Source organism: Lithobates pipiens, unplaced genomic scaffold, assembly GCF_037356315.1.
Source record: "Lithobates pipiens isolate NorthernLeopardFrog02 unplaced genomic scaffold, aLitPip1_a1.2 Scaffold_10, whole genome shotgun sequence".
NCBI classification, from domain to species: domain Eukaryota; kingdom Metazoa; phylum Chordata; class Amphibia; order Anura; family Ranidae; genus Lithobates; species Lithobates pipiens.
In genome coordinates this window covers 190,023,417-190,167,595 of record NW_027507686.1, presented here as the reverse complement: position 1 = coordinate 190,167,595, position 144,179 = coordinate 190,023,417, and the positions used below count along the sequence as shown (strand labels likewise).

The following is a 144,179-nucleotide window of genomic DNA, read 5'->3' as shown; positions in this document are numbered from 1 at the left end:
AGAAACGCAGAGTGTCAGCTCCCTCGGCGTGGATCGGACCAGATGTCGGGGCCTCGTTCTAAGGTAAGTATTTCATAATGAGCTAGTATGCGGTGCATACTAGCTCATTATGCCCTTTCCTTTGCAGGTAGGAAAAAAAAAACATCTGCGGGTTTACTCCCGCTTTAACTAGAAAAAGGTTCACTCCTTATAGAATAATAAACACATAAAAACATGGTAATCTCTCGTATTAATAATGCAGTCTATGTACGGGTAAATCTTTAAATATGTGCAAGTGACCAGAGCACTTTTTACAATTTGGCACTGCGTTGCTTTAATTGACAATTGCGCGGTCATGCAATGTACCCAAACAAAATTTGCGTCCTTTTTTTTCCCACAAACAGAGCTCTCTTTTGGTGGTATTTGATCACTTCTGCGTTTATTTTTTTGCGCTATAAACAAAAAAGAGCAACAAATTTGAAAAAAAGTTTTTACTTTTTGCTATAATAAATATCCCCAAAAAAATGTAAAAAAAAATAAATTCTTCCTCAGTTTTAAGCCAGTATGTATTCTTCTACATATTTCTGATAAAAACAAAATCGCAATAAGCATATATTGATTGGTTTGCACAAAAGTTATAGCGTCTACAAACTATGGGATAGATTTATGGTGTTTTTATTACTATTATTTTTTTTTAATAGTATTGGCGGTGATCTGCAATTTTTAGCAGGACTGTGACATTGCGACAGACAGATTGGCCACTTTGACACTTTTTTGGGACCATTGACATTTATATAGGGATCACTGCTATAAATAGCCACTGATTACTGTATAAATGTCACTGGAAGGAAAAGGGTTAACACTAGGGGGCTATCAATGGGTGGTTTCTCCGCTTGGGGTGGTCCCCAAGATGGAACACAATAAATTCCGCCTGATTCACCACCTGTCGCACCCCCGGGGCGGGCCGGTCTATGATGCTATTGACCCACAGTTGTGCACGGTGTCCTACGCCTCTTTTGATAATGCCATTAAATGGGTGCGTAAGTTTGGTAAGGGCTGCGTTTGGGAGGGACAGTATTTTGTGGAACGCTGTTTACCCATGGGTTGCACTATTTCCTGTTAATTTTTCTAAACTTTCAGTTCCTTTCTGGACTGGGTAGTGCGTGATGTGTCTGGTTGGCAATCCGTCGTCCATTATTTGGACGATTTTTTGGTAGTAGGCCCTCCTGGGATGAGGATTTGCCAGATTTTGTTGTCAACGTTACAGCATGTATTCCAGATTTTTGGGGTGCCGTTGGCACCTGAAAAGACGGAATGTCCATTTGAGGAACTTAAAGGGGTTCTGCACTCAGAATAAAACATTTGCCCATTCTCTTGCCTCTAGTTAATATATTTCATAATGCCACCTGTTTTTTTTTTTTGCATTCACCTACCTTTGGTAATCTTTAGTAGTTTATTTTAAACCCCTGCGGCGATGGGCGGTCTCTTGCGGGGATCAGCGTCATTTCCTGCTGAAGCCCGCACTGTCTCCTGGGATCTCGTTCGTGTAATCCCAGGAGACATTGCGGCTAATGCACCCGACATCTCGCGAGATCTCGGGTGCTACAGCCGACATCTCGCGTGATTTCGGTAACCCGACATCTCGCGAGATCTCGGGTGCTACAGCCGACATCTCGCGTGATTTCGGTAATTACCGAAATCACGCGAGATGTCGGCTGTAGCACCCGAGATCTCGCGAGATGTCGGGTGCATTAGCCGCAATGTCTCCTGGGATTACACGAACGAGATCCCAGGAGACAGTGCGGGCTTCAGCAGGAAATGACGCTGATCCCCGCAAGAGACCGCCCATCGCCGCAGGGGTTTAAAATAAACTACTAAAGATTACCAAAGGTAGGTGAATGCAAAAAAAAAAACAGGTGGCATTATGAAATATATTAACTAGAGGCAAGAGAATGGGCAAATGTTTTATTCTGAGTGCAGAACCCCTTTAAGTGGTTGTAAACCCTTACAAACCACTTTGACCTACAGGTAAGCCTAGATTAAGGCTTACCTGTAGGTCCAAGAAATATCTCCTAAACCTATATGGTTTAGGAGATATTTACCTGAAGACAGCTACCGCTGTCTACGGCACATGCGCTGTTGTGTGTCTTCTTTGGAGTTTGGTTTTGCAATGCTTGAGTTTAAATGCTTTTATATTTGCTGTTCATTTGCCTGGGGTGAATAACACAGTGGCGGATGCCCTTTCTGTCTGCAGTGGAAGAAATTCCACCAGTTGGCACCGGAAGCGGAGCAGTTCGGAATGCCATGCCCGGATTACTTATGGGAAGTCGTTTTGCCACAGTAGCTGGATTGATTTAGCGGTCAGTTTGTTCTGATACCTGGACAGCTTACGAACGGGTTTGGGATGAAAGGCACATGCTGGTAAGTTTGGTGGGGGAGTGCTTTCAGGGTGACGATGGGTTACACATCCTGCTGTATTATATTGGAAACAATTTTGAGGAGGGTGTTTTGATCTCCTCTCTGAATAAAAAGATGGTTGGTTTGGCATTTGTTTTCCAGCTCTCAGGGTTGGTGGACATCACAAAATCTTTTCTGGTTAGAAAAGCTTTGTGAGGTTACAGGAAGGGGCGGCGGGTGCCCGATTCCCGCCGTCCAGTTTCTTTCAGGATGCTGGTTTTACTGTTGAATCAGTTGCTGACAGTCTGTTCGACTCCTTTTGAAGCAGTTCTCTTCAAGATGGCCTTTGTTTTGGCTTTCTTTGGGGCTCTTCAGATTGGGGAATTAGTTAACCCTTTTACTAGAGTTGGGGTGGTTTAGGGGTTTCTGAGGTCACAGTTCAGGGAGACAAGTTGTATTTGTGCATTAAAAAAATCTAAAACGGACCAGTTGGGCCATGGGGCTACTGTGGTGCTCGGTAGAGTTCCTAATTCTCACAGCCATGATCACTTGGTTAAGAGTCCGGACTGTGGGACTGGGACCTTTGTTGATGCATGCTGATGGTTTGGCATTGTCCCATTTCCAGTTTGTTTCAGTTTTTAGGAAATGCTTGTGGGCGGCTGGTTTTGATCCGGGGGTTTATGCTTCCCATTCATTTCGCATTGGGGCCGCCACAGAGGCTGCCAGGTGGGGTTTGGACAACCAGATCTTACAGTGGATTGGTCGATGGGAATCCAGGCATTTTTGATTGTATGTTTTTCCGCATCTCCTTTGATTTGTTTGTTGTTATCGTACCCCTGTATATGTGATGGTAGTGGCCAGTTTTGTTCTGTTTGTCTTTGTGTGTCTTGGGGTGTTTTGTTACCCTGTTATTTATGTTCTTGTATTTTATGTTTTTTTAGACAGAATGTTTGGTGTGGATAATCAGCCACTCCTATGTTTTTTGGGGTGCAAAAAAGGGTAGCGGTCAGACCGGATGGCAGGCAATTGGGCTTCCCAAGGAACTTGGCCAGAGTGCGGTAAATCGGAGTCCCGGGCATGCTGTGGTCTAGGGTATTGCCTGAAGTACACCGGTATGCCAGATTGGATAGACTCCCGGACATTTTCGTTGTACATGCTGGGTGGTAGTGATCTAGGGCTTTGTTCTGCTAGGGAATTGATTTGAGATATTAAGTTTGATTTTTTGCATTTGCGATCTTTTTTCCCAGATATTATACTAGTCTGGTCTGACATTGTGGGCAGAGACTCCTGGCGTCTCGCTCGATCAGTGGAGATGCTTAATAAGGCAAGGATCAAATTGAATAAAGAAGTGGCATGGTTTTTTGTCAGGAATGGTGGCCTTGCTGTGCGCCATACGGAATTGGAGGTGACAACTGGCTCTATCTGCGAGGGGACGGCGTTCACTTGAAAGCTGTCGGCATAGATATGTGGTGCTTGGGCCTGTAGGATGGTATCCAGAAGGCGTTGAGTGTGTGGCGGTCCGCTCAAGTGTGAAGTTTACCACTTGGGCGTCAGTGGCAGGGGTCTCTGGGTTTTTGAAGGTGGGCATGGTCAAAATTTTATGTGGAGTATGGTGGGAGGGGCTCATCTTTGGTATGGGTACCTTCCTGAATTAAGTGACGTCATTAAGACGAGAATGGTATTGGGGCTGTATCAGTTTCGTAAGGTGTTACAAATTGTCCCGAGCCGGGGTATTCGTGGCTGGGGGCCGTGGTATGAAATGGTAGCTTGATACATGCTCGCCTCCAAATACCTGCTCTAAGAGTCAGTTAGTTAGGATGATATATTATGGATGATATTTTTCATTGTTTAATAAAAGGCTGCTATGGCCATTTAAAACCCATAAAAGTCTGGTGTCTTATTTGTGTTAAAGTTGGTGAGTTAGAGCCGGTTCACACAGGGACGACATGACTTCCAGGACGACTTTGTGAGGCAACTTGGAGACGACTTGAACACGACTTAGACATGACCTGGGGCGACTTACAACACGACTTTAAGTCGCCCCAGGCCACTTTTGCCGTGGCCAATCAGAGAATGAGCTCTGAAGGGGGAATTCCACGCCAAAAAATTTGGCGTGGGTTCCCCCTTCGAGAGCATACCAGGCCCTTAGGTCTGGTATGGATTCTAAGGGGAACCCCCTACGCCGAAAAAACGGCGTGGGGACCCCCCAGATCCATACCAGACCCTTATCCGAGCACGCTACCCGGCCGGCCAGGAAAGGGGGTGGGGACGAGCGAGCGCCCCCCCCTCCTGAGCCGTACCAGGCCACGTGCCCTCAACATGGGGGGGTGCCTTGGGGAAGGGGGGGCCGCGCGGCCCCCCCACCCCAAAGCACCTTGTCCCCATGTTGATAAGGACAAGGGCCTCTTCCCGACAACCCTGGCCATTGGTTGTCGGGGTCTGCGGACAGGGGGCTTATCGGAATCCGGGAGCCCCCTTTAATCACAAGATTGCAGACGAGGCACTTCATTTGGCCAAAAAAAGCGATCTGTGGCGCAGCCGATTGCGCCACAGCTTCCGGCGCGATCGACTGGCCGAGCGAGTGCATAGACTTGCACTTTGAGTGAGCGGTGCTTCCGACGTCACTCAAGGAAGTGACGTTGGCACGGCACTGCTCTGTTCCGTCCCGCCTGAGAGGACAAGGTAAGGCTGCCGCATGGCTGCTTACCACTTCTTTATTCAGCGCCGCCGCCGGTACCCCCTCCACATCCACAGGGTTACTATGGTGGTCGGCACTCGGCAGCATATCCCAACCCCATCACCACCCCCTTGCTAAACAAGATTTAAAAAAAAAGTGTTATAATCGGTGGTCGGCAGCATACACCTCCACCTCCCCCCCCCAAAAAGAAGCTTTTTATTTAAAAAAAGGAGTTATTAATAATAACCCTTTTTTTTTATTTTTTTATCTTGTCTAAGGGGGGTATGCTGCCGGCCACCGATAATAACCCTTTTTTTTTACATCTTGTTTAGCGGGGGGGGGGGGGGTGTTAAGGCTGCCGACCACCGATAATAACCCTTTTTTTTTTTTTTTTGTTGGGCGGGGGGGGGGGGGGGTGAATATGCTGCCGACCACCGATAATAACTTATTATCTGTGTTTGGCAGCATGCTCCCCCCATCAAGATAAAAAAAAAAAAGGGGTTATTATTGGTGGTCGGCAGCATACCCCCCCCAACAAGATTTACAAAATGCAGATATGTGCGATTTGTATGTTGTAGATATGTGCAATTTACAGGTTGTAGATATGTGCAAATACAGGCTGCTGAATGCAGATATGTAGGATTTACAGGTTGCAGAATGCAGATATGTGCGATTTACAGAATGCAGATATATGCAATTTGCAGACACCAAATCTGGAGGGGCGGGGTCTTGCGCTCCCCATCCTAAAACGTCACCAGCCGCCACTGAGCTTGGTCAATTACATTGTTGTCCCTAGAATACATTGGGGGTTATTTACGAAAGGCAAATCCACTTTGCACTGCAAGTGCACTTGGAAGTGCAGTCGCTCTCTATCTATTGGGTAGATCTGAAATGAGTGAAAGCTCTGCTGATTTTATCATCCAATCATGTGCAGGCTAAAATGCTGTTTTTTATTTTCCTTGCATGTCCTCCTCGGATCTACAGCGACTTTACTTCCAAGTGCACTTGCAGTGAACAGTGGATTTTCCTTTAGTAAATAACCCCGTTGCATTGCAAGGAATCATTGGGGGTTATTTACTAAAGGCAAATCCACTTTTTTTTTTGGAAGTGCAGTCGCTGGAGATCTGAGGGGGACGTGCAAGAAAAATAAAAAACAGCATTTTAGCTTGCACGTGATTGGATGATAAAATCAGCAGAGCTTCCCCTAATTTCAGATCTTCTCTTCAGATCTTCTCCTCTACACTCTCGCGACTGCATTTCCAAGTGCACTAGTAGTGCAAAGTGGATTTCCCTTTAGTATAGCAACCCCACTGTCTCTGTTCGCTCTGAGTAGTGCATGACTCTATGACAGCTGGGAGCCTGTAACCCATCCCAAGGTCTGTCTAGTAAATTAGCCATTTCCAAACAAATGTGGTGACACTGCTTGTGCATGCACTGTGTTTAGTCAAGCTGTTTAAAAGCTGTTAATATAAAAGACACACATGGAGGTATGTGTCAGCATATGAACAGTGTATTACCAGTGCCTGGGCGTATAAAATGAACGGCTCAAAGGTTACCTACAGATAAATGGAAAACATGTATCTTACAAGTATTGTATACTCGGTGAACAAACTTTAATGTGCATGGCATGTTTCAAAGGGCACAAATACATATCAGGGTCCCTGTAGTAAAATTCTAATGTGGGACCTAGCACTATCAACTGAAGATACTGCCCTTGATTTAAAGTGTCACTGAACCCAGGACCCTGCATTCACTATAGCTGGTCTCCCACAGTACACAGAACATGGAACGGCTAAATATTATTTCTCATCGGCAGTCTTGTAACTTATAACCAGTGATCGGCTGGACACTGATAGATCTTGTAGGAGGCTTTTTCATTCTACTCTGACTGTCCTATGAGGCTGCATGACCCCTGACCCTCTGTCTGGACAGTGCTGATTGGCCCTGTGCTCATCACATTCACCCCCCCCCCCCCCCCCCCAAAAAAAAAATTGGTCTTGGAGGTAATTGGATGGACAGTAAATACTAACATTGAATTGTTAATCAGATTCACCTGAAAACTGACAGAGGGATGTGATCAGACCACTGTTGTGAAAGGACCCCAAGGCTTTATATACATGGCTGAACAGGGGCCCTACAGCATGCAGAACCTGCACAGGGAGAAGACATGGGTGGGGGAAGCGGAGGGAGAAGACATGGGTGGGGGAAGCGGAGGGAGAAGACATGGGTGGGGGAAGCGGAGAGAGAAGACATGGGTGGGGGAAGCGGAGGGAGAAGTGGTGGGAGAAGACATGGGTGGGGGAAGCGGAGAGAGAAGACATGGGTGGGGGAAGCGGAGGGAGAAGCGGAGAGAGAGAAGACATCGGTGAGGAACATTGGAAGGAAGACATTGTGATTGACATTGGAGCTACGACGAGGGACATTCTTCATTTTTAACAAAGAACTTGTCAAAAAAAGTCTCATGTTTTTTGTACCACTATACTGCTTTTTGCAATGCATGTGGTTGCTGCGCAGGCTTTTTAAGGTTCATACAGGCGGCAAGGAGGAGGCCTTAATAATAATGCCGCTTTACCGCCTGTAAAAAAAAGCAATTCACCATGGATTGCTGTTCAGAGGGCTGATGCTGGTTTACAATCCACACCACAACTATATAAACTAACAAATTTAAAAACGGAAATTAAAAACAAAAATGTTCAGCACATAATATCTTAGACACAGTCCATAGAAGTTTTGCAAAGGCATATGCGTATAATTGTGTGGCCAACTTTTGTTATGAAATATAAAGGGTCTATTTATATAATTTTATAAAACATTTGTTGGATGGATGTCACCAGCATTTGTCTAGGCTACATGAATTTTCCCCATATTTTCTCTAATATTCGAATTTCCCATGACGACTGAACTGCACATGCGTCGAATTCCCGGCCGACGCATGCGCAGTAGAGCCGCCGAAAATCCCTGATCGAACTGCGCATGCGTGGGATTTCCGGCCGGCGCATGCGCAGTAGAGCCGCCGAAAAGACAGATCAAACTGTGCATGCGCGGGATTCCCGGCCGGCGCATGCGCAGTAGAGCCGCCAAAAAATCCCGATCAAACTGCGCATGCGTCGGATTCCCGACCGGCACATGCGCAGTAGAGGCTCCGAAAACCCTTCATGTTAGATCAGCACTGCCCATCAATGAAAAAATCTGCCCCCTTCATGTTAGATCAACACTGGCCTTCAATGAATACATCCGTCCCCTTCATGTGAGATCAGCACTGGCCATCCTTGAAAACATCCGCCCCCCTTCATGTTAGATCAGCACTAGCCTTCAATGAAAACATCCACCCTCTTAATTTTAGATCAGCACTGGCCATCAATGAAAACATCCACCCCCCTCATATTAGATCAGCACTGGCCATCAATGAAAACATCCGCCCCCTTCGTGTTAGATCAGCACTTGCCTTCAATGAAAACATCCGCCCCCTTCATGTTAGATCAGCACTGGCCTTCAATGAAAACATCCGCCCCCCTCATATTAGATCAGCACTGGCCATCAATTAAAACATCCGCCCCCCTCATATTAGATCAGCACTGGCCATCAATTAAAACATCCGCCCCCTTCATGTTAGATCTGCACTGGCCATCAATGAAAACATCCGCCCACAAAACATGCACAGTAGAGCCTCTGAAAAGCGTCGGATTTCCGGGCGGCGCATGTGCAGTAGAGCCTCCGAAAATCTCCGATCGAAGTGCGCATGCGTCGGATTCCCGACCGGCGCATGTGCAGTAGAGCCGCCAAAATCCCCGATCGAAGTGCGCATGCGTCAATTTTCCGGCCGGAGCATGCGCAGTAGAGCCTCAGAAAATCCCCGATCAAACCGCGCATGCGTCAATTTTCCCGCCGGCGCATGCACAGTAGAGTATCCGAAAATCCCCGATCAAACTGCGCACATGCGCAGTAGAGCCGCCGAAAATCCCGAACGAACTGCGCATGCGTCGGAATTCCGGACGGCGCATGCGCAGTAGAGCCTCAGAAAATCCCCGATCAAACCGCGCATGCGTCAATTTTCCCGCCGGCGCATGCACAGTAGAGTATCCGAAAATCCCCGATCAAACTGCGCACATGCGCAGTAGAGCCGCCGAAAATCCCGAACGAACTGCGCATGCGTCGGAATTCCGGACGGCGCATGCGCAATAGAGCCCCCGAAAATCCCGAATTGCGCATGCGTCGGATTCCCGACCGGCGCATGCGCAGTAGACCCGCCGAAAATCCCCGAAGTGCGCATGCGTCGGATTTCCGGCCGGCGCATGCGCAGTAGAACCTCCGAAAATCCACAATCAAACTTCGCATGCGTCGGATGTCCCGCCGGCGCATGCGCAGTAGAGCATCCGAAAATCCCCGGTCAGACTGTGCATGCGTCGGATTGCCGACCGGCGCATGCGCAGTAGAGCCGCCGAAAATCCCCGATCGAAGTGCGCATGCGTCGGATTTCCGGCCGGCGCGTGCGCAGTAGAGCAGCCGAAAATCCCAGATCGAACTGCGCATGCGTCGGATTTCCGATCGGCGCATGCGCAGTAGTGCCGCCTAAAATCCCCGATCGAAGTGCGCATGCGTCGGATTTCCGGCCGGCGCGTGCGCAGTAGAGCAGCCGAAAATCCCAGATCGAACTGCGCATGCGTCGGATTTCCGATCGGCGCATGCGCAGTAGTGCCGCCTAAAATCCCCGATCGAACTGCGCATGCGTCGGATTCCCGGCCGGCGCATGCGCTGTACAAGCCAAGAAAAATCTCGTTTTTTGCATTAGCACCTGCGTGCATCTTGCAAATGCTGCACATTTGTGGCCACATGTTTCTGTTGTGCAGGAAATGCACATGGAACGCACCTTTCCCGCACCGCATTTTGTTGCAAGCTGGCTTTTAATGTTCTAGATGGAAATCAAGTAATGTCAAAAATAAAATTGAAATGTCTTTGCTGACCTCCTCCTGAAACTGCCTGGCTGTTATACCGATCCTTCAGGTTCAATACACCATAAGGCACTGATCTGAAGCAAGAAAGTATGCAGAAAATGAAGTATGACGGGGGCGTGGCCCGGACATGACCAAGTGAAGTTGCATATTCTGAGAGTTCCCGGCCTCACTCTGCCCTTCCTGGCAAAATCAACCAGATCGGACCGGTATGCTGTCTGAAAAACGGCATAAACGCAGAGCGCCAACATGGGTGACCCGTTCCAGCATGTCCAAAGTCAATATACAGCAATACTTCTCACAAATCCAGAGACTCTCCCCGGGAGCTAGATTGGCAGCTCCATGCGGCATCCTCCAGGAGGCCCAGACTTCGGACACATGGTCCCAGTCCCTCTGCCTCTTTGGACTGTTTCTCAGAGACACCGGTGGCCTTTGACCTGAGATAGCTACCTCCCCACAACTACCAGGCGCAAGCCAATTTGACCAGACATTCGGTCACTATTACAAGCCCTCCCCACCAGGACGGACATTGAGGCCCTGATCCTCCGGCTGGAGGAAACTCACCTTCGGGACATCCAGGAGGTGAGAGATGATGTTAACATGCTTGCGGACAGAGTAACTGCAGGAGAAGCGTCTTTCTCCACTCTGGAACAATGGATAGCGGTCCTGGAGCAATCATGAGACGCACATCGTGACATGGACATTGCATTACAGCTCCACCTGGAGGACATCGAGGATTGAAGCCGCCGCAACAACCTGCAGCTTCGCGGTCTCTCCCTGGAACCCTTTCTGTGTCATGTGCGGCTAAATCCCAACGTCACAGGTATCAGCATATGCCGATATGATGTTTTCACTTACGAACCCAGTCATCTCTCTCCCGAACATACTACGCAAATTCGAAATATAAGGTGCCCTCTCCAATCTAAAAATTAATTTTACTAAATCAAGGTTCAAAAATGTTTGACCTAAATTCCCCACCCCTTCTGAAAAAGATTAAGCACCTTCATAACACATGGCACACCGGCCTTCACTCGTGGTTTGGCCACTGTAACCTATTTAAAATGAGTATCCTCCCTAAATTTTGTATCTCTTTCAGGCCTTACCTATTCATATTCCCGCAAATTACTTTAAATTAACACACTCACTGTTCACAGAATTCAACTGGGCTTGCAAACTACCACGACTTAGCAGAAAATCACTTTCTCTGCCCAAACAACACGGTGGCTTAGCAATACTGAACATTCGCACTTACAACACACAACATACAACATACAACACAACACAACATACAACACACCTAGGTAGGCTAATAGACTGGCGCCGACATTGGGACGCCAAGCTATGGCCTCAATTGGAACAGACTCAAAGTGAAATACCCCTCCATAGAGCACCATGGTGATACGCAACGCTACCCACCAACATTAAGCGCCATCCTCTCATTGGACCCACTATGCGCATATGCGTAATATGTTCATCCAAGCCTCTCTCTCATCCCAAAACTCAACCTTGTTCCCTATGTTGGGTAACGCTAAGTTCATGCCGGGACTTCATGAAGCTATTTCTAAGCCGCAGGACAATGGATGTCCATATCAGACCTCAAATCCAGAAGGTCCTTTCCGCTTGGATTTTTCCAGAGCACTTCAGCTCCGCCATTTCTTATAGTCCATACCCCCTCCCAGACACTCTAGCCAACCCCTCACCTTAGAGGAATACTGTTGAGACACTGGAGTATTACCAAACACACTCTCTCACCTACAACCTGTTGACTACCAACCTCCAGGCCTGATCGGGTGGGAACGGGATTTAAATCGGCAATTTATACAAAGTCAGCAACACCATATCCTTCGATTCATACATAATTCCTCTATCTGTACAAAAATTCAGGAAACTAACTTAAAAATTATGTCAAGGGTGGTACAGAACCCCTTCCCAACTACATAAATTCTTCCCCTCGACGTCCCAACCTATGTTGGCGGTGCCAAGGGATCGAGGAACTCTTCTACATATCTTCTGGGAGTGTCCCAAAATAGCAGAATTCACATCACACAGAAATCATCCTGGATGATCTCGCCTTCTTTCTCCTCCATGCCTCCACGATCCCAGAGAAAATGTATAAGAGGTCCGTAATCCGTCACCTCCTAGACGCTGCCAAATCATGTACTTCCTCACACCCACCGACCATCGGCATGTGCCTTAGAAAGGTCGCAGACATAAACAAAATGGAGGACCTTATCCTCCATTTTGACTTTGTCAGCACCAATTCTCTAAATACACCAATACTCTAAAACCTGGACTCTATGGATATTATTTGTGTACTCTGATGAGGGCCAGTCCCTTCTGGGGAACGACCCAGCTACCTGAATCTTACAAAACCTCCTTTTGCATCTCCACTTTGTGACAAATTCACAGAATTATGCTATAACTTAGCTACTCTGTAGATCCAGGTTCATGGTCCCGCCCTCCCTACTTTCCCCTCCTTCTCCCTACTTTTGACTATGCCTCTCCCCATCTCTCCTCGCTTTCTATTTATTTAGCTAGCTATTTATTTCTGTTTTATTGTTTTAAGAAACAAGGAAAACTGTAATGCCGCGTACACACGGTCGGATGTCCAACCGTGTGTACACAAGTCCATTGCACAAAAGTCCACACATGCTCAGAAGCAGAAGTGGCCGGTCTTGTAAACTAGCGTTCGTAATGGAGAATTAACATTCGTGACATGGCAAATTATGAAATCTCCAAACGCAGCACACATTCTCTTCTTCTTTAATGGGATAACAATGAACTGCTTTGCTGGTGATACTGTTGGATTTATTGCAAACTAATTTTCAAAAGCTTTTTTTTTTCCAAGTGATATCAGGAATAATAATAGCGCAAAATAAAAAACGAAAAAGGAAAAGAGCGAATCAACACTCACTAATCTTCTACTAACACAAAATTAGCAGAAGGAGCCTAAAGGGTGGAGCTAAATGTCATGTAGTACGTCACTACGTTCGTAATTGTTGGCCAACATTTGTATGACCGTGTGTATGCAAGACAAGTTTGAGCAAACACCCTTCGAACAAAATGCAACGGTTTTGTTGTCGGAAAGTCCGATCGTGTGTATGGGGCATAAGAGATGAGATTCACGGAATAGAACTTTACATCACATATACAGACGTGCTCCTATACGGCGGTGGAGTGCATACTGTGCCTAGTAGAATTATATACTCAAAATGTTTGTCGTGCTATAAACTGACACATAGTGCAAGGGCCTGCCTGACTGCATACAAATTTAAATGCTTAAAGTGGAGTTCTGCCAACATTTTTTTTTTTAAATGAGCAGCTACAAATACTGCAGCTGCTGAGTTTTAAAATAAAGACACTTACCTGTCCAGGGCACACGCAATGTCGGCACCCGAGGCCGAACCGTCCCTCGGTCCTCGGGTGCTGCCGCCATCTTCAGTAAGGAAATCAGGAAGTAGGGGACCAGGCTTCACTTCCTGGTCCCCTACTGCGCATGCACAAGTCACGCTATGCAATCCGAATGGTCCCTGCTGTCTCTGGGACCTGTGTGTCTCCCAGCATGGGGGGGGGGGGAGGAAGTGGTGTAGACCCCCCGCGGGAGTCTGTGCCCAGAAGTGGGCAGGCATCTGCACCCTATCCCCGCCCCCCAGAAAAGGTGCCAAATGTGACACACCGGAGGGGGTGAGGGTTCCGAAAAGCAGACGTTCCATTTTTGTGTGGAACTCCGCTTTAAGGTTTGACCGCATATTATATGGTTTTGGTAAATCTAAAGACAAAAATCTGCAGAAAATCTAATAGTGTTTATAGGACCTTAGACTAGGTTCACATTTTTGCAAGTGAAGTTGATGTGCTATAGAAACCCGTTTTCCTTTGCTTTTTGCATATTTTTATGTGTTTTAATGTTTTTTGCCTTTTTTGGGATGTGTTAATGTTGCTAGTAGGAGGTGTCTGTTGTCGTGCAGGAAAACACACCAAAAACGCATGTACATGCCTTTTTCATACAGTTCCAATGAAGTCTATGGAGCCTAACATGAACCGTGCTGCATGTAAAAAAAGTCCTTGCACCTTTCCAAAAACTCACCAGTTGAACTGCATAGATGTGAATGTGACCCATAGGAATTAATGTTAAAGCTTCATTTTTTTTTTTTTTAAGATTAAAAAAAACAAACATGTCTATACTTACCTGCTCTGTGTTATGGTTTTGCACAGAGCTGCCCCGATCTTCTTCTGGGGTCTCCCGTCGGTGCTCCAGGCTCCTCCTCTGCGGCAAGTGCACCCATGGAAATTCACTGGGAACAATCACAGAAAATACTTACCCAGTGGTATCTGACACCATATCAACTTTCAACAATCTCTAAATCCCACTGCACTCTCTGTTGGAGGGGCTCTGGACAAATAGACGAGCCCAACATATAATGTGGGCTTGTAAAATCATCACCAGTTATTGCAGAAAAGTTCTCTCTATCATCTCAGAGACCACACGGGTATTATCTAAATCTGAACCTTCCCTTGTTATCCTGCACCTGGGGTATAGAGAAATTTGTCAGTAACCTTATATAATTTTCGTATGCAACTTTCCTTTAGATTTACCAAAATATGAGGTCAAACCTAAACACTTTCAATTTGTATGCAATCAGGCAGACCCTTGCACTGCATAGTTAAAGGTAAATCTAAAGGAAATTGAATAAGAAAATTGTACAATGTATGACTAGCTTTAGAATGGTCCTACATTGTCCTTAGTGGCATCTAAAATGGTGATTGCCAGGCACTTGATGAAAACAATGGCACCTAAATCCTCTGAAACTATAGATCTAATTAACCGGCAATTTTCTTATGAAAAAATGTGCTTGCATAAAAAATCTTCACATGTTGTTGATGGACAGCAATTAGTGTCTCTTGATATGTTATATTGTACCCTTCTTATGCTCTATGCCATGGGTATTGGATTAAAATTCACAGAAGTTCCATTCAGTAAAATTTTCTTCCAGCAAAGGTCGCATGTTTGCCCATTGACTCAGGTCCTTCACATCAAAGCCCCCTCTTCTCCTACATCACAATTTTGTCCTTACATCAATGTCCTCTGTAGTGTTTTGTAACCCCTTCAAATCACCCCTCCACAGAAATTTTCTCTGCCCCTTTCACATCACCTCCCCCCTCCACAGCAATTTTCTCTTCTTAGTAGGGCTCTCTGCCCCTTTACATCACCCCCCCCCCCCAACAGTAGAAATATCTGCCCCTTTACTCCACCCCCATAGTCCTTTCTGCCTCAACCCCTCCCCCACATAAACACAGTAGCGTGCCATGCTCCTTTACATCACCCCCCCCCCCCCCCAGCAGTCCTTTCTGCCCCCTGGTTCCAGATGGAACAGGGACTTGGTCCGCGGTCCGCCATTTAGGGATGCCTGCTCTATGTTATATGATCTGGATAATCTATATCAGAGATATGCAATTAGCGGACCTCCAGCTGTGGCAAAACTGCAAGTCCCATCATGCCTCTGGGTGTCATGTTTGTGGCTGTCAGTCTTGCTATGCCTCATGGGACTTGTAGTTCTGCAACAGCTGGAGGTCCGCTAATTGCATATCCCTGATCTATATGATACACACTTTTTGTACTAACCTTCTTTACTTCTTTTTGGTATTTTGTTCTTGCATTTATTCAATTATGCGTTAAACATTGTAAAACTGAATAAAAATGTACAGATTTTTTTTAAATATTTTTTCCCATGATTAGTATGTTAAAAAATGTTTAACTTTGATATTATGCATTAGTGAAAATTAGCTGTCAGACAGAGGCCTAGGGAGCACAAGCACTGCATCCCACAAATGAGAAGAATCCACATAGAACAAAGCAAAGGGATTTTTAAGGTGCCAGACAAATATTGTTATTTTTACTATTTCTTTTTCTGGCTTAAAAAATCCCTTTGCTGTGTTCTACGTGGACTCCTTTGATATTATGCATTTTCTGCCTAGCTGGTTGTCTAAGTTAGAAAGTGTAATCTAAGCTAGACAATCAGCTGCTTTCTGCTCTTCACCAACAATGGTTTCTCTCTTCAGGTGAATTTTCCAGCTGTCTTGCACTTCCTGAAACCGTTGTTGGGGAATCCAGTCTAGTATTCATTAACTACGCCGCTGTCCTGCCCAGTCCCACCCAGCACCACCCCATCCCTCCTAGCCTTCAGCAGACTGTACAGGGGGTCCTCCTGTCTTCACATATTTCGATGTGTGTGTGATTGTAAACATAAAAAACTCACACTTCCAGCAGATAAGGCCAGTGCAACGCTCGCTGTAGAAGAGTCAGGATGGAACTTGTGGGGCCAAATGCGTCCTGTTACTATGGAAATGGTATAAATGGACAATGTGCCTGGTGATGATGCCTATGCAGTGAAATTAAGAACGTGTAGCTGCCCCTTTAAAAGTTTTTTTTATTCACTATGGAAATTATGCTGCCAAACAGCAGGTATGTGGCATAATATCCTCAAATTATTATTTACTCAGCGTCCTGAATTCTGGGCTTGACGTCCTGCCAGTTACCTGTTACCATGGAAATGACGCTGCCAAAGAGCAGGCATGCAGTGCCATTTCCTCAAATTATTATTTACTCAGCGTCCTGCATTCCAGAAGAGAGGTCCTGCCAGGTATCTTCATCACTTCCAGAAATGACGTACATACCAGCCAGGTGACACACCCAGGAGTGGCGAATAGCGGCGGGCGAACGGATATTGATGAATGGTCACGCGGCAGGCTATAAAATAAGCAATAAGGGGACAATTTTAAAACTTTTAAAAAATGCGGATCAGTTAATAATAGTGATTATGTTGGATTGATGGTTTTTGGTGGGGATGCCTTTCCTTCTACTTTAAGTTAGCATTTTTCCCAGCTATCTCTGTTGTCTACAAAACACCTCCCCTTTTTTAAAAGGAGAGAGGAAGGTATTATATGGTCCTAACACACTTCTTTCCTAGGATGACAACGCTGCTGCTCCAGGATACAGTACAGTTGTCATCCTAGGACAGGAATTGTGTTCCTGGCAGAATCACCAGGTGAGACTAAGTAAAAAAAATAAAAATTCACCACATCATGTCTCACACACACGGTTGGATTTTCTGACGGAAAATGTTTGATGGAAGCTTTTTGTCAGAAATTCCGACCATGTGTAGGACATTTTCGGACATTTTCCATGGGCATTTCCATCACACAAAATTTGAGATCTGGCTCTCAAATTTTCCGACAACAAAATGCGCACAAAGTTCCACGCATGCTCGGAATCAAGCAGAAGAGCGCACTGGCTATTGAACTTAATTTTTCTCAGCTCGTTGTAGATGTTGTATGTCACCGCATTCTTGACGTTCGCAATTTCTGACAAACTGTGTGTGACCGCGTGTATGCAAGACCAGTTTGAGCCAACATCCGTCAGAAAAAATCCATGGATTTTGTTGTCAGAATATCCGAACAATGTCTAATAGTGTGTACGGGGCAGAAGGCCGGCCTTGCATGATTCGAACCTCAGCCAGTTCAGCAGGAACCGGCAGAGAATCTAACTGTTAATAAGCAGGCTGAATGTAAGTTGATCAATTGATCGACTTGGGTATAAACAGCCTGCCATATTCTCTTACAATTATCGTTAGTGGCTGCTATAGCCGATAGTGATGATCACTGTCTTCTCCCGGCAAGAAGACACGATTATAAGTGCTTAGTCATTTCACTAGTCATCATTGTAATGACTAAGCACTTCTAAACACGTGAAACGTGTCTACCGGACACTCTGGTCTTGTGGTGTCACTCTGGGATATATCCCAATACAGGAATTTGCATCACAGTCATGGTGTGCAGCCTATTCTTTTTATACATAGATTGCAGAGGCGAGCCGAGGCGGGCACCCACTGGTTCTTGTCTAAAAGGTAAGCTGCAATGCATTCAATTTTGTCCTTGGGTTTAGATATGCTTTAAAGAATATCTCAAATAGAAATGTTCATTTTAAAATTGCATATAAATCCAAAAAGTTTTGCTTTTGTTTTGGAGTGTGGAGGGGTAAGGGCCTCTGTTGGGTTTTGTTTTGCTGACTGTGCCCCATTAGGGAATTTCACCCTCTCTATCTAGGGAATTGCTGGTAAGTAGTGTCACGGGGGCTTCCTCCACGTCAGGGGTGTCGCCGGTGGCTGCGTGGACGACGGCGGGGGACAAAGGGACGCCTGTCGCTGGCAGCATACAGGCAGCTGCGAGCGCTTCATTGACGTCGGCGGTGACGGCCCTGGGAGTGGTTCCTGGAGATGTTGCGGCAAAGACTGCGTTGGAACCCAAGCAGTCAGAAGGGACTGCGGATGGGGTGAGGTTGGCCGACTCAGCAAAAGGGGAGGTCTACGTCTGCTTCGAGGGCCCGTTAGGTGCACATCTTAAAGCTAAGATGAAGGAAAGAATATGGAAAGGGGAGTACATTGAGATATTTGCTTTGTTGCCACTGGAAAATTTTAACCTAGACAAGGTTAAACTGGACAAAAGCAAAAAGGAGGAAAAGGAGAAGCGATGCTGCCGGTTGATTCCTAGGACTTTTAAAAATTGGCTTCAGGCATTCACCATTTTGGTCAGCGTGATTGGGGAGAAGACGCTGAAGTGCTGTTCTGCTCTCTTCTGCTATTTGGACTCCATAAGGCTGGATTCACACTTATGCAGTTTTAGTGCTTTTTGCATATTTGCACTAGAGTCCATTTAACATTGTTTTCTATGGCACACGATCTGTAGTGCAAATCTGCAAAATGCACAAAAAATTGCATAGGTGTGAATCCAGCCTTAGCCAGGCCCAGAGAGTGTATGGGGGTGTGGCATGGTTACGCTACGATTTCGTCAGCGTAAGGCGGTTAGGCCCTACCTGAGATGGGACAAGGATATAGGCTTGTGGATGAAGTTAATGACCCAGGTGAGAACATTTCCACAATACTTTTGGGGCGGGGACAGGGGGTGCTAGTGCCACCAACACCATTGGTTGGGAACTGTAAGGGGTACTGCTGGCAGTTCAATGATAGCACATGTAGATTTGGAGGCTTGTGCTGGTTTCATCACGAATGCTCCAGATGCGGAGGTTCACACCCTCTGTCAAAGTGTTTCAAGCAGGGTAAAGCGAAGTCGACCGATGCTGGAAAAAGGGAGAACCCCAGTGAAGGTGGAAAAAATGGTCCGCTTCCTCAATAGGTATCCTGATAGGACCGCGGCAGAGTTTCTATTACAGGTGTTTGCAGAGGGTTTTAACATTCCTTGTACTTTGTTCCTTCAGTGGGAGATAATTTACGTTCCGCAAAATTGCAGCCGGAGGTGGTTTTGGCAAAATTATCCAAGGAAGTGTCCATGGGTAGGATGGCAAGACCATTTTCTTTCCCTCCTTTGGCAGATTTTGTGGGAGGAGGAAAGAGATCGCTGTTCCTAATCACTAGGAACAGAGGATCTGTCTCTTCTCCCCTGACAGAACAGGGATCTGTTTGCTTACATTAAAAGATCTCCATTCTGCCTGTTTCTGGAGCGATCGCAGGTAGCCCGCTGGTTGGCTCCCCCGTTTGTGAATGGGCACAGGCGCCCACAAATTGCCATGTACGTGCCCATACAATAATGGCGATTCACGCAGGGGAGACAACTTGCCGCAGTACAACTGAGGCAGGTGGTTGGTAACTAGTTAGAAAGGCGTTCGCGTGCCCCCCCCCCATTAAAAAGAAATTCAAAGTCGGCAGCTACAGGGGGAGGGGAAGTTCTGGATAGCCGCACTCAGGAATATAAGCTATGACTAAGCACTGTTAAGTGTGAAACGCATCAGCTCGTTTGTCCCATTTTTTGCTCTGGCTTGTATCTGTTGTACTTTTTACAAATAAAGGCTGTATTCCGGAGCTGTGAGGAATTTCCTTTCTGTCTCATGTTCCTATATCAGGGCTAGGGAACCTCGGCTCTCCAGCTGTTTTGAAACTAAAAATCCCATCATGCCTCTGCCTCTAGGAGTCATGCCTGTGATTGTTACGGTCTTGCAAGGTCTCATGGGACTTGTAGTTTCAAAACAGCTGGAGAGACGAGGTTCCCTACCCCTGGGCTATATGCTTAGCTGACACCTGGTGTTCCAGTTCTGAGGAGAGTTCTATATCCACATTTCCACCTGGAGCAGTGAACCCCTTCCCTACAGGGGGAGGGGGAACTGAGCTGGAATTGGGAGCGAGTACCTGTCAAAACCAGGTACCCGCTCCCCCTCAAAAGGTGCCAAATGTGGCAGCGGATGGGGGGGGGGGCAGATAAGCTGAGCTTCCCCTTTTGGGTGGAGATTCAGTTTAATGAGACATCAGGGGTTCTTCAATGAATCTAATGGAGCTCAGATCATGCTTCATTAGCCTCTTCCCCAGAAATACTAGCTGAAAACAGTGACACAGACACGGAAGTGATGTTTTACATGCCGCTTTTAGGTCGTTAGCAGGAAGGGGAGATTTGCAAACCTTTTTTCCTTTAACATATCATTTATTTATCTTAATTTTCCCATTATAATTTGCCCTCTCTTTCATTTCAAGCTTTCATCTCTTTGCTGATCAGGCAGATTTGTAATTATAATTAGAATTTGTGAACCAAAGCCTTATTTATAAAATCAACACAAAAAGTGAAAGTTAAAAGTGAACAAGGACCACAGTTCATGCTCAAGTCTGAAAGATGAAAACATTTTACAATGGCTAGCTTCTTTAAAACAAAGTATGTATGTACATTCATGACCACACAGTAAGCATTTATGTAAAGTTTCACTTTAAAGCAATAATAAAACTCAGGAAACACAAATCAAGTTTGATTTTTTTAATTAATTTTCAGTGCCATTCCAAAATGCAAACTTGTTTTTATTTTTTTAAAGTGTTACATAGTGAGTCAGGGAACGGTGGAAGCTACTTTCCCATCTCTTGGCAGGCTCACCAGGGAGGTTATAAAACAACGGTCCATATTACAGGAAATCACACGCAGGCATAGTATTAAAGTGTTGACATAATGGGATGGCCTTGTATAAATGTGCAGACAGAAGGCCTGCTAAAACTGCAGACAGATGATAGAGGCATGAGTGCATCACAAAACCTTCGGCGTCTTTAATAAGTGGGTTTATTGTGTTAATTGCAGCCATGGACCACTCTGCCGTTAATGAAAAAAAACTTTTAGAACAAATTAGTTTGTGCAAATTATTATTTAAAAGGATTTAGTAAACATCACTTTGTTAAGACACCATCTTGCACCCCTTGGTTCCTAGAATAAAAACGCATGAAACTGGTGAGTGCAGACTTGTGCGTAAATACAATCTATTTGTGATCCAAGATTGCACCTTTAAAGACAGCTACAGTGGACTGTTCCTTATTACATATTGAAGAAATACGCATTCCTAAGTACAAGGAAGTCTCTAAAGGTGCATTCCTACAAGGCTACATGCACATAGTTGCTTTTACATACACCTGTAATGAAGACTTGAAGATACTAAGGACTGCACCCAACCAATACATAGTGGAAAGCACTGATTTAACTACTTTGGCAATGACAAATGCCCCAAAATTTACTAGATGGCATGTTTCACACATCAATCAATACAATCCTATTTTACTGCTGCATCGAGCTTGCCAAGCGAAGTGCGCAGCAGTGCAACATGGTGTAATTTAATTTAAAAAAAGAGTCTGTGTTAATAAAATCGCTGTCGAAGGTTGAACAGCTACACTATCTACAAGACAGTTATGTCTAGTGGTATAAGTATAATTTAATACCTCTTTCTTACAGCTTTGGGTACATCAGATAAAAAAATAGGATGGCATTTAAAGACCTATAGCCCCAATGGCAAAATGTGCAATTTGAATCTAACTTGTGCCATTAGTGACCACGGTATTGTTCACTTAATACAATAGATTGGCATTTGACACACAAACAGATGTGCAGGAATTTGATCAATGACATGGAGGCAAGCAGTAGCAGTGTGCAGTAATTTACAAGGCAGCCAATCAAAGATTAATTTTAACTATGTTTTTCCTGCTCATAGGTGGCCTTTTAAATGATGTTAGATTGGCACTAACATCAAGCAATTACAGCTTCAATACATTACATTTTCTTAGAATTTAGAATGCTTGGTTTCAGATATGTAGAATAGTGAAAGCTGATCTAGGGTTGGCTGTTTACTGGTTACTTTACACTGTTGCTCTTTGCATGGTATTATTAAATAAATCCCTATGTGGGCTGAACCGGTATATGCATATAATAATTTATACTAAACTTCTCTCGAATTAATCATTTTCATATTGGTTCAGCTAGCACAGTGGGTTGCCTCAGGACAGATGAGATATGAAGATGATTTGGCACAACCCAACTAACCAAATGGCGCATATAGTTTGGGAACTCTGCCAAGGAAGCTCTGAACCTGCACTGTGAGATTTTGTGTAATGTAGTGAAATATATACAGCCTGAAAAGACGGGGATTGTACATCCACCAAGGGCATAGAACAGCCCGTCCCTTTGTACAGTCTGTATAGAATATACAAAAACATATGTATATATTTATATATTTATAAGATATGCTATATTTTTAGTAATTTTTCTTTACAATATTAAGCTTTGCTTTTTACATAAACTACAAGTGATCTGGGTGATGGCACAAGACAAAGAAGCAAGAGTAGGGGGGGTATAACATGCACAATAAGTTGTGTCCTACTAAAGCATCATTCCTTCTTTGCTAGGCCACAAGGCACCAGCCTAGAGAGGATGACCAAAAAGGAAAGGGTCTATAGATAAGAACTGGGCATAGAGGTTCCTGAAAATTAAGGCATTCTTATATGCACAGAAAGGTTGTTCATGCAACTGTTCGGAAGTCAACATAAGGCACTCAGGCAGAGGGTGGTGTAAAAGTCCCTCAATATTGTAAGAGTAGTCCTGAGTGCCCACTGCCCTGGCAGTGACATCGCTGTGCAAGGTACCAGTTCACAGTACAACTCTACAGAACCAGCTCTACTGTTTATAATACATACAAATTATCTTCTGAGATGGCAAAGCAAATGAAATCCATGTTGATTCAGCACACTTGGACCAAAACAGGCCTCTAGGTTTGTCAACTAAATGTTTGCCACTACCCTGGCAGTGACAATGCTGTGCAAGGTACCAGTTCACAGTACAAATCTACAGAACCAGCTCTATTGTTTAAAATACATACAAATTATCTTACGAGATGGCAAAGCAAATTAAATCCATGGTGATTCAGCACACTTGGACCTAAACAGGCCTCTAGGTTTGTCAGCTAAATGTTTGATTGCTAGATTTAGGTATCAAAACATGCTGAAGGCTGGGAGTCCCAAGGCAGGCAAAGTCTCTTCACAAGAGACTCTGCACTCATGGCACAAAAAAGTACCTCAACAAAGAGGATCACAGGGGTCAGTATTAGTGGTTATTCATTCATTGGCAAAAATCTGTGTTCTAAAAAAAACAATGATCGTCTCGGATCATGAACAACTTTATGAAACCAATACTGTGCAAAATACTTAAAATAACTCCAGTGTTAGATGTCTCTGCCAGCCTGGGTGGAGGCATGGAGAGGGTAACCCTAGGAGGACCACAGCAACAAATGACAGAAAACAGGAACATACAAGAACAAGGGAACGTGAGGGTAAAATAAATATACAGAAAAAGGCAAACCATTGAAACAACTATAAAAGCTGTTGAACAAAAGCCGGGATACAGGGACCTCAGTGCAAAATTGCAGGCCATGCAAGCCTTCCTAGGATGCCTAACTCCCGACTTCTTAGACATTTAGACACAGAGGCATTTTCAAATAATTCATATTAAGTGAAAATGTACCATGCTGTAAACATTCTCCATGAGTGGATAACACGGCTCTTCTTACTGTTTAAATACAGATAAATTGATGCAATCTCATTTCCGTACAAAAAAAATAAAAAATAATCAGAAAACTTTGGATTTCCAACCCACTGTTGATAAAAAAAAGTGACATTGCCAAGCACTATGGCTGTTGGAGTCAATTAGTCCAGATTCCTCTGTTTAAGAGCCAGCTACAGGCTCTCCACATTCTCTAGCAGAAAAGCTATGGGCTGCCATCAAAGACAGCATTATTCAACTTGGCACTTTCCCTCTTGTCTCCAATTCAACATCTCTAATTAACTTTTCAGTTAACACATGCATTATTCTGTTATTTACATCCTAACATACATCATAGAGAAGCTTCAAACTACCACTTGCACTGTGACAGTTGGACTTAAATCAGGTTTGGCAGCAAGCTTCAATTAAAGTAAAAATATGCTTCAGAACCAGTATAAACTGAGTCTATGTAGACATTTTCCTTGAGAAAAGCTTCCGAGAGATTGAAGCCGACACTGTTCAGGTTGGTCATACATGGGAGTAACAATCATCAATAACAATTCCCATTATTAGTGGAATCGCTCCATTAAGCTCACCACTATTTTTTTTCTTCTAACTATTCAGACAAACACACAATGTAAGGATTATTCCCTTTGCACCCTGGAGAAAATGGAATGATTGCAATCAGAGATTTTCTACCACATTATAAAATCTCAGCAAGTAATAACGAGGAGCATTTTTATGCTCGGCAGTGCTGGTTATTGCTCACAAGGATACATCTAGTCAAGAGACTACTACAAGGAATACTGAGATCTCTTGCACCGCTTTGGAACATCAGCCCATGCATGAGTACCTTAAAGCTGGGCAGAGTTGTGCATATCTGAAAATCAACTATAGGATCTTCCTATCTGGGAACAGATGTTCAAGTGCCAGATGTCACCATCTTTTGCTGTGCCACAGAGTAAATGTTATGTGTGTAGTAGAATGGTAATTTTCCTTTCACTCGAAAATGGCTACAGTAGAATGGTCAGCTGCAGTGAAAATCATCATGACGGATCACCTTTGGCATCAGAGGGTCCTGGTGTCCTAGGCCATGTAAATATTGCTTGAATTGCCTGAACTGGTTTCATTGCTATTCAGAATTGAGGATACAGGACCAACATGGACCATACAAACAGCTTTTATGTCCTCTGCAAAACAAGCTTATGGTGCTAGGTGGTTCTGTCCTACGCACACTAATTAGGTGGTCTTAAAATTACATGATAGTATAATGAGCTAATTACAATATCTAGGTTAATGGTGTTAAGAATAAGCACTATGCAAGAAAGTGCAAATTCCAGGTCTTTGTTAAAGTGGACCTTTACTATGCAAAATAAACTGTGGGCCATGACTCTGCCCAAGCCCCCCCCTGCAATAATAATAGTCAGTGTTTTTTTTTTCAGGTGACCACACCCTCCACTGCCATTCTGGATTAGACCAGAATGATGTGTGATGCTTCATTGGGCTGAACCCTGAATAGGTAGCCAGCTTAAAAGGAACAAGATGGTGGTGTGGGACATAAAGCCTTTTTACACAGGCGGACCGATGGGGTCCGCTTTTCAGGTGGACCTGACTGGACCCTCCAGTCTCCTCCACGGAGTGGCGGGTGTCAACAGGCATGTGTCCGTTGACACCCGCCGACATCTGATCCATTAAAAACAGACAGATGGGGACCCAATCCCCATCCTTCTGACGGTTCGGATGACAGTCGGGTTTAAATAAACAGGCGGTCCATTTACATCTCACTGCCCGTAGAGAAGAGCGAGCTGTGTCTGTGTACACTGAGCAGAAGGACTCCAACGGAGCCTGTCCCATGTGTAAGGGGCTTTAGGTTCACACTCAAATAGCAGATTAGTGTTTAATTAAGGCTCCTGCGCTGTGCATGGAATGAGAGGTGATAGTTTGTCTAATTAGCTGGATGCTGCAAACACTTCCATGAGACACACTCATGTGAATTAAATGAATAAAAAGAAAGAAAATAGTGCTGCGCTCCCAAAGTGAAATAATGCAATAAAAAAGTAAAAAAACTTTTATCTTATGAAATAGATATATGTGACCTTATGGTACGTGATCTACTCAAATACACTCGGGACTAACCCAAAAAAATAAAAAATGTTCATATATATATCTGCAAGTCAAGTCAAATATATATCAACATATGAGTGAAGTGTCCAAACAACACATATTAAACGTGACGTGATCCGGAGGGCTGCCCCCAGCTAAGGTGCTCACAGTGTATATATCTAAAAAAAAATCACATGAATCCAGTGTATATATACATAAAACAATTACTCCATGAGCAACAGTGTCATGCGTGATGAAGTATAAATAGTGATCAAAATATGTTAAAGTGCGGAGTGCATATAATAAACAAAAAAACACAGAACAAAATAAAACACACAATAGTCCAGCTAAGTGAAAAAATCCAGTGAGAGTATCGGATGCAGTCAAAGTGACTCAGTGCTTGCAAGGTGCAACAAACTCTTTCTCCACTTCAGTGATTCCAAGTGTTACTAGGCACACCAGGTAATTATCTCACCACTGTAAGGTATACAGCGTATATGTAGCCTTTTTAGAGATACACAGGGAATCAGGAGGGGAACTTCAGCTAGCCATACTGTAGTCACCATCCATATAACCGCTCCATAGGTGGATTCGAATATTGCTCAAAAGATAAGTATGAGGGCGACCAAAGTATAGTAAATTTTAAAAACACCCGGTTCGCTCGTAGCTTTGCTGTACTGTCTGACTCACCTCTGTTTGTGAGTAATTTTAATTGGTTAATAAATTTGTTATTTTAAAATTTACTATACTATGGTCGCCCTCATACTTATCTTTTGAGCAATATTCGAATCCACCTATGGAGCGGTTATATGGATGGTGACTACAGTATGGCTATCTGAAGTTCCCCTCCTGATTCCCTGTGTATCTCTGAAAAGGCTACAGATACGCTGTATACCTTACAGCGGTGAGGTAATTACCTGGTGTGCCTAGTAACATGTGGAATCACTGAAGTGAAGAAAGAGTTTGTTGCACCTTGCAAGCACTGAGTCAGTTGATGACTGCATCCGATACTCTCACTGGATTTTTTCACTTAGCTGGACTATTGTGTGTTTTATTTTGTTCTGTGTTTTTTTGTTCATTATATGCACTCAGCACTTTAACGTATTTTGATCACGATTTATACTTCATCACGCATGACACTTTGTTGCTCATGGAGTAATTGTTTTATGTATATATACACTGGATTCATGTGATTTTTTTAGATATATACACTGTGAGCACCTTAGCTGGGGGCAGCCCTCCGGATCACGTCACGTTGAATATGTGTTGTTTGGACACTTCACACTCATATGTTGATATATATTTGACTTGACTTGCATATATATATGAACATTTTTTATTTTTTTGGGTTAGTCCAGAGTGTATTTGAGTAGATCACGTACCATAAGGTCACATATATCTATTTCATAAGATAAAAGTTTTTTTACTTTTTTATTGCATTATTTCACTTTGGGAGTGCAGCACTATTTTCTTTCTTTTTATTCGAATAGCAGATTACTACTCGTTTTCACTAGGCAGATGTGTATGTTTGTCAAGAAAGCCCAGCTTAATGGGTAAGGGAGGACAGGAGGAGGGGGGAGTGAAGTTCCTCTTTCAATAAGCAAAGTCAATTTCTGCTACTTCTAAAAATGCCTAAAACGCTTGATACCATATCTCAAGCCTCAAGTTGTGCATGTTTTAGGCTATTAAACTCTGTAGTGATCATTGATATAAGCTACAGAAATAGCAGTATACTGACCACAAATGTCCAGATTGAGAAACCCTGTATCAAATAATTGATTACCCCAAATATGCAGTACAGTATGCCAAACCATTAGTGTATAACTTTTACATAAGATTGTGTTAAATGACCCGAAATATATGATTTCCAGCAAGCAGATCTTAGCTATTGCGATCTACAGATTATGTGCTAGAGATTTAACTAAGTTTTACCAACATGTGACATGATTTTATGGGTAAACGTTTAAAACATGCATATTCTTAGATACACTTCAGGCTCATAAAGCTACTTGGTGATGTCATCACTTCATTACCTATTTTTCAGTTGAGTGAATCAAACTGTAAACCATGTGATTCTCTCTGTTGAAATGTGAATCTCTTAAATGTGCGAGTGCTGAAATACAGCAATCATGCTCGATTTTCTCTCAGTGCACAGGTAGGCACCACAAGTTACCGCACAGCAGCGCAACACACCACACTGCTGTGTAGAGACATGAATGAAGTGTAATTTTGTGCACTTCAAATACTCCTTCCCGTCGCCACCTCCCGGCCCTTTAAAAGGTTCTAAATGCAGGCGGAGGCAGGCATTCCAATCATGTGACCATATGTGGTTGGCAGTTACAGCGGTCGTATTATCAGAAAGCTCCCGATTACAAGTATGCATCAGGAGCTTTTCGGTACCTGCCGGTAACTGTGCTGGGAGCACGCTCTCAGCACCAAAATATGTTTACATAGGGATGTATAATTTCAGCCACCTGGGATTAAAGTCTACCCGTCGAGAGGCCACACATATGCATACCTCCGGTGGGAAATATGTGATGCACTAAAACATGCATCTCACTGCAGCCCAAAACTAACAGCTGCCCGTATGCCAAAACAGAGCATTTAGCATGCATGCAGTGTGAACGGGCCCCAAAAGCAAAGTATAATGTGTTTTCAGTGAGAGAATATTTTGAGCTGGCCAGAATGGTCTGGCTTCTGCACAAAGCAGTAGGAACTAAAAAGGCCCCCAGCAGTTTTTGTTTTAGTATAGTGGCAGAGTTATTTTAGCTAATGTTGAGATAGGATATCAGCCCCACAGGGAGAGCATTGTTTTCAATGAACAACTTACAGACTTTCATTCTGAGAAGGAGCAGTCAAGCACAATAACAATGTACCATATCCAAGCAAGAAGCAAAGCTTGGAAAATGTAATTAGCAATTATGCTTTCTCCTGTGTAGATAGTTACAAATTATACATTCCCTTTATCACATAAACATATAGATTTCATTTAAAGATTACTCTACTTGCACAAGATGGAGACAAATATCCTCATGTTAGTGGCAATTTTACAAACTCTTCATGTAGTTACAGGCAGGGAAATGAATAGTGCTTGCCCAAAATTTGGAAGAAGTGGAACAAAAGTGACAAAGGTTGGTTGGTGGAAGACTTGCATGTGCAGCTGACCTGTTGCTAAGTTGTATAATTCCTGAAAATTATTGGGTTTATTTTATAAAATGTAATAAAAATAAGCCACCACCTCTGTACCACATCCAAAAATTGTAATGCTTGACATCGAAATAGGATTAGTGCAGACTTTACTGGCACAAGCTTTATACAAATTTGGCTAAGAACCAAATTTACTTAGAAAAAAAGGAACTAGCAGTTTAAAAGGAAATATACGGAACAATAAGGGGATGTACAATATTTTTTTATAAAAGCGTTATCTCATTTGTACCAATAAAGTCTGCACTAACCCTATTTGGATGTTAAGCATTTTAGAAAATGTAATTTGAAGAAAAATAAAGCAGATGTCAAAAGACAGTTAATTAGTTTATAGGCATTTTTTCACAAAAGCCGTTTCCAACTAAATGCTTAGAGCCAGGCAGACAGAAAAAAATAACCTTTTGTTTTTTTAAAGAAATAATTTAAAAGTCATGAAATAATTTTTCAGTTCATGAGAAGTAGAGAAGATGAAAATAAGCTTAATGTGGTATAGCCAGTCACAATTTGGCCAAGAGACGGGTGGAAAGATGGGCAGTGATACAAATACTATATAATTACAAGTCATTAAAAGTATTGTCAGCCTCTAAAGCTGCCCATATATTATTCATTTTGTTTTGTTCATCTTGCAGGTTGAATGAAAAAAAGGAATTGATGACCCCATCCACACATTCGGGGTGGATGGGGGAATTACTAGGGACGCCATAAACTTTCATTTACTATCAGCATTTAGATTGGCTGGTTTTCCCTTTTAAAAGAGATTTTATGACCAAATGCCTAGATTTTGATCATGAAACCAGAAGAAGAACTCTGGAAATGCCTTTCTTAAGAAAATGTAAGTATCCCGATACGTCTTTTGCCCTTTATGCAGTAGTTAATATACACTATATGTCCAAAAGTTTATGGACACATAACTATCATGCCTATACTATGTGGCTGAATGTGGACACCTCTCTGAATTGGTTCAGCTATTTCCAATAAAGGGTACTGTTGAAGGAGCAGTACAGCCAAAGCTCATTTGGCTGTACTTCTGGATCACAGGAGTGCAGTTCTTTCTGCACTCCAGTGACCAGTTTTCAGCTGACATCACAGAGCCATATTTAATGCTACAACATACAAAAACTCTTTAGATAACGTGTGCGCTTCCAACCTTGTGGCAGCAGTCTGGTGATAGCCATTATGCATTCCAGCATGATTGTGCCCCTATGCACAATAGACAGGCCCATAAGGACATGGTTTAGGGAGTTTGATGTGGAGAAACTCAAGTGGCCCCCACAGAACCTTGACCTAAGCTCTATTGAACGCCCTTAGAATAAACTGAAATGCCAACTGCTAGGTTTCGTCCAGCATCAGTACTTGACCTCAGAAAATACTCTATTGGCTAAATATGCACAGATTCCCACAGACATGGTCCAATAACTTGTGGAGAGCCTTCCTAGAAAAGTAGATTGTTATAATCGAGGAAGGTGGGGGGCAGCAGCTCCATATTATTACCCCTGGTTTTGGAATTGTATGCCCAAATTACAATATCCAACAGCGTTCATGGACTTTTGGCCATATACTGTAGCTATATGTTAATACTCCAATGTAGGTCTCCTGTAAATGATTAAAAAAAAATCCTACATGTCGAATCAAGCTGTGCACTACTTAATTAGAATTTAAGAGGAAGTGAAACCAGGTGAGGAACCAACTGAATTGTATAGGGAACATTTCAATAACAGAAAACTCAACGGTAGTTAAGTGTCATCCTAGCCTCCTCCTGAGGATTGTCTAGCCATCTTAGAAGTGATGCTTTCTAAAGGCTACAAAGCCCCCTTCTTATTCAAAGTTACAAAATGAGAATGTGACTGAAAAAACTGCCTAATTTTTGCAAGAAGCTTTTACTGTAGTGTTTTTTTTGTTTTGTTTTTTAAGTTCTGTCTTTGGTAATAATATTCCTGAAAGCAGGCGCATTTTATAAAAACTTAAAATCCATAACACAATACATATATTAAAACTTTAAAAAATGTAATGAACATAACCATCCTTTTACGCAGTTTTTCTGTATTTTTCTTAAATTTTGCATCTATTTTTCTCTAAGTATTTTATATAGTAACATCCAATATTCAGGAGTGGTTAGTGTACACCATGTTGCAAGTGGACCTGTTCAAATATAAGAGCTTACACAAATGAGCTTAATGGATGCTCCTACCCTAGCCTATGTGGCAAAACGTAATGGCACACATGCAAAGAGTGAACATATGGGGTTGATTTATTAAAGAAAAATAGACTGTGTACTTTACAAGTGCAGCTGCTCTCTACAAGGGCAGTGGCTCCAGAGCTTGCTAAATGAGGGGAAGAAGCTCTGCCGACTTCCGCCATCCAATCACGTGCAAGAACATTGTTTTTTTATTTCTTGCATGTGATTGGTTATTCTTTGTAATGTGAAGCTTTATCTCATTTACTAAACTCTGGAGCAACTGCACTCACAGAATGTGACTGCACAGTCTATTAGCCCTTAGTAAATCAACTCAATATCATAGAAATACCAGATCCCTATGGTTAGTACATATTTCAATACGCAACAATTTGCTGACCAAATGGACACTCTTTGAAGTGTTTAAGAAATGGTAAAACAAGCACACCTTCATGTGACACTGATGGGAACCCAGACTCTGACCACATAGGTTGGTTCTTCTGTTCAAGCAAACGTGTTAAATTAGTGCTAAATGATAGTCTTATAAATGCTCAAATACCATGGCACTACAAAAAGGTGTCGGTTCTCGTGTATAAACACATATACTGCATTTCAGATGGAACATGTATATCAAAGGAGCTGGATTCAACTTAACAGCATCTCATGGATTAAATAAATGCAACTGATTTCATATGGAGTGCTGTAGCTCTGATGAGACTGCTCTCTACAAAAACAGAGTGCCCTTTATCTAGGGGACCCAATGTTTAAAGGGTTAGTTCTCGTTTTCAGAAAAAATGAAAAGGCAAACTAACACCATACACACCTTCCCCATCCTCCTGGTCCCTGCAGTACTTACTTTTGTGATGAGCTATCAGTGCCTACACAGCCAGTGCAATGCTCATTTCCCTCTGTTCTGTGCAGTGCTTCTGAGATGGATGAGAGCGATGCTCTGAACCGAGGCTGACCAATCAGAATCGCTCTGATCCGCCACGGAGGTGCTACACAGAGAAGAGGCAGAACAGTATGAATTTCATATCCGTGGACAGCTCTACTGGCTACGTGGGCACGGACAGCTCATCACCAATAGGTGGAAAGTACACCGGGGACTGAGGTGGAGGTTTTAGGAAGTTATTTACCTTTTAGTTTCTTTTAAAGTGAACAAACACTTTTAGCTTTACATGTAAAAGGTCTAATGAAAGCACCAATTCATAGACATAAGAATCCAAAAGCTTTGTACATTAGTGTTTGCTCATACCAAGACAACATGAACAGCCAAACACTTTCCCTTCATCAGTCTTATAAATGCTGTAACTGGACCCAAAAGGATGCTTTTAGTAGATGCGTATAATAAAGCACAGTATTGCTAGTATCAGCAGGTCACATACCAGAGGGGTATTTTGGATGGTACAGATATTCCAGTGGTGCAATGACCACATCTATGAAAGCTGAACTGGTTCTACTGTCTGCTTTGTGCATGGCCACTGACTAAAATTGTATTGAGAGGCCAAATCTTTCGCTATAACAGCACATTAATGCAGCCATGATCACATGGCTTGTCTACACACTTTAATATTGGGGAGAGCAAGCCTTTAACCAGTTTCTTATTGCTTCATGCATGGTAGTCTCATGCACATAATTTTGACTGAAGTAAAAGACATCACCAACAGTAAAAATGCATATAGTCTTAAATGTTTCCCATAGTACATGTCACTTAGAATTTTGCCACAGTGCAGTGTACAGAGGTAATGCTTAAACATCCCTAATATTCCAGTTCATATTCTATTAGACAAATTTGCCACTCATACATTCTTTCATGTAATCTAGTCAGGAAACATAATGGCACATAAATGACATAAGCAATGAAGGCAAAGGGTAGAAGGGTGTCCCTGTTTGCCCCACAGTGGTTGACAGACTGTAGTGTAATGCGTAAGAGCAAAAGGTAGAAATATGGCCTTATCTAAATACTCTAGGACAGAAAGTGGTAGAGCAACCCAAAATGCCCATTCAGTTTTCTTATAAACTTCAACATTCCAACAGACCAACGACACCAGGTGGTATGAAGCCTTGGCTGGTAAAGTAGAAGCCATGCAAGACTGCCATGTGGTGGCATCTTCATAGTGCAACAATTCACTTTCCTTGGTTTATCATCTTCTCAAAGGTTCCAACATACCTTTTAGCTGCCGCATGGTTTACAAAATATTGGTACCATAGGTATAAACCTTAATGGCAGGATGGCAGCTATCTCTGCCATCTCAATCACCTTTGCTAACTAAGCTCTGGTATAGCTCTTCCTACAGTAGCCTGGCAGATTTCTATTTCCAAAGCTGCATTCCCTCCATATATATTCTACCTAATGTTCTCTGTGTGCTCTGCTAGAGAGCAGAAATGAGCAATTCTTCCTGTTTAGCAAGTATAGGGCCTGTGGGCGTAGCAGTCCGTGTTGGATCTGGTGTTAAGCACTCCTGGCTGCTCATCCCTGTGGGTGTCAAGTCCATGAGCTCACCCGAAGAGCTGAGAGGAAAAGAGGCAGACACAGATATGCCCGAGGATGGATCAGTTGAACCAGCAAAGAGACGGGGAGGCTTCGGCACCAGATTTGGCTCAAACTGTGCTCTTAGAAGTATCTCCTGATCGCTTACTGACTTGGCCATTTCGCGGTCTGTTCCTTCTGACACCATCATATTGTAAAGGTCTTGCAAAGACCCACTTTTACTGTCTAAATTGAACAGACTGTCTATAAATTCTGCAAATTCTAATACTTGTGGGCTGGGTACTTCTGTGAGGCGGCCATTTTGTAAAGACAGCTCCTCCTGTGCAGGCGTTTGCACCCTTGTGGTCTCTGCTCCTGCTACGATCTCTTCCTCCCAGGGTGGCAGGTCTCCCGGAGATGACCGACCACTGTTATGAACAATTTCAGTATGTTGGCTTTCCTGTGAGTGTTTAGAAAGGGCATCTGCCCCCAAAAGCTCTGTGCGAGAGCTTAGAGATGGGTTCTCCTCTGGAATGGTGGGATCAATGAAAAAACAGTGAGACTCATCACGTTCCAGTACAGCTCTTAAACTGGGGGAACCGCGAATGCTTCGGAACCCAGAGGAACGCCTTGAATCAAAACTGTATACAGACTCATTGTCTGATAGGCTCTCCATTGTAGCCAATGGAGCTCTACGGTCCTGCAGGGAAACTGCCAGGCAGTCCTTGGTGCTCATCAACAATAACTCAACAGGATCCTTCAATACCGGGGACAGAAGTCGAGAATCATAGAATCCTTCAAGGCTAATCTCAGATTGTTTACTCCTAGAGTAGTGGAAAAATAAAAACAAAACTTTTTAATGCAAATGCAAGATTAAGGAACGCAAAAAAAATTGCCACCAAAGTCAGTACATTGTCACATTGTACATAGCATTGTTTGCAATCTAGGCAAAGAGGCTACATGCTAACTTTTTAACAAACCTTCCAGGCCAGGGTCCCACTGAATTTTTAAAATTCTAAATGATTCTATCATTATAATACCTTGTAACTTAAAACAGGAATGAAAACATGCAACACACATATACATATATATATATATATATATATATATATATATATATAAGCAATACAGAGCCAAATGCACTTGCATTTCTGAATGTCAGATGCTTCAGATATTTACACCTATACAATAAAACTCAGGGGACAAAGTAATAAGTTAAAAGTATATCTAAAGCTCTTCTTTTAATTTCATTTTTTTTCTGGATAGAGTAGAAAAAAGTTAAAACACATGTCAGGTATAATTTTGCCATTTGTGTCCCATTTGGGAGATGTTCATTACTTCCTGTCCTGTGGACAAAACAGGGAAGAAATTATCCAAAACTATAAAAAAAAAAATCCACATTTGATGTATTCCCTCATTAGGCCTCAAGCACATTGGATGTTTTTTGGACATTTTTATAGCTACTCTTTTTGGCTTCAGGGTTTTTTTTCTACAGTCAGTAAACTCTCCAACATGTTATCCTATGTGTCCATGCACGCATAGGCTGCTATCAACTGTTTTTGGCTGGGGCGTTTTTTGGCCGTAAAAAAAACCCAAAACTAGTGGGTTCTGGAAGGAGTTTTCCAGCTGTAAATACACTCCAACGTCCAAAAACTCAGATAAACGCTCAAAAACACGGCTCAGCTGCGTTTAACATTTTTGATCCCATTGAAAAAAACGCTTACAAACGCTAACAAACATTATTGCAAAAACATTGAAAAATTCACTGCAGATCTACTGGCGTATTTATAACGTTATTATAACGTCTAGTGTGCATGAGGCCTAAATGTTTTGGTTTCCTCCCTTTGTCACCAGGATAAACCCTGTGAATCTTCCCAACACATTACAATAAAAACTTGGAAAGGTTTTTAATTGCTCCCACCACCCAGTACGAAACAAGCAAAAAAAAAAAAACTTTTGGCTTTAGATACACTTTATTCTTATTCTCAGCTGTAAAATTTAGCTCCCGTAGGATGCCTTCAGCTATGGGTATTGCATGCAATTTGTCTAAGAGAATAGGGTACAAAACCATTGCGCAACTCCTGTAGAATACTAGTTCTAAATAATCTAGGAATTCAGTGAAAATACGGTTACACCCTGCAACTAATAAGCAGTGAACAAGTGCATCAAGACCTAATAACACATCTTGTTTTGCAACACATTCTCTTTTTCCCACTGACCATTTTAGCTGAAAGGGTCGATATCCAAGCTAAGAAATGTCATTCATAAATGCAAGTGTCACTCCCTCCAATGAAAGAGCTTTTCCTCTGAAAGTGAACCAGCAAAAATGATCTCGGGATAACAAAAACTGCCCAGGTACTCTTAGGCCTGTTTAACACCTATGCAGGTTGCAGTTTGCATATTCCAGGTGCATTTTGCATTTTTCAATACACGTTTTTGATCCATTAAAGCCTATGGAACCAAAAAAATAGAAAAAAAGTCCCTGGCCCTTTCCATAAAATGCACAGATGTGAATGTGACCCATAGGAAACCATGTTAAATGTAAAATGTATAGGTGTGAACAAGGCTTTATAGCAGAACTAAACACAAACAGCAAAATTACGCATTTGAAATATGTATGTGAACAGTAAAGGATTTAAGATTCCGTTCAGTCAATTCTGAGATTCACATGCTTCTACCACTGTTCATCTAGGAGGGTGACTCTACTATCTGCTAGTTCAGCTTTGTGGTCCAGGCATCAATATGGTATACAGTTACATTGGTCCTGCTTGTACCAATGTAAATATGTACAGTATATGCGATAACTGGGCTATGCCCCTGGAAACTGGAAATCACTGAAGCAGACATTGCTACTTCAGTGATCTCCACTTGCTTCCGGGTCCCTCGCCCAGCGGCTGCTTTCATGCATTGTGAACACAGGAGGTTGGCCACTCAGCGTGGGCACTGTTCAGAGAATGCTTTGCATTCTCCGAATGAATGTAAAGTATTCTTTGATTAGACGAGGTGAAGAGGCAGTGTCTACTTCAGTGATTTCCAGCTTCCAGGTTACATTGGTCCAAGTTGGTCCTTTAAATCTGAACTCTGGGCAAATTTTTTTTTTCATGTAGTAGGGCTGTTCCCACCCTGCATGGGTTAACTACTAATTTTTTTTCTAGGGGATTGGAGAGCCAAGATATACTCACCTAATCTTCTGATCCTCCCAGTGTGGTGCCTGCAGCTCCTGGCCCCGCCCCTGTGGTCCAGTGGTCTTGTACGGTGGACTATTCCTGCCGTCATCACGCCCATAGACCGGCAACTGACATGAAGACATTAGGACGAGTCCACCGCTGGATGTGGGGGGAGCATTGTTTTCCAGAGGATCGAAGGATCAGGTGAGTATGAGCGCTGTGTTCACCCCTAGATAGCCCAACACAGTCATATGACCTTGTCATATAGGTATAGATTCATCTGGCCCTCCTAAAGAAAGCATAACAAATGGCCATTGCTGTTTGTTTTGCTTTCTCTCTGTATTGCCCACATGTGATGTTCTGCCAGCACTCAATGCAGCCAGTACAGCTGAAGAAGGCATGAGCAGCTTGTAGAGAGCTGGAGGGTCAAGCGTTGGGCACCAGGGACCCAAAAGAAAATTGTGACTATATAAATGCCATTAAACCAGTACCTAATATGTAGAAAAATCAGGTCAGATTCAGCCAGTTTTCTGTTTACAATCTCTGCTTGCCTTTTCCTGAGCCCCACTAATGTTTAAGAGAAGTATGGCTTTGTTTTTTTATCATATTCACCTATGTAGATGCAGTACTGATCCCAGCTGCAGCTGTCCCCCGCCATCTCTAAGGCCGCGTACACACGGGCGGACTGTTGGCTCAACTTTGTCCGCTGAACAGTGTTTCAGCGGACAGTCCGCTCGTGTGTGGGGCTTCAGCGGACAGTTTCAGCGGACAGTTTGACGAACAAAGTTTTTCGGAAATTCCGAAAAACTGTCCGCTGAAACTTGGTTTGAGCGAACAGTCCGCCCGTGTGTAGGCTACTTTCGAAATGAGCAAACTGTTCCCGCTCGGAGGGAAGTCTGCTCATTTCGAGCGCGTGTGCGGGTAGGCGGGGCCCGCGACGGAGACGTCGCGGGCTCCGCCGCCTGGAATGGACTTAAAGGGGAACCCCAACGCCGATAAAAATCGGCGTGGGGGTCCCCCCAAAGTCCACAACAGACCCTTGTCCGAGCACGCTACCCGGCCGGCCAGGAAAGGGGGGCGAGCGATGTCACATGGGTTGGTCACATGGTGACCCCGCCCCCTTACGATGTCATAGTCCCCATGTGACATCAACCCATGTGACCAACCCATGTGACATATACCATGTGACACCGCCCCATTGTCACTATATAAGTGGCCGCTCAGCGCGGCTCTGGCATTCCGGCCGGAGAGAGCGACGTGTCAACATCTCCTGGAGAAGAACAAGAAGAACAAGAAGAAGAACAAGAACGGAAGGCGGCGGCGACAGCGGCGACAGAAGACCGGGCCACCGCCTGCAAAAGAGCTCTAAGAAGGCGCGGTGGCCCGGCAGAAGAACCGAAGAAGGGGACAAGACCCCCGAAGTCGGGAGAAGAGGCCGGCGGCGGGGAGGAAGAAAGCCGGACTCCTCCGCTAGCAAAAGAGCTACAAGAAGATAGCGGAGGAGTCCGGCGAGAAGACCCCCGAAGACGGAAGACCCCCGGAGCTGTGCAATAAAATATTTTATCTCGTGTGTTGTGTTTTTTTTTGGGTACTTTTATTTTACAGGTGAATGGGTAGGGGTACATTGTACCCCATACTCATTCACATAGGGTGGGGGGCCGGTATCCGGGGCCCCCTTATTAAAGGGGGCTCCCGGATTCCGATAAGCCCCCCGCCCGCAGACCCCGACAACCAACGGCCAGGGTTGTCGGGAAGAGGCCCTTGTCCTCATCAACATGGGGATAAGGTGCTTTGGGGTGGGGGGGGGCGCGGCCCCCCCTTCCCCAAGGCACCCCCCATGTTGAGGGCACGCGGCCTGGTACGGCTCAGGAGGGGGGGCGCGCTCGCTCGCCCCCCTTTCCTGGCCGGCCGGGTAGCGTGCTCGGACAAGGGTCTGTTGTGGACTTTGGGGGGACCCCCACACCGATTTTTTTCGGCGTTGGGGTTCCCCTTTAAGTCCATTCCAGGTGGCGGAGCCCGCGACGTCTCCGTCGCGGGCCCTGCCTACCTTGACACGCGCTCGAAATGAGCGGACTGTTGCCTCGTGTGTGGGCGAGTCCGCTCATTTCAAAAGTTGCGCGGACTTAGTACGACGAACAAAGTTTGCCGTATTTGTCCGCTCAAAAAGTGCCGTGTGTGGGCGTGTTCGTTCATTCAAAAGTTTGAGCGGACTGTTTGACGAACTTAGTTTCGGCAGACAGTCCCCGCGTGTGTACGCCGCCTCAGACTGAGAACTGAGCGATCAAAGACCGCTGCTCACTCAGTTCTCAGTCTTTAGCCTGTAGAAAGCGGGTGACTGCCAGTTACTGGCTCTCTGCTCCTCCGGTGCTCACTGGAGCACCAGGCTGTGGCAGGGGTGAGAGCAGCTGGCTCAGTCTCCCACTGGCTCATTGGGAAGCTGAGCGAGCTTCCGGGTTCAGGCATCTGGGTTGATCCCGACTGTAAAGTTGGAATCTTTCTCCAGCCTGGACTGAAAGAGTGACATTAGTTGACAATGGCTTTAGCCCTCTGTCGGATGAAAACAGGTTACAGGAGTACAGAATGAACTGCACTTTTGTGATCCATAGAAGCATAGCCAAAACAGCTTTGGCTATACTTCTACTTTTATGAGGCTGCACATGACAATAATGGGCAAGGAAGGCAGAGCTATTAAACTCGGTTCCCTTGGTCGCCAAGATTCTGCTCTATCCTGGTTCTCCTCCTACCCATCACAGCACTCCTTCAGTGTTGCCTACAACTCTATCTCCTCCTCTCCATTTCCCTTTTTCTGTAACAGTCCCCCAATGCTCTGTTCTTGGACTCCTACTCTTCTCTATCTACACCTCCTCCCTTGGTCACTTGATAAACCTCCCACGGCCTTCGAATACCATCTCTACACTGATGACACCCAAATTTATCGGTCTACTCCTCACCTCACTCCTTCAGTCTCCTCTTTCATTACTAACATATCAGCATGGATGTTGTACCACCTCCTAAAAACGAAATCTCTCTAAACCAAGCTGATAATATTGCCCCTTGCCGTTGCTCTCCTCCATGACTTTTCCTATCAAGGTCAATAACGCAACCAGCAATCCCTCCCACGCCAGGGTACTAGGTGAAATCCTAGACTCTGACCTGTCCTTTCAGCCCAAAATACAATCGTCGCCAAAAGCTTGTAGACTTCACCTCCGTAACATCTCTAAAATTCACCCCTTTTTAAAGAATGAAACTACTACCGCTACTTATTTACACCCTCATTATCTCTTGCCTTGACTATTGCAACTCTCTCCCCATAGGCCTACCTCTCCATAGGTTATCCCCTCTTCAGTCTATTATGAATAGGGCTGCCAGATTCATCTACATTACCAACTGCTCAGTGTCTGCCACCCCTTTCGGCCAATCTCTACACTGGCCTCCAATCGCCCAGGAAATTAAATTCAAAATACTAACAAAATACAAAGCCATTCACAACTCTGCCCCGAGCTACATCACCATTCTTGTATCCAAATATCACCAAAACCGTCCTTTCCTCTCAAGACCTCCTGCTCTCAAGCTCCTTTGTCTCCTCCTCCAATGCTCATCTCCAGGACTTCTACAGAGCCTCTCCCATCTCCCTCTCTGGAACTCTCTACCTTAGTCTGTCCGGCTATCTCCTACTCTGGCTGCCTTTAGGAGATCCCTGAAAACTCATCTCTTCAGGGAAGTCTAACACGCCTCCAACTAATCTTTTATCACTTCCATCAGCTCATCCCCCACAGTTGAAACCTTTTGTACCATTTGCCACACCCTATTAGATTGTAAACTCTTATAACCAGGGCCCTCTTAAAGCTCTTGTATAACCTGCTGGAGCTATATAAATCCTGTATAATAAGAAAAAAATATATCACAAATGAGGGTTGTAGTTTATTATTAAATATCAGTGTCCCAGAATTCTAGGCTCATGGAGTTACCTGCAGAAAGTTTGATTAGACATCCCCTACCATTGGTATATTATCAGTCACACTCAGGTGATTCAAGCTGGCATGTTTATTACAATCATTTGAAATTTTAGGGAGTTGGACCATGTCTTTGCATCCAACCACCCACGAATGTCTATAACCATTCTTTCCCGAGAAATAATCTGTGCGTCTGGAATCCATACTACACTAGTTCATCTCTGGAGAAAAAGCAATTTCATAGATACAACTAGTGAATAAACAATAAAAGACACATTACAAACTGATATGGTATGTTTCGGGGGTGAAAAAAAGACTGAAAAAACTCACAGATGAGATTACAAATCACGACACAAACAGGCCATGGTAATGCAAGAAAAAGGGACAGAACAGTTGTCCATTACACAGGCGAGCAAAGAGAAATCAGATCACACCACACAGGTTCCTAAATAACAAGGACAAGAAACATGCGTAAGGAAATGTGAGACAGATGGACGAAGATTAAGGAGTGGAAAACATTGAAGTAATTTCTGGAAAATAGCCTGCAATAGGTTCCATACTTCTCAACATTCCCTACATTAAAACCCATTTTAAATCATGCCAGCCAACATAAATTTATGAAACTGAATTAAAGTACTTTGTCAGGTATCAGGGCAGCAATACTGGGCAAATATAAACAATGATGGAATACGGGTCCTGCTGGCCTTCAGGGGTAATATGGTAAGTGGCCATGACCAGAAAACTGAAAATCTTTATGGCCACCACTCAACATCCCACTGCTTACTTGGTGCTGCTGTTCCTCCTGTTGGCATTTGTCCCGGGCATGATGGCAGGTATCACTTCTAGGATGGGAGGAGACAGATGGGGCGGTTGGTGGAAGATCAGCTCAGGGTTTAGGTCAACTTCTGTCGGACTAACCATTACTTTTGCAGCAGAGAGCAGAGCTGTCTTGCCTTTGTTATAATTCTCCAGAACCTGGTAAGGAAAAGAATCATACTAGTAAATGCTAGAAGCACAATAAGAATCAAAAGACCTAACACTTGTTTATGTGGGTGTACAAAACAGGTAAAAAATGTACCACTGCCTATATAAATTACTGAACTATGCAGTCCCTCCTGGTCCACTATATGCCAGATAAGGTGAAATTAAAGTGGTTCTAAAGGCTAAAGGTTTTTTTTACCTTTATGCATTCTGTGCAGCGCCTCCGCTCAATCCCCCCCCCCCATCAATCCTTACCTAAGCCCCCTCCGATTCAGCGAAGTTCATGATCGCCTTGGCTGTATGAGGGCTATCCTCATTGGTAGAGACAGCAGTGGAAGCCCGTTGGCTCCCACTGTTGTCAATCACAGCCAGTGAGACAATGAGAAGAGAGAGGGGGGGCTCTGAGTGTCTTATGGGCGCATAAAGCGACAGCTTGGGAGTGAACAGAGCAAGTATAACATGTTTCTTATTTAAAAAAACAAAACAAAAACAAATCTTTAATATCTCTTTAAAGCAAAAAAGGCCAAGTTTGCTTATTGATCATGACTGCTATGAGGATGCACATAGCGGCACAGTGGAACAAGCACCAGCTAACATTTAGTGGTCCTCAGAAAGATCAACTGCATCTGAAAAGGGCACTTAAAGTGGATTCTCTTGGGCTCAGCCAATCAAAATGGTCAAAGACTGGACCTTGGAAAAAGAATGAACGAAGATGTCAGCAGCTGATGGGGGAGCTCCAGGACACCGCAGCGCTGAAGTGGAGATGTGTATAGTTCCACTTTAACTAGTGTTTCTTTTGATACCATGCATCACTTTCGATAATGGCAAAAACAAGATATTTTTGTGATGATCATAAAATCCACTTTTTACTTCCACTCATTTACCCTTCTTCAAGAGATTATGTGATGTGTTCTTAAGCCCTTAAAGCAGTTGTAAACCACTGGATGTTTTTTTCTTTTTGCTTACCTGCAAGGTAAAGTCATAATGTGCGAATATGCATCGCAAACTCACACATTATGTGAAACTTACCTGAAAAATAAGAATTTCACCTTCATCTATCTTGCTTCCGGGTTGACGGACTCTGGCTCTGTGACTGGCCTGAGCCACGATGACGTCACCCCCTGCGCTTGCGTGCAGGAGCCACCATTTATGGCACAGGGCTTTGAGGGAATGGCACTTCCTTCAGAGCGCGTGCACCAGTGATGTCACTGGCTGCATGTAAACTAAATATCTCCTAAAAGGTGCACGTTTAGGAGAGGTTTACACTATATTCTTATAGAGCCTTATTATAGACTTACCTATAGGTAAAATTGAATGTTGGAAGTTTACTTCCACTTTAATGCTCGAAGGTAAAACAAATCTTAAAGGAGAAGTATGACCAAAGCTTTTTTGGCTGTACCTCTCCTATGGATCACATCAGGCTAAAGTCCGCTGTTGGCTGACGTCACAGAGCCAATCCAGGCTTAGAAAATGTCCCAACTTTACAGTTGGGATCCACCCAGATGCCTGGAGTAGGTGCTGGTTCAGCCTCTCACTGAATCTCTGAGAGCCTGAGCCAGCCACTCCTGCCGCCTGCACAGCCCAGCGCAAGGGACAGAGCAGAGAGCTGAATGACAGTCACCAGCTCTCTGCAGCCTGAAGACTGAGTCTTTGATAGCTCAGTTCTCGGTCTGGAACTGGCAGGGACAGATGCCGCATCCACCTAAATTAGTATAGTTTTGTTTTTTTAAGGAATGCCAAACTTCTATTTTAATGCCTGAATGTGGCTTTGCAACTTTGGAATGCATTCGTAAAACTGTACATAGTCATCATAAGTAGATAGGGGTCTATTTTCTCGAATAATACGACTTCTTATGTGATCTGCAGCTCATATACTGGTCTAAAGCCTAGTACATGCAAACCGGGCAGCATCAACATTGGATCGGTATGTACTGGAGTTGGTATGTTCATCCGGCCACTGTCAAAGGGGCATGACTGAAAAAGGTCTGCTGATCGGTTGACTAGTTGCTGAGAGCGCTGGCCAGAACGTTCCAGCTGGGGGGGGGCATCCTCCTGTCAGAATACAATAAAACAGCAGGGGAGATCACTGTACTAACATCGGAATGTTAGCACAGCGGCTCTGTCGGTTTTTTTTTCATTCAGCCCTGCTGGGTTGAATGAAAATAAAATACTAATGTGTACTAGGCTTTAATGGGGTGTTTCTGAAATGCCTCAATCAGAAAAAATACTGCATTTTTACTGACGATCATAGGAATTTATAGTAGTAGAAAAAAATGTTTATGACATGTGACATTCGATCAACAACTATAAAAAAAAAGACTGATTAATATATCCAGGTGAATTACACTTGTTTTTTTTCAGGATACACAAGGCCTTTATTTGGTGGTAAATGTTAATGGAAAACTGGCCCAAATAGTAAAAAAAATTTTTTGAACTTTAGTACAATCATTGTTCATTCAGAGGAGACAATACAGGCGTAAATGTAAGTAATTGGTCACTGTGATAGCCAACATAATCGTGTGTGTGTGTGAGAGTGTGAGTGTGTGAGTGTGAGTGTGAGTGTGAGTGTGAGTGTGAGTTTGAGTGTGAGTGTGAGAGAGAGAGAGACCTCCTCCCATCCATATCCAGATCATTACAACAAATCCACGCACGATCAGTAACAGCTTGGTGTACGCGTTGGGAGAGCACTTCCAGCAAAAATGCCGGCATGCATATATGTGGTACCTTGGAAGAAAAAATAGGATTTTTGTACTCACCATAAAATCCTTTACTCTGAAGTTCATTGACAGACACAGCATCTTCTTGACCTTAGGGTTATATCGCCCGTTTAGGAGAGGACTAGGCAGAAAGTGTTAAAAACAGCAACACTTGCACAGCACCGCCCAGGGGGCGGTCCTACTTACACTGCATCCAGCCGCTCAGTTTGTCAAAATCAGTACAAACATAAACAGGAGGGGTGGGTGTTGTGTCCGTCAATGAACTTTAGAGAAAAGAATTTTACGGTGAGTACAAAAATCCTAATTTATCTTTCATTCATTGACGGACACAGCATCTTCATCATGACCTTAGGGAGGTCCCCAAGCAGTGTCAAAGAAACAAGGGGTGGAAACAGCAAGAAAATAACTCCACCCATAACAACCAGAGCTCCTCAACGGAGGAGTCGCAACCTTAAACAGCCGCCTGCAAAACCTTGCGGCCAAAGCAAGCATCTGAAGATGCGCTCACATCAACCTTGTAAAATTTTGTGAAAGTGTGAATGGACGACCAGGTCGCTGCTTTACACACCTGAGAAACAGACGCTTGATTTCGGAAAGCCCAAGAGGCACCGACTGCCCTGGTAAAATGTGCCGTGACAGGAAAGGGAGGCGCCCGCCCCCTTATAGCATAAGCCTGAACCACAATCTGTCTCATCCAACGAGAAATGGTGGCCGATGAGACCGACAGTCCCTTCTTCGGACCAGTCACCGATACAAACAGCGAGTCCGACCTCCGAAAAGGAGCCGTAGCAGACATACACTTGCAGAGCCCAGACCAAGTCCAAGGAATGCAAAGCCACCTTTGGGGTGTGACGGCCGAGGACATAAGGATGGAAGCACAATGTCCTCATTTAGATGAAAGGCCGAAACAACCTTTGGCAGAAATGAAGGCTGCGGACGCAGCACCGCTTTATCCTTGTGGAGGATCAAGTAGGGAGACTTGCAAGACAAGGCCGCCAACTCAGAAACCCTCTTGGCAAATGTAATAGCCAATAGAAAGACTACTTTCTGAGAGTGTGTCAATAAGGGGATCTCCCTAATGCTTTCAAACTGCGGATTCTGAAGCACGAGAGCACCAGATTCAAATCACGGGGGTAGCTTTGGTCGAACCAGAGGGGCCACACGTCAAATCCCCTGAACAAGCGTACTCACCAATGAATGAGTTGCCAAGGGTCGCTGAAGTGAGACAGCCAAAAGCTGATATCTGCCCCTTGATGGTGCTTAAGGCAAGTTTCTGATCCACTCCTTGCTGCAAAAACAGCAGGATCCTGGAGTATGTGTGCGGACACCACCCCATCTCCTCACACATTCCTTCCACGTACAATGATAAATCTTCCAAGAAGAGGACTTACATGCCCTCAGCATAGTGGATATTACTGAATCCGACAGATCTCAGTCCCTTACCACCTGATTTCAACAGCCATGCCGTTAAAGCAGGATGAAGTATTAGACAATTCTCTCGCATCAGCAGTCACCAAGGAACATCCGCCACCATTCGTACTATGTCAGTGTATCACGGACGCCGAGGCCAATCTGGGGCAATCAGAATTACCGGAATGCCCTTGGCCCCCACTCTGCGAAGCAGACGTTGTAGAAGTTTGAGTGGGGAAAAAGCATAAATCAGCCGATAATGCCCCCATGGAGCCACCAACGCGTCTGGCGCGTCCGCCCAAGGATCCTTTGATGTGGCCGCAAACCTCTGTACCTTCCGATTGAGTCAAGAAGCAAGGAGATCCACATCTGGCATGCTCCACCTTAGGCAAAGGAGCTGAAATACATCCGGATGTAGTGACTATTCCCCTTGGGCCAGCATTTGACGACTTAGTCCGCTTGCCAGTCGAGCTCCTTGTTCCTCCTTGACAGTTGACATAGCCACTGCCTTGGCTTTGTCTGACTGGATCCTGACTGGATGCCCCTGCAGCCTCTGTGACCATGTGGAGAGGCACCGCCTGATCGCCCGAAGTTCCAGCACGTTGATCAGCAGGCAGGATTCTTCCTGGGTCCAGCGACTCTGGGCTGACTGTATGCCCCAAACCCCCCCCCCCCTCCAACTGATCATGCTGGCGTCCGTTGTGATCACCGTCCAATGAAGAGGAAGGAATGACTTCCCAGACTGAAGGGCCGCCGACCTCAGCCACCAGTGCAGGGAATCACTGACTAGCTGACTCACTTGAATTTTACAATCCAGGGACAACGGAGATTTGTTCCATTTGGACAGGATCTCCTTTTGCAAGACTCGAGTGTGGAATTGAGCCTACAGTACCTCCTCGAAAGTGGCTACCAAGAGACCCAGGACTCGCATGCAAAAACGCAGTGAGGACCACCTGCGGGACACCAACAACTTCACCACAGCTTGAAGACTCTGAGGCTTATCCGAAGGGAGGAAAACTTTTACCTCTGAAGAGTCCAGAAGCAGGCCCAGGTACTCCAGGCGTTGAGTCGGCACCAACACTGACTTCTGTAGGTTCAGTACCCAACCAAACTCCCAAAGAGTTTGCATAGTGATAGCCACATCCTCCCTTAATTCTGAGACGGAAGCTGCTCTCAGAAGGAGATCATCCAGGTAACCCACGATTGCGGTCCCTCGCTGCCTTAGCAAAGCCAAAATTGGGGCTAGCACCTAGACCCTCAGTGCCGATGCCAGGCCAAAAAGGAGAGCTAAAGATCTGTGTAATATACACAAGCACGGATGCACTTTGAAAAAAATACTTGCACTTTATATTGCGGATTTGCACATTATTGTGATATACGATTTGCACCTTTGTCTGTGGATATGGATTTTAGGTACCGTATTTTTCGGACTATAAGGCGCACTTAAAAGCCCTAAATTTTCTCACAAAATCGACCGTGCGCCTTATAATGCAGTGCGCCTTATATATGACCTGTTGACATCGCTGGAGTTCTTTGGTTAATGCACCCGGAATGATGGCAAGCACCGAATAAGTTTTCTTCACTTGGGCTTTGACAGTATCTGTCAGATGGGCGCGCATGGAGTCACAGATCAATAGGGATGGAGATTTGTGGAAAAAGCCACCCGGTCTCTTACCGTAAACCGACGTACCGTAAACCTCTCTCAGGTTGTTCTACTGCGTGACTGATAGCGATGAGTTTGAAATCCGCTTCGTAAGCATGTCTCTTAACAGGAGCCATTTTTGGGGCAGCGGGTAGACCGTAGAAAATGAACGAATGAATGCGCACACCTCCTGACTAAGATGGCCGTAATGCCCAATCCAAGCAGTGCAGCTTCGTGGGATTACCAAAGTTTTGAGTTCAGAGTTTTGTTTCATTAAATGCGCCTTATAATCCAGTGCGCCTTATAGTCCGGTGCGCCTTATATCTGGAAATATCCCATTAGCAGGCAGCCATTTGCTAGTGCGCCTTATAATCCGGTGCGCCTTATAGTCCGGAAAATACGGTCATTTTGCCCATTGTCTTGTTATTAGATTTACACATCTATGATTGATTGCACTTTATTGATTTGGAAATAATTAAATTTATATATTTAATTTATAATTTAATTTATATATTTAATATTGGATAGGAAGGTAGCGCCACATATTTATTATATATGTCCATACATTGTGCAGAGATCACTTTTTTATGTTGGTAGCTTCCCGCTAAATCTTTTTCATAGTGATATTTTGTAGGTAGGAATTTTTTAGGTTGTGCGCATTAGTACTTTTTATTATAAACATTGGTAGTGCTCGTCCCCAACCACAAATCGCAGAAACTTCTGATGCTTGATGCATATGGGGACATGCAAGTATGCGTCCTTTATGTCCAGGGATCCCAGAAAATCCTCCTGATGGAGTGCAGCTACCACTGAGCAAACTGATTCCATCCTGAACCTTTGTACCTTCACAAAGCTGTTGAGGGCCTTGAGGTCCAGGACCGGATGGACCCCTTCCTTCTTTGGGACTACAAACAGATTGGAGTAGAATCGCTGAAACCTTTTGGTCGGTACAGGTACTATCAACCCACGCAACAGCAGGTCCTGTACTGCCCCGAACAGGGCTTCCCGACGAGCTGGAAGAAGATGAAGGTTGGAGGGAAAAAATCTGTTTGGCGGACAAGAAAGAAACTCTATCCTGTATCCTGATGAAACCAGTTCGCAGACCCACTGGTCAGAAAGTTGGGAGATCCACCGGGCTGCAAATTCCCGAAGGCGACCCCCCACCCGATAGTGGGGTGGGGGCAAACCTTCATGCGGTAACAGATTTGCTTGCAGGCTTGCGAAATCAGGGGCGCTTTTGTCCCTCAGCACGCACCTTTTCAGACTGGGAACGCTTACATGCTGACCCGGGCCGATGAAAAATCTGCTTCTGAGCGGAAAAGGAGGGCCCTTGCCTACGGCGGATCTCCTTACCCTTTCCTGACTGTGGGAGTAACGTGCTCTTACCTCCAGTAACATTCTTAATAATGTCATCCAGCGAGGCTCCAAATAGCCTCTCTCCCTGGAAGGGCAAGTCTGCCAGTGCTTTCTTAGATGCCTGGTCCGCAGACCAGCACTTCAGCCAAATCAGGCGGCGTAGCACTACTGCTGATACAGAGGCTCTAGAGAGCAAGGAAGCCATATCTAAGGCCGCATCACAGATATACTTAAGGCCCTGCACCAATTGGTCCGCCAGCTCCACGCAAAACGGGGAAGCCTGTTGCTTCTCCAACTCACGGTGGAACAATTTTGTTAACAAGCCTCTGGGACACCAGGGCCATGGCTAACACTGGCCGCAATGCTGACTCCACCACCGTAAACATGGACAACCGCCTCGGCCCTTCTGTCCGCAAGCAGGAGTTACAGTTTTGCTAGCTCTACTACGGTTACCTTGGAACAAAGCCCACATTCGTGAACAACAAGTTAACATTCTGCAAATCTTACTTCCCTCACTGTGGTTCCCATTACCTTAAAAAAAAAAAAAACATTAGAGCAATGAACTTAAACATCCTATACACTACATCTATAAGGCCGCGTACACACGCGCGGACTGTTCGCCCAACTTTGTCCGCTGAACAGTGTTTGGGCGGACAGTCCGCTCGTGTGTGGGCTTTCAGCGGACAGTTTCAGCGGACAGTTGGACGGACAAGGTTTTTCGGAAATTCCGAAAAACTGTCCGCTGAAACCTTGTTTGAGCGAACAGTCCGCCCGTGTGTAGGCTTGTTCGTCAAACAAAGTTGCGCGCATGCTCAGAAAGGATTTTCACGCCGAAAGCTATAATGCAGTGTATAGGACGTCGTATTTTTCGTCCCGTCGTACGTGCCGTTCACGTCATCGCGCACGGTTTCAGCAAACTGTTCGTTCGTCGTGTGTGGGCATGTCCGTCCATGCTAAGTTTGAGCGGACTGTTTGCCGAAACTGTTGGACGGACAAAGTTGGGCAAACAGTCCGCGCGTGTGTACGCGGCCTTAGTCATATGATCCTAAAATGGAAAGCTCTGTAAATCACTCCTTCTTTCCTCACAGTACCTTTTCTTTTATCCTGCCTTTAATGTTTCTATAAAATGATTACCTGGCGTGAGACACATGAGATCTGCTCTTTGGGAAATATGTTAAATTTCTAATTATTGCAACTCCTTTATCATCTGTATGATGGTTTGTTTCTGAAACCCCAAAAACCAAAAAAGTAAAAAAAATAAAAATAAAAATAAAAAATAACCAAAAAAAAATACTATAAGGCCTGGTGACATTTCAAATTATTATTTTGCTTAGATTTATGTTAGTGCTTTTACATTTGGGGTGGTGGGTTACTATATAATAACTGCTCACCAACGGGCTGGCACCATTACTGTGAAAAAATACAGTATCTCAATATTTTTTAAAGGCCAAGTTTACCTTGAGGAATTTAGGGTGCAACACGTAACTTATTCCTAAACACCAGATATCTCTTACCTTATTGAGTCCTTCCATCACAACGTGAGGGAGATGTTCATGCAGCATGGCTGGAGAGATGATGACTTCCTCAAATGCTTTGTTGTCCCCCCAAATGGCAAAGTATGTTGGTTCCTCTTGATCCCAGAAACTTCACAAGGTAAAGGTAAGCCCAGTATTACAGGAAATGTGCGTATGGGGAATATCAGTAATCACAGCTTTTAATAATATTCTGTATGACAATCCCAAAACACTTACCAGCATCGTTCCTCAGGATGGTTGTGCACTACATGAATGATCCGTCCAGGCGGGTAGAGAGGTGTGCTGGCAGACAGCGCTATGGTCAGATCACTGGGGTGAGTCCAGAGCCGGTTATTGGGCACACTTATCCCCTCACACTCATCAGGAAGTTCTGATTTAGGTATACATTTTGTACCCCCCAGGATGATCCGCCACTATACAAACAGCAAGAAAGAAGAGAAGCACTTATGACCAGCTGTAGAGTGAATATGGTCCTTTTGTTAGGCTGGTGACATCTGGGACTGTTCACTAACTGATCTGTGAACATATTCTCTTAGGCTTCATTTACACGAGTGTACCGATCTGTGCACCCATGCGAAGGGCCATCTTTACCCTGCACGGATCTCCAAGCACATCCCAGAGTGCACATCTCTATAGGATCAACGCATGGATCAGAAAGCAGTCTGTATACATTCTAATCTGTGCATTGGTCCAACATGGATGTACATGGAACACTTGTACATCCTGTGTGGGTGAAGATAGGCCTTTTTCATGGTTGTATGGAACAGTATGCTCATGTAAATGGGGCCACAATATACTCTGTTACACGATGCAAGACACATCATTTCTGCCTTCACACCCACAAAAAAATGTATAACACCCCTGCAATTTTTTCTCTTCATATTGTCGAATGGCTAATGTGGGTTTATAGCATTTTTAATCCTACTCGCAAATCAATTCTATCGAGTTTTTTGCTGCTTTGTCTGATTTAGTCTGAGTTGCAATTGTTTTGACCCGATTATTTATATGATTTTTAGAGCATGCAAAAAACTAGATTATAGAAAGAGAAAATTATAATTTAAGATTCGCCAGCACTCCTTTTGTTTTTTTTGTTTGTTGTGGGTGATACCCTGCTTTGGGGGAGTTTTGTTGGAGGTTGGGGAGGAGGGAATTTGTTCTTTTGTGGGGATGGTTTCTCTTTTTTTTGTAAATAATGCTTCACCTGAAAAAAAAAATTCAATTGGTAGAAAGGTGTGATTATCACATGCACAGCAAACTTGGTTTGCTAACCGCCCTATAGCAGTAAAACTGCTATAGGGCGGCAAGCTCTGTGCTGGATGACCTATATATACGCAATCCTACACTTTAACCTGCAGGGGACGTGCGCCACACCAGCAGGCCACTTCTGTTGTGATTCTGCGGGTGCTGGGCACTCAATGTCCATCTGCACCTGTCTAGCATTACATAGTTACATAGTTAGTAAGGTTGAATAAAGACACCAGTCCATCCAGTTCAACCTGAGTGAGTGTCCACAATTGTCCCTATCCCTGTACATTGCACACACACATCATTTACTACCCTCAAGGAGCCCACAATCCAGGCCCCCTAAGGGCCAATTTTGGACAGAAGCCAATTAACCTCCCAGCATGTCTTTGGAGTGTGGGAGGAAACCAGAGTACCCGGAGGAAACCCACGCAGGCACAGGGAGAACATGCAAACTCCAGGCAGGTAGAGTCATGGTTGGGATTTGAACCAGCGACCCTTCTTGCTGCTAGGTGAGAGTGCTAACCACTACACCACTGTCCGACCATCATTGGGCAGAGACTCAGAATGGAGCTCTGCAACGATGTAAACAAGGCAGATCTCCGTTCCGACAGCGGGGAAGGGATGGATTTTGTGTTCCTGCAAAGCACCAACTAAAATTCATCTCTTCCTCTAGTAAAAGCAGCACATACAGTACACAAAAACACACAATTAACCCTTTGATCGCCCTAGATGTTTAACCCCTTCCCAACCAGTGTCATTATTACAGTGACAGTGTATATTTTTAGCACTGATCATTTTATTGGTGTCACTGGTTCCCACAAAGTGTCAGTTTGTCAGCTAAAATATCGCAGTCCCGCTATAAGTCGCTTGCCATTACTAGTATAAAAAATACAAACATATCCCATAGTTTGTAGAAGCTATAACTTTTGCAGAAACCAATCAATATACACTCATTGAAATTTTTTTTTTTTAACCAAAAACATGTAGCAGAATACATATTGCCCTAAATTTATGAAGACATTTTTTTACAACATAGAATCTTGTGGCTCATAATAAATTTGTTTGGGAAGTTGAAGCCAAGAACACAGAGCTTCTCTCCTGCATGGATTATATCCTTGACTTGCTCCTGAAAAGTGTATATAATTGTAGTTCCACAAACGTGCTCAGTACTGGGAAAGAATGATCAATCATTGGAAAATATGCAGCTAGACAGCTAACCTTTGGCTTGTTGCTCCTCTGCAGAACATCTAGAAGATGCCTACGGAAACCTTCGAGCTGAGATAATCCAATCCTATAGAAAATTGGAAACAGCTGTGAGGGCAATGAATCATGTACAAAACAGACCACACAACAGCCAAATGGCATATTTTACCTAGGAACCAAGTCTTTTCCAAGCACTACAGATGTCACAAACTCCTTTGAATATTCCATGGCATCCTCACTGAAAATAAAACATAAAATTAAATAAATCAACATACTTCATAGTCATAACTGACATTTCATGTGCAAATAGTGGGCAGGTACCTTAGGAGGCCCCCTGGTGGAGAGTATGCAAAACACTTCAGGGAAGGGTACTGCGGGCGTAGGAGAAATGAAAGAATGGCAGCAGTTCCAGCTCCAAGGGAATGTCCCACCACTATTAGACCATAATGTTTTGTGCCACGTCCCTGTTCATAAAACAGTAATAAGCTATAAACAACCACCAATAAAAAAAATACTGTTTGTAAGACCCCCCCCCCCCCCCACTTCGACATAAGAAAACCAAGACAAAATATGAAATGCAATTCGGTAAAGAGAATACTTAGGATTTATATTTTATTACAACGTATATACTTTATTTCTTGATTAGGTTAGAGGCTTCAAAACATAAAAGATTTTACATTGTAAACGAAATATAAAAATATTAAATAAGAAAGGTTATATTTACATTTCCAGACAGTAGGTGGAACTCTGAAGCGGTTGTAAACCCTGCTTTGTTATTTTTACCTACAGGCAAGCCTATAAGGCTTACCTGTAGGTAAAATGAATATCTCCTAAATGTGCACCGTTTAGGAGATAATCACCCTGCATGAAGCTGCTGCGCATGCGCTCTGAAAGTCCAGCATAGCTTCTTGCCAGAACCAAGGGCTTCCACGCTCATGCGCAGGACTGACATCATCACGGTTCTGACCACAGTGCCAGAGCCCGCAATCCTGGAAGAAAGGACAGGAGAAGAGGTCAGCCCTCTCAGCGGTGAGTGGACTGCACCAATCAAAGCAGTCAGAGTTCTATTTGCACTTTGTCCCCTGGGAGATAAGACACATAGCGTTTAGTGAGATTTTCTTTCCTTAAAGTGTTACTAAACCCACAACAGTAATATCAGTCTGTATATGCATTAAAGCATGCTTGTCATACTCGCTGTGGAGCCTAAGGAGTTAATCCTGCGCATTGTGTAAAAAGGTTATTTGATCCTGTCTTCTCCGATCCTCCCCTTCTTCCACAGTCCCAATCCATCTCCTGATAGTAAAGAGCCTTGGGTGCACTATGCACATGCTCAATTTGGTGAATTTTTCATTTTTTTTGGGAGTGTGCATGTGATAGGCACATGGCCAATTAGAACTGTCCAGACAGAGGGTCAGCCAGTGGTGGCAATTTGGGGGGCAGTAAATTGTAACACCCCCTCAACCCCACCGGTCGGTGGGTGGGTCTGTTGCACTTACCCCATCAATGCAGCGCTTCTCCCGGGTTCTCAACGCCGGCGGCTCTCCCGTTCTCCTGCTCTCCGCGGGCAACGGCTCTGGCTTCTCTTTCGGCCAATCAGAAAACGGGTCTCACACCCGCTTTCGACTGGCCGGATTGAGGATCAGTGTTACAACAGTGAATGTTCATTCACTGTTGTAACACCTGGGTGGGCTCATTGTGCAATGCTCTGTACTATGAGCCCACATATTTTGAAGCCTATTAGAGCCTGTGGCGCCTGGTATCCTAAAAGGGGCCGGACGCCTGAATAGGGGGTGGCAGCGGCGGCCGTGGATAGATTCATGCTATGCATAAATCTATACATTAGTCATATAAGGGGTGGCGTGGAGCTGGAGGAGGCAGAGCCTGGGCGCCCCTAATGGGCAGGCCACCACTGGGGTCCGCAGTCATGCAGCCTCATAGGACAATCAGGGGAGAATTTAAACTACAAACTTTAGCCAGTGCTCGGCCAGACACTGATAGAAGTCACAAGACTGCTATATACTGCTGATGAGAAAAGGCATTTGGTGGTTTATATTTACAAAAATAATTGCATTTTCCTGTTCTGTGTACTGTGGGAGACCAGATATAGTGAATGCAGGATCGTGGGTTTAGTACCACTTTAACAATAACCCAATTTAATAAAATCTGATACAAATTTATTTCCATAGTGGATTTGCAATTCCAAAATCAGTCTACCGTACCAGATCTCGGCCAAATGCTTGGGAAAGAACCATTTCTTGCTCCAACTTCTTCTTAATGTACTCAGCAGAAAGAACCATCCCCTGATGCAAAAACACACAAGATGGAGAAACAAATACTTTTTTTTTTTTCACAAACAAAAAATGACATGACTCGCAGAGAAAAGCACATCATAAATCTCTACAGTTCACAGGCCAATTACCAAGAAATGTACAATGCAATATGCATGACCTCACTCAAATAAGACCAATACAGAGATTGTGGAATTACCCTGTAAATATGATCTGTAGGGATTGTAGGAATGTCTGTGTGTACCCTCTAATCACACGCAAGTGCAACAGCCCGAGGGTGTACAGGTAGTGGGAATTATGGAAAGGAACTTTAACTTTTGTTATCGCGTGTAAAAGGTAATCAAAGTGGGCCCTTTTCCTACAAATAATGTGCTGAAAAAGAAAAGGAAAAAAGTTTAGAAAAGATTTAAAAAAAAAAAAAAAGTTATATATGCAAGGTACCAATGCAGCACTTGACATAGGATAGGTAAGATAAGAGAGCCTGGTAAATTAAATAGTGATGCTTTGAAAATTAATTTTGCTTTCCCCACGACTCAGAATCCAGAAACGTCAGTGTAGCACTGGATGAAAGATGCAAGGGTCTGTCAGGAGTCCCGAAAATCATTTAAGTTTTATATACACACACACACACACACACACACACACACACACACACACACACACACACACACACTAATTACAAGCAAACAGATCACAGGTGAGGATCGTTACGAACAAACAAGCCCCTGGGAGATACAGCCTGGTACTGTACAGCACCAGGCTGTTTCCCAGGGGCTGGTTTGTTCGTCTCATGTTTTAAACTTTTCCTATAGGGGCATCCTATGCAAGGCGGGCTGTACTACATCCCTGCCACGCACTGAGCGCTACCTGTGTTTCCATGTGTTGACTTTTGGATCGCTAAACAGGACTGCTACTTTGACTGTCTGATGACCAGAGACGCACACCTGCCCCTGCTTTAGTCATACCTAATTTTTTTGCCTAAATTAGATGTACGCCATTTGACCTCCTTCATTTTGCCATGAGTACCCCACATCTTCAGGAACCTGGCCACTTTCATTTGTACATGAAGCCTAGTCCATTCTAAGATAGTCAGACTGATTCTTCTTTTCTTTTGTTACGCCTTTGAACCTTGTTCATGCCCTGAAGAAGCCTAATGGCAAAACACGTAGACGCGCAAAGGCTCACTGTACAAAATGTATCATGTTTCTATTAAATTTTAATTCTCTGAACACTGTGAACATATTATGTATTTTTCCTAATAAATATTACTGTTGTTAAAATTCCTCATTGTTTCCATGCCTTCAAAGTCAGATTTATGGTTACTTTTCTAGTACCCCTCCTCTCTGGTTTTTGTGTTATAATTCATGGCCAAGAAATTCTGCCAATGTAAATTTATGAGCACAACTGTATATTAAAAAATACATAGATAAAAAAAAAAAAAAAAAAAGAAAAATTATACTAATAAAAATCAATAATATATTCATGTTTTTTATTGTTATGCAATTCGTTCATTGGTTTTCTTTTTAGCAGATTCCTTTTTACCAGATGGATTTTTAGCAGATTGCTTTTTTATCAAATAACTTTTTAACATTTTTAACCTCTTTTGATTTAAGAGTAAGGGGTTAAAACCCTGGATATTTGACTGTAGCTACAAAAGGGCTCCCTGGACAACACAGGGCAGACCCGAGGAAGGAGGCCACACCCTCTGAAACGCGTTGTCCTGGCAACCACACAGCATCCCATCAGCTTGTTCTATCTGAGCTCTCCCTGGGTTAAGTGTTGGAGGCGTCCACAGCTTTGTCCTGACCGGCCGATCTTGGAGTCAGTGGGTGGCTCACTTGCAGCCCGTTGGCAGCTGCTTGATGTGTCTGTGGAGCCAGTGCATCCATCCATCCTGTGGATATTTTATCAACCCCGGCTCTTAAATGTGACCCTGTTCAGGGTTCTGTACTGGAGGAACTTTTGACGCTTGTGATTCACCTACGTTTGTTTGTAAGTGTATCGATTTTATCTTTTATATTCCAATAAACAGATGTTATTTGCACCAAGAGCCTGTGCGCTCCTATTTTTCTTATGTCTTCACAGCTATCAGTCTCCCGCTGATTACGGAGCTGCAAGGAGTTTGGTGTCAGATAGACTTTTGCATTAACTCTTTCCCTTGAGGAATCCCTTGGTCAGTTTGTTTTTGTTTTGGACTCCATACATTTTTTAGTGCAAAGACTGTTGTTTTGTTTATTTATGTAGAAGTGAGAAGGAGATTTCTCACTTTTCCAATTTTAGCTGTGTTTTTTCTTTCTCTCTCGCACTCTTTGCAATATATATATACACACACTATATTGTCAAAGGTATTTGGACGCCGGTCTTTATACACACACATGAACTCTTAATGGCCTCCCAGTCTTAGTCTTGTAGGGTTCAATATTGGGTTGGCCCATCTTTTGCAGATATAACAGCGTCAACTCTTCTGGGAAGGCTGTCCACAAGGTTTAGCAGTGTGTCTATGGGAATTTTTGACCATTCGTCTAGAAGCGCATTTGTGGGCTCAGGCACTAAATGTTGGATGAGAAGGGCTGGATCGCAGTCTCGGCTCTAATTTATCCCAAAGGTGTTATATCAGGTTGAGGTCAGGACTCTTTGCAGGCCAGTCAAGTTCCTCCACCCCAAAACTCACTCACCCATGTCTTTATGGACCTTGCTTTGTGCACTGGTGTGTAGTCATGTTGGAACAGGAAGGGGTCATCCCCAAACTATTCCCACAAAGTTGAGAGCATGAAATTGCCCAAAATGTCTTGGTATACTGAGGCCTTAAGAATTCCCCTCACTGGAACTAAGGGGCCAAGCCCAACCCCTGAAGAAAAAACCCCCACCATAATCCCCCCTCCTCCAAATATTTTGGACCAGTGCACAAAGCAAGGTCCAGAAAGACATGAATGAATGAGTTTGGGGTGGAGGAACTTGACTGGCCTGCACAGAGTCCTGACCTCAACTCGATAGAACACATTTGGGATGAATTAGAGCAGAGACTGTGAGCAAGGCCTTTTCATCCAACATCAGTGCCTGACCTCACAAATGCACTTCACAACATTCCCATAAACACACTCCTAAACCTCTTGGACAGCCTTCCGAGAAGAGTTGAAGCTGTTATATCTGCAAAGGATGGGCCAACCAAATATTGAATCCTACAGACTAAGACTGGGATGCCATTAAAGTTCATGTGCGTGAAAAGGCAGGCATCCCAATACTTTTGGTAATATAATGTGTATATACAGTATCTGACAAAAGTGAGTACATCCCTCACATTTTTGAAAATATTTTATTACATCTTTTCATGTCAACACTGAAGAAATGACACTTTTCTACAATGTAAAGTAGTGAGTGTACAGCTTGTATAACAGTGTAAATTTGCTGTCCTCTCAAAATAACGCAACACACAGCCATTAATGTCTAAACCGCTGTCAAAAGGGAGTACACCTCTAAGTGAAAATGTCAAAACTGGGCCCAATTAGACATTTTTTCTCCCCTTGGTGTCATGTGACTTGTTAGTGTTACAAGGTCTCAGGTGTGAATGGGGAGCAGGTGTGTTAAATTTGGCGTTATCACTCTCACTCTCTCATACTGGTCACTGGAAGTTCAACATGGCACCTCATGGCAAAGAACTCTGAGAATCTGAAAAAAATAATTGTTGCTCTACATAAAGATGGCCAAGACCATATAGCGGTTTAACAGGACAGGTTCCACTCAGAACAGGCCTCAACATGGTCGACCAAAGAAGTTGAGTGCACGTGCTCAGCATCATATCTAGATGTTGTCTTTGGGAAATAGATGTATGAGTGCTGCCAGTATTGCTGCAGAGGTTGAAGGGGTGGGGGGTCAGCCTGCCAGTGCTCAGACCATACGCTGAACACTGCATCAAATTGGTCTGTCGTCCCAGAAGGAAGCCTTATGTAAAGATGATGCACAAAAAATCCCGCAAACAGTTTGCTGAAGACAAGCAGACTAAAAGACATGGATTACTGGAACCATGTCCTGTGGTCTGATGAGACCAAGATAAACTAATTTGGTTCAGATGGTGTCAAGCGTGTTTGGCGGCAACCAGGTGAGGAGTACAAAGACAAGTGTTTATTGCCTACAGTCAATGGTGGTGGGAGTGTCATGGTCTGGGGCTGCATTAGTGCTGCCAGCACTGGGGAGCTACAGTTCATTGTGGGAACCATGAATGCCAACATGTACTGTGACATACTGATGCAGAGCATGATCCCCTCCCTTTGGAACCTGGACCGCAGGGCAGTATTCCAACATGATGACGACCCCAAACACACCTCCAAGACAACCACTGCCTTGCTAAAGAAGCTGAGGGTTAAGGTGATGAACTGACCAAGCATGTCTCCAGAACTAAACCCTATTGAGCATCTGTGGGGCATCCTCAAACTGAAGGTGTAGGAGTGCAAGGTCTCTAACAACCACCAGATCAGTGATGTTGTCATGGAGGAGTGGAAGAGGACTCCAGTGGCAACCTGTGAATCTCTGGTGAACTCCATGCCCAAGAGGGTTAAAGCAGTGCTGGAAAATCATGGTGGCTGTCCATAATATTGACACTTTGGGCCCAATTTGGACATTTTCACTTAAGGGTGTACTCACTTTTGTTGCCAGCGGTTTAGACATTAATGGCTGTGTGTTGCGTTATTTTGAGAGGACAGCACCTTTACACTGTTATACAAGCTGTGCACTCACTACTTTACATTGCAGCAAAGTGAACATCTCTTCTGTGTTGTCCCTTTAAAAGATATAATACAATATTTACAAAAATGTGAGGGATGTACTTACTTTTTTGAGATACTGTGTGTGTGTATATGTATATACATATACACACACACACACACACACACACATATATACAGTATCTCACAAAAGTAAGTACATCCCTCACATTATATATATTTTTATACATTACACACATACACACACACAGTCTGCACAATTATTAGTCAAGTTATATTTTTGAGGATTAATTTCATTACTGAACAACTACAGTGTTCTCGGTCAACCCAAAAGGTTAATAACGTTAACAGAATATTTAAGAAAGTAAAAGTGAGGTTTTGGCCCCTTTCACACTAGTACGACTTGTGCTACGACTTGGCACTGCAAAGTCGTATGACAAGTCGTTCCCCATGATTTCCAATGACTACTATTCATATTAGTATGGCTTAAAGTCGTGCTGACTTCAAAGTAGTTCCTGCATTACTTTGGTCCGACTTTGATACTACTTTAGCCCATTGAATATCAATGAAGTCGGAACAAAGTCGGATCATCATCCTAACTGATCCATCTTTGGCATGCGACTTATGCTCTAATGATCCTGAAGGGAAACTTAACCCACAATGTAAAAAAAGTCCAGCATTGGGTTCCCCTTCCAAGACCATACCAGACACTTTGGTCTAGTATGGATTTTAAGGGGAAGCCCCGATGCCAAAAAAACTGCCTAGGGGTCCCCTCTAAAATCCATGCCAGACCCTTATCCGAGCACACAGCCTGGTAGGTCAGGAAAGGAGGTGGGGACGAGCGAGCATACCCCTCCCCTCCTGAACTGTACCAGGCCGCATGCCCTCAACATGGGGGGATGGGTGCTTTGGGGCAGGGGGGCCCCCACCCCAAAGCACCTTGTCCCCATGTTGATGAGGACAAGGGCCTCTTCCCGACAACTCTGGCCATTGGTTGTCGGGGTCTGCAGGCAGGGGGCTTATTGGAATCTGGAAGCCCCCAGATCCCGGCCCCCCACCCTATGTGAATGAGTATGGGGTACATTGTACCCCTACCCATTACCCTTAAAAAAAAAAAAAAAAAAAGTGTCAAAAATAAAACAGTACATAGATTTTTAAAGTAATTTATTAGGCATCTCTAACTCTCTTCCGACTTCTTCTCCCTTTTCTGGCAACGTCTTCTGCCTCCTCCGCTGATGTCTTCTGCCTCTGTGGGTTCTTCTCCCCTCTTCAGGTCTTCTCCACTGATGTCTTCTAGCCCTCTCTGGTTCTTATCCCTCTGTCCGCTGTCTTCTGCGCTATCTTCTTGCTCTTTTGCCGGGTCTTCTCCACTGTCTTCTTCCAATGTTGACTCGATGCTCTCTCCTGCGGTGTGCCACTACTTATATTGGCATGGGGCGGGGTCACCGGGTGCCGTCATCTGGAGGGCCATCCCTTATGACGTCACCGCCTGGGGCATGATGGACGGTAACCTTATTAATTTTTTTAAATGTGAAAAATCAGTGACCAATATAGCCACCTTTTTTTTCAGTAACAGTCATAGGTCTTCTATCTCAATAAGGTTTAGGTCAGGTGAGGAAGGGGGCCATGTTATTATTCCTTTAACTTTAAGGCTATGTGCCCAGTGTGTGTGCGCTTTATTTAAACAATGACATTCTATAACTTATTTCAGAACGCCATTTGGTGCTCATGTGACCGGCGGATGTTCCCAATCTGACAGCTACAGCGGGTGGAGCTGAGAATCTCCCACTGACGTCAGTCGTGAGAAGGGGAGGACAGGAGGAGAGCTGCGGGCCCTCACGTGAGCGCTGAGCACAGCTCTGAAATAAGGTATAAATGGCATTTTTTTTTTAATAACAGTGATATTTTAGCAGCAGGAGGGGAGGTATGGGCATTGACACAAGCTGACAAGCGGGGGGGGGGGGGGGGGGGGGTGTCGGGGGGGGCCAGAAGAGTGACAGCTGATGTCGGAGGCACGTCAACTGACCATGGTGTCAGGGGCTCAGAAGCCATGATAGACGTGGTCAGTTTACAGAGGGGTGGGCAGGCAGGATCAGCCAGGTATTTTAGATGATACAAAGGGCCAAATTACACAGCACAAGCACTGTGCTGTTATTTATGCTTTAGAGGAACAGGATCCATTTTTATTTTTTTAGGGTAAAAAACGCTCTAAGGCCTTTACTGGCTAGCTATGCAGTGGTGTACTTCGATCCATGCGATGAAGCATTATCCTGCATTAATATCATGGTTTTCTTGAAAGATGCAGACCTTTTCCTGTACCATTGACCCAAAATGGTCCAGCTAGCACATATTTAATAATACCAGCCCCATACCAGTACCCCACCTCCACCCTGCTGGTGTTTGAGTCAAAGTGGAGCTCTGTACCCCCTACTGATCCAGCCACAAGCCCATCCATCTGGTAAGTCAAGAGTCACTCATCTCATCTCTCTATCTGTCCTCAGATTTTTCTTGGACCAGTCTTGACATTTCCACTTATGTGTCTTGTTGAGTGGTGGTCAGGTTTCAGCCTCCCTTACCTTGGCCATGTCTCTGAGTACTGAACACCTTGTACTTTTGGCCACTCCAGGTAGGTTACAGTTCTGGAATATGACACAACACAAGAGGATAATGGGTTCCTGGTAGCTTCATGTTTGATCCTTCTCAAATCTTTGGCAGTTAATTAGCATCTTTTTTTTTCTCAATATGTTTCTTGCGACCCTGTTGACTATTTGCAACAAAAGTTTTCATGGTTCTGTGATCACGCCCCAAAATCTTAGCAATTTCAAGAGTGCTGCATCCCTCTGAAATACTTTTTACAATTTATGAGTTAAATCTCTTTTTTGGCCCATTTTGCCCGAGGCAAACTAGCTGCCTAATAATTATGCCCACCTTGATATAGGGCAGTGATGGCGAACCTTGGCACCCCAGATGTTTTGGAACTACATTTCCCATGATGCTCAACTACACTGCAGAGGGCATGAGCATCATGGGAAATGTAGTTCCAAAACATCTGGGGTGCCAAGGTTCGCCATCACTGATATAGGGTGTCAATCTCCTTCGGCCACACCCTCCCTCATTACACAAATACAAATCACCTGATATGCTTAAATCCAATAAGCATTCAAGATTATACAGCTCGGGGTTGGATCATATGCATGAATTATGATTTGCTCAAAAAACTCACTTGCCGAATAATTGTGCACACACATACATACATACATATATATATATATCACACACACACACAAACACCCCTTTCAAAGCATTACACTGACAACTACATTACAAGGTGCACTTAAAGTTACATTTTCCAGCTGTTTACCTTGTGGCCTAACCATGTTCCATGGTGTCCTTCTACTGGTAGGCGCTCGGCATCTCCTGTGAGGTCTGTCAAGGCATCCTAAGTAAACAGTCAATGAATTTCTTTAAGGTCTTATGCCAGAATTGAAAAAAATTACTTTTTTTCAGGTCATGAGGTAGTTTTGTTTTTACCTTTGGAGAAAGTGTTCCACGTATGCTTATCACAACTTTCTTCTTGTCATGATCTACAGCCACGAAGAACGGGGTTTCATAAACCTAAAAAAGCATAATTATGTCTAATTAAAAGTCTTGTTTTAAAACATTCATCACTGATTGCAGCTTTTCTTGGCAGGGCAAAGTGTGAAAAACTATGTTGGGATGCAGCAGCTAGGCAAAGTCCAGGTTACACAAATATAATGGTTTTGGAGGGTAATAAATGTATTGTCTTGTGATTACGCTTTCCATTACTTTGGTTCAAAAAAATGTAGGATCACAAAGTTTTGTAACAAAAAAATTGATATTTTAACTGTTTCAAGGAGGGTACCTGGGGTGTACAAAGAAGTCACGTTATTTTTTGAAAATCTTTTCCACCCATCATTGGAAGCTATGAATGCTTGAAGCAAGCTATATGTTACTAAAGCTTAGTGATAGAGAAGCAGCACACAGATTAGCCCCCCTCTGTCATTCTGCTCTCCCCTTATAATAGTAAGCTACTTGTTGGCATGCGAATGGACACGGATTGGCTTATTGCGTTGCTTCTCACTTTCCCATTTTGAGTTTTGCTGTACAGGGACTGCAAGAAGCTGATATGAAGTCAAAGACAGCCTTGAGCCAGTCATACTTTCAGCAGGGACCAGACAAAATCTGATCCATATATAGACAGGCTGACTGTATCCAAGTCCATCTATTGGATTGACATGGATACAGCCAGCCTGTCAAATTTTTTGCCTACAACTATAGCCGTAAGCAGTAATTATTGTGTTCTGCTGGCTGGGAAGGCTCCCCACTGGCATAATACAATATTGTTGCAGGAGGCATTCCCCCCATAAACACTGACTGTGTGGATGGGGGAATCAAGCGATTTTCTTTCCTTCCACCAGTGGAGGAAGGAAAGAAAAAAAATCGAGTCATCTATGGGCTACTTTACACTGCTTGCATTTAAACATGCACTGTACAATTTTCTTTAACTAAATTCCCTCCACCCCCTCCGAGTGCGTACTACTAAGAGATACACAGTCAGCTCTGATCCATGATCTCCACCAAAAAAAATGCCACTTCATACTGTGCTGTGCTTTGAGGCATTCATTTCTATGGGAAAGCTGCACTTCAAGCGACCACTGGAGGCCGCCATGAGTACAACTTTGCCATAGGAATTATTAGGGTTGCTACAGGCATGCAAAGGCAGCAATTTTCTGGAGAAAGGCTGTGTGGCTCTGAGCAGGGTTGCACAGTAAAGATCACTGGATCTGGGCTAAAGGTAAGTATTTGACCTAGTGGAATGCACTTAGGGGGGTGGAAGGAATTAATTTATTGCACAAATGCACAGTTGTCCTTTAATACATGGAGACAGAGCTGAATTAACTTGTGTCTTTTATACCTGCCTTGGATTCATAACATTGGTACAAGGCACAAAAAGTCAAAGAACTAACCGCATCATGACATGACGTATAAACAATGTCCACCATGTTCATGTTCTCATCCAAAAAATGGCGCTTTATAGCAATTGCATTGCAACCGCAGCAATTATCCTCCTCAATGGTAACTCCAGGGGCAAAGCGAGGACGGGAAGAACAGGGGCAGCAGCAGCTACTAATATGCGCAAGGAGAAAAAAACAACAAAGAGGAAACAAAAGCAGATACAAATAGTGTGTACATCAGAAAGGACAATCATAGTTGACACAAATATATTCAACGTAAAAAAAAAAAAAGCTCAATTAGAAATAAAATGAAGAGCAAACGAATATAAAAGAAGCAAAGTTACAAATGTTAACAGCAAGAAACACATGAAGGAAGCAAAGTCTCAAGAAATGACTGGACTACTCACGAGCATGCACCCGCCAATCGACAGATGCCACATGTTGGCTTTCTAATGAGGTACATGGGCCAGCCATAAGCTGCCAGTGCAAAGAGCATGTAATAACAAACCTCCTTGTAGCGTTGCATCTCTTGCTAAGAGAGGGAAGAGAAAGGCTTCAATGAGTGGAAAAGTCTCTAGAAATATACGTCTTTAAAATCAAAGCATGAATACTCACAGTATTTTTTAGATCCAGGTATTTTGTTTTTCGGGTAACTGGCATGCCAGAGAGGAAAGCCAATATGTCATTATTAGCCTGAAAGCAGAGAACAGTGAAAGCAAGATGACATGTTTCACTTCACAAACAAAAAAAGCCCCAAAAAGATAACAGTACACCACATCGGACCTATTTATTAACATTTGTTAGCTGACACACTTTTGATAAAGTAAATACCGTATATACTCGAGTATAAGCCGAGATTTTCAGCCTCTTTTTTGAGGCTGAAAGTGCCCCCCTCGGCTTATACTCGAGTCATCGCTGTCTGCCCGCTCGATCAGCGTGTCGAGCAGACAGACAGCGGCCATTCTGATTCAAAAGCCGCGCCTCCGGCTCTGCCTTCGCCTGTGATAGGCGGAACACTGAATTTCCCAGCAGCCTGTGTTCCGCCTATCACGGGCATCCGCTCATCCTCGTACTACGGACGAGGATGATACGACGTCCGTGATAGGCGGAACACAGGCTGCTGGGAAATTCAGTGTTCCGCCTATCACAGGCGAAGGAGGAGGCGCGGCTTTTGAATTTTACAATGGCCGCCGACGAAGAGGGCACGGGACGGAGGCAAGGCAAGGCACGGCACGGGACGGGACGGGACGGGACGGGACGAAGGCAAGGCACGACACGGGACGGAGGCTCGGGACAAAGGCTCGGGACACAGGTAGGCTGGACACACACACACACACACACACACACACACACACGGATGGAGACACACACACACGGATGGATGGATGGATGGAGACACACACACACACAGGGATGGATGGATGGATGGATGGAGACACACACACACAGGGATGGATGGATGGATGGACACACACACACACAGGGATGGATGGACGGACACACAGGGATGGACGGACACACAGGGATGGACGGACACACAGGGATGGACGGACACACACACAGGGATGGACAGGCATGTCTCACCCTCGGCTTATACACGAGTCAATAAGTTTGCCAGTTTTTTTGGGGGTAAATTGGGGGCCTCGGCTTATATTCGGGTCGGCCTATACTCGAGTATATACGGTACCCCAATACTGCCCCCTTTTTTTTTTTTTCCACATTTATTTTGTTCTTAATGGTTTTAACACAAATCAGAACGAAGCACGCAGATATTATATATTTGATAACATACAGTATAGAATGTCAGAGGTGCTAAACAAAACAAATAGGAAAGACATATGGTTTTATTCAAAATGACAATATAGGCTAAACCCAGCAAAAGAAGCCAGAGGATACGGTAGTGACTGTGGACCTGTCTGTGGCCTAGGAAGTGTGCAAATGGTATTTTCTTGATGTACCTGCCCAAGGTACGGGGCATTGTAATATTTAATATTTAGATGGGTTTAGAGGGGAAGAGAAAAAGGTAATTCCAGCGTGAACATTGGAGACAGTAATGTTTGGAGTGCAGTAAGCGTAAAGAAAAGAAAAGGGGGGGGAACAGGATCCGGTTGAAAGTTCCCAGTTTGTGCAGCCTGTTTTTCAAAGCAAGACTAAAGGGTGGTCAAGATTCAGTTTGCGATTGTACAGCTGTGGCCAAAAGTTTTGAGAATGACACAAATATACATTTTCACAAAATCTGCTGCTTCTGTGTTTTTAGATTTTTGTCAGATGTTACTATGGTATACTGACGTATAATTACTAGCATTTCATAAGTGTCAAATGCTTTTATTGACAATTACATTCAGTTTGTGCAGAGTCAACATTTGCAGTGTTGACCCTTCTTTTTCAAAACCTCAGCAAATCGCCCTGGCATGCTGTCAATCATCTTCTGGGCCACATCCTGATTGATGGCAGCTCATTCTTACATAAGCAATGCTTGTCAGAGTTTGTCAGAATGTGTGGGGGTTTGAGGATTGACCACAAGTTCTCAATGGGATTAAGGTCTGGGGAGTTTCCTAGCCATGGACCCAAAAATTTGAGGTTTTGTTCCCCAAGCTACTTAGTTATCACTTTTGCCTCATGGCAATGTGCTCCATCATGCTGGAAAATGCATTGTCACCAAACTGTCTATGGATGGTTGGGAGAAGTTGCTCTTGGAGGATGTTTTTGTACCATTCTTTATTCATAGCTGTGTTCTTAGGCCAAATTGGGCGTGAGCCCACTCCCTTGCCTGAGAAGCAACCCCACACATGGATGGTCTCAGGATGCTTTACTGTTGGAATGACACAGCACTGATGGTAGCGCTCACCTTTTCTTCTCCAGACAAGGTTTTTTTCAGATGCCCCAAACAATCAGAAAAGGGGATTCATCAGAGAAAATGACTTTACACCAGTCCTCGGCAGTCTAATCCCTGTACCTTTTGCAGAATATCAGTCTGTCCTTGATATTTTTCATGGAGAAGTGGCTTCTTTGCTGCCCTTCTTGACACCAGGCCAGCCTCCAAAAGTCTGCACCCACTCCTGCCTGCTGTCATTCCTGAGCAAGGTCTGCACTGGTGGTGCCCCAATCCCGCAGCTGAATCAATTGTGGGAGACGATCCTGGCGCTTGCTGGACTTTCTTGGGCGCCATGAAGCCTTCTTCACAAATGCCATGGAAATGTTTATGGGATTACGTTAATTTTTTTTATGGCAAAGAGGGACTTTGTAATAAATTGCATCTCATCTGATCACTGTTCATAACATTCTGGAGTATATGCAAATTGCCATCATAAAAACTGAGGCAGCAGACTTTGTGAAAATGAATATTTGTGTCAACGTGAACGTTTGGCCAGAGTCCATACTTAGAAATTAGGGTGTCTGTCTTTTAGTATAGAAGTAAGTTTCTCTATGATCACTGTGCCCATAATTTGCCGCTTTAGCCTCATAAGGTTCATAAAGAGTTTCCTCCAAGCTTTAGCTATAGTTTGATGTGTAGCTAGAAAAATAAAAAAATGTTAGCTTTTGTTCCTTAGCTGCAAGATTAGAAATTGGTGTATCGAGTAAGGCAGCCCATAGATGGCCGATTTTCTTTCCTTCCACCAGGGGGGAAAGAAAGAATGCCACTCGATTCCCCCATCAACACAGCCAGCCTACCTATACACGACTGGCTTACAGCTTCCTGGGGGTTGCTGAGTAGATTCTTATGGAAAATGGTTTGAATCAAATTCTATATCGGCAGTTTCTGGACTTTGGGCATTGCCATCAAATGCGGTGATGTGTTCCTTGCACCTCGCATCCTCAGAAACAAAAGTGGAGAAGCTGTGAGTTTGAATTTGGACATGTGTTCTATACCACCAAAATAGCAGCGTGCGGACATTTTCTCGGGGCAGAAAATTAGTAGTCACTGTGAACCCATACAAAGAAATTGAGGTTGCCGCTTCAGGCTCTATTAGGTTCTTATATGCTGACAACCGCGGGGCAGGGAAAGAGCTTGTCTCAGTTCCATAGAAGTCAGTGAAGAAGGGTAAGAAGTCTGGGGATCCGCACATCACACAAAACTCTCATCCAGGCCACACCCCCAACATGTTTCACCTTGCCCACGGTAAAATATGTAGGGAGCGTGGCCTGGACAGAGTTTAGGCTGAGGCTGCTTCCACTCTTTACATGAGGGTTTTGTGTGGTTTGTGGCTCCCTGGACATGGACGTCCATATCCGGTTTGCTTTATGCTGTCTGTCAAATGTGCCTATCTCTACTTCACTTGTGAGTAGTCTTAATCTTTTAATAAAATTGATACATTTTAAAAAACTACTACATTATGGCGGTTCTCTCTAATCCATTCCCCTGAGTTTACCTACCATCCATGAGGAAGTTAGAGAAGTCTCCTAAAGATTGTGTTATACAGCCGTCCCTGCAAGCATCTTGGTGTCCATTATTAATTTTGCTGTGTACCCACAGCAGTGAGGTAATTGCATAGTATTTACACTATCTGCACGGATCATCACGGATGGATTGACTGCCCAGCACGTTGCACGTTTAATTTAGTGTGTTTACCGAATTGCACGATTTGATTGGATTGTGTATGGGACATTTATATCTTCAATCACGTTGATCACTTGGATTTAATATTTTATAATTTTTTTTCTCCCTTTTTATTTATACCCGTTTTTGCTCCATTATATACACATTGTAATACGTTTCCACATCTTATATTTGTATTTTGGTCTATATGTTAAATTTGCGTTTTTTTGCACATTGAGTCACCTTATGGTCTATGCACTAGTTAGCACTTTATTATATGCACAGAGGTATCCTCTGATTTATTTATGCATGGTTGCACCTTTTATAATTGCACATTAGTGGTTCACTGCGATTATCGAAAGTCTTGAGATTAGCGCATCACATTTTTTCTACTTATTTATTTCCCATTAGTGAGAGACAACTCACCTAGTGACTGCTGCTTTTTTCTTTTCATTAGCTACTTTTGCTTTGTCTTTTTCCATAGAGCGCAGAAGTTTTTAGATATACACATTTCACATGTATAAGAGATATTAGACCTGCTGAATGTGGGTCATTTTTGCATTTCCTTTCGAATGAGGTTAGGCAAAATGGCCAGTCTGTATTCTGTTTAAGGAGTGTACATGTGAAATGGGTGATCTGATGGAGATGTTGTCCCTTTCAGTATCTAATCCCACACTGGATAATTAAAAGGTTTTGGTTGGCTGCTGGTTTTATTCTGCTGTAGAATACCATAAAATCTGACTGGACTTGCCTCATCCAATACTGCATTTCTTTTTGCCCTTTGCCTCTGGCGTAACAGGACTAACCCAGCGATGATATCAGAAGGAACGATATCCAGATCTCGAAAAAACTCCGCAAACAAATAGGCAATCTCTGAATAGGCGTCCTGAGAAAAGAGACATATTTAGGTCACACGCTGGAAGTGTAATGGTGTATAACACAACACTTACTGATTAACCTACTTCCAGTGTTACACTTCTTAATACTGCCTGTACAAAAATATACTGAACTAGATGCAGTTCCTATGCGATTTTACCTCCAATGTGCTCATTTAAACCAACAGCACTTACATATTAAGACAGCTGTATTTTGAAAATACAATCCCACTGCACAGTTTATATGTAACCTGTATAGAGAGTAGTAGGCTTCCAACGAAGGAAGGCAATCTGTTTCTCCAATGATGAGGGTAGGGGAATAAAGACATCACCACTTAGGAGTTTAGAACTGAAGATAATTAAAGCTAAAATCTAAGAATCCAGCCACTTTGTACAATGTGCTAGCTTACCAGAAGTTAAGTCCAATAAGCTTCCTGCCACTTTGTGGACTTCTCTTTAATTTAAATTTTTTATTTTTATGGAGTGCCGGCAGCATAGCCATCACTTTACTTTTTTGTACTCCAACGTTGGATCTTCTGGTCTCAGCCACTGCAGCGCCGCATGAAGCTCCGGTGGCCCACCCCTTCATCCCCCTGCCCAATCACAGAATGCCATCTATTATGTGAACATATTCACAAAATACAAATACAAAGGCTTCTGTGAATGAACAGCAGAGGGGAGGGGTAGGCACAAAAGCTGCTTTATGAGAGAGCAACTTCTCTCCTGTCAAAGCTCTGGGAGTGTAGCGATAGCTGTGCTCCCGGAGCTCCATAACCTGTCAAATGTAAATTAAAGAGATAAGTCTACAAGGTGGCATGCACCTCGCTGAACTGAGCATGTCAGCACATTTTACAAAGTGGATGAATTTCTGCTTTAATCAAACACGTAGTAGCTCTTCATGTCTTTACACTCAGCCTGTAGTCTGTACTAAAACAAAAAATCTTTTATTCTGAAGTGGACCAGTGCTTTCAAAGCACAGGGAAAGAAGAGCCTGTGCTGACAGGATATATAGTGCATCCGGAAAGTATTCACAGTGCTTCACTTTTTCCACATTTTGTTATGTTACAGCCCTCTTCCAAAATGGATTAAATTCATTATTTTCAAAATTCTACAAACAATACCTCCATAATGACAACGTGAAAGAAGTTTCTTTGAAATCTTTACAAATTTATAAAAAAAAAAATGAAAAAAAAAAAATCACCTGTATATAAGTATTCACAGCCTTTGCCATGACACTCAAAATTGAGCTCAGGTACATCCTTTTTCCACTGATCATCCTTGAGATGTTTCTACAAATTGATTGGAGTCCATCTGTTGAGTGGACATGATTTGGAAAGGAAAGAACAAAATATTACAGCGCACACATGCAAAAAAGACATTTACCTCCTGCAAGGCTTGTTTAAAACACCTAGACATTTTCAAAAAACATCTCAAAAAATATGGGGATTTGGTCACACCATATTGCTATATATACTTAGGCCCACTTACTGCGAGAAATTACCCCATGATTAGTTGTCTTTTTTGCATGTGTGCACTGTAATACATTGTATGGTCTTATGGCTGCACCATCTTTAATGCATCTTTTAGGGTGTGCCCCCCCAAATATCTTGTTTGTCTATTGTATGGTTTCTGACCAAACCCTTTTGGATGAGCAGCACCCCACTCCCTCTTCAGTGCCTCTCATTAGTATCCACCAGTGTCATGGTGTGGAGACCTCAAGTTCTCCCATGTAGAGGAGTGTATTGCTCCCATGGTTCAGAGAAGCAGGATCTCTCAGTCTATGGATAGTGTAGCATCCACTAATCATTGTCTCAGTAAGTGGGCTTAATCACCATATAGCAATATGGTGTGACCAAATCCCCATATTTTTGGAAAATGTCTAGGTGTTTTAAACAAGCCTTGCAGGAGGTAAATGTATTTTTTGCGCTGTAATATTTTGTTCTGTTGTATGGTCTTATGGCTGCACCATCTTTAATGCATCTTTTAGGGTGAGCCCCCCAAATATATTGTTTGTTTATGATTTGGAAAGGCACACACCTGTCTATATAAGGACCCACGGTTAACAGTGAATGTCAGAGCACAAACCAAGCGATGAAGTCCAAGGAATTGTCTGTAGACCTCCGAGACAGGATTGTATCGAGGCACAGATCTGGGAAATGATACAGACAAGTTTTTGCAGCATTGAAGGTCCCAATGAGCACAGTGGCCTCCGTCCTCTGTAAATGGAAGTTGGGAACCACCAAGACTTTTCTAGAGTGGGCTGTCTGGCCAAACTGAGCAATCGGTTGAGTTCAAGCGTTTCACTGTGGAGAGAGGAGAACCTTCCAGAGGAACAACCACCTCCACAACACACCACCAATCGGGCCTGTATGGTTGAGTGGCAAGATAGAAGCCATCCCTCAGTAAAAGGCACACGACAGCCTGCCTGGAGTATGCCAAAAGGCACCTGAAGGACTCTCAGACAATGAGAAACAAAATTCTCTGGACTGATAAAACAAACATTGAACTCTTTGGCCTGAATGGCAAGTGTCATGTCTGAAGGAAACCAGGCACCACTCATCATTTGGCCAATACCATCACTACAGTGAAGCGTGGTGGTGGCAGCATCATGCTGTGGCAATGTTTTTCAGTGGCAAGAACTGGGAGACTCGTCAGGATCGAGGGAAAGATGAATGCAGAATTATACATAGACATCCTTGATGAAAACCTGTTCCAGAGCACTCTGGACCTCAAGCTGGTGAAGGTTCATCTTCCAACAGGACAATGACCCTAAGCACACGGCCAAGATAACAAAGGAATGGCTACAGGACAACTCTGTGAATGTCCATGAGTGGCACAGCCAGAGACCAGACTTAAACCTGATTAAACATCTCTGGAGATACCTAAAAATGGCTGTGCACTGACGCTTCCCATCCAATCTGATGGAGCTTGAGTGGTCCTGCAAAGAAAAATATAATTAACTTCCCAAAAATAGGTGTGCCACACTCGTAGCATCATAGTCAAAAAGACTTGAGGCTGTAATTGGTGCCAAAGGTACTTCAACAAAAGTATTGCGCAAGAGCTGTGAATACTTATGGAAGTGGGATTTTTGGGGGTTTTTATTTTTAATAAATTTGCAAAGATTTCACACAAACTTCTTTCATGTTGTCATAATGGTGTATTGTTTGTAGAATTTTGAGGAAAATAATGAATTGAATCCATTTTGGAATAAGGCTGTAACATAACAAAAAAGTGAAGCGCTGTAAATACTTTCTGGATGCACTATTTGCGAAACAGCTTGTTTTCCCTGTGTAAATAAAAAGGTCTAACATGTTTTAAAATACAGATACCCTATACAACTCAGTAATATTATCCAGATATAGGAATGTCAAATGTGTACTTTTGGTTACCCTGGGAATTTTTTTTTTATAATCCATCCATCCATTCAGATACAGCATGGTTCAAAACATAGCCTTTTTTTTTTTTTTTGAACAAGCTATAATAATACGGACATTCCCTTTTAAGCCTGGTTCCCACCGGTGCAAATTCTAATGGAGGTACAACTGTGATTCAACTTTGAAAAAGGTCCGGTGAGATTTTGTGGTCCATAGACCTTAATGGACATGCATCAAAATTGCATCTGCGTTCTTTTTCGATCCACTTTACAGTGCCATTTGTGCTGGTTGTTAAGAGCCAACAACCGCTGATAGCATGGACTACTCATCGTTGTTAGGAAGCCGGAAGGTTCCAGCTACTTAACAAACAGTGGGGTCAACCTAGGTTTAATGATACTGTAGGTAGAATTATGTAAGACTGCAACTCTCAGTTCTACTGATGGGGAACTGGGATGCAATGACCATTCGGTGATATATGAGACCTCTTTTAAAACTCCTTTAACCACCGAGTGTTTGTTATGGATTTTCTGCACTGCCTTCCTGGGTAACATCACAAAGGTCAAATGTTGCTATGCAAATACGAATACCCATCAAATGCTTAAACACACAATAAAAGGTTGCTATTATTTAGAAATTAGGTTCTTGGTCTGCAGAGGGTTATTTGCAAATCTTTCCAAGCAGCATTACCTAGCCCGGGGATATACAATTAGCAGACCTCCAGCTGTTGCAGAACTACAAGTCCTATGAGGTAGAGTTGCATAATTAATCGTTAAAAAATTGTGATCTCGATTCACCCCCTCTGACATCTCTCCTGCAGAGGTTGCCCATTGTTTCATATAAACAAGCAGAGAACCTATCTGCTCACTCAGCTGTCAAAAGAAAACATCCAGGCAGTCTGCCAATTTTTTTTTTTTAACTTGCAACATTGTAACTAAGCTTCCTTCTTAAATCAAAGGGATAGAACTTTTGTGTAAATAAATAATCCTGGCAGACTGCCAAGTTTTGAACAAGTGTAAATGCAGGAAGTTTAACTACTTAAAGTCTAAATCTTTTTCTGACACTTCTTTCTTAAGTTAAAATCAATATTTTTTGCTAGAAAATTGCTTGGAACCCCCAATCATTATATATATTTTAGCAGAGACCCTAGGGAATAAAATGGCAATTGCTGCAATATTTTATGCCACACTGTATTTGCCCAGCGGTCTTTCAAATGCAATTTTTTGGGAAAAAATTCACTTCAATTAATAAAAAAAAAAAAAAAAAAAAGAAACAGTAAAAGTTAGCCCTGTTTTTTTTTTTGTTTTAATGTGAAAGATGATGTTACGCCGCGAGAATCGTGATCTATCTACTAAGCAAAAATAATTGTGATTCTCATTTTAGCCATAATCGTGCAGCTCTACTATGAGGCATAGCAAGACTGACAGCCACAAGCATGACACCCAGAGGCATGATGGGACTTGTAGTTTTGCAACAGCTGGAGGTCCGTTAATTGCATAGCCCTGACAGACTATTCCAAACACCACTTAGCCACTTATGTGCCAATTACCCAGAAGTCTTTTTTTTTCCTATGGTGGCTTATTTGCATACATTTCCTACAAAGCACCATCTAAATTTTCCCTAAATGCATTTAGTACTCCAATGAAGAAAAAAAGTGCTCTAAAACATCATTTGTATATGCATTTTAAAGCATTCACAAATTTGAATGTGCAATTTCATCTGAACATCTGTGGAAGAATGAGAACCCTGCACTAGCCTATACAGATGCAGCATTAACCAATCTGTTAAAGTAATCATGGTGTTTGTAAGCTTACAGACTGAGAGTCCTTAGTGCGAGTGCAGCACAGGAAGACTTTCAGACGACGAGTCCAGCTGCTGGCTTGGCCTTCTTCCAGACGGTGCCTATGAGAGAAGGGATTATTCAGGTGGGTATACTGGAGAATGAGCTACACTGTGTAGAAGACAATGGAACTGTAAACCTATAGGGAACGCTAAAACATTTAAGGGTGAATACAAGTTTTTTCTCACCGCAAGTTGTATGTGCGCAAATTCCTTTGCCTTCTCTTTGTTGCTCGTAACTTCACAAATGTTCTTCCAGTTGGATCAAATACACAAAGTACTGTGATGCAGACACTGAGTATGACTACCCAGTTACATACCACCATTCCTGCAAAAAAACAACCACAAAAAGTCTATGAGCAGTCTGCAGGAAAAAAACAAAAAAAAAAAACACCCTTGTGGGAGAAGAATTATTCAATAAAAAGTTACACAAGGAAAAATAAGAAACCGTTCAGTAAAGATATAACCACACATCATAAAATAAATACAGGAACTATGTACAGTAACTCTGTACAATCATTAGATTTTCCAAAATTCCAACTCAAGCGCAACTTACCAACTACAGATTGTACAACCTGGCATGTGCTTACTGAATTATCTAGAAAACATCAGATCTTCCTTGTGGGAACTAAAAGCCAGTTCTCCATGCAAGATGACAACCTAATATGAATATACCGTGCTGTAAAAGGTTTATATTTATTATTATTATTGTTTTCGGCTTAGATAATTTTGTGAACAATACTATGCATCGATTGCTGGCACCTGAAGAAGTAAACAATGTCCATGAAATGCGTCAGGCCACAAAAGATCAATATTTCATGATACAAATGCATTACCTATTATTTGGATATCTCATGTTTATGCAGAATACAATAAAAAATATACACTGGCCACTTTATCAGTTACACCTTGCTAGTACTGGGTTGGACCCCTTTTGCCTTCAGATCTGCCTTAATTCTTTGTGGCATAGATTCAACAAGGTGTTGGAAATATTCCTCAGAGATTTTGGTTCATAGTGAGATAACATCACACAGTTGGTGCAGATTTGTCGGCTGCACATCCATGATGTGAATCTCCAGTCCAACACATCCCAAAGGTGTTCTATTGGATGAGATCTGGTGACTGTGGAGGCCATTGGAGTACAGTGACCTCATTGTCATGTTCAAGAAACCAGTGGTGAGAGGATTTGAGTTTTGTGACATGGTGCATTATCCTGCTGGAAGGAGCCATCAGAAGGTGGGTACACTGTAGTCATAAAGGGATGGACATGGTCAGCAACTATATTCAGGTAGGCCGTGGTGTTTACATGATGCTCAATTGGTATTAAGGGGCCCAAAGTGTGGCAGGAAATTATCCCCCACACCATTACACCACCACCACCAGCCTGAACCATTGATACAAGGCAGGATGGATCGATGCTTTCATGTTTACTCCAAATTCTGACCCTAACATCTAAATGTCGCAGTCAAAATCAAGACTCATTAGACCAGGCAACGTTATTCCAATCTTCTATTGTCCAATTTTGGTGAGCCTGTGCGAATTGTAGCCTCAGTTTACCGTTCTTAGCTGATCTTAGCCCATCTGCTTCAAGACTGGATGTGTTGTGCATTCAGAGTTGGTATTCTGCATACCTTGGTTGGAACGAGTGGTTATTTGAGTTACTGTTGTCTTTCTATCATCTCAAACCAGTCTGCGCATTCTCCTCTGACATCAACAAGGCCTTTTCATCCACACAACTCCCGCTCACTGGACATTTTCTCTTTTTTGAACCATTCTCTGTAAACCCTAGAGACAGTTGTGTGTGAAAATCCCAGTAGATCAGCATTTTTTTAAAATACTCAGACCAGCCCATCTGGCACCAACAACCATGCCATGTTTAAAGTCATCTAAAACCCCTTTCTTCCCCAGTCTGCTGCCCGGTGTGAACTTCAGCAAGTCCGTCATCTTCACCACATCTAGATGCCTAAATCTATTGAGTTGCTGCCATGTGATTGGCTGAATAGAAATTTGTGCTACCAAGCAATTGAACAGGTGTACTAAAGTGGCCGGTGAGTGTATATTGCTTTTATGTGCGATCTATTAATAAAGAAGAAATATTTTAATGTAACGTGGTGTGCCTCCAAAGTCCCAAATGGTAGCTTTGTCTTTTTTTCCCCCTCAATGTAGATGTGTACAGGGATCTGGCACTAATTCCCCCTCCCCCTCCCTCTATTTTAAAAGTCAGTTTATTTACCCATCTAGAACCAGACGGCAACATACCTTCCCGCAGGCTTTAGTGCATTATTATACTGCATGTGTAATGAAACCCTGGACATCTGCTTATAATTATTATGAGGATAATACATTTCTATGCCAGTTGAAAAGGAGGGTCACCACTGGTATCATCTACAAGAAACTTTACTAACTGGTTCCTGACCGCAGGCCGTCAAATGACGGCCAGGCGGCGCACCTATTGTGGCGGGAGGCCGTCATATGACGTCCTCCCGTTTAAACAGGGAATGCGCGCGATCGTGCGCGCACATCCCTGTTTCTTCGGTGGCGGCGTGTCACGGAGATACAGCTCGCCATTGGTTATGGCCGTTTACCACGTGATCGGCCGTGATGAAGTCACGGCTGATCACAGATGGTCAAACCCCGGCTGTGCACGGCGCATGCTCGCGATCGTGAGTGCGCTGTGCGTGCACGTCGGTGGCGGCGTGTTCCCCGGGAACACTGCTCGTCACCGACGCTGGTAAACAGCCATTGGCCGGCTGTTTACCCACGTGATCGGCTGTGAAAGGATCACTAAAATGTAAACAAACCGCGGTAACAAGATGTTACCGGGTTGTTCTCCTCACACACCAATCACACCGATTGCCTGCCTGCCCCCCCCCTCAATAAAGAGGACCTGTCACCACCCCCTCATAGTACCTGTCAATCACAGTCCATCAGAGTACCCGAGTACCTGTCACAGCCCATCAGAGTACCCGAGTACCTGTCACAGCCCATCAGAGTACCCGAGTACCTGTCACAGCCCATCAGAGTACCCGAGTACCTGTCACAGCCCATCAGAGTACCCGAGTACCTGTCACGGCCCATCAGGGTACCCGAATACCTGTCACGGCCCATCAGGGTACCAGAGTACCTGTCACGGCCCATCAGGGTACCCGAGTACCTGTCACGGTCCATCAGGGTACCCGAGTACCTGTCACGGTCCATCAGGGTACCCGAGTACCTGTCACGGTCCATCAGGGTATCCGAGTACCTGTCACAGTCCATTAGAGTACCGAGTACCTGTCACAGTCCATTAGAGTACAGAGTACCTGTCACAGTCCATCAGGGTACCCGAGTATCTGTCACAGCCCATCTAAATACCCGAGTACCTGTCACAGCCCATCTGAGTACCCGAGTACCTGTCACAACCCATCTGAGTACCCGAGTACCTGTCACAACCCATCTGAGTACCCGAGTACCTGTCACAACCCATCTGAGTACCCGAGTACCTGTCACAACCCATCAGGGTACCCAGTACCTGTCACAGCCCATTAGAGTACCGAGTACCTGTCACAGCTCATCTGAGTACCCGAGTACCTGTTCCAGTCCATCTGTGTACCAGAGTACCTGTCACAGTCCATCTGAGTACCCTAGTACCTGTCACAGTCCATATGAGTACCTGTCACCGCCCTTCAGAGTACCCAAATACCAGTCACCAAACCATCAGAGTACCTGTCACCAGGCCATCAGAGTACCTGAGTACTTGTCACCAGGCCATCAGAGTACCAGAGTACCTATCTCCAGCCCATCAGAGTACCCGAGTACCTATTTGCAGCCCATGTCTCATAGAATATACGTTGGGGTGTTTGCTTTCCAAAATGGGGTCATTTTGTGGGTAATTTCACTGTCCTGGTGGTCCAGGACCTTCAAAAGTGTGATAGGTAGGAATGAAATGAGATGTGTCATTTATGCTCCTAGAACGCCTGAACGTACTACTTCAATGTTCGGCCTCTCTATGTGGCCAGGCTGTGTAAAAGTCCTACACATGTGGTATCGCCATACTCGGGAGGAGTAGCAGAATGTATTTTGGGGTGTAATTTTTGCTATATACATGCTATGTGTTAGAAATATCTTATAAATTGACAATTTTGTGTAAAAAAAAAAAATGCGTTTTAATTTTTTTCCACATATTCCAAAAACTTCTGGAAAAAAATTAACCATTCAAAAGACTCATTATGCCTCACAGATTATACGTTGGGGTGTTTGCTTTCCAAAATGGGGTCATTTTATGGGAAATTCCTTTGTCCTGGTACTCCAGGGCCTTCAAAAGTGTAATAGGTGGTTGACAAATTAGATGCGTCATTTTTGCTCCTAGAACGTCTGAAGGTACTACATCAATGTTACTGCTCTGTATGTGGCCAGGCTGTGTAAAAGTCTCACACATGTGGTATCGCCGTACTCGGGAAGAGTAGCAGAATGTATTTTGGGGTGTAATTTGTTGTATGCATATGCTGTGTGTGAGAAATAACCTGATAATATGACAATTTTGTAAAAAAAAAAAAATGTTCATTTTGCAAAGAATTGTGGGAAAAAAATACAACTTAAAAAAACTCACCATGCTACTTACTTAATACCTTGGAATGTCTACTTTGTAAAAAGGGGTCATTTGGGGGGTATTTGTACTTTCCTGACTTGTTAGTGTCTCAAGAAATGAGATACACCTGATGTACTGAAGGCCTGATCAGAAGTGATCAATTTTCAGTGATTGGCACCATCGTTTGTAGACTCTATAACTTTCACAAAGACCAAATAATATACACTAATGTGGGTTATTTTTTACTAAAGATATGTAGCAGTATAAATTTTGGCCAAAATTTATGAAGAAAAATTACTAATTAGCAAAAATTTATGACAGAAACAAAGAAAAAGGAATTTTTTTCACAAAATTTACGTTTTATTTTATTTATAGCACAAAAAATAAAAAACCCACTAGTGATTAAATACCCCTAAAAAAAAGCTCTATTTGTGTGGAAAAAAGGACGCAAGTTTCATATGGATACAGTGTAGGATGACTGAGTAATTGTCATTCAAACTGTGAGAGCACTGAAAGCTGAAAATTGGTCTGGTCAGGAAGGGGGTATAACTGCACTGTATTGAGGTGGTTAAAGATGGCTCAGACAGAACTCCATAGCAGAACCATGTTCTGTCTGAGCAGTCTCCAATAAAGTTTCTTGTGGATAACACCAGCGGTGTGTGACACTGCTTTTCAGACATGAATCCTCTGCTACAGGAGTGTGAGTGGGCCCCACGCTGGTCTACAGTGGTCCTTCACAGCTTACTGTAATGCCTTGTACACATGGTCGGAAATTCCGACGGGAAACGTCCGATTGGATTATGTTGTCGGAAAAATTTGAGAGCAGGACCTAAAATTTTCCAACAACTAAATCCGATCGGACTTTTTGCGATCGTGTGTAGAGAATTCCGACGCACAAAGTGCCACGCATGCTCAAAATAAATTTGGGGAGGAAAGCTATTGGCTACTGGCCTCTACGTAGTCCCATCGTACATTTTGTACGTCACCTCGTTCAGATTTTGCGACAACTTTGTGCGACCGGGTGTATGCAACACAAGTTTCGGCCAAAATCCGTCAGAAAAAATCTGACGGATTTTGTGGTCGGAATGTCCGACCGTGTGTACAAGGCATAAGTCTTAAGTTATTACTAAAACCAGTAATAATCGATAGTTTTTTTTAACATGAGAAAGAGTAGGTATGTTTATATAGTTTTACAGATACAACCTCCCCTTTAAAGTGGTTGTAAACCCTTACAAACCACCTTGACCTACAGGTAAGCCTAGATTAAGGCTTACCTGTAGGTCCAAGAAATATCTCCCAAACCTATACGGTTTAGGAGATATTTGCCCGAAGACGGGCACCACTGTCTACGGCGCACTGAGCGTGGCATCCTCGATGACGAAGATGCTGCGTGTCTCGGCTCCCGTGCGCATGCGCGGGAGTGACGTCATCGTGGCTTCGCCGAATGACAGCAGCGGAGCTGCGAGACCCCACCGAGAAGATGGATGCGCGATGCATAGTAGTCCATTATGCTTTGCCTTTGCAGGGAATGAAAGAGGAAGTAAACTCATCAGGGTTTACTTCCTCTTTAAAGACAAGTGTGTCCTAAATATATATCTCAATTGCTTGTTTGTCTGGAGTTCAGCTTTAAAGTGATTCTAAGGGCAGAAGGTTTTTTATCTTATTGAATTCTATGCATTAAGATAAAAAAACCTTCAGTGTGCAGAAGCCCCCCTAATACTGATCTGAGTCCCCTCTCGATCCAGCGATGTGCCTCGGTCATCCGGGACTCTCCCTCCTGATTGGCTGAGACATGGCAGTGACGCTATTGCCTCCCTCTGCTGTCAAAGTCAGTTAGCCAATCAGGAGAGAGATGGGATGGGGGACAAACCGCGGCTCCCTGTCTAAACGGACACACAGAGCTTCGGCTCGGGTGCCCCCATAACAAGCTGTTTGCTGTGGGGACACTTGGCAGGAGGGAGGAGCCAAGAGAGCTGGTGAGGAATCCAAGAAGAGGAGGATCTGGGCTGCTCTGTGCAAAGCCAACTGCACAGAGCAGGTAAGTATAACATGTTTGTTATTTTTAGAAAAAAATTTGACTTTAGTATCACTTTAACATGAAACTATGATTTTTCCCTGAACAGGTTCACTTAGCTCTCCTTCTTCCTAGCCCCAAAGAATACAGAACAAGCAAAAGCTAGAATCATCGTTCCTATGTATTTACTTTAATCTTCCACTATAATTGCAACAGAGGAAAGAGAAAGAGTTAGAACCTAATTTCTCTTTAAATGTCGTTCTCCCTCTGTGTTCTAGTTATTGGTGCCACCTGGGACAGGTAACACACTAAACCTTGCCGAATGAAGCACACGGAAAAAAAAGGGGTGTTAACCCTACTCTATCCAACATGAACAAAAAGGGATAAAATGATTTGAGTATATTTCTACTGTGTGTAAGGTAGGAACTCTGGGCTCTATTTAGTGACGGGAGTGGTGGTCAGTGTGCCCCAGTGTCTGGACATGTTCAGGCATCTGATTGGTCTTCCTTACACAGTAACTCTCAGTTTTAGGCTGGACCCACAGCTATGTACTGAGTTAACATGCAGGAAAATGCGCTTTTTACTTCTTGTTACCGCAACTCATGGTAGCACACAGAATGGCACCCCAACAAGTGTGCCTTACAGCATATTTTTCTTCACTTAAAATTGTAAATTACAACAGAATTTGTTTATAGTGGAACTAAATCGCATCTGAGCACTACAAACCAAAAACGCTATTTAATTCATTTTTAATGGCATGCCGTCTGCCCACAGCAGTTGCACTGCCAGCAGGCAGAAACTCAAGGCCGGGTGATGCATCTCTGCATTGCAGTCTTACTTCTGGGTTTGGGGCACGCATGCGCACAAACTGATTGGACACAGCATAAGTTTGGCAGCTAAATTCAGCCAATGATTTTAGCTGAAGTCAGCTAATTGGCTGTGGCCAAATCACAAGAGTTCTGTGTTTACAAAAACACAGAACTCAACGCTGTGAACAGTTATCCGTTTCTTCTTCCTGAAAAGCAGGGAGAAAAAAAAAAACAGACAGACAGTACACATTGTTAGGCACATAGTTAAAGTGACTGTAAGTGCCGGTTCACAAAGGGGCAACACGACTTTGCGAGGCGACCTGAGTGCGCACCACAGCGCGACTTACAAGGCGACTTCAAGTCGCCTCCAGGACTGGCAACTTTCCAGTGGCCAATCAAACAACAATCAGCTCTGTGGGAGGGAGGGGTTTGCCTGAGAAAACAATTTTCTCTTCCTGTATTGTTGCTTCAGTTAAGACACGATTTGGAGGCAGACTTTGGAGGCGACTTCCATTGAAATCAATGGGTACCGGTCGCCTAGAAGTCGGATTGAAGTAGTACAGGAACCTTTTCTGAAGTCGGAGAGACTTCAGTAGTGTACATTAAGATGGCTCTCATTCACTTCAATGTTTAAACAACAAACATGAGTGGCCCGATCCTCCTTTTCTGGGGTCCCCCAGCGGCCCTCCTGGCTCCTCCTCTTAATCGAGTGCCCCCACAGAGAGCCTCATTCCATATAGGCACCTGTGTGGGCGCACACCCCCCCTCCACCGAGTCCAGCTGCTGCGTCCATTGACACAAACAACAGGACTCGGCCCCACCCCATCTCACTGGATTTGATTGACAGCAGCGGGAGCCAATGTCTGTTATCAGTCTATCCAATCTGGACCCAAGACAGCGGCTGGAGCTGCTGTGCTTGTCGCTAAAACAGGGGTCTCAAACTGGTGGCCCTCCAGCTGTTGCAAAACTACAAGTCCCATCATGCTTCTCCCTGTGGGAGTCAGGCTTGTAACTGTCAGCCTTGCAATGCCTCATGGGACTTGTAGTTTTGCAACAGCTGGAGGGCCGCCAGTTTGATACCCCTGCGCTAAAATGATCGGGTTCAGGTAAGGAAAAGGGGGGGGGTGGGGCTCTGGGGGGCAGCTGCAGTACAGAAGGTTTTTCACTTTAATGTAAAGAATGCATTCAGACCCCTTTCACACCAGGGCGTTTTGCAGGCGCTATAGCGTTAGAAATAGCGCCTGCAAAATGCCCTAAAGAAGCTGCACCATTGTGTGTAGTGTGAAAGCCCCGAGGGCTTTCACACTAAAGCGGTGCGCTGGCAGGACGTCAGAAAAAAGTCCTGCCAGCAGCTTCTTTGGAGCGGTGTGTTTACCGCTCCTCCACCGCTGCTGCCCATTGAAATCAATGGGGCAGCAATGGAATGCCGCCGGCAAAATGCCGCTATTGCGGCGTATTGGCGGCGGTTTTAACCCTTTCGCGCCCCGCCCCGCTAGCGGCCGAAATCCGCTGCAAATCCGGCGGTAAAACGCCGCTAAAAATAGCGGCGTTTTACCGCCGACGCAAGGTGCGGTGTGGTGTGAAAGGGGTCTAAGGTGAAAAAACAGTGAGGGTTTACAACCCATTTAACCTTTTAATTGTCCCTAGATGTTAATCCTATCCCAGCCAGTGTCATTAGTACAGTGGCAATGTGTACAGCATTAGCACTGATCACTGTATTCGTGTCACTATTGATGCCAGTGTACCTCTCAGCCAGCACCAGATTGCCCGCCACACTATCACAGTCCCACTGTAAGTCACTGATCTACGCCATTACCAGTATAGTCTCATAGCTGCGTCAATTCTAGTAAATATTACATAGTTTGTAGACGCTATAACTTTTGCACAAACCAATTATTACACACTTATTATGATTTTTTTTTTCTTTTTTATCAAGACATGTAGCAGAATACATTTTGCCCTAAATTTATAAAGAAATTAAATATTTTTTTGGATTTAGTTTTTTTTAACAAAAAGCAGACATTTTAAATTTTTTCCCCAAAATTTTCAGTCTTATTTAGTTTATATTGCGAAATATAAAAACCACTGAAAGACAGCTATTTGTGTGAGAAAAAAAAAAGTTATTTGTGTACAGTGTTAGATGGCCACATAATTGGCAGTTAAAATAGCGCAGTGCTCAATAGTAAAAAATGGCCTGGTCATAAAACCTTTCCAAAACTAGAGTGGCTAATATTTAAAGCAAACTCGCCCATTCATCCATGTCTCTATGCTTCATATTGCTAAAAAAAAAAAAAAAAAAAAAAAAAATCACATTGAAAAACAACGCCTACATTTCTGGCCATGGCCATCTTGAGTAAGGGCAGATGATCCACATAGCATTTACTTCCTGGAATCCATGACCCCTTAGACCCCTTACACACTGGGGCGCTTTGCTGGCGCTACAGCTATAAAAATAGCACCTGCAAAGCGCCCTGAAAGAGCCGTGTCTCCAGTGCAAATGCTCCAAGGATTTTCACACTGGAGCGATGGGCTGGAAAGATAGTAAAAAAAAAATCCTACTAGCCGCATCTTTGGAGCGGTGAAGGAGTGGTGCGTATACCGCTCCTTCACCGATCCTGCCGATTGAAATGAATGGGCAGTGCAGCTATACCGCCAGCAAAGCGCTGCTGTAGCAGCAATTTGCGGGTGGTTTTAACCCTTTTTCGCCCACCAGCGGGGGTTAAAAGCACCCCGCTAGCAGCCAAATACCCCAGCAAATACAACGGCAAAGCGCTGCTTTACCGCCAATGGACCCACCGCCCCAGTGTGAAAGGAGCCTTAGGCCAGGCTGAGAAATCCCCTCCCTCCTCAAGACTCGCTCCTCTCCCCCTTCACTCCACAGCGCCATCATTGCAAGTGTGGGCACCCGGCTATGACAGGGTGCAGCTTCACAGCCGGGCACTCGCGTGAGTCTCACTGCCCTCTCATCGTGGCCAGGCAATCTTCTGGGTTCTGTGAAGTGTCCCAGAAGAGAGGGAGAGGAGTAGTAGTCTAGGTGGCGAGGCGAAGGAAGTGGGACAGGAAGTACCTGTCAAAACTAGATACCCACTCCATCCCCCAAAAACATTGCATGCCAAATGTGGCTTGTAAATGTGGCTTGTAAGGAGACAAGGAGTGCTTAAAGAGGAAGATACACTTTTGGGTGGAACTCCACTTTAAAGTGGTTGTAAACTCAGAAAAAAAAAACACCCTGCAAGACAAAGGCATAATAAGCTAACATGCATCGCATACTAGCTCATTATGAAATACTTACCTACTTACCTTAGATCGAAACTGCTGCAGCTGTCCCCACTGTGACTTGTCTTTCGGAGTTATTTCCGGGTTCACTGGCTTCGGCTCTGCGATTGGCTGGAGCCAAGACGCCGGTCACGGCATGACTCCTAAAGAAACGGCCCATGCTGGCCGTTTCTTTAGTGCGCATGTGCCGATGACATCAGCACATGTGGATGCAGTGAATATCTCAAACTGTGCGACTTTAGATGTTCACGATACCTACAGGTATGCCTTATTATAGGCTTACCTGTAGGTAAAAGTGGTGTAACAGGGTTTACAATCACTTAAAGCAGCTTTGAAATTGTGCTACTTCTGCAAGATATCAAAGCTGCACATCTGTGCGACTTGCACTGTCAATTTCATTGTGGCTTGCGACTTCATTTAACACAAGTCTCAAGTCGCAACAAAATCAGTAGAAAGTAGTGCAGGAAGCTTTTTCATGAGTCGTGATATAAACGGTTTCATTACCAGTAAAGGGATGCATCTTGTCATGTGATTTGGAACTCGTGTGTAGGGGGCTAAAACAAGTAAATATAATATACCTTTATTATATTTACCTATATACCTATACTATTTATTAATGCTAGCAGCATAAGGAGTAAAATAGTCAATGTTGATTGACAGTTTAGTTCCCCTTTAAGCACAAAATAATCAGTAAAAACTAACCACATCCGCCATATAAGATCCCGGGTTTCACTTACCAAGTGTAACATTCTTCGCTGTGACATCATTGCAGGATGTGTAATACTGAGCCAACCAGACAATACCCACGATTGCGTACACAAACTCAATCACCAGAATTGCTACAGGGAAAAAAGAATATATATAGGTGAACCCGGCGTCTGCTTTCCTAATGGCAAATAAAAAGATGTAGTGCTCACTTACCAAGCCGCACGTATAACACATACTGCATGGAGTCCCTGGGCTCGGTGTACAGAATTCCTCCTCTCATACTCAGCCAGATGATGGCAACCTCTGCAATCATACAGCTGAGCAGAATGCCCAGGTACCCCCGTCCATGATCCACCAGGTTCAGAGAACATGTTTCATGAGGGTTATAGGTCAGACCGAAGAGGACCACAGAGAGGATTACAAACCTGGAAGAAAGGAAAGAACAGTATTCACATAGCTTAATTTAGTGGAACTGTCACAATAACACGAAGAACCAACAAAATAAAATACCTGCAATCCATGGTGTAAAAAAAGCTATTAATGCTACCAGGGTAGCACGGATACCAGTATCGGTGATGATACAGAGTATTTGCACAAGTATCGGTACTCGTGCAAATGCACCGATACTTTCAGGCTTGGTTCTTTGAGCTGTCAGTGAGTCTCCTCTGTTGACAGCTGAAGTGTTAAAGAAGTCCAGTAATTGGAGCTGTCAAAAAAAAAAAAAAAAACCCTCGCAATGTTTGTTATCAACATTGCTCAGCTGAAATACTAAAATTGTTTCTTTTTGTATTTTTCAGTTTCTTCATCTGCAGATCAAAGGGATGAGCAAATGTTCCCCTCCTGCCCAGACCAATTTTCAGCTTTCAGTGCTCTCACACTTTGAATGAAAATTACTCAGTCATGCAAGACTGAACCCAAATTATTGGGTATTTAATGTACCCAAATTATTTTTTTGTCCTTTTTTAATACAAATAGAGCTTTCTTTTGGTGGTATTTGATCACTTCTGGGTTTTTTATTTTTTGTGCTGTAAATAAAAAAAGACCGAAAATTTAAGGGGAAACAATCCTTTGATCGACTTCTGTGCAACCAACCGGGTGGATTTTTCTCATGCAATCACTGCCGGTGGCTATAGCCCAGTGATGGCGAACCTTGGTACCCCAGATGTTTTGGAACTAAATTTCCCATGATGCTCATGCACTCTGCAGTGTAGTTGAGCATCATGGGAAATGTAGTTCCAAAACATCTGGGGTGCCAAGGTTCGTCATCACTGCTATAGCCATTAGCAGTGACCATTGTATTCTGAAGGCGGGGAAACCTCCCTCTGTCAGAATACAATAGCTCTGCGTTTATGAGGAAATCAAGCAAACTTTCTTTCCTTCAACCTGTGGAAGAGCGTGACCTCATTCAGACGGGCGGTTAGTCCGTTGTTCAATTGCCTGGTTTTACTGCCCCGCTGTGAACGAAGACTAAGACAGGAGGTAGATTACTGGTAAGATCATCAGGTTAAACCAGAAGAAAAAATAAAAAAATAAATAAAAAAGGAAACTAATGCAGCCACCACATTTAAGAATTGGTAAGCTGTAAAATATATAATTTTTGTTTTTGGGTTTAATACCACTTTAACTTTTTTAAAAAAAAATCTAAATAAATGCAAATGTGTTTGAAAGTAAAAAAAAAAAAAAAAAAGCATGCATTATTTTCTTCTCAGAAGTCTGCATGGGTGCAATATCAGGTTTCTGCAGACTCTTCCTACAGCTCTGTGCCTGTACCTCTGTATGGGCTGTTAGTTTCAGCTCTGCAAAAAGAGGAACTACAAGCACACTGATCAGCATGTTTGCAGTCCATTAAAATTAAAAGTCATCTGCCGCAGTGGCAGATGGGACATGTAGGTTATACATTCCTAGACCTCTGTGAAAGAATGACACGATTGTGTGGGAAGAGCCCTGCACAGCTGTGTTGATTTTAAAATGTGACAGCGCCTGCAGGGTAAAAGAACCCCTGCCCACTGTCACAAAGGGTTGTGGGGGTGAAGAGGGGTGCTGCATAGCAACACATTACGTTACACCCAAAATACGGGCGTAACATTTCACTAAAGCTGAACTTATCCTTTAATGTTCTCAGCTCTTAAGTGCCTTTTGTGAGCTGACAACACACATCAATTTTGTGGATAGAGTGGTGTCAGCCCTGCTTGATTTCTTTTACTAAACTACTCAACCAACCCCACTGTCTTTTTATCCAAGCATGCACTAAAGCTGGCCTTAGATGAGTCTGTTTTTTCCGTTCAACCAGTCAGAATATACTGATCAGTGCTGCAGCCTATAGCCTTTGTTCGTCCTAGATGTTTAAACCCTTCCCTGCCAGTGTCATTACAGTGACAGTGCATATTTTATAGCACTGATCCCTGTACTGGCATCACTGGTTCCTGCAAAGTGTTAAAAATGTCAGTTAGTATCCGATTATCCGCCGTAATATCACAACCCAACTATAAGTCGCTGATCGCTGCCATTACTAGTATAAAAGTAAATAGATAAAAATTCCAGTACATATCCCCATGTTTTTAGCAGAAAGTAAAAAATATTGTTGTCCTTTTTTGTTTATAGTGCAAAACATAAAAGAAGCAGTGGTCAAATACCACCAAAATAAAGCTTTATTTGTGGGGGAAAAAAAATTTACATCCATTTTAATTAGGTACAGCATTGCATGATCGTGCAATTACCAGGTAAAATAATGCAGTGCTGTATCACAAAAAGTGGCATGGTCATGAAGCCCCTGGAGGTTAAATGGTTAAGGGTTCCATTTATAAATGTTTTTACGCAAGCTTCATACAACTTTCTCCCAGCATTCTTGTAATTGGATTCAGTTGGAAAATGAGGGAATCCTGGGTGAAATTTGTAACATTTTTGCCGCTTCCAGACTGGAAGGTTTGCCTGCTTAATGACCAGGCCATTTTTTGCGATACAGCACTGCGTCATTTTAACTAACAATTGCGCGGTCATGCGATGTTGTACCCAAACAAAATTCACGTCCTTTTTTTTCCCACAAATAGAGCTTTCTTTTGGTGGTACTTGATCACCTCTGCAGTTTTTATTTTTTGCGCTAAAAAATAAAAAAATAAATAAAAAAAAGTTACACATTTGAAAGAAAAAACTATTTTTTACTTTTTACTATAATAAATAACCCCCAAAAAAAAAAAAAAAAAAGAAATTCTTCATCAGTTTAGGCTGATATATAAGCAAAAGTTATACAAACTATGGGAAAGATTTATGGCATTTTTATAATATTTCTTTTAATTACTAGCAATGGTGATGATCTTCGTTTTTTAGCAGTACTGTGACATTGTGGAGATATGTCTCCTCTCCCCTGACAGAACAGGGATTTGTGTGTTCACACACACACACACACACACACACACACACACACACACACACACACACACACACACACACACACACACACACACACACACCCGTTCTAGCGCACATTCCTGCAATCCCAGGTGGCCAGCGGCGACCGCCGGCCATGCAAATCGGGTCCCCCACCGTGCCGTGGGCTCGCGTCTCCAGCAGCTCTTAAAGCTGAAGACGTACCTATACGGAGATTCGCAGGAATGTGCCACTTTGCCGATGTATGCCGACCAGCAATCGGTTAAACAGACCCCTCAGTGTTAAGAATTTAAATCTGATAACTAGATTGTTTTGTATAAAAGGGGGCAGTCATTTTTGCTAATTATGTACATAGGTTGTGTTTTTGTGTGCACTACCAGTCCTATCAAACAGCCTGCACAGAATGAATAAAAAAACTTAGCTTAGTGTAGTGATGGCGAAGCTTGGCACCCCAGTTGTTTTGGAACTACATTTCCCATTCTGCTCATGCACTCTGCAGTGCAATTGAGCATCTTGGGAAATGTAGTTCCAAAACATCTGGGGTGCCAAGGTTCGCCATCATTGGCTTAGTGTGTTAATTGCAGTCACTCCGAAGCATTACTTGCTGACATTGATTATGCTTTATAATCTATATATGCTGGTTCCGTATTTCTATTGGTGTAAACCACTTTTTCATACTATTAAAAATATTTTTTTTGATCAAATTGTTTCACAATTGTGCCTTTAAAGTGCCACCCTGAGGGGAAATCTGTATTTTCACACTCCGATTCACACCGGAGGTATTCCAGAGACAATTTACACATCCATATGGGAAGTTGCAATATATAACAGTCACAACAAAAATAATTTTCATGAAATGCAAGGTGGGCAGATCAATGATAGGCTGGCTGACGCAGTGGCTGTAAGGATACAATCACAAATCCTATTGTTTACATCTGTAAAGGGAATTAATCACTGTCCTGATCACAGATCAGAGTGATTAAATCCTGGTACACATTTAAACCATTTGATTAGCTTATATACTTGTACAGCTGCAGCTTTAGCCAGCCTGTCATTGATTTTTACAGGGTGGCTGCATGATCCACCTGTCAATCCTGGGCAGAGAAATATGCCCAGTTTTATGCTGTACAGCCCTGTTGTGGCCATGTGCAAGAGGCCTAACAATGGACACTGACTCAAAGCAAATTCCTGCTATTAAATATTGACATACAAGTTTGTGCCATCCAAACACAGACACAGGAGCAAAGGCCAAACTACACACAAGGCCATCATTGTACAGTGCAAAAAGGCTAAAAGTTAATAAAAAAATGATTCACTTCTGTAAATCTCAGTGACCTTCACTAGATTTGGAAATGACTGTTTTTTCTGTATTTTTCCTGTTTGCATCGTTAGAATACATTCTACCAACCCACAGTGTACCCAAGTATGATTTTCTCATAGCGCTGTCCTTAATGGAGAATATACTATGCCAGGTACATAAGAAAATAACGGAGTGAGGTTTGATGCAATAGAATAGAAGAGAATTATTTAGAACTTCTCCATGTAACAATAACCATTGGGTTGTCCACACAACTAAGGAGTAATGGATACATTTGCAAACATCCAGAGAAATGTAACAAACTTCCAAACAGCAGAGCCAATAACCCTGTGCAATACATCATATATCCATAAAATCACACATTTCTTACACCTTTCTATGGGAGAACTAAACTGGTACTTAAAGTGGTTCTATAGTCATTTTTTTAACTTATCTACAGGAAAGCCTATAATAAGGCTTACCTGTTGGTAAAACAGTAGTAAAACTGTAGGTACCTGTACGGTTTAGGAGATACTCCCCTCGGTATGCGCCGCTGACTGCAGCGGTGCATGCGCACAAGGGGATTCTCGGCCTGAAAATCCGGCAGTGGCCGACCGGCCGGAATGAAATCTACCGCGCGCATGCGCGGGAGTGACGATATTGCGGCTCCGGCCACTCACAGCGCCGGAGCCGCGATACCCGGAAGAAACGCAGAGGGAGCATGTCGGCTCCCTCGGCGTGGATCGGGCCAGATGTCGGGGCCTCGTTCTAAGGTAAGTATTTCATAATGAGCTAGTATGCGGTGCATACTAGCTCATTATGCCTTTTGCTTTGCAGGTGTTAAAAAAAAATTTGCGGGTTTACTACCGCTTTAAGCTCCACCCACCTGCAGCAGTTTCGCCCACTCTCCCGCACCTCTGCTTGCTGCCTTATAAAGCATTCACAGCACTGGCAAACAGGGGCGGCCCATCCATCAGGGGTGCACTGGCGCCACCCCCACTATTCATGCATCTGGCCCCCATGCAGAACGCTGGATGCATGAATTCCAATTGGGGGGTTTGAAGCACGCAATTAGAGCCAGAGGCTCTAATAGGCTTCAAAAAAGGGTGGGCTTGGGATGCTGAGCACTGCGGTGGCTGTGGGTGCACAGTTTCCACACAGAGAAGGAAGCGGATAAGGGATACACTGGGGGCTTTTCTAGATATCAGAGGCAACAGAAGGCACCTTCTATAACCTTTTTGGTCTAGAAAGGGTTTAATGCAAGTTCAGTTAAAGAGGAGTTCCAGTCTGTAAAAAAAACAATTCAGCAGTTACAAATACTGTAGCTGCTGACTTTTAATACAAGGACACTTACCTGTCCAGGGATCCCGCGATGTTGGCACCCCTAGTGGATTCGCCAACTCATAATGGAAACAGGAAGTGAAGCCTTGCAGCTTCACAGCCCGTTTCCTACTGTGCATGCGCGAGTCATGCTACGCTTTCTGAATGGTCCTGCTGTCTTCTGGAGCCTCTATGTAATAGAAGGCAGCGGGGTAAGGAGGAGGGGCTGGAAATGTCAGAACGCCGTGCAGCAATCTTACCCAGAAGTGGGAGTGAGTACCTGTCAAAACCAGGTACCCGCTCCCCCCTCCCCCCAAAAAAGAAATATCAGAATTTTCACTTGTACCTACAGGTAAGCCTCATTATAGTGAATATCTCCCAAACTTGCACTGTTTAGGAAATATTTACATTGGCAGGAGCGGATTACATCATTGTAGATGTGCCGTTTGCTATGTATTCGGGGCACACTGAGTGTGCCGTCAATGCAGAGAGTGCTGTGCTGTGATCATAACGCCCATGCACATGCATTGGGAGTGACTTCATTGCGGCCTGGCCATTCAATTGGCCGGATAGTGCGAATCCAGAAGGAAAACCGAGTGAAGATAGAAGCACCTGAAACGGAGACAGCATGTTGCTGGAGGGCTTCGATTGACAGGCAAGCCTGGAATAATGTGCTAGTTATGGCATGACTCATACATGGGACCATTTATTCAAATTTTGTTAGCAGAGTTTATTAATGCTTTGTAAGTGTATGTATGAGAAAAAATTAAAAAGCCATATGTCAGAGTGCTAACAGACAATTAAATTGTGTTGAGTGTCTGTACTCTGTATAAATTAACCTGTTGATGTTGCCAAATTCTTCCATGGAAGTCACTCCCTTCTTCAGGCTGATAAAACTGATAACGTGAAAGTCCGCAATCCCAAATTATGTGACGACTTAAAAGAGAAGTTGAGGATTTTTTTTTTTCAGTCACACTTACCTAGCCCCACCGGCTCTAAGGCTGAGAACTGAGCTATCAAACACCACTGATCGCTTGGTTCTCAGTGCTCCGAGAGCAGAGAGCTGTTGACTGTTAGTCACTGGCTCTCTGCTCTGACCCCCCCCACGCTCACTGGAGTACTGAGTTGTGGACGGGGCAGGAGCGGCTGGTTCAGGCTTTTAGAGAGACTGAGCCGAGTGGTAGTCCAGGGATCTGGGCGGATCCCGACCATACGGTCGCAATCTTTCCCAGCCTGGATCGGTTCTGTGGAGGCAGCCGACATTGGGCTTCACAAGAGTGCAGAACAAACTGCACTCCTGTGATCCACAGGGGAAGTACAGCCAAACAAGCTTTGGCTGTACGTCTCCTTTAATCAACATTGGCTGTAATAGAATTAAACACTTCCTCCTATCTCTGCCCATCTCTGCGTAATTAAGCTGTAACCTGTTTTTCCTGCTGGCATACTGATGCATGCAAATACAAGCTAAAATTTTTGTTGCCTGGAGATACCTACAAGCCCCTGTCATAAGTACTGAGGAAGGAGGACACTGTAATCCTGACAATCAGGATGTTTGGAAGGCAATTTCAGCAGGGGAAAACATCTGCACCCCTACCATTTACAAAATATATTGTAAGAATATATGGGCAAACCATTAGAAAAATATATTTTTGAATAACATATTAAATGACAGGAAAGCTTTCAACAAGTCAGCACTGTTAGCCCCTGTACACACGGTCGGAGATGTCGACAACCAAATCCGTCGAATTTTCTCAGTCGGATCTTGTCCGAAACTGTTGCATACACACAGTCAGACTAAGTTATCGAAAAATCCGATCTTTCAGAACGTGATGACGTAATTTCGTTACGATGGGACTACATTCAGGCTAGTAGCCAATAGCTTTGATGTAGGAATTTGATCTGAGCATGCGTGGCACTTGGTCCGATCAAAATTCTCTACACATGATCGAAGTATGTCCGACCGGCCCAGTTGGTCAGGAAATATTTCCAACATGTTGGAAAATTGGGTCCGACGGATATTCCGACGGAATCAGTCCGATGCATACCACACACAGTCGGATTATCCGACGACACGGTCCAATAGGACACATTCCGACGGATTCTCCGACCGTGTGTACAAGGGCTTAGGCTTAGTAAAACAGATCAGGTTGTCATTGGTTACTACAAACCACCTTTTTACTGACTGCAGAGGTTCCATAGGAATCCAAAATGCTCTAAGCCTTTGGTATAACTAGTCAAAATAACTGTGAAAACCTTTAAAAGTACAGAGCAGCAATCATTATCAGGGGACCCCTTGATAACGTCTTATTAGGGGTGGGGCACTGGTGCAGATATCATGCTGCTGCACGATCCCAGGTCGGCAGTGGCTTTTTATGCAAGTGCATTGCTTTTACATTTTGTTCTATTAAACTACTACACTACTGCAGATTATGCCTAGCTCCTGGTGAGCTTTATTTATCTCAGCTCGGTTTCATCTGGAGGTGCCAATGGATGCAGAGGATTGTGAAGTTTTGCACCCATACTGGGAAGTTCTGACATGAGTCACAGGCATACAAGTGTTTGTATGGGAAGCAATCCTTTCTGGGTGAGTGTTGACTTCACAGGGGAATGGTGACTGGTCTTTGAACACTGAAAGATTGATTGCCCTTCTGAAGGTGGGGAATTGTTTCACCCGTTTCCATTTATAATGGCTGTGTTTGGTATGGTATATCTTTTGTATGCCATGTATTTTTATGAATGTCAATTATATTACAGAAAAAAAACTTTACCATCCTTACTCTACCTTACCCCTGATGAAATTTTTTTATTATTTCTGGAACGCGTCGGGGTGAAGAGGATGTTTATTTACACCAAGCTTCAGTCTTTGTATAGAGTGCTCAGTCAATGTTGATAGGTTTTATTACACGTTGTCAGTGGTTTATGAAATGACTGATTTTAATATTTCTATGTAATTTGCACATTTATTTTTAAGTGGCCCTACACATTTTTTCCTTATCAGAGGCTGCCTCCAATCCATAAACTTGACATCACAAGAGCCCCTTTTGGGCCCTACATCAGTTGGCATGCATTTAAAATCCCCAGTTAGTACGGCTGTCTGTTAAAATTGGCTGGATAAATGTAACCTACCGCTGCCATATATTGTTGGTGATGGGTTTCAAATAACGCTTTGATCATTTTTACAAGAGGTTGCAGAAAACTGCCATTTACATGGCCAGCATTAGGGTAAGCACCCGGCCATACACATCTGTTTTTTTTGTTCTGCCAGTGGCTGATCGAAAGAGGGGGAAAAAAAACTGATTTTACCATCCACACAAATTACATGGATGGCGGAATCCTCTCCAAAAGGACATATTCTGACAGCAGAACCCTGATCAACTGAAATATTTCTAAATTCTGTCCCTTCATACACTGACTGAAACTCAGCCGTTCCCTACTGGACCAGCCAAATTTGGTATAGCGTATAGCCAGCTTAAAGCTGTACTCCAAGAAAAAAGTATTTTTTTGCCGTCATATAGAGTATATGGCCATAAAGCCATAATGAGTGTCCCATTACTGGCTACTTCTACATTTAATAATAAAAGGGATCCTCGCAGACTTCTAACACATTAAAGAGGAAGTAAACCCTTATGGGTTTACTTCCTCTTTCATTCCCTGCAAAGGCAAAGCATAATGGACTACTATGCATCGCATAGTAGCCCATTATGTGTCACTTACCTGACACAGGAGCCAGCGAAGTCACCGCTGTCCCCTGTAGTCCGCCGCATCCATCTTGCTGGTGGCGTCTTGCAGCTCCGCCGCTGTCATTCGGCGAAGCCGCGATGACGTCACTCCCGCACATGCGCACGGGAGTCGACACGCGCGGCAGCTCCATTCATGCGGCGTAGACAGCGGTGCCCGTTTTCGGGCAAATATCTCCTAAACCATATAGGTTTAGGAGATATTGCTTGTACCTACAGGTAAGCCTTAATCTAGGCTTACCTGTAGGTCAAAGTGGTTTGTAAGGGTTTACAACCACTTTAATATTGAGGCGAAATAATCAAAATCATTGGTAAAAAAGTAAACACAGTAATTGAAATCCAAAATGAGTGTGTATACATAAAAAAAAAAGTCCAAATCAAAGTGATAAATTAGTGACAATAATCATGATAATAATAATAACGTAATGCTCCCAGAGCTCTTAACTCCAGATGGAGAACGATAAGCCTTAGATCAGTATCCTGAGATGGGATCGCCTGTATATCATCCGTGTTTCCAATCGATATCCGTGGGGATGGTTATGGACTTGGTTCTCGATCTACTGAATAAACCTTCTCCCTGCTGACCACTAGGTTAGCCTCAGAATCTCGTGGTTCCGTTATGGACGTTCAATATTCGCCATTATCCTGAGGCTAACCAAGCTGTTAGCTGGCAGAAGGTTTATTCAGTAGATTGCAAACCAAGTCCATAACCATCCACAAGGACATCGATTGGAAACACGGACGATATACAGGCGATCCCATCTCAGGATACTGATCTAAGGCTTATCGTTCTCCATCTGCAGGTAAGAGCTCCGGGAGCATTACGTGACTATTTAGTCACAAAGATTAACTTCAATTTTACAACATAATTGTTTATTTAGAAGATTCACCAGGATTATGGACACTTATGATTATTGTCACTAATTTATCACTTTGATTTGGAATTTTTTTGATGTATACACACTCATTTTGGATTTCAATTACTGTGTTTACTTTTTTTTTTTTTACCAATGATTTGGATTATTTCACCTCAATATTAATGTGTTAGAAGTCTGAGCGGACCATTTTTTTATTTTATTTACCCCCTTTTTTGTGTTCAAGTGCACACTTTAGATCTTGCAGCGATTTCACTGACTTCACATTCGTTTATATCATATATTCACTTAGTAGCGCGAAGGGCCTCACTTTAAATATACTTCTGCATTTAGTATCTTCTAAATTCTTACTTTTATTCCTCCAGGACACCACTGTAACTGCTAAACTTTCTGCAAAGAATCTTGCTGCCCCAGCTCTACTACACTGATCATAGGGGATCATTCCCTGTGCATCTCCTCAATTCACAAAAAGTCTTGCATCCTTTTCATTTCATACTAGGTGTTCCGAGATTGGAGGAGGGCAGATGGGTGATGGTCACCCACAACTCCTACATTGAAGGATCCCTTTCGTGTTCCAGTGTTTTACAGAAATCCCTGCCAAATATGAGCCTATAAAAATTGAATTGCTAAATTTGTGGACAAAAAAACCCTACTCCTGTCTGTTTTAGACATCCTGGGTATTCCCTCTTTACGGGCTGCCATTTTGACTCTCACGTAGCATAGTAAAGATGACAGCAGGCTGTCAATAGCATCCTGCATATCAAAGCTTTCTCTGACATTGTTCTTCAAGTCAAGTGTAATGGCAGTCACTATGTTCATATGCTTGTGGAATGTAAAGGTTCAATTTCAAGGATGAATGCACTTCAAGAGAAATAGTATCCAACCCCTCCTTCTTGCTCTATTTCAAGAAATGTCTATGTGCAGGTGTGGCTAGGGGAAAGGAAGATGTCAACTGCTTTTAAGCAGATAAGATTTTAAGCACTAAATATTCTTAAAGGTGCAATTGTCTGATGAAGGTAAGTAAATCATCTGGGGTAGTAGGGGTAGGTGTGTGAGGATGACCACAAACACTTAAAAGAAGCTTGGATTAAAAAAAATAAAAATGTATAATATATATATATATATATATATATATATATATATATATATATATATATATATATATATATATATATACACACACACACATACATATATATACACATACACATATACATACATATACATATATATAGCATATCCAGAATTTCCTAAAGCGCCAGAAGCGCCAGGGTGTGGAGGGGGTGAGAGTGGCTGGTGTAGTCTCCCAGCAGCTCGTCACTTTAGCTTGCGGTCAGCTGAAAACGGGTCACAGGAGTGCAGAACTAACTGCACTCCTTTGATCCATAGGAGCAAAAAAGCTTTGGCCATACTTCTTTAAAGGAAATCTCTGCATTTATGGAGACACCCTTATCTCCTAAAGTGGTTGTAAACTCTGTTACACCACTTTTACCTACGGGTAAGCCTATAACAAGACTTACGTGTAGGTAACTTGAATATCTCCTAAACTTGCACAGTTTAGTAAATATTCAGTTTATGCGTTGCTGCCGATGTCATCAGCTCATGAGCACTGAAGAAATGGGCCACTGGTGCCGTTTCTTCAGGACTCGTGCTGTGACCGGTGGCTCTAGGGTTCGGGGCTCCGGCGCTGATTGGCCAGTGCCATGAACCCAGAAGTAACTCCGGTGGAAGATGTCCGCCGTGTACTCGGAATGCCAACGTAGATTCAGAGCATACTAGCTCATTATGCCTTTGTCTTGCAGGGTTTTTACAACCTCTTTAAAGGTAAGCTAAGATTAGGGAGCTCAAACTTTTGTGCAATACCAAAATCTTTGTATGAAATAAATCTCTGGATAATGGTATAATTTGAATCCGATCACCATATCACTTACCAGGTGCTGTGTAGTACAAAAAGGAAGATTCCTGGCAGCACCAAATCATCGCTGCCCACAGACCAGCGCCGGCGGAATACAACAATCCCCGGCATGGTGAGCAGCAAGCACGGTGTCACCGCGGCCTGCCTTTACTGTCTGCAAAAAAAGGAAACAAATAATCAAATATGATAATATAGCATGTGGATAAGAATTTCATGTGATAAAAATAAATTAAACTAGATGCAAACTACTGCACTGAACATCAAGCTTTCATTTATTTTTTTTATTTGCACAAAAGAAATGAATTATCTTTAACCAGTTTATTAATCTATTACACAATTTTACTGATCGTTCAGAAAATATATTGGCTGTGAAACTCCTTACTCAGGAATTCTTTCTGAAAAACAGAAAACCAAACTGAAGCCAACAGATAAAACAGTTGGCCATCATGAACTAAAGTGCTGCAAGTGGACGGTAATCAATAATACATAGTAGACATTACATCATTAGCATAGACACTAGAAGATCTGTTTGCTCTGCAGAGCTTACAATCTGAGCTGGTTCATTTGTCTGCTGCTTTGCATCTAGCATGAATATAAATATGGGGTCCTTGTTTCTGCTGCCCTAGGCCATGCATTGAACAATAGTGAATGTACAGTAAACTTACTCGCTCTGACGCCACAGCCTAACAAGTGGCTTCTGTTCCCACTCTGCTCAGCAACCACCAACGTCCATTCCTTCGCCTCCTCAGCTCCTTTCTGTCTGTCTATGCACACACCTGCTATAGAGCACAACTCTGTCCCGTGTCGTCCTGTGTCGCTCTGAACCCCACCCGCTCTGACTTTAACTAGAAATGCTTTGCTTTTTTTAATACTGCAAACTTGTAAAACCACAATGCAGAGCCACAGAACCACTTATCACTTTCATAACCTTCTTCTGTAACCACAATCAGCTACTAGTGATCCCCACATCCTCTCTTGCAGACTGCTCCTTTCTAGAACTTGCTTCAGAGTATGCATCTCCCAGACTTCCTCCTTACAAGATTTACATTAAAAAACTGCTTGAGAAGTCAGATAGCTGTTGAAATAAATCTTTATGCTATTTTAGGGTGCCATTACAGAGGTCAAAATGTAATACAAGGTAAATGGTAATGGGGGTAGATGGTAATGGGGGTAGGTGGAAAGGGAGGAGGATCAGGAAATTTGGAAATGCATTGGTCATTATAGTGAAATACATAATACATCTAAGGTCAGTGGTCTCCAAACCGTAACCTGGGGGCCAAATTGCTTGCTTTTATTTGGTCCTTGGGGCACTATTTCACCCACTTTATGCCCCACAATGGGGCATAATTTACCCCCACTGAGACCAGTGAAGGGGTACACATCCTCCCCTATGACCCCAACGATAGGGCACAATTCCTCCCAATGATACCAATAATTGGGCCCAATGACATCAAAGATAGGAAACAATTCATTTCAATGACACCAACGATGGAGCACAATTCCTAGCACGGACACCAAAGTTGAGGCATTGTTTTTTCCCCGCTGACATCAGGACTTTTTCCACTCCTAATGTACAGAGTCAGACCCCCATAAAATCTGAAGAACAGTAAACTGGCCCCGTGTTTAGAAAGTTTGGAGACCTAAGATATAGGTGGACACAATATAAAAAGCATCAACATATCAAAGTGAGAAGTTACAATCTGAAGGATGTAGAAGGAAGAAATGAAAAAATATGCAGGTGAAATAAACCACTGAAAATTTTCCAAAAGTAACAGACATTGGGATTTAGAGGTCTTCAAGTCCCTGTGAGGCAGCCAGCATGACCAATTCGAGAAGGCTTCCTTGAATTTATTTTGGTCAGATGCCACAAGGCAGGGAGAATCGGTAGATTTCCAGTATTGGGAGATGGCAACACTGGCAGCCAAGTGACTGTGCCCCTGGATACTTTATTTTTATCTTACAGAGGGGCCTTGGTACCACTCACATAAAGGACACCCAGGAAAACCATAGTATTAGATATACACATGCTGTTGTAGGAGAAAACATTTATCGGAAAAAGGGGGCAACAATCAGAGCAACGCCAACAACAACTTGGTACTGATGGGTAGATTTGGCCTAACTCTGGGAGAGTCTGTTTAAAGCGGAGGTCCACCCTAAAGTGGACCTTCCGCTCATCGGAACCCTCCGCCCCCTCCGGCGCCACAATTGGCACCTTTCAGGGGGGAGGGGGGTGCAGATACCTGTACAGTACAGGTAACTGCACCCACTTCTGGGATAGCTCTCTGCGGAAAGGGGCGTAGATTACGCCCCTTTCCGCAAGTGCCCGCCCCTTTCCGCAAGTGCCCCGCTGCCTGCTGGGAAACACACAGATCCCAGAGGCAGCGGGGACCGTCCTTATTGCGCAGCGCGACTCGCGGATGCGCAGTAGGGAACCGGGAAATGAAGCCGAAAGGCTCCATTTCCTGATTCCCATACCCAAGATGGCGGCGGCAGCACCCGAGAGACGATCTAGAGATCGGCATCGGGTGCCGACATCGCGGGCGCGCTGGACAGGTTAGTGTCACTATTTTAAAAGTCAGCAGCTGCAGTATTTGTAGCTGCTGGCTTTTAAAAAAAAAAAACAAAAAAAAAAAAAACGCGGAGTCCCGGCGGACTCCCGCTTTAAAGAGGTCTTTGGTTTTGTAGCTTTTATCTTACAAATAGCACATTGATAGAATGATAAACTTATTTGTCCAAGTCTTTGAACCCGCCCAACAACCTCAGTCATAAGACAAATAAAATTGCACTTTGATAAATAACTAAGTAACCACTAGCATATCTTGAGCCAAAAACGTTTCCTTCATTGTGGAGACATTTCTTCTGGCTTCCTGTTGTATCTCTTCAACAGGAAAGGAAAAAAAAATGGGATTTGTTTAACTATTCCACACTTTCTTCAAAGCCTAAAAAGGATTTGGCTTAAGACACACTATTATTTTTAATTGAAGCAACTAATGCAGCCATTCTCACCCAGGGTTTACGTGGAAATCTAGTGTTCCTCAAGAGGTTGCTAAGGGTTCCTCAAGTTGTGACTGGCTGACTTCCCATCTGTCTGAATATTTCATATCCAACACCACTTGACAGATCCAGCTGCTATTTGAAAGTGTGGCACTCTAACTACCACAGTAAGGGTTGCATTATTCCTAGTGACCACTAATGTAAGGGGGCCCTTTTGCAAATAACCCCCAATTAATTTGAATAAGGGTACCCCCCCCAAGACCTGAAAATTACTTTGGGGGTTCCTCTGGAATAAAAAGGTCGACACCCGCTGAATTAATGTTTCTTATGCATAACTGTAGTTTAGGCTCCTAATATTTACTTTGAGCTCTGTTATTAACCATGAACAAACATGGGTAGCGGGAGTCCGCCGGGAGTGCGCGTTTTTTTTTTTTTAAAAGCCAGCAGCTAAAAATACTGCAGCTGCTGACTTTTAAAATAGTGACACTTACCTGTCCAGCGCGCCCGCGATGTCGGCACCCGAAGCCGATCTCTCGATCGTCTCTCGGGTGCTGCCGCCGCCATCTTGGGTATGGGAATCAGGAAGTGGAGCCTTTCGGCTTCATTTCCCGGTTCCCTACTGCGCATGCGCGAGTCGCGCTGCGCAATGAGGATGGACCCGCTGCCTCTGGGATCTGTGTGTTTCCCAGCAGGCAGCGGGGGACTTTCGGAAAGGGGCGTAATCTACGCCCCTTTCCGCAGAGAGCTATCCAGGAAGTGGGTGCAGATACCTGTACTGTACAGGTACCTGCACCCCCCTCCCCCCTGAAAGGTGCCAATTGTGGCGCCGGAGGGGGGGAGGATTCCAATGAACGGAAGGTCCACTTTAGGGTGGACCTCCGCTTTAACCAGGTTTGTTGTAATGTAATATTTACATTGCCAACAGACAAGACCTGTATATACCTGTCTTAAAAGACATTTTAACTAGAACGATTGTCTTTATGTTTAGTGTATTACAGTACAAAGCTAGACAAACAGGAACCCATCTAACACTTTATTCTTGTTTTGGATAGAGTCGTGAAGGCGCTGAACTGCACAATATGTCCTAACTTATGTGCAGATCCCTCCAAAATCAATGAGTTGAAGTGCTTTCAGGGAAAAAAAACTGGCAATGCTACAGCATGCAAAGACATTTTAGATAATTGTGTGCTTCCACCCTTGTGGTAACAGTTTGTGGAAGGAACTTTTCTGTTCCAGGATGACTGTGCCCCTGTGCACAAAGCCAGAATTTGATCAGTTGGGTATGGAGGACCTCAAGTGGCTTGCACAGAGCCCTGACCTCAGCCCTATTAGGACTTCCTTTCATCCCAAAGGTGACTGCGAGACAGGCCTCTTCATTCAACATCAATACCTGACCTTACAAATATGATTTTGGCTGAATAGGATCAAATTCCCACTCCAAAATCTTGTCAAAAGCCTTCCCAAAAGAGTGAAGGATGTTTTATCAGCAAAGAGGGTGGAGAGAAACCTCACACCCATGGTTTTGGAATGAGAGGTCCAACCAGTTCTTATAGGTGTAATGGTCTGGTGTCAACAAACATTTGACCATATAGTGTATTTCCCACCCTTCCTGTCCAGACAGAGTGGTCACAAAAGCAGGAAGTGCAATTGAAATCTCCAAAATAAGGTCCTTCAACTTACTCCACCTATCAGTTATATTTTACTATCTGTATGATTCTCCAGTTATTTTACTTTGCGAAGAATTCAGGAGGAGGAAGCAAAGACAGACGTCACTAAATTGCCAAAGAAATAAAAGTAGGTAATGGGTGACTCAGCACACCCATCATAGAATATCTGTTTTGGGTAGATAGCCATTTATCAAGATGTCTGTTAGTGTAATCATAGAGTAATGCGTGCTTTCTAGTCAGGAAATGTGCTTTCACTATTACAAATGAAGTCTCAAAAAGTAAATTCGCCCATCTACTAGGAGGATTTTAATTTTACAGAAAGACACGAGCAGACCCTTGCAAGATTATTGGTTCATGATTAAACTTCTTTAGGCAAGACCCAACACTAAAGCAGATCTTCACTTCCTAGACTCACATTACCTCCCTTCACTCTGACCCCAATACGCAATATCAAAAAAATATATATTTTTTTCCATTTGTTTATTTTTCTATTATTTTTGCTGGGCCTGCACCCATTCTCTTCCTGCTCCAGTGGCCTCATGGGATATCCACATTACATATATTAGGATGCAGTAATAGCAAAGAGACACAGGGGTTGATTTACTAAAACTGATAAGTGCAAAATCTGGTGCAGCTGTGCATGCTAACCAATCAGCTTCTAACTTCAGCCTGTTCAATTAAAGCAGAGTTCCGCCCAAAAAAAAAAAAACAATTAAAAGTCAGCAGCTACAAATACTGCAGCTGCTGGCTTTTAATAAATCGGACAACTACCAGTCCCACGGTCCAGCGATGTGGGGGGGAACGAAGCCCCGCTCATCTCCCCCCTCCTCTCTGTGACGTCAGCATTGTCACTGTGGGCACACGCGAGCCACACTGTGATTGGCCAGGCAATCATCTGGCACCTGTGATGAGTCCCAGATGATTGATGAGAGGAAGGGGGGAGAGGTGAACTTACTTCCGGTGCCGCGGTGCCCCGGGAGGAAATGGGGGCTGAACCCTCTAAAAAGGTCCCCCCCTCCAAAAAAATGACATGCCAAAAAAGTCAGGGAGTCACCTTCCCTTAAAGCGGAAGTTACATTTTTGGGTGGAACTCCCCTTTAAGCTTTAACAAAACAAAATCTGGAAGCCGGTTTCTATTAAGATCTGGTCCTCGGCCGTCTCTATGGTCTAGGTCAGAGGTTGGAAGTGACATCATGACGTCACTTCCGGTTAGGTAGATCTCATGCTTTTTAGGGTAGAGTAGAGATCTGGGGTCTTATAGACCGCAGATGTCTCCAAAAAGAGAGCTTGTCATCCATTTTTCTATCACATGGGATGTTTACATTTCTTGTGATGGGAACAAAAGCGATAACAAAAAGAACAATGAAAAAAGGGACAGTGTACAAAAAACATAAATAAATATCTAATACAATTTATTTTTTAAAGTGTCTCAATCCCTCCCTGCTCGTTTGCAGACGCAAATGCATATGTAGGTCGCACACGCATATATAAACAGTGTTCGCACCGCATATGTACGGTATCACCACGAACGAAAGAAAGACATCTACCGTAACTCTAAACTGGTAACCTGTACACATTTTTAAAGTGTAGTCTATGTAGATTTTAAAGTATTATAGTTTGTCGCCTTTCCACGTGCACACGCAATTTTAAAGCCTGACCTGTTATGTATCTATTTATTTGGCGTAACATCTTTTATATTTTAACAAAAATTGGGTTATATATTTTTTTGCATTAAAATTCATTCAAGTGTATTTTTTCCCAAAAAACTGCGTTTGAAATACTGATGTGCAAATACCGTGTGACAGAAAAAAATTTGCAATGTCCACCATTTTATTCTCTAGGACCTCAGCTAAAAAAAAAAATGTATATATTATATATATATATATATATATATATATATATATATATATATATATATATATATATATATATAATGTTTGGGGGTCCTAATTCTCTAGCAAAAAAAAATTTTAATCTAATAAACAAAGTCTTGCGAGCTACCATGTGAAAATCCAAATGATAATTAGAGATGATTAAAGGACAGCTGCTAGCATTGATCACGCCCCATATGCTTGTGCCAAATAAAAGTTTTATACCAATATAATGCTACGCTATCCAGATAAAGTCATATGGTAATCGTTCTGAATCCTAATATTGCTGACTGTAGTTAAATAGTGGTGGTGAGATATTGCATTCCTATGTGAAAAGTCTAGTGAACGTAATAATGCAATCTTATGCGATTAAAAGTCGTGATTAGAAACAATTAAACAAATTAGTATTCTTATGTGATCCTCCCATAGAGAAATTTGCAACCCTGTGCAATAATTGCAGTGACAATCTGTAATTTACATCAATCTATATAAAAGTGCATCAATATACAATAATCAATATAGAAATAAAGTGACCCGTGTTTAAAGTGCTATAGTGCCAAACGAATTCATGCATTAATCTGTGTCCCCAGAATCACAATATAAAGTCCATTCATAACTATTCCATTCTTCTGGTACTCATTGCAGATGATAAAACAGTAAAGTGCCCATGCCCACTCTTGTGCTCCCCTTTGGTGTATGCGCTCACCTATTAAATGTGAGTACCCTAATATAGGGAATATTGTCATTTTAAATAAAACTTTTAAAATGGTAATACACTATCCAGTTTCCTCTGTTTTCCATATGAATATTGTTGCAAGCAACCCTCCAAGTATCTGAATGCTGACCATAAACCCAGAGGTGGTTTAAAAGTGTGGTTTGACCGAGCTTAGGTGCAAGATCACACGCTCTAAGGTGATCGCATACACCAAAGAGGAAGCACAAGACTGGACACGAGCACTGTACTGTTTTATCAGCTGCAATGAGTACAAGAATGGAGTAGTTATGAATGGACTTTATGTTGCGATTCTGTGGACATAGATTAATGCACGGGTGCTCAACCTGTGGCCCTCCAGCTGTTGCGGAACTACAAGTCCCATCATGCTTCTGCCTTTGGGAGTCATGCTTGTTTAATTGACAGCCTTGCAATGCCTCATGGGACTTGTAGTTCTTCAATAGCTGGAGGGCCAAAGGTTGAGCACTCATAGATTAATGTATGAATTAATTTGGCACTATAGCACTTTAAACACGGGTCACTTTATTTCTATATTGATTATTCATGCACTTTTATATAGATTGATGTAAATTACAGATTGTCACTGCAATTATCGCACAGGATTGCAAATTTCTCTATTACATATGAATGCGACATGTGCATATAGAGGTGTGTATGCTACACAGATTGTCATTGAGAGGATCGCATAAGAATACAAAAAAAGAGAAGAAAAAAATAAATAAATAAAAAAATGCAGATTTTTACTTTTAAACAGAAAGGGTCAGAATATGCCTGGTCTCAAGTGGTTAAGCCATGAAGATGAATGGCTATGACTATTGTTATTTCTTCACAGCCATTAAAATTATACAGCTCGACCGGGCACTATTCCTCCCATTGATACCAACCATAGGGCACTATTCCTACTACGGTCACCATCAATGGTGCACTATTCCTCCCACTGACACCATAGACCGGGCACGATTCCTCCCATTGATACCAACCATGGGGCACTATTCCTACTACTGACACCATCGAGGGGGCACTATTCTCACTGACACCATCAATGGGGCACTATTCCTCCCACTGACACCATCAACCGAGCACTATTCCTCCCACTGACACCATCGACGGGGCACTATTCCTCCCACTGACACCATCGACGGGGCACTATTCCTCCCACTGACACCATCGATGGGGCACTATTCCTCCCACTGACACCATCGATGGGGCACTATTCCTCCCACTGACACCATCGATGGGGCACTATTCCTCCCACTGACACCATCGATGGGGCACTATTCCTCCCACTGACACCATCGATGGGGCACTATTCCTCCGAATGACACCACCGATGGGGCACTGTTCCTCCTATTAAAACCAATGGTGTTTAGTCCCACTGATGCCGGGACATATTCTACTCACACTGGCCACAGTCTGGCCCCCCTAAAGCCCGACAGACAGTAAAGTAGCCCATTGTTTAAAGGCCCCCTGGTGTAGACCATAACATACCTGCAATAATGTACACAAGCAGGCACTGACAGACCTCAGCATCCTCTACCATGCCTGGAAATCCCTGTCAGCAAAATAAAGCAGCCGTAAGGCAAATGATTTTTCTGCAAGCTTGTGATTGGAAGTCTCAGTATGCCAGCACTTGTAGTTTCTCAAGGGCTGGAGGCTGCAAACATCTTTGAGAGACATCACTACCCGATATATTCGAATGAGTGTCAATTCCAGTCTAAATCACCCATAGTGTAAGCTTCTGACCAGGCCCACTGTAAAAGATCTGTCCAGTACCTGCTACGACCTCCCATCTGTCCTTCTTTCAGCTCTGCTTTGTCTGGACTATTGACTTCCAAATCAATATTGACAGTTTGATCTTTGCTTGGTGAAGCAGGTGTAAATAGGCAACCTGCCCTGACTCCTGCAGCAAGCTTAACCATTTCCTATCATATTCCCCGCACGAGTCTTCCTGCTATTTCTATACACTTACTGACTATAGCTGTACACATCTGCAAGGCGATATGTCTCTGCCGGGGATAATGTCAGAAATACGGCTCATTCCAGCATTATGTGGATAATCTTGGATTAAGTTGGATCACTCTGGGAAACAAAACATATGGTATTTAAGATGAACAGCACTCATTGTACTCATACACGTAGAGCAATATATTCATGTACAGATCGTTTTAATCCAAGACTGGGTCCCATGAGCCAGAAAGCCAACGCTCCTAAAAATAAAAAATTAAAAATCCGCAGCTAGTGCCAAGCTTTCCTGAATCTTTTCTTATTAAAGGGAATGTATTGTGATTTTGTACAGTTTTTGTTTTAGGATATTAAAATATTCTTGCGCACTGCCCACCACAGATTTACTGCAGCAGTGCAGCCCCGCTGCTCTGAATCATGTATATGTACGTGATCCAGAACTCCCAGGTAGGGGGCGCATGCAACGCACACGTCTGCTTCCCCGGTTGTGCTGTCATTCGCTGCAGCACAAGCCAAGCAGCAGGTCCCAGCCAAGGATTTGTGGCCAGAACCTGCTGATCGGCTGAGCGAATGACAGAAGAGAGCTCTGTGTTGGTAAACAACATAGGGCTCTCTATAGACAGCAGCGATGTGCCTTTTTTTCTCCCTGCAAAAACCAGCACATAGCTCAGAAAAAAAACAGTACACATAGTAAACATTGTTAGGCAAACAGTTAACCCCTTCATTGCCCGGAAATTATTAGCCCCTTCCCAGGAAGTGTCATTGGTAAAATGACAGTGTAAATCATTAGCATGGATCACTGCATTAGCATCACGGGTGATGTCAGTGTCCGTTACTCTGTCGTCGTCGCCGCCCCCCCCCCCCCCACACCGTCAGTGTCAGATGGCCTACTGCAATATCACAATCCCACTATAAAGGTGCTGATTGCCGCCATTACTAGTATAAAAAAATAAATACAAATTCCAGTATATATCCCATAGTTTGTGGATGCTATAACTTTCACGCAAACCAATCAATATACACTTATTGGAATTTTTTTTTATTTTTTAACAAAAGACATGTAGCACAATGCATTTTGACCAAAAGTGATTAAGAAATTAGACTTCAAAAAATGTTTTATTGGATATGTGTTATAGCAGAAAGTTGTTTTTATTTTCAATGTTTTTCATATATACATACACACACGTGTGTGTGTGTGTGTGTGTGTGTGTGTGTGTGTGTGTGTGTGTATATATATATATATATATATATATATGGAAAAAAAAAAAAAAATATTATATATATATATATATATATATATATATATATATATATATATATAAAGAGAAAACCCAGTAGTGAACAAATACCACCAATAAAAAGCTCTGTAAATTTATTTGGGTACATCGTTGCATGACCACACAGATACTAGTTAAAGTAGCGCAGTGCCTTTTTATATGAAAAGCCATCACTTTGCATTGGTAAAAACAGGCTCCACCTTCCACTCCCTTCTGGAAACAACTGATTACCAACGATCTCCCATTATGTAAAGATACATACACAAAGCTGGAATGTTCTGCAAAATGTGATAACGTGTGGGCCAAATGGTTGGCAGACCCGCCACGGCTTCAGAGATACTAAATAACGAAAAGGCCTAGAGATGTCTAGCTAAAATTCTGTTTGCTTCCTGCTAAATGCAGGAAATTGGGTCAGTTTTAACTCCATATATTAGGTTTTGGCACCTAGCGGTGCAGGCTACAAAGTCACACCATTAACATCCCGGTGTTGCTCCAGCTTAACAGCATTTATACCAAGTTTATTTGCTGTATTGTCTTAGTGTTGTTTTTGTTGTACTTGTTTTGTACATAAAATCTTTAATAAAAAAAGATTTGAAAAAGAATTTAGTAGTGCAGTGTCATAGCAAAAAATGGACCGAATTTATTTATTTATTTTCTAAATCTGAAATATAACATACAGTAAAATACGTATTGATCACGTCACCATTTTTCTAGGTAAATAGATTTCTAAAAGTCTAAAATTTAGATTTCTAAAAGGCGCCATTGACATAAAATTTCACCACATGTCAGTAATATCCATGCAATCCATACATACAAAGAGACCAAAAAAAATAAGTTCAGAAATTAAGTTGTGTAATAAAATGGAATGACACAAGGAAAAAGTATTGATCATACTAACTGAAATTTATTTCATACTTGGTACAAAATCCTTTGTTGGTAATGACAGGTTCAACACACCACAAAGGTCCTAATAAGCACAGTGGCCTCCATTATCCGTAAATGGATAGAGGTGGCCACCTGGCCAAACTGAGCGATTGGGGGAGAAGGACCTTATTTAGCGAGGTGACCAAGAACCCAATGGTCACTCTGGCAGAGCTCCAGCGTTTCTCTGTGGAGAGAGAAGGACCTTCCAGAAGAACAACCATCTCTGCAGCACTCCACCAATCAGGCCTGTGTGGTAGAGTGGCCAGACAAAAGCCACTACTCAGTGAAAGGCACACGACAGCCCACCTGGCGTTTGCCAAAAGGCACTTAAAGGACTCTCAGACCACAAGAAACAAAATTCTCTGATTTGATGAAACAAAGATTGAACTCTTGGGCCTGAACGGCAAGCGTCATATCTGGAGGAAACCAGGCACCGCTCATCACCTGGCCAATACCATCCCTACAGTGAAGAATGGTGGTGGCAGCATCATGCTGGTGGGATGTTTTTCAGCAACAGGAACTGGGAGACAAGTCAGGATTGAGGGAAAGATGAATGCAGCAATGTACAGAGACATCCTTGATGAAAACCTGCTCCAGAGCGTTTTGGATCTCAGCCTGGGGCGAAGGTTGATCTTCCAACAGGAAAATGACCCTAAGCACACAGCCAAGATAACAAAAGAGTGGCTATGGGACAACTCTATGAATGTCCTTGAGTGGTCCAGCCACAGCCCAGACTTGAACCGATTAAACATTTCCAAAGAGATCTAAAAACATGGCTGTGCACCGACGCTCCCCATCCAACCTGATGGAGCTTGAGAGGTCCTGCAAAACTGCCCAAAAATAGGTGTGCCAAGCTTGTAACATCAAACTCAAAAGGACTTGGGGCTGTAATTGGTGCCAAAGATGCTTCAACAAAGTACTGAGCAAACGGCTGTGAAAACTTACAGTGGATATAAAAAGTCTACACACCCCTGTTAAAAATGTTAGGTTTCTGGGTTGTAAAAAAAAAAAAAAATTAGACAAAGATAAATAATTTCAGAACTTTTTCCACCTTTAATATCACCTATACACTGTACACTCAGTTGAACAACAAACTGAAATCTTTTAGGTGGAGGGAAATAAAAATAAAAGATTAAAATAACATGGTTGCATAAGTGTGCACACCCTTAAACTAATACTTTGTTGAAGCACCTTTTGATTTTTTTTTTACAGCACTCAGTCTTTTTGGGTATGAGTCTATCAGCATAGCACATCTTGACTTGGCAATATTTGCCCACTCTTCTTTGCAAAAACACTCCAAATCTGTCAGATTGCGAGGGCATCTCCTGCGCACAGCCCTCTTCAGATCACCCTAAAGATTTTCAATCGGATTCAGGTTTGGACTCTTGCTGGGCCATTCCAAGTCTTCTTCTGGTGAAGCCATTCCTTTGTTGATTTGGATGTATTATTTGGGTCGTTGTCATGCTGAAAGATGAAGTTACTCTACATATTCAGCTTTCCAGCAGAAGCCTGAAGGTTTTTGCGCCAATCTTGACTGGTATTTGGAACTGTTCATAATTCCCTCTACCTTGACAAAGGCCTCTGTTCCAGCTGAAGAAAAACAGACCCAAAGCATGATGCTGCCACCATCATGCTTCACTGTGGGTATGGTGTTCTTTTGGTGATATGAAGTGTTGGTTTTGAGCCAAACATACCTTTTGGAATTAAGGCCAAAAAGTTCAACCTTGGTTTCATCAGACCAGAACACATTTTCCCACATGCTTTTGGGAGACTTCAGATGTGCGTTTGCAAAATTTAGCTGGGCTTGGATGTTTTTCTTCGTAAGAAAAGTCTTCCGTCTTGGCTCACTACCCCATAGCTCAGACATAATAAGAATACAAGAGATTACGGTCACATGTACCACACAGCCAGTACTTGCTAGATATTCCTGCAGCTCCTTTAATGTTGCTGTAGGTCTCTTGGCAGCCTCCCTGACCAGATTTCTTCTCGTCTTTTCATCAATTTTGGAGGGACTTCCAGTTCTTGGTAATGTCACTGTTGTGCCAAATTTTCTCCACTTGATGACTGTCTTCACTGTGTTTCATGGTATAGATAATGACTTGGAAATTATTTTGTACCCTTCTCCTGACTGATACCTTTTAACAATGAGATTCCTCTGATGCTTTGAAAGCTCTCTGCAGACCATGGCTTTTGCTGTAGAAAAATTTGTAAGAAAATGTCAGGAAAGACCTACTAGAACAGCTGAACTTTATTTGGGGTTAATCAGAGGCACTTTTATGATGGCAGGTGTGCACCGACTCCTATTTAACATGAGTTTGCTAATAATGTGATTGATAATTCTCAACACAGCTACAGCCCTAGTTATAAGAGGGTGTGCACACTTATGCAACCACGTTATTTTTTTTTTTTTTTTTTTACTTCCTACCCCTAAAAGATTTCAGTTTGTTTTTCAATGGAGTTGTACAGTTTATAGGTCACATTAAAAAGTTCTTAAATGATTTATCTTTGTCTCATTTTTTTCACAGAAACTTGACATTTAAACTGGAGTGTGCAATTTTCTTATATCCATTGTATGTACATGTCATTTTTTTGAATTTTTAATAAAATTTGCAAAGATTTCAAACAAACTTCTTTCACGTTGTCATTATGGGTTATTGTTTGTAGAATTTTGAGGAAAATAATTGAATCCATTTTGGAAGAGGCTGTACCATAACAAAATGTGGAAAAAGTGAAGCGATGTGAATACCTTCAGAATGCACTGTTTACCAGCTGTATGAATATTATGAGATCTTCAATTTAGCCGGCAAGTGGAGCTTTAGGCTGGCCATACATTGTGTAGTCATTTTGCAGTCACAGCCCCACCATCCAAGCTAAACTGAATAGATGGCAGTTTCAAATGCCGGGTATTGTATTTACGCAAACGCAACACCTGTGGTTGGCCTTAATACAATGGTACTGCCAAAGATTACCGTATTTATCGGCGTATAACACGTACTTAAAAAAAAATAAAAAAATCAGGGGAAAATTGTGGGTGCGTGTTATACTCCCCGCCGATCTCCGCTGATTGTGAGCGGAGCGAGATCCGTCAAACTACACATAGCCGATTGTACTCGGCTAGGCTCGGCTCCTCTTAGTCCCGCCCTATGATGGACAAAACACAGGGACTGGGCGTAACTGTGAGCGGAGCTGAGCCTAGCCAAGTACACTCGGCTATGTGTATATTGGCAGTGCTAGGCTCCTCTCGGCTCTGCTCACAGTCACGGCCAGTCTTGCCATTGGACTTGTGTTATGTCCACCATAGGACATCCGGCTCTGTGTATCTCAGCGGCGCCATATTTAAACTGGAAGGCTGCAATGATAACGGCAAGGCTGCAATGACACTGGGGCAAGACGACAATGACAAAGCTACAATGACACTGGGGCAAGACGACAATGACAAGGCTGCAAATTACACAGGGGCAAGGCTGCAAATTACACAGGGGCAAGGCTGCAAATTACACAGGGACAAGGCTGCAAATTACACAGGGACAAGGCTGCAAATTACACAGGGACAAGGCTGCAATGACACTGGACAAGGCTGCAATGACACTGGACAAGGCTGCAATGACACTGGACAAGGCTGCAATGACACTGGACAAGGCTGCATTGATAGGCATTTAAATGTAAGTTTGTTTTCCCTAAACACTTCCCTACCCACCCATAGTCATATGATGCCCACAGTTGGGATCTCCCATCCTGGGTGGGTGTCACATGACGTCCTCCCATTCCCGGCCGCCTAGGAGACGCGCGCAAGCGCCCACGGCGTTGCTCGGGATCGGTGAGCGTGCCCGGCACCAGCAATGTCTGCTGGCACCGGCGATTGCCCGGGAACACAGCAGGACCGTGGATCTGTGTATGTAAACACACAGATCCACGTCCTGTCAGTGGAGAGGAGACCGATGGTGTGTTCCCAGTACAGAGGAAGATCGATCACCTCCCCCCCAGTTAGAATCACTCCCATAGGGAACATATTAACCCCTGCAGCGCCCCCTGGTGTTAACCCCTTCCCTGCAAGTCACATTTACACAATAATCAGTGCAATTTTATAGAACCGATCGCAAAATCGTGTAAATGTGAATGGCCCCAAAAATGTGTCAAAAGTGGCCGATATGTCTGTGTCAATCACAAATAAATAAATAAATATAGCCCCTATTTTGTAGACGTTATAACTTTTGCGCAAACCAATCTATATACGCTTATTGCGTTTTTTTTTTACCAAAAATATGTAGAAGAATACGTATCGGCCTAAACTGAGGGAAACATTTTTTTATTATTATTTTTCTTTTGTTTATAGTGAAAAAAATAAAAACTGCAGAGGTGATCAAATACCACCAAAAGAAAGCTCTATTTGTGGGGAAAAAAATGACGTCAATTTTGTTTGGGTGCAACGTCGCACGACCGCCCAATTGTCAGTTAAAGCGACATAGTGCCGAATGCTCTGGTAAGGAAGGGGGTAAAATCGCCCGGGGCTAAACTTCCCTCCTAAAAGTTTTTTCCTTAAAAATCCCCCTAAACGGTGGGGCGTGGCCTAGGTGGTCATGTGAGCGGACGTCTTTCTGAGCAGCTCCGTCTTCTCCCGCTACAATCCTGCTCCATCCTGGGTTAATCCCGCACCAATCGCCGACCGAAAGACACCGACTGCACCGGAGGGCCCCCCCGCTTCCCTGGCAGGTGATATCGGCGGATGGGCAAACGTAGAAGGCAGCCGCCGGCGCGAATGTCTGCGCACACACGCTCGGGCCAAGATGGCCGCCGGACCACCACCGCGGAGCACTGTGATTCTCCGGCCTCCACGCCGGATCTCTTTGGGGAATCCTCTCCGCCGTCCTCCCCGGGACATCCGGACCCCCCGATCCTGGAGTCGCAGATCTCGGAGGGAGAGGAGGCGGAGGGGAGCGGCCGGGATCCGACGCTTGCCGATGTGCTGCACACCATTAAGGTAAACCATGTGGCTCTAATGGGGACTGTGGCTGAAATAAGAAGTGACTTTACATTGCTGAGACAGGATGTTCAGAAAATACGCGGAAGGGTGGATGAGACTGAGAAACGTATTAGTGACTTGGAGGATGCAGTTGACCCTATCTGGCCTAAACTTAATACGGCGGGGGGTAAAATTGCCTCCCTGGAAAACAAGATGGACGACCTCGAGAACCGCCTCAGACGTAACAACCTGAGGCTGGTGGGCCTTCCTGAGCGGGTAGAGGGGTCTGACCCAGTGGCCTTTCTGGAAAGTTGGCTTGAGCAGGAATTTGGCCGTGACACCCTGTCCCCCTGCTTTGTGATAGAACGGGCTCACAGAGTCCCGGGCAGACCTCTCCCCGCGGGCAATCCGCCACGTACCATGGTAATTAGGTTGCTGAACTACAGAGACAGAGATGCTATACTGCGGGCGGCCAGAGTGAAAGGCAGCTTGAAGATCAATAATGCTGCTGTGTCACTGTATCCGGATTATTCTGTGGCGGTTCGCAACCAACGGGCGCAATTCCAGTCTGTTAAACGCAAGCTGAGAGAACACGCAGTGAAGTATTCTATGATATTCCCGGCTACCCTACGTATTGTCTATCAGGAGAAGGTTCTTTTCTTCCAGTCACCCAAGAACGTCCTTGCATGGTGGGAATCCCTGCCCCAACCCCCTCAAGATCCTGCCTGAAGGATAATGGCCTGGATGGTTATCATTCTATTTTCTTCTTTGCCCCCCCTTTTTTCTTTTTTGCAACTGACTCGGTCAGGGAGGCGGGTCTCTGCTGCTCTTATTGAAACATGTTGGGACTAACCAGATTTATTTTTTTATGTTGCGGGACTCTTTTTCTCCTCCATTTTTTGGATGAGTACCTGGGAGCTGCTCCAGGCAGAACGATTTTGAGCCACATTGTGGTGAGGTTATCTAGTTGTGGATAATTGCATGGCTATCAGGCCATGCGCCCCACGCATGGCCCCAGTTTTGGGTACAAGCCCGCTCCATTTCCGTGGGAGCAGGGCAGGGTTGTTGCTGCTACTTGGCAGCCCTTTATTTGTTGTCTGTTGTATGGGTGAGATGTGTGTGGTGTGTGGATGGATGGGAGTATGTCTGTGTCACCTGTCCCCCTGGAGGTACTGTGGCTCTGGCTGTCTGGTGAGGGATGGTTTTGGGGTTCCTGGGCGGGCTACACCCGCTTGTTCACGTTCTTGTACACTATTCCCAGCCCCTACATGGCTGAGGTAAACATATGCTCCTGGAATGTTCGGGGGCTAAATTCTAAATTTAAACGTGCATTGGTGTTTGAACAGATTAAACGACTGCACCCGCATATTCTTTGTCTGCAGGAGACTCATCTGGTGGGCTCAAAAATCCTTGCGTTAAAAAAGTGTTGGGTGGCTCACAACTTTCATTCCACTTACTCCAACTATGCTCGTGGGGTGGCCATCTTAATACGCAAGGGGTTACAGTTTGAGTGCCATCAGGTGGTCTCGGACCCCGGGGGTCAATTTTTAGTGTTACATGCCACAGTGCTAAGAACTCCTGTCATTCTGGTCACAATTTATGTTCCTCCGCCAGCCACGGCCACAGTATTCTCCGATCTGAGTACTAAGTTGTCACTGTTACCTGTTTGCCCTACGTTTATTGTGGGTGATTTCAACTCGGTGCTACAGCCTGATCTGGATCGGTTGAAACCACATGGAAGCGAATCAAGAATGTTTAGTAAATGGTGTGAGGCCTATGGATATGTTGATATTTGGCGTTGGAAATTCCCGGGGGTAAAGGTATTCTCATGTCAATCCAAAACGTATGGCTCTTTGTCCAGACTAGACTATGCACTGGCCACCGGGAGTTTCCTGCCGGTCGTCAGGGCGATTAAATATATCTCTCAAACAGTTTCGGATCATTCACTACTGCAGGTTACCCTTTCCCTGGGGCACTGCCCTTCATTTAGGGTGTGGAAACTTAGTCCCTTGTGGGTGTCCACACCGGGGATACAAGAGGCCATTCCCTCAGATATGTCAGACTACTGGTCCACGAACACTGGCACCACGGCAGCGGGACCTACCTGGGATGCCTTTAAGGCGGTACTGCGCGGATCGTACATATCCCGTATTAAGCATCATAGACGAGCGTGGAGGGCCCAACAGCTGGATCTCGAACGTTCCCTTGAGGAGGCTAAACGTAGACATGTACTCAACCCGACTGAGACCACTCGAGGTGACCTGACGAATGCCCACAAGCTGTTACAGTTACATCTTGTGGACACGACTAAAATACAACAACTACACCTGACAGCAAAACTACACGAACACGGGGGTAAGAATGGGAGGCTGTTAGCCTTCCTCGCTCATACGGATTATCTGGATAGTTCCATCTCTGCCATACAACTGCCCAATGGTTCTACTACTGAAGACCCGGGGGCGATAAATCAGGAATTCACCTCATACTACAGCGAACTTTATGACGATCCAGTGCCCCCATCGGAGGCTACATTTCAGGGTTTTTTCTCGTCGTTGGTGTTTCCTGGACTGGAGGAGGCCCAGCGAGACCTCCTTGAGCAGGAGATTACTCTTGAGGAGGTGGAGGCAGCGATAGGTTCCCTACCGCCTTCGAAGGCCCCCGGCCTCGACGGTATCCCTTCGGCGTGGTACCAGACCTATACTGAATTGGTAGCCCCTAAGCTACTCCTTACGTACAGAGCGTCTTTGAACATGGGATCTCTTCCTGACTCCATGAATGAAGCCCTGATAGTGGTCTTGCCCAAGCCGGGCAAGAACAAATTGCTATGTGAGTCCTACCGTCCTATCTCCCTCCTAAACCACGACGCAAAAATTCTGGCCAAGATATTGGCTCTTCGGTTGCAAAAGGTTATACTCTCATTAATCTCGCCAGATCAGGCTGGGTTTATGCCTGGACGTAGCACTTTTGACAATATACGCAGATTATATCTACATATCCATAGAGCATGTAGGGATAAACAAAGTGGTTTGGTACTGTCCTTAGATGTGTTAAAGGCATTTGATACGGTGCGTTGGTCATTTTTGTGGGAGACAATGGCTAACATGGGCTTTGGCCCACTATTTACAAAATGGGTCCGCCTGCTATACGCTAAGCCGAGTGCGAGGGTGAGAACTAATAGAGATGTCTCATCACCATTTCGGCTGTTTAGGGGGACTAGACAAGGGTGTCCCCTGTCCCCGCTCCTGTTCGCCATCGCCATAGAGCCCTTGGCCCTGGCGGTGCGGCAGGCTTCGGGGATAGGGGGCATCCGAGTAGGATTACTGGAGGAAAAGATATCTTTGTATGCAGATGATGCCTTGATTTATTTGGATGGTAAGGAAGGCTCCTTTCATGGTCTCATGCGGGTGGTTGAGGAATTTGGTGACGTGTCTGGTCTGAGGGTTGGTTGGGACAAGTCGATAGCTTTCCCCATCGGCCCGCGCTGCTCCTATGATTACTTGACCGCGTCTAAACTTCGGACGTCCCAGTCATTCAAATATCTGGGCATTCAGATACATAATGAGCTCCCCAAATATGAAGCCTTGAATATTACCCCAATCACAAAACAGATGGTTGACAGACTTCAAGCGTGGGCAACTCTCCCTCTCAACTTAATAGGTCGTATTAACATCTTTAAGATGATATTCCTCCCAAAATTTCTATACTGTTTTCGAGCTGCCCCGGTCTATCTCCCAAAAAAGGTATTTATGAACATAGAATCCAGTGTGTCCTCCTTTATCTGGCAAAACTCCCATCCGCGATTTGCCAAGACATCTTTACAATCCCCTAAATCGAAAGGAGGCCTGGCCCACCCGAACCTAGGCAAATATTTCCTTGCCTCCCAACTGACATATATATATATATATATATGATTGGTTGCATTCCAACCCCCAGCCCCCCTCCGCCATTCTCATGTCAATCCTTCATGCCCCGTTTGACTCGGTTAATGACGTGCTGCACAGAGCCCTACATTCTAGATGCTCTAGATTCTCCCCTATGGAGGTGGGTCTACTGGCCTGGAGAGAAACTTCTTTCTATTTCTACCCCGGGCAGGTCACCACAAACACCGATATGGGACAATCCCAGTGTACCTGAACCACAGGGGCACCCGGACTCCCAATGGTGGGCTAGGCTGCATGTTCTGCGCCTGTCCCACATCATCAAGGGAAATGAGTTTGAATCCTTTGAAAACTTACGGGGTACCTTCTCAATAGATAACACATTTTTCTACAAGTATCTACTTCTTAGACATGCCATTAGGGCGCAGTTTGGTTCCTTGCACATAGAGCTTCAGGAGTCCCCTATGGAGGACCTAATGTCTTACCCGGATCTTACTAAACAGGTTACAACTTTTTATGATCACCTCTCCAGGGCAGGAGCAGACCCATTTTGTAATTCCTTTGTGAAGTGGAAGCGTTTGATACCTGCCCTGGTAGAGGAGGGGTGGGAGGAAACTACTGAAACCTGCTTCCAGGATATTATCAGCACTTCCGACCAATATGTTCAGTTTAAGTTTATTCATCAGCTGCACTACACACCGGCTAGACTGGCTAGAATGGGTTTGAGAACTGATGCCTTGTGTCCTAGATGTACTCACGATAATGCTGATCTATTTCATATGTTTTGGAGTTGTCCTGGACTAAATGTGTATTGGATGGACCTGTTTACCTTTTTTGATGATCATCTTGCTCTCCCGGTGCCCCAAACCCCTGAGGTGGGGCTGCTGGGTATATTGAATGACTTTGTCCACAGGGCGTCAAAACGGACTCTTCTGCGTACCATTTTATTTTATGCACGTAAAGTGATCTTATTGCACTGGAAAGACAATGTTCCTCCCAAAATTCAATCACTGTATGGTATTATTAATGGTGAACTCCCTAAATTTAAAATAGTGTATAAACACAGAGCTTGCTTGAAAAAGTTCCATAAGGTGTGGCAACCATGGTTGGATGTTTCTGGTTCATTTTGGGGGACGGTCCTGTCCTCGCAGGACCCCCTGGGGGGGCTGCGGGGGTAGGGCCGGAGGTTTGGGCTTTGTGGATGGTGGTCCCTGGTATGGGGGGGGGGGGGGGGGGGGAACGAAACAGGGTGGTAAATTGTTACTGTATGACCTTATATGGCAGCTATTTATGTTGAAATGATACTGCATAGGGGGACGGTGACAGGTGTGAGTGTGATGGGTGTGTATGCGCGAATGTTGGCATGTCTGTTGTCGTGGCTTTGTTTTGTTGGGGTTTCTCTGTGTTTTTGCATATAATGGTAGCAGTTTGGTTTACTCCAACGAGGCGTCTTTATTGTTGCCTCTGTATTCACCTTTGGAGGGAGACTCCTTGACTTATGTACTGTTTGCCTTATATGCTGTCTGTATGTTCAAAAATATCTTAAAATAAACACCTTTAAAAAAAAAAAAAAAAAATCCCCCTAAACTTGGGGTGCGTGTTATACACCGGCACGTGTTATACGCAGATAAATTGCATCTGATATTATGGAGTCACTGTTCAGCCAACTTTTGTTCAGTTGATATTTAAAACTACCTTTTACATTTGTGTGGGTTGAATAAAGACACTGGTCCATCCACTCGCCCTGAGAGGGTGAGTGGCTACGGTTTTGAATATTCCTGTACCTTGTTAAGTTATTTTAACTCCTCTAAACACCCCACTGACACCCCCAACTGTGGAGGGGGGTTCCACATCCCTTATGCAGTTTAAGATTGAACTGTTTCTCGTCCAACTTTAAAAAGAGTCTCTCTCGAATCTCGAATCTCTCGAATCTCTCTCTTTTGAATCTCTCTCTCTCGAATAGGTTCAATGTTTGCAGTCCTTCATAACCAAGGTCGTCTGGTACCCTCATTAGCTTTGTTGCCCTTCCCTTGACTCTTTTCAGTTCCAGTACATCCCTCCTGAAGACTGGTGACCAGAACTGGATGGAAAACAATCAAGATGTGGCCGAACCCGAATTTTGCAAAGTGGTAGAATTATAGTTTTGTCTCAAGTAAATTCCCTTATTAATGCATGCCTATAGTCTGCTTGTCTCGTTTGCTGCAGCTTGGCATTGCATGCCATTGCCGAGTCTGTCATCTACTAGGAATCCCACATCCTTTTCCATCCTGGATTCCCTCCATGGTTTTCCCCATAGCGAGTAACTTACGTTTGTATTTTTAGCACCAAATGCATTACTTTACATTTTCCCACATTGAACCTCATCTACCATATAGCTGCACAACCCCTCTATTTCAACTAGGTCTTCTTATAAAGACTTTTTCATGCCGAGGGTTGCTTGCAGGGCCACCCTCAGCTCAAAGTTTGTCTGGGTACACCTGCTTTGCCCGCCCTCCCAGAACCTCTGCTCCTTGCTCCTGTTCTTTTAGTGTGGATCTCTGAGGTTGTAAAGATCTAGCATAATACTTACCTAATTCCCCACTCTGGCAGGCTCCCTCCATCAGCTTCCCCTCCTAGGTCCGGAGCCGCCCCCGAAATGCAGGAGGCTCCCGCATCTCGCAGGAGACTTGGGATGTCTGATAGTATCAATTATTTTTTGCCAATAATTTGGGACATTTCCAAAGCATATGTATTAGGTCAGCCGAGGTTCTTCTACACCGGGGACAGTCAGATGTATCTCGCCTAACCCAGTAATACAATTTAACTGGGGTCCTATAAACTATGAATTATGTATAATTGTGTTAAAGTTTGCTGCGGTCAAACTGATATGGATTGTACTTGTTCCAAAATATTCTGCCATTGTTTATGTGTTAGATCTCTTAGGTCCTTTTCCCATCCCTGTCTAGCTTGAAAGGTAGACTTTCCAAGGAGTTGGCAAATTAAATAGCCATATCTTTTAGTGATGATGCCCTTTTTCAATTGTATCTTTGTGATTAAAATTAATAATCTGTTCTAGTTGACATTCATTTTCGATTTTTGTAGGTTTTATTCATGCCATCTTTACTTTTTATTGGGGGCTTGCTAATTTCTTAAACCACTGACTCTGTCCATTCACATAACAGAAACATTATAACCTCCTGTGATTACGATGTCTCAATTAATGAATGGAGAGAAGCCGCTGTCTTCTCTCCATTCATTATCAGTGCAGCAGAGGCTGCAGAGAAAGGGACTGGGGAATCTCTGTCCCCTGTCCCTTTCCCTGTCTCAAATGGGAGATGTCAGAGGTCTGTTAAGACCCCTGATATCTCACCATAGCCCCCCCCCCCCCCAACAGGGCTGATAGAAAATTGCAATTAAAATTTTTTTTTTAAAAAAAGACAAAAAAAAAAAAAGCATTGTTAAAAATAAATTATAAACATTCATGAACTTCTGAACAGAAAATAAAAAGCCAAGATAAAATAAATTATATATATATGTACATAAAATAAGTACATAAAAAAAGTTAAGATAAATGAATATAAGTACATACATTAGGGCTGCAACTAACGATTATTTCCATAATCGATTAATCGGCCGATTGTTTTTTCGATTAATCAATTAATCGGATAAAATCATATTAAAAAATAAAAATAAATAAACGCACAATATGAAAAATAAACACACAATGTAAAAATGAATCAATTATCAAATGTTGATCTATAAATTATACTATGTGATGAATATATATCTCTTTATTCATTAAAAAATAAATAATCGTCTAGTCGATGACTAATCGAAAAAATAATCGATAGATTAGTCGATAGACAAACTAATCGTTAGTTGCAGCTCTAGTGTGTAGACTTTTTATTTCCACTGTATATACGGTACATAGTTTGGTTAGGGGAAAAAAAAAAAAAAAAAAAAAAACACAGGTCCATCCATTCCAAGCTACAGAGGGGAAAAAAACAAAACAAAACATCTCCATATACTGTAAACAATCCTATACCCACGGAGGAAGGCAAAAAACAAAAAAAAAAAAAAAACACAATAATTGCATGATCTCGTTTTCTCCAGTGGGGAAAATAAAGGAGTTCCTGATCCCTTGAGAGGCGAACGGATATTCCCTGGATCAACTTTACCTATAAATGTTAGTACCCAGTCATATTATATTATGTACATTTAGGAAATAATCCAGGCCTTTTTTTAAAACAATCTACTGAGCTGGCCGGAACCACCTCTGGATGGAGTTTATTGCACATTTTCACAGCTCTTACTATAAAGAAACCTTTCCGTATTTGGAGATGAAATCTCTTTTCCTCCAGACATAAAGAGTGCCCCCTTGTCCTCTGTGATGACCTTAAAGTAAATAACTCAACACCAAATTCACTATGGACCCCTTATATATTTGTACATGTTGATCATATCTCCCTTAATCTTAATTAATCAACAGAGAATAGATTCAGTTCCTCTAATCTTAGTTGCCCTTCTCTGCACTTTCTGTGTGCAAAAAAACCAAAACCGAACTGCATATTCTAGATGAGGTCTTACTAATGATTTGTACAGGGACAAAATTATCTCTCTCTCTCTGGAGTCCATACCTCTCTTAAAGCGGGGTTCTACCCTAAGGCTGGGTTCACACTGCTGCGGGTGGGAGATCCGGATGTGATTCGCACCGCACTGCAGTGCAAATCACATCCGATCTCTGTAGCGATGCGAGTTCAGCCATACAGATAGTATGGCTGAATTCGCATCGCACCCGCCGCAAACTCGCACGGGACCCTTTTTTTGGTCCGCAGCAGAATCGGATCGCATGGGTGTTCACACCATGCGATCCGATTCCTGTCCGAGTGTGCAGATCGCACCGCGATATGCGGACTGGTCTGGGGGTGTCATTAAGATTTCATTGACACTCCCAGCAGTCCGCATAGGGCAGTGTGAACTGCCGGGGGGAGGCATGCGATGCGGGAAAACGCAGCAGATTTGCGGCGTTCCCGCATCGCTATGGTGTGAACCTAGCCTAAAGTGGAACCTTCGCTGATCGGATCCCTCCCCCCCTCCAGTGTCACAATTGGCACCTTTCAGGGGGGAGGGGGGTGGAGATACCTGTCAAAGACAGATATTTACACCCACTTCCGGGCATAGACTCCCGTGTGAGTCTACGCCATTTCCTGTCCTGCCGCGCTGTCTGCTGGGACACACACGGGTCCCAGTGACAGCGCGGAGATTTCCTATTGCGCTGCGCTACTCGCGCATGCGCAGTAGGGAACCGGGAAGTGAAGCCGATTCGCTTCACTTCCTGATTCCCTCACCTAGAATGGTGGCGGCAGCAGCCGAGGGCAGAGCGATCGATCGGCCTCAGCTGCCGGCATCGCTGGAACCCGGGACAGGTGAGTGTCCATTTATTAAAAGTCAGCAGCTGTAGTATTTATAGCTGCTGGCTTTTAATATTTTTTTTTTTTTTTGGTGGAATCCCTCTTTAATACAAGAAAGGACTTTATTGACTTTGGAAACCACAGCTTGGCATTGCATGCTATTAGTAAGGCTGAAACAACGAATCGATTAATCGACAACTAATCGATTATGAAATTAATCGATTACCATTTTCATAATCGATTAATTGGCCCATAACATAATGGGGTTAAAAAAAAAAGAAAAAAATTTAAATAAGCCCTTTATAGTATAAAAAATAGCAAATAATCGCTACTGTAAATATTTCTTTCACAGTAAAAAAAAAAAAAAAAAAAAATTAACCCATTAAAGTAGGGATTATCTGCTTTTTTTTTTACTATAAAGGGCTAATTTTTGTCTTTTTAACCCCATTATGTTACTAAATGTCTTAGACTTGGTTCACATACATCTGCGTTTATTGGTGCTTTTTGCAGACACGCACTACAGTTCATTTACATGTTTTTTTTCAGCCACTGTGTATTTGGAAAGGGTCAGGGACTTTTAAACGCAAAACAGTGCTTCTTTGGTTCGATATACTTCAATGGAGAAGCTGCAGAAAAGCATGCAATGTGTTTTTGAAGTAATTTGTGTTTTTTAATCTGCCCAAAAAAACAAAACAAAAAAAAAACCGCAAATTTCAGTAAAATCACGTGCGCAGAAATCAAAAACGCACAGCAAAAAGCACTGCAGGAACAGATCAAAAGCAAACTGCATAGGTGTGAGCTCCAGTCAAATGACTGCCAGATTTTGTCTCCTCTCTCCCAGTAATCAGACTATAATGCCCCTTTCAGGTCTCGGGTACAGTGGACCGCTGGGGGGGGGGGGGGGGGGGTCCAGTGTAAATTCACCTTACAGATTTTCTGTAAAGGTGAACTTACCCTTTATGCTTCTGATCTACCAGAACACCCAGATCCTTCTCTGCCATTGATTCCCTCGGTTGTACTCCTCCAAGTTGGACATCAATGTTCCAATTCCAAAAAGCAAACAGTCCTATGAGAAATCCCAGGCACTGCCCATAGAGACAAACAATATGAAGGACTCTGCTGCGACTGTGTGAGACTGAGTATCTGAGAGGTAAGAGGAAACCACATCTGAGCAACAGAAACTTCACATGATGGCTTTGAAATAGAGGAGAGGGGAGGGGTTTGTAGTCCAAATCAGAAAAGCAGCCTAGGGTGACAACACTGCTCTGTCATAGACCTCGTACAATCAGTGAACGTTGTCAGTCCAGGACAGGAAATGTGCTACACAGCTGAAAATAAATGCAATAAAGCAAACTACCACCACAGCTAAGGACTGCTAAATTGCAATATAATACATCTTTTGATTTTCCAAATCAATGCGGCACCACAAAGCTGGCGTTGCACCGATTTGCGGACAATAGGCTGCGACTTGTCACGCGATTGACCTGTCGAATCGCATTGGCAGGTCGCTCCAATGTGAACGAGGGCTTACTCCAATCACCAAACTTTTACAAAATGTTAAAAATACAATAGATGTAAATATGTAATACGAAAGCAGCAAACGCCAAAGCTCGCCTTTTCCTAAAAATAAATGCCGCTCACAGTATAAAAAGCATAGCCTGCCTCATTACAAGCCATTTAACGACAATTGCCCGCTCGCTCCGGAACACATTCATGCAGAAAGATCAGGATGGGCAACCTTCAGCACTATGATTAGAGGAGCGTCATGAGATGCAAATGATCCTGGTGCAAAATTGGTCAGCTGGATAACAAATCTGTGCCGGGTCCAACTGATGTGAATGCGCTACAATGATTTCCAATGGACTGTAAAATCAAACCCAGTAAAGTCATTCTTCCAATGCATATAATAGAATGACAGGAAAAATCTGATAGGCTGTCACAGACAGTGCACATTTCAGGCAGCATTTCTTGTTTATCCTGTAGTGCTGCCAGCATCCAATCAGATTCTGCCCAGCGCAGTGTTGGGTAATTAAAGACAAATGAATGTGATTGGCTGCTGTAAGCAATGCAAGTTTAGGCAATTATTCCCAAGACACTTTGGTAAATGAGGCCCACCCGTCTCAAATGTCAATACTTCTGCATGGACATCATTGATCGTCTCTCCTTGATTAAGCACAGACATTGTCTGCATCCCTTATGAGTGAGGCCCACTGAAAGACAAGATTTTAGCAAGTGGTGTGGGCATTGTATAAAGATAAAATAAAGGAGTTCCTGATCCCCTGTAAGCTTGTTGCCCAAAAAGGAGCAGGTGGTTCTTTTGGGCAACAAGCTTTGTTTGTTACAGTTGTCCACGATTGGCGTGCAATAATTGCGGCAAAAGCACACTGCGTTTAAGTGCCATTAAAAATGAATGATGCCCTAACATGTGTTTTGCGACTGCAGTGCCATATGGGATCGTGGGCAGCGAGTCTGTCTGAGACCCCCAAACATCAAATGTAAATGGAGCCTAAGGAAACTGTCTGAGCTGCCAACGGATTTCCATTTCTGGCCATCCGGTCCTGAGATTTACACAGTTTTGCAACATAGCACAGCCCTGTCTGGCAGAGAAGTAGACCTGCTTTGTCTCGGCTGCAGTTAAGTAACATTTAGTGCTCATGCACACGGACGTTTTAAAAAACTGGCTGCAAAGCTAGCTCCGACGCCTGGAAAAATCGGCGTTAAAAACGCGATTTTTTACCGCGTTTTGCATTGGCGTTTTTGAGCGTTAGTGTTAAGTAGCGTTTTTAAAGAAACACATCTCTTGGCTATAGCACTCAGAAAACAAAGAAAATATGTTGCGCGTTTATGCACGTTTTCCCGCGATTCGCGTTTTTACAGCTCTAGCTCCGCGCCATGGAACGCACTGGTCCTGGGTTTTTTTTACAGCTTAAAAACGCCTATGCCATTTGCAGCTCAAAAACGCCTAGGTGGGCATGAAGCCATAGACTAACATGGACAGGTGTTTTTAAGCTGCAAAAAACGCTCAAAAAAGCAGCTGTAAAAACGTCCGTGTGCATGAGGCCTTACAGGTTTCTCATCTCACTGTCACTCTGCTCTCTCTTCCTGTCAGCAAGTTTCTTGCACAGCTTCCTCTGCTGCTTTTCCTTATTACAATCTGAGCCCTGCTGTACAGGGACTGTAAAAGTCTGATACCACCTCCGATTCAGATATTTACATGGCTTGCATTTAAAAACACATTTCCTAATACATTATTGTATACAGGGCTGCATTCATGTGCTTCTTGTATATGGCCTGGACTTAAGCAGGACTTATCTTCACATGTAGTAATTGTAAATGTAATAAGATCTCAGATAATCTGTTTAGGTCGATCTGTAATTAAAAGGAAGAGATTATGCAAGGTAAGCATGGCTTAGGATAACCATAGATATATCCGTGGCCGGGAAGAGATATGCTCACCCATGGATGACATGACACTGCACTCTTCTATATCACATACACAAGCTGCAAATATATTTGGGAAAGTGACTATCCCTATTCATACCTATATAGTCCATTGAGAGAGAAATGAGGGCATTCACACCAGCTGCAAGTGTGTATTAACACATGCTAAACGCACTTGACATGCATCAAAACGCATGCTTCTGATACGTTCTTCACAGGAGGAAGCACAAAATACAGTGCCCCCCCTCCCCCCCCCCCCCCCAACAACAAGTGTTCTGGTATTAGGGTCCATGTGGAGCAACACAGCACAATGCAGGGGGTGTGAATGGGCCTTAATGCAGGGCTAATCTTCAGGAGCACTAATTGTAATAAGATTAAAGATAATCTGTTTATCCGTGGCTGTAATTAAAAGAGCAGGCTATGTAAGGTAAAAGAGGCCTATGTTAGAAATAGTCCTGCTGGCATATCTGCCTGTCTGATAGGTTCACACTATTGTGGGTGCGGGAATGCGTGTAAATCGCACGTGTTCCCACACCGGCAGCCAAAATGCACTGCTGTTCAACAGACAAACAGGGGTGCCATAAATACCTAATGGCACTCCCATGCATCCGAAAATGAATCACATTTTCCCATGTATGGAAACGCATGGAACCAGGCGGTGCCAAAGCACTATGCAGTTTCTGCATGGCTGATGCTTTTCCCTGCATTTCCCCATTCATGGTTCCACGCCAACGCGCACTGCAGCAAATACACCGGACCTAGACTAAGGGCCCCTTCACACCATACTGCACATAAAAACGCACTACAACACACTGAAAATGCATATGCAGTAACAAGTATATGTATGCATTTTTATGTATGTTGCATTGCATTTATATATTTATACCGCAGAGGTGATCAAATACCACCAAAAGAAATCTCTATTTGTGGGGAAAAAGGACGCCAATTTTGTTTGGGAGCCAGGTCGCACGACTGCGCAATTGTCAGTTAAATCGCCACAGTGCCGAATATCAAAAAGGGGCCTGGTCCTTTGGCTGCAAATTGGTTCGGGGCTTAAGTGGTTAAAGTCAATAGGGCACAGCTGGACCTTTTGTCTTCTATCAGCAAAACGCTGATAAGCCTATTTTCAATTATTTTTGGCCACCATTATATCGGTGCTACTCTATTATAATGTTCATCCATTGATGAGCATCTTTAGGGTCTTAAGCCCCATACACACTATCAGATTTTCTGCTGAGTTTTTCCTTCAGATTTACCAAAACCATGTAGTAGAAGGGCCTGCCTGATTGCATACAAATCGAAACTTCTAAGGTTTGACCTCATATTATATGGTTTTGGTAAATCTGATAGTGTGTATGGGGCTTAAGAGCTCTTTCACACAGGCTATGAAAATAGGCAGTTGGGTCGTGTTTTTAATGCTTCCCGATCACCTATCAATGGCACTTAAAACTGTGAAAATAGGGAGTGGATGGAGGTGTTCACATTGCAGCGTCAGGCCGCGTACACACGCGCGGACTGTTCGCCCAACCTTGTCCGCTGAACAGTGTTTGGGCGGACAGTCCGCTCGTGTGTGGGGCTTCAGCGGACAGTTTCAGCGGACAGTTGGCCGAACAAGGTCTTACGGAAATTCCGAAAAACTGTCCGCTGAAACAAGGTTTCAGCGGACTGTTCGCTCGTGTGTAGGCTTGTTCGGCCAACTAAGTCTCGCGCATGCTCAGAAAGGATTTCCACGTCGGAAGGTTGCATTGCAGTGTATAGGACGTCGTATTTTTCGTCCCGTCGTACGTGCCGTTCACGTCATCGCGCACGGTTTCAGCAAACTGTTCGTCCGTCGTGTGTGGCCATGTCCGTCCATGCTAAGTTTGAGCGGACTGTTCGCTCAAACTGTTGGACGGACAAAGTTGGGCCAACAGTCCGCGCGTGTGTACGCGGCCTTAGAGTTGCAGTGAAGCAAAAATAGCGCTACTTGCAGAGTTTGGTGCTTTGCAACTGCCTCCATTTACTTCTATTGAACACAAGTGCGCTGTGGCATTTACAGTGCATTTAATGTGAGGTTGCAAAGCATCAAGTGGTCATTTCCCATTTTAGCATAAAAAAAACATCTCAAAAGGTGTTGGAGTGTCCCCTGACACAACATGAATGCTTGTACAACACATGCAAAACACTCATTAACACTATTCTCCCTGTCACACTGGGGCGCTTTTCAGGCACTTTAGCACTAGAAATGGCCTCTGCAAAGCACCTGTGAAAACTGCCTCCCATTCATTCCAGTGTGCCTTTTCACACTGCAGCAAGCAGTATCTTTGGGGCGGGTTGGGAGTGCCGTATTTAGCGCTCCAAAAAAACGTCCTGCCCATTGGAATGAATGGGCAGCACTTTCAAAGTGTCGCAAAACTTTTTTTTTTTTTACCCTTTTTGGGTAAAAAGCACCCTGCTAGCGCCCGAAAAGCAGCGCAAAAGTGATGCTTAAACAGAGCTAAAGCGAGCGGCACTTTACCGCTAACAGCCGGTGCTTTCAGTGTGCAAGTAGCCTATAGGTCTGTTAATATGCTTTAGGGCTGCGTTAGAATTCAACCCCTGTCTGAAAGAGCCCTTATTTCCTTTTACATCATTCCCAGTTCCCTGTTAGGCCCCTTTCACACGGGCTTGCTAGTGTAGGGGCTCCCTGAGCGGAGATGGACCCATCAGAACCCTGCTGTCCTCTATGAAGATTGGATGAAAACGGACCGCCTGTCCGATCCCATCGATTCTGCAAAATAGAGTTGCCATCCATCGCGATTTCACAGACAGGATCGGATTGGATAGCAGTGGGTGTCAGCGGACATGTCACCACTGACATCCGCCGCTCCATAGGAGTGAAGCATCAGATCAGCTCAGCCTGAAAATCTGACAGACAGATCTGATCGGAAAACCTGTGTAAAGGGTCCTTAGGCTGGATTCACACTTACACATTTTTAGTGCTTTTTTGCATTTTGCATATTTGCACTACAGAACGTGTTCTATAGAAAACCATGTTAAATGGACTGCAGTGCAAATCTGCAAAATGCAAAAAGCACTAAAACTGCATAAGTGTGAATCAAGCCTTAGGCTTGAGGAAAAAAAATAAAAAAAAATAGTTTTTTATCCACTTCAGTTGCATTGTGTTGCCATATGTTAATGTGCATTGCCTAATGTGCATTTTAACACAACACACTGCTCATGTATACAATATTGTGGTGTGAAAGAGGCACATAGAAAAACACTGTTGCAGTGACCTGCGTTTATCCAGTGCAGAAAATCGCAGGTCAGTGTATGTGGTGTGAATGTGGCAGAAGACATGCAGGTTATCTGGACCTTTCAAGAACAATTTAAGGCCATGCCAGCGACATCTGAACACCAAGAAGAGTCACAATGTTTGGGAGGGGTCCAGCTTCTTTTCAACCTCTCACGCTCTGACAAGTATACTTGGCAGCCAAACAAGAATGTGGTATTGCAAGATCCGGTAAGCCACATGAAAATAGTGTGCTTCCTTGTGCCCACAACACTGCGTGCCAGGGCAGAAAACTAGGACCAGCTTTCTTATGGTCCCATCTAGGGCTGCAACTAATGATTATTTTCATAATCGATTAATTGGCAGATTATTGTTTTGATTAATCGATTAATAACCTTACAAAAAGTGTTGTTCATAATTTAGTTAATATGTAAAGTTTAAAAAAAAGGCAATTTATTCTTAAATATTTGTATGCAGTGGTAAATATAAATAACCAACTATATGGTTAGGGAACAAAATCTCGAATCCACTCTAATGCCCTGTACACACGGTCAGAAATTCCGACGGAAAAGGTCCGATCGGATTATGTTGTTGGAAAATCCGATCGTGTGTGGGCTCTATCGGACTTTTTCCATCAGAAATTCCGATGGAAAAAGTTTGAGAGCTGGTTCTAATATTTTCAGACAACAAAATACGATCTGACTTTTTCCGATCGTTTGTAGAGAATTCCGACGGACAAAGTGCCATGCATGCTCAGATTAAATTACGAGACCAAAGCTATTGGCTACTAGCCTCAATGTAGTCCCGTCGTGCGTCATTCATAAATCATTTATTTTTTTCGCATTTTGCATTTTTTTTTTTTATGCTTTTATCACCTATGACTATTTTCTTTAACAGCTAAGGCCCCATGCACACTGAGCATAATCGATTAATCGGGCAGTAACATAATGTGTTAAAAAAACTAAAATCAGCCCTTTATAGTACAAAAAGAGCAAATAATCTCTACTGTAAATATTACTTTTACTGTTCCACTGTAAAAAAAAAAAAAAAAAAAAAAAAATGTAACCCCTTACAGTAGCGATTATTTGCTCTTTTTGTACTGTAAGAGCCCATTCACACAGGGGCAACACGACTTGTAGGCGACTTGATCAGGCTACTTGGACACGACTTGACAGCGGCGACTTGGGACGACTTCAAAACGACTTGTGAGGACTTCAAGCGCGACTTGGGACGACTTACAAGTCGCCCCAGGCCAGGCGACTTTTGCCGCGGCCAAGCAGAGAATGAGCTCAAGGGGAAACTCCACGGCAAATTTCTGAAAAAAAATTGGCGTGGGTTCCCCCTCCGAGAGCATACCAGGCCCTTAGGTCTGGTATGGATTCCAAGGGGAACCCCCTACGCCGAAAAAACGGCGTGGGGGTCCCCCCCAGATCCACACCAAAACCTTATCCGAGCACGCTACCCGGCCGGCCAGGAAAGGGGGTGGGGACGAGCGGGCGGCCCCCCCCCCTCCTGAGCCGTACCAGGCCGCGTGCCCTCAACATGGGGGGGTGCCTTGGGGGAGGGGGGGCGTGCGCCCCCCCACCCCAAAGCACCTTGTCCCCATGTTGATGAGGACAAGGGCCTCTTCCCGACAACCCTGGCCGTTGGTTGTCGGGGTCTGCGGGCGGGGGGCTTATCGGAATCCGGGAGCCCCCTTTAATAAGGGGGCCCCCGGATACCGGCCCCCCACCCTATGTGAATGAGTATGGGGTACAATGTACCCCTACCCATTCACCTGTGAAATAAAGTACAATAAAACACACAACACAGAGAAAAAGTATTTTATTGCACAGCCGGGGGTCTTCCGTCTTCGGGGGTCTTCTCGCCGGACTCCTCCGCTATGTGTGTGTAGCTCTTTTGCCAGCGGAGGAGTCCGGCTTTCTTCCTCCCCGCCGCCGGCCTCTTCTCCCGACTTCGGGGGTCTTGTCCCCCTCTTCGGTTCTTCTGCCGGGCCACCGCGCCTGGTCCGGTGGCCCGGTCTTCTGTCGCCGTCTTCCGTTCTTCTGTCGCCGCCTTCGGTTCTTCTGCCGGGCCACCGCGCCTTCTTATAGCTCTTTTACAGGCGGTGGCCCGGTCTTCCGTCGCCGCCGCCGCCGCCGCCTTCCGTTCTTCTCCTTCTTCTTCTCCTGGAGATGTTGACTCGACGAGCTCTCCGGCCACAATGCCAGGGACGCGCTCCGCTGCCTCTTATATAGGGACAATGGGGCGGTGTCACATGGGTTGATGTCACATGGGTTGGTCACATGGGTTGATGTCACATGGTAAGGGGGCGGGGTCACCATGTGACATCAACCCATGTGACCAACCCATGTGACATCAACCCATGTGACACCGCCCCATTGTCCCTATATAAGAGGCAGCGGAGCGCGTCCCTGGCATTGTGGCCGGAGAGCTCGTCGAGTCAACATCTCCAGGAGAAGAAGAAGGAGAAGAACGGAAGGCGGCGGCGGCGGCGGCGGCGACGGAAGACCGGGCCACCGCCTGTAAAAGAGCTATAAGAAGGCGCGGTGGCCCGGCAGAAGAACCGAAGGCGGCGACAGAAGAACGGAAGACGGCGACAGAAGACCGGGCCACCGGACCAGGCGCGGTGGCCCGGCAGAAGAACCGAAGAGGGGGACAAGACCCCCGAAGTCGGGAGAAGAGGCCGGCGGCGGGGAGGAAGAAAGCCGGACTCCTCCGCTGGCAAAAGAGCTACACACACATAGCGGAGGAGTCCGGCGAGAAGACCCCCGAAGACGGAAGACCCCCGGCTGTGCAATAAAATACTTTTTCTCTGTGTTGTGTGTTTTATTGTACTTTATTTCACAGGTGAATGGGTAGGGGTACATTGTACCCCATACTCATTCACATAGGGTGGGGGGCCGGTATCCGGGGGCCCCCTTATTAAAGGGGGCTCCCGGATTCCGATAAGCCCCCCGCCCGCAGACCCCGACAACCAACGGCCAGGGTTGTCGGGAAGAGGCCCTTGTCCTCATCAACATGGGGACAAGGTGCTTTGGGGTGGGGGGGGCCGCACGCCCCCCCTCCCCCAAGGCACCCCCCCATGTTGAGGGCACGCGGCCTGGTACGGCTCAGGAGGGGGGGGGCCGCCCGCTCGTCCCCACCCCCTTTCCTGGCCGGCCGGGTAGCGTGCTCGGATAAGGGTCTGGTGTGGATCTGGGGGGGACCCCCACGCCGTTTTTTCGGCGTAGGGGGTTCCCCTTGGAATCCATACCAGACCTAAGGGCCTGGTATGCTCTCGGAGGGGGAACCCACGCCAATTTTTTTTCAGAAATTTGCCGTGGAGTTCCCTCTTGAGAGCTGATAATTCTGTCAAAGTCGCCTCCGTATAGACGGAGATCCGACTTGGAGGCGACCTCCATTGAAATCAATGGGTACCGGTCGCCTACAAGTCGGATAGAAGTAGTACAGGAACCTTTTTTGAAGTCGGAGCGACTTCAGTAGCGTGCATTAACACGGCTCTCATTCACTTACATTGCTTTTTAAATGTTGTCCGACCTGAGGCGACCTGAGGCGACTAGGGGCGACCTGAAGTCGGATCAGGAGTTGCCCCTGTGTGAATGGGCTCTAAAGGGCAATTTTTTTTTTTGCATGAAACATAAACAGACATCTTCTGTTTACATTCATTTATGTCCACATAAGCAAGTGGACTCAAATACAAGCGAATGTAAACGGTCCCTTTACAGCTGCCCGCCCATAGACATCCATGTGGTTCCGTCTGGAGCTGTCGGAAAAACAGACAGATGGATCCAGACTGAATGCTTGTATAAAAGAGCCCTTAGGTCAGTTCAAGAGGAGCACCTTGTAAATGACACATGCTATAACCTGCACAGCTCCGACGTCAACTTCCTATCAACCAGCAATCACTTAACACGCCCGTCATGTGCAGCATCCCCTCCAGCAAAAGGAAAAGTACAACCATCTCCCAAACACACCTTTCTTCTTTTACTACAGCATTTATCAGAGAACCTTCCCGAAAGCAAAATCATCGAAGGATTTCATTTGTTCCAGTTGTTTTCTGGACTTAGTGCTGCCATAAAGTCCATCTGACAGTCATGTGTACAAACATTAAGCCTAGAGTCACACTAGAATACGGTGTGAGAAACCTGCAATCTGTGCGCGCTTCCCGCATTGCAATAAAATCGCACTGCCCTTGCGATCTGCAGTAGGTGTCAGTACAATCTTAATGACTAAACGCCAGTGTTTGCCTGCACCGGATCACATTGTACACAACGACCATGTAATCCGATTGTAGTGAGGTTCCAAAATTGAGGCATGAATGACTTTACTGCATTGCTGTGCGATTGCAGCCCATTCAAAATTTCATGGGCTCCAATAGCATCGCACTGAATCGCATTTTAATTGCACAAGACTGCAGTGCAGTTCCTGTGCGATTCAAATTCCATTCATTGTGTGAAGCGAGGCTAATGGAGAAGTAGGGCCAAAGCACTTTAGTGCTGCACTCCTGTGACCCAGATTCAGCCGACAGCGTGCTAAAGTCCACTGTCAGCTGACGGGACTCAGTCATCCAAGCTCTGGAATGATCCCGACTTTAACGTTGCAATCTACCCAGATGCCTGGATCAGCAGCTGGCACAGCCTCCCAGCAAGCTGTTGAGAGGCTGAGCCAGCTGCTCCTGCCCCCTCCACAGCCCGGCGCTCAAGTGAGCCCTGGAGGAGCAGAGCAGAGAGATGCTTACTGACAGTCACCAGCTCTCTCTTCATCGATGACTGTGAACTGAGTGATCAGCAGTCTGATTGCTCTGTTCTTGGTCTTCGGGCCGGTTCACACTATTGTGATTGCAGACATCGCATGTAATTTGCAGCGCCACTGCTGTTCACATTACACGTGTTGTCGGTGCAGGTGTGATGTCAGCCATACAGATAGTATGGCTGATATCGCACCGCATTCAGTGTAAACACACACAGGACCCTTTTTTCTGTTCGGACCAGAATCGGATCGAATGTGTGTTCACACACATGTGATCCGATTCATGTCCGAACTGTCCGTTCGCAGTGTGATACGCAAGCTGAAATGGGGGTGTCGTTAACATATAATGACACTCCCCAGCAGTTTGCATATGTTAGTGGGGGTGCGATGCGGGAACCCGCTGTTGATTCGCAGGGTTCCCGCATCGCACAAGTGTGAACTGGGCCTTAGAGGCGGCAGGGGACAGATGCAGCATTGGACCGATGCTGCTTGAGTATAACTTTTTTATTTCCCCCAATTCTGAACTTTTCTTTAAAAGTATATAACCTAAGGGCTCATTCACGCCATGATCGTTGAGCTGCTCTGATCTGTAAAGTCGATGTAAGCTCCATGCAGGGGCACCTAGAAAACATTTGTTTTTTTACGTGATATTTTGAGTCACGGAATGTCAACATATCTCGTTGCAATGTGAACGCACAGCAGTATCTAGAGTTGAGGGCCCTTTCACACTAAAGCAATCTGCTGCGATGCGTTAACGCATGTGTCCTGCATTAAGACAGCCAATTAATTATGAATAAGCTGTAAACACACCACAAAGGATGAAAAAAAAAAAAAAACATACACACGTATACACACCCTTCTATGAAATCGCATGGCTCCACAATACATTGTTGTGCACTGCACTCTACCGCAAAGTGCGTTGGAGTGGCACAATAAATGGCACCACACAGGGAGCAGGCGTGTTGAAACGCAATGTGGCAGTGTGCATTTGATCCATGCATTGCACTCACGCAGATGTACACTCTGATGATCCATGCAGCCAACCACCGGTCATTGTTTGAACAGACTGCCTGCATGCCTCTGCACGGAACACCTGTACATCCTGTGTAGCTTAAACCGACCCTTTCCACGGGCGTATATTACCATGTGACTAAAGCCACATACACACAATCAGATTTTCCACCGGCAATTGTGTGATGACAGACTGTTGGCCGAAAATGTGACCGTTTGTACACTCCAACAGACAAATGTTTTCAGACTTTCCGCTGACAAATTTTGGATGGCAGGATTATAAATTTTCCAGACAACTGTCTGTTGTCGGATTTTCCTATCATGTGTACACAAATCCGTCGCACAAAAGTTCAAAGTACAAACACGCATGCTTGGAATCAATGCTCACCAAACACGACATTAGTAGAAGTGCCCAAAGGGTGGCGCTCAAAAGCTGAAATTCCACGTAGTACGTCACTATGTTCGTGTTTGTTGGCCAACAATTGTGTACCGTTTGTATGCAAGACAAGTTCACGGCACACGCCCTTTGGACAAAAGTCTGACACTTTGCCGAAAATCTGATCGTGTGTACGAGGCTTTAAAAAGGAACTTCCTAAAGGAAGTTGAATTTCTGTAAAATGCATCATAATTTCTAACCTACTGAGACCCCTTGGAATGCACTGAAAATGGTACTTTAAATCACAAGTTGCCAATAAGCACCACAACATATGCCCCATGGGATGGATAATTGCGATCAGAATAATATCTCATATAATCAGTTTATGCAGAGCTGTGATTAAATGAAACAGACAATGCTGGGTGAGAAAAGCTCAGGCCCCACACACACCGGGCACTCAACCCTGCTGCATAACGCTCTGGTATTTAGCTGTGGCTGGAGGGCACAGGCACACCGGTCAGGCCTGCTCTATGAGAGTCTGACAGCTGCTGTGGCAGGGCGGGGCTGGGCGGTGCACCCGTATGTACATTTAGGGCAGTATGCATCCAGGGATAAATATCAGGAACACAAGCAGTCTACGTTGTAGGAATTCATCCCTGAGTGCACACTGCCCTAATTGCTATTACTGTTGAGTGCGCCACCCAGATGCAACAGCGGTCATCATCCAGGGATAAATATCAGGAACACAAGCAGTCTACGTTGTAGGAATTCATCCCTGAGTGCACACTGCCCTAATTGCTATTACTGTTGAGTGCGCCACCCAGATGCAACAGCGGTCATCTTCAATCAGTATATATCTGCAGAATTCAGTCAAAGAATACCTGGTGATCCTGCCATGAAGATCATCTTCAGGCACTTCCTGTCAAAGGGTGGCAAGAATCTGTTCCCACGTCACAATTGGGTTCTTGCATTGTCACCCTGTCACACAGGCATCCAACAGAGCCTACAGGTGGCCATGCCAACACACATTACTCAGGCACATCCCACCATAGTCACCATCAGGAGTTATACCATGCTGCCCTCACTAGTCTACCTGTACACAGGAAATGTCTGCACCAAATTAGCAGCACTGGGATACAGCAAATCATTTTAAAAAAGTACATTTGTTTCACTTAAATGAAAAGGATGAGAGCACCAAGTATGTGTATATAGTCCGGGAAGACAAGAATTCAGGAGAAAAAGCCAACACGTTTCTGGGTTCAGAGACCCCCTTCATCAGGGGTTAGATGCAATGGTACAAGTTGCTGCTCAGGTACATCCTGATGAAGGGGATTTATGAAGCTGAAACACGCTGGTGTTTTCTCATAAATGCTTGTCATGTACGATGAAGACTATAAACAGACAAGTGGCACTCTCATCCGTCTTCATTACTCACTCCAGGGACCCCCCTTAGTGTACCTCAAGTTGACAGATCATCCTCTCCCTGCTCCCACCATGGCACTCCGATTTCCCTAATGGTCCGTACACATGATCTGATAATTGGACGTAAAATAACGTTTTCGGATCGTTAGTACAGATATTTCAAGAGCCGATAACGACAGTTCATCTGATATTATCTGACCGGACAAGCACAAAAAATGTCCTCGTAGGATGCCAGATTGTTCCATTTTTGTTTAATCGGTACAGTTGTCGTCTGACAATCCAATACAAATACATTACAACACTTTATATCACTTCTGATTTTTTATTTTGACGAATGAGAATTTTTGTAACTTTTGTAACCTCTCCATTTTTGATGAGATTAGCATACAAAAAAACTGACGATCTCTCGTCCAATTTTCGGATCGGGTGTACAGACCGTAAGAAGCCGACACAGTGCTGAGCGCAGGGCCCGGCTTTTCCTTTACCCAGTGCTCTACTAAATGCCAATTATTTATGTACCACTTTGCTTTACCAGAATGGAGGCTGGTTCAGGGCCCATTCACACCAGACGCTGTGTTACTACATAGTGGCTGGTTACAGCGGGATCACTTCCGTGCCAATGCACTGATCACAGCGCATCACACTGTTGACTTTTTTTTAAGCCACACAGAGACATTTCATTAAGTTGTATTGGCTGCCATGCCATGCAAAGGCACTATGGTGGAAAAAAGTATGGCTTGTTGCTATTCCCCATCCTCACAAGTCACTATTCCCCATCCTCACACATCGCTATTCACCATTCCCCATCCTCACACGTCGCCATTCCCCATCCTCACACATCACTATACCTCATCCTCACACATCGCTATCCCCTATTCCCCATCCTCACACATCGCTATCCCCCATCCTCACACATCGCTATTCTCCATTCCCCATCCTCACACATCGCTATCCGCTATCCCCCATCCTCACACATCGCTATTCCCCATCCTCACACATCGCTATTCCTCACACATCGCTATTCTCCATTCCCCATCCTCACACGTCGCCATTCCCCTTCCTCACACATAACTATACCTCATCCTCACACATCGCTATTCCTCACACATCGCTATTCTCCATTCCCCATCCTCACACGTCGCCATTCCCCATCCTCACACGTCGCCATTCCCCTTCCTCACACATCGCTATTCTCCATTCCCCATCCTCACACATAACTATACCTCATCCTCACACATAACTATACCTCATCCTCACACATCACTATACCTCATCCTCACACATCACTATACCTCATCCTCACACATCACTATTCCCCATCCTCCATCCTCACACATCACTATTCCCCATCCTCCATCCTCACACATCACTATTCCCCATCCTCCATCCTCACACATCACTATTCCCCATCCTCCATCCTCACACATCACTATTCCCCATCCTCCATCCTCACACATCACTATTCCCCATCCTCCATCCTCACACATCACTATTCCCCATCCTCCATCCTCACACATCACTATTCCCCATCCTCCATCCTCACACATCACTATTCCCCATCCTCCATCCTCACACATCACTATTCCCCATCCTCCATCCTCACACATCACTATTCCCCATCCTCCATCCTCACACATCACTATTCCCCATCCTCCATCCTCACACATCACTATTCCCCATCCTCCATCCTCACACATCACTATTCCCCATCCTCCATCCTCACACATCACTATTCCCCATCCTCCATCCTCACACATCACTATTCCCCATCCTCCATCCTCACACATCACTATTCCCCATCCTCCATCCTCACACATCACTATTCCCCATCCTCCATCCTCACACATCACTATTCCCCATCCTCCATCCTCACACATCACTATTCCCCATCCTCCATCCTCACACATCACTATTCCCCATCCTCCATCCTCACACATCACTATTCCCCATCCTCCATCCTCACACATCACTATTCCCCATCCTCCATCCTCACACATCACTATTCCCCATCCTCCATCCTCACACATCACTATTCCCCATCCTCCATCCTCACACATCACTATTCCCCATCCTCCATCCTCACACATCACTATTCCCCATCCTCCATCCTCACACATCACTATTCCCCATCCTCCATCCTCACACATCACTATTCCCCATCCTCCATCCTCACACATCACTATTCCCCACCCTCCATCCTCACACATCACTATTCCCCACCCTCCATCCTCACACATCACTATTCCCCACCCTCCATCCTCACACATCACTATCCTCCATCCTCCATCCTCCATCCTCACACATCACTATCCTCCATCCTCCATCCTCCATCCTCACACATCACTATCCTCCATCCTCACACATCACTATCCTCCATCCTCACACATCACTATCCTCCATCCTCACACATCACTATCCTCCATCCTCACACATCACTATCCTCCATCCTCACACATCACTATCCTCCATCCTCACACATCACTATCCTCCATCCTCACACATCACTATTCCCCATCCTCACACACATCACTGTGCCCCATTCACACACAGCATAGACATGGTAGATGAGGATCTGGTGATCCCGGGGATGTCAGGGTGACAGCTGTCATCCGGGTACACACAGGTGACACGCGCTGGGTGTAGTGATGATGTCATTAGTCAGTGATGATGTCACCAGTCAGCGGTGTGCACAGCTGTCCAGCTCTCCTCTCCCTGTATAGAGAAGGGGAGCTCCCAGCTATAGGAGCCCCTCCTGCACCCCCCCCCCCGGGAAGCCCCCCAGTCCCTCTCACCTCTCGGGGGCTCCATGCCACCTACTCCCTCTCTCCTTCTTTCCGTGAACCCGGCGCAACAGCACGTCCGCACCGGGGCGGGATCTGGCGTCACTTCCGGAACCTCCTCTGGCACCGGCGGTAACCATGGTAACTGCGCGGCCCGGCATGACGGAGCCGGGGAATCTCAGTGACACCTTGTCAGGAGGATGGAGGGGCTCCCTGCTCTGATCGCACCGGAGATCGCCGGAGCAAAGTCAGCGGATGGATGACTACCGACAGAGAGTGGAGACAGCCCCGGGCTTCTCATCACTGCTATATGGATGTGCATGACAAACCATTCCTAAGTGTGGATCAGGCTACGTCTACATGGGCGCCGATCGATGCACGACCGCCTCTGGACCCAGCTACAGATTGGACGATCAGCAACGATGTTGGACGCACGCTGATGTATTAAATCCGGAGGGTGAAAATCTGGTGCAGCTCTGCATAAACCAATCGGCTTCCATGTTTTTTTTTGTTTTGTTTTTTAGCTTAACCACTTCAGCCCCAGAAAGATTTGGCACTGCGTCGCTTTAACTGACAATTGCGCGGTTGTGCGATGTTGTACCCAAACAAAATTGACGTACCTTTTTTCCCCACAAATAGAGCTTTCTTTTGGTGCTATTTGATCACCTCTGCGTTTTTTTTTTTTTAAACAAAAAAAAGCATAAATTTTGAAAAAAATTTTTTTTTTTTTAACTTTTTGCTATAATATATTTTATAGCGATCAATGCAATAAAATTGCATTGATTACTGTAAAAATATCACTGGCAGTAAAGGGGTTAACCACTAGGGGGCGGGGAGGGGTTAAGTGTGTCCTGGGGCGTATTTCTAACTGTCTGGGGGATGGGGTAGCAGTGACACGATACTAATTGCTGCTCCTGATGACAGGGAGCAGACCATCAGTGTCCTGTCACTAGGCAGGACGGGGAGATGCTATGTTTACATTGGCATCTCCCCGTTCTTCAGCTCCGTGACACGATCGCGGGTATCCCCACGGGCATGGTCTCGGAGCTCGCGGCAGGTGCACGTGTGCAAGGTGGGAAATTCAAAGTAACGTACGAGTACGTTACTTTGCCCAGCTGTGCCATTCTGCCGACGTATATATACAGGCGGCGGTCGGCAATCGGTTAAATGATCAAGGTGAAGTTATTTGACGCACCAGATTTTGCACACTTAATTTTTTTTGTAAATCAACTCCACTGTTCGCGTCCAGAGTGTATCCAGATGAGCCGTTCTATGTGATCAGCCATTGATTTGTACAATACGAGGCCCCCGTTCATACCTGCGCTTTCCAGGAACGCATGAAAAACACACATTGGGGAAGAGGAAAATAAGTCGTGGGTGGTCCCACGCAGATGGCTTAGAATAAATATATGGAACTGCTGCCCCTACTAATACAACCACCTGAGTGGAGAATATGGTAATTATTGGATTGAAAGCATTGATTTCTTCATGCAAATAGAAGTGACTGGTGCTTTAAATCCGGCTAGTTACCTGGAAAATGAATTAATCCAAATACATATTGTGACAAAATTGCAAGCTTGAATAAAGTGACCGATGCTTTTGTGAACAATCCTTTTATATAAACACAAAGTCTTCCATTAAAAAAGTGACAGGTGCCCTTCAATCGGGTTTTCTCTTTGTGCTGGTGCTTCTTATTGTGCCCCCCTATAGGTATTGTACTCACCGGATAATTTTCACCCCTCTAATGCCACGTCCACACGATCGGAATTTTGGCCAGCAAAAGACAGATGAGAGCTTTTCATCGGAAAATGCGACCGTATGTATGCTCCATCAGAATTTAGCTGCCCGAATTCCCGCCAGCAAAAATTTGATAGCATGTTCTCACTTTTCCCGACGGAAAAACTTTCTATTGGAAATTCCGATCGTGTGTATGCAATTCCGACATGCGAAAACTCATGCATGCTCAGATTCAACTACAAGATGGAAGC

The 144,179-nt window shown here is 44.1% G+C and overlaps 1 protein-coding gene across 1 annotated transcript; it reads right to left on the bottom strand.

Moving 5' to 3' along the window:
- Window positions 1–31,165: 31,165 nt before the first annotated feature.
- Window positions 31,166–142,324, bottom strand: DAGLA (diacylglycerol lipase alpha). The gene is made up of 20 exons (XM_077460757.1): window positions 142,204–142,324; window positions 99,520–99,657; window positions 87,189–87,400; window positions 87,005–87,106; window positions 75,791–75,929; window positions 75,577–75,664; window positions 70,268–70,402; window positions 65,595–65,672; window positions 65,387–65,511; window positions 64,992–65,151; window positions 63,535–63,618; window positions 63,365–63,442; window positions 55,217–55,297; window positions 53,319–53,461; window positions 53,167–53,235; window positions 53,013–53,085; window positions 50,766–50,962; window positions 50,529–50,658; window positions 41,693–41,883; window positions 31,166–34,612 (listed from the first exon to the last, which is right to left on the bottom strand). The coding sequence occupies exons 2-20, from the start codon at window positions 99,612–99,614 to the stop codon at window positions 33,691–33,693; spliced, it is 3,102 nt and encodes a 1,033-aa protein (XP_077316883.1). The 5' UTR covers window positions 99,615–99,657; window positions 142,204–142,324; the 3' UTR covers window positions 31,166–33,690.
- Window positions 142,325–144,179: the final 1,855 nt, after the last annotated feature.

What these genes read in the sequence shown, in the direction of transcription:
- DAGLA (XM_077460757.1), bottom strand. Translation starts at nt 99,614, where the DNA reads ATGCCGGGGATTGTTGTATTCCGCCGGCGCTGGTCTGTGGGCAGCGAT. An exon ending in GCACTAAGGACTCTCAGTCT is followed by an intron (nt 70,403 to 75,576) that starts GTAAGCTTACAA and finishes CTCTTTTCTCAG; the next exon opens with GACGCCTATTCAGAGATTGC. An exon ending in GAACATGGTTAGGCCACAAG is followed by an intron (nt 55,298 to 63,364) that starts GTAAACAGCTGG and finishes TTTTTGCATCAG; the next exon opens with GGGATGGTTCTTTCTGCTGA.